This window comes from Maylandia zebra, linkage group LG2 (assembly GCF_041146795.1).
Source record: "Maylandia zebra isolate NMK-2024a linkage group LG2, Mzebra_GT3a, whole genome shotgun sequence".
NCBI lineage: Eukaryota > Metazoa > Chordata > Actinopteri > Cichliformes > Cichlidae > Maylandia > Maylandia zebra.
Genome location: NC_135168.1, coordinates 37,262,708 through 37,367,138, shown reverse-complemented (window position 1 = coordinate 37,367,138; position 104,431 = coordinate 37,262,708). Strand labels below are relative to the sequence as shown.

Here is a 104,431-nt window from a genome sequence, read left to right as displayed (position 1 = left end):
AAGGATTGTATTGAGGCACCGACCTAGAGAAAGGTACAGAAATACCAATCTGAGGAATCAGGGTAGAAGGGTCTAAGTCAGGGAGGTAAGCAAGAACCCAGTGGTCACTCTGACAGCTCCTGCACTGCTCTGTGGACAAAGGGGAACCTTCCAGAAGGACAACCATTTCTGGAACACTCAGGCCTGTATGGTAAAGTGGCCAGATGAAGCCACTCCTCAGTAAAAAGCACATGACAACCCACGTAGACTTTGTCAAAGGGCACCATGAGAAACAAAGACTGAACTCTTTGGCCCAAAAGGCAAGCGTCATGTCTGGATGAAACCTGGCACCACTCATCACCTGGCCAATACCACCTCGACAGTGATGGTGGCAGCACCATGCTGTGGGGATGTTTCTGACATATTTAACCAAAAACACAATACTTCCTCCTTCCACAAATTTCACCAGCAGGGCACAACCTGCTGTCTCGTGATTGATAATCTATGCACTCTTAATGCAGTTTTATATGATGAGTGTCTTTTAGTGTCACAATATTACTGCTGCATCATAGCACTGAGGTTTTTTTTTTTTTGAGACTTTAGGGCCATCCACTCACTGTGTTTAAAAAGCCGTCCATCATCAAATAAATCCAGAGTGCCTGTTGATGCTCAGAAAAAGTGACCTGTATATTTCCTGGTTCCAGTATCAGGTAATCCGGTTGTTCAGTGATGACGCGACGAATCCTACTTCCGGGTCTAAAGTAGTCTGCGTTTAATATGGCTTTTGTGTTGTTAACATGTTTAATGCTATGTATTTTCTTCTATTTGATCTCAAAAAGCTCCTAAAACAGTCAGTGATCACTGTTGACCTCCCTCGGCTTTTATTACCGCTAATCATTTATTTAAGCTCAGTTTTTAAAACCTTAGGGTGTAACTACAGCCCAGCCCATGCAGCAGTATATGAATGACTAACCTCGTATTGTGGATGGATTATCTCAGTTGTTCTCCTGGCTGAAGTTTGGTCCTTTTACAGCATCCTGCCATGCGATTACATTTGTTCCTGACCACCGAGAACACTCACGGTAACTTTTATCGAGTGGAAAAAAAAGTTAGCTTGTTTATATTATGCTAACGTAGCTGTGTCGCTAGCGGTCACGCAGCACATCATTATATACCAGCTAGCCCAACTTCAGTAACCCTACAAACGTTACTGCTGTTTAGTTTTCTGTCTTCATTTATGCTGGAAGTGATAACAGAGCTGTACGTTTTAATTTGTTTCCAAAACCCCGCAGTCAGGACATGCTATATTGTATTTAGATAGAAGCTAGCGAGCTAACTCCCTGCTAACTTCTAACTCCGTTAAATGTCATAAATTCCGTTTTCATGGATGCCTGGATGTTAAACTCAATTGTTACACCTGGTAGAGCAGAACGCTGATCATTTTATTAAAGATGAAAGACTTTAGACAGTTTTTCAACTCTCAGTAATGCCACAGTGATCGTTTGATATATGGACCTGCAGCGGAGTTTAGACCCAGACACGGCTAGTGACGTCAGACTGAACAACCGGATAGGCTGTTTACATGGTGACAAAGTATGTATAAAGAGTTGCTTATTAATACACAAGTATCACTTGAATTGCATTGCACTATTCTAAAAGTATTTTAAAAAGAGATTTTATTTAGAATTTGCTTAGAAACAGGAGTGAGCTGTGTTTACCTCTAAACAAAAAACGGTTTCGTTTCTTCACGCTTCTTCTCATAAGACTATATTAGATGCATCATGACATTTTTTCCATTCCCAGGTTGACAATGAGTATTGTTTTGTTTCTTTCATGCAATGCATTCTTTTGTGTCAGTGATGTTTTTCAGCTACTGTCACCACGTTATGCTTATGAAAGACTGCTTGGCATTGAATATATAAATCATGAAGTTAATGTGAAACATTAGTATTGGGAAGGGAAATATTTGAACCAAAACTACAAAATCTTTGTAGTTTTTAGTGCCTAAATGTAACCAGGTAGATTTTGATGCCTTGACTTGATCAAGTTTGCGAACAGACAAACATTTCTCATGCAGAACACAGTCTGCTGTCTCCTGACTGATAACCTGGTGACTATGCACCCTTAATACCTTTTTAAAATATTTAAATATTTCTAATATTGTGTCCAGCTTTTAATTAAGGAGTAAAAACAGTGGTATACTTGGAACAGTTAACACGTTGATGTTTTCACTTCATTTAATTGACTGGATAAAATCAGCTTTTACAGACAGAAAACAATTTCACAAATGGTTGGATCCTCTTTTTTTGTGAATGTCTGAAATCCGTCCACCTACTCTAACTTGCCAGATGTTTGCTGATTATATATATTTATCTGTATACATTTGGATGCTAAAACAAAGAAGCTGCAGAATAACTTTAGGCACAATCGCAAAGTCACAATTTGTATTTAAAATACAAATCAAGTAAGCTGTGCCTTGAGTCAAAGCTTGTTTGGTAGATTTTAGACATATTAAGTGCAAGTTAACTACAGGTTAACTACAAGTTGTACCAAATTAAGATCTGAGGACTCTCTTTATACCTTTAAAGATAAGCTTAAACAGAAGAGCTACCTGTGCAGGCTTGCTTCTGTTTAGTTTCATCCATTCATGCCATTTTTATTTGTTGTATTTCATTTTATTTTGTAATTTACTTTGTGACTTTTAGTCTTCAAAACTGCAATGTAAATGAACTTTACATGTATCAAGCTTATTTTATTATCACAAACAAAAAATGTGGCTTGTGTGGCGTTCCATATATGTGATTCTGTGTTTGGTGACTCTCAAGGTTATTATAATTATTTAAAACTGTCCCCTGCTAAAGACTAAAATTAGCACTGAAACGAATAAAAACAAAAGTATAACTATACATTTCCAAACAATAAAAACTAAACTGAAACAAGCAAACTGCTCTGGAAACTGATAGTAAACCAACTTGAAAACAAAAAGCTAAAACGAAATAAAAATTCAAGCTGATTAGAAGTTCAAAACTCTAATAATTCTGATGGCTTCAACTTACCGAATTTCCCAGAGGAACACACCCGAGGGATTAATAAAGTTTTATCTTATCTTATCTTATCTTTATCTTATCTTAAATTCTCCCTTGGAAAAAACATTTGGTGACTGTTAAACGTTATGTAGTTATAAGTTATGTACGTTGCAGATGTAATAAATGCAAACAAACGTAACATTGCATTTGCAGGGGAATTGTGAAATGCATGGAATTTATATAAAAATCCACAGTATTCAGATTAGCCCTGTTAAGGACATACAGACATGCATACATGGCATATACACCATTATAGTAAGATTAGATATTTGTTACTCATTTCATTACTTATTGTTATGCTTTTTGTTATTTTTAATGATGCACATTAAAAATAGAATATTGATGAAATCTCATGACACAATCAGCTACTTTCATTATGAGCAAAAACCTACATGTCATTTTGAACATTATGACTTTTCAAAGAATAAAAGAAAACACAACTTTTTTCAATATAGTATTTTATGAATAGGGACATATGCATTTAGAATCAATCAAATGCAGTTTTATATTTCAACATGAAAAGTTAAAAGGTGCATTATTGTAATTTTGTAATTTTCAGACAAAAGGGAAACATAATAAATAACACTTTATTAAGTACATTACAAATCACCCAGTTAGTTCCACAATGTGATTTCCCTCATTTAATAACAGCTTTACACATCAGGTTTATTAGAAATGGCAGCATATTTTAAGCAAATGCATAGAAACTACGATCCATTCCCGAGGACTGGATTTTCTTCAAGTGAAGGCGGGCAGGGTGTTGAGTTTTCAGACTCTCTTCCCGAATCTTCGGTGCTTCCCACTTCTGAAATGTCTCTTTCTGTAAGTGGTAGCTCCATATCATACTGAAAGGCAGGATTGGTCTGCCCTTGTCTGTGCCGCCTCTGAACCTCCTCAAAGATTTGAAGAACCTTGAAAGCAGACAGAAATAGCAGGTTTCAAAGTAAACAACCACCAAATTACTACAACAGAGAGAATGACTGTGTCATCTTTATATTACCTTTGATTTTGGAATGAGACCGACTCTAAAGAAACCAATTTGTCCAGTTTCAATCTTGGTGCAGTCAACCACAGTAGATGCAATGTTCTCTGGGGAGGGTCCATCACATAACACTCCATCCACCTAAGAAACAAAACCACGTCCAGTTCAGTAAAAACAAAATAAAACTGAAAAAAATTAGGAATCAGCAGCTTGTTTAGTCTTCATTAACTAAATTATCATGATTACCTTGTTTCCCAGTTTGGCATACACTTGATTGTGGTGAGTTGTATCAGCTTCACCTGTGGGGTTGGCTGATGTTACTGCAATGGGCCCCACCTATAGGAATAAGTATTAGAAGTTTATATTCACTGATTTTGGTTCATTTTTGGACATGCAATGATCAATATTGATGTCCCTTACCAAACCAATGAGATGTGTGGCTACAGAACAGTCGGGGTTTCTGATAGCAATGCTTTGTGGAGTCCCAATGTGTTTGGCAGCATCTCCCAAACCAAAGATTTCCATCCACGGGCCTGTGTGAGAAAGCAAGAAACAAAAAATGATGATAATAAGAAAAATCCCACCAGCACACAGACACACTCACGCACAGTCTTACACTCACCTCTTGGTATAACCATGCTAATGGAAGATGGCCACGCAGCCTCCATGAAGTCCAGAAGCAGAGGGCTCAGCAGGTGTCGCACCGGCTCCAGCTGCTTGACAGAGGAGATCCACATGGACATGGGACGGTCCTCTGCCTGCTTCTTCACCCTGAAGCCAAACAAAATAGCGAGATTTAACAGGAATTAGACAGCTATAAATACACTTAGGGACAAGTGAAATACATGAAATAGGAAACTCACTTGTAAGCTTTGATTACAGCATCAGGTCTGTTGCAAGCAGCCACCAGCACATAGACGGTGTCAGTAGGCATTCCACATATGCCGCCATTTTTCATGATTTCTGCATGAAGAAAGAAGAGGGGGTGATAGTAAAATGAAACCCACGTCCAGCATACTAACATCTGCTTATTTGAGAACTCAGCATCAGTGTATTCTATGTCTTACCTGCAATCTGTAGGACAGATGTGGCTTTACGGGCTGGTAAATGTGGACAGACAGCTGCCCCTCCCCCTGCTCCAGTCAGCTTGATAATAGGGTTTCCTAAGGGGATCTGAGGAGACTTGAAGGTGCTGTTGAAAATGTGTGCCAAGAAAAAATAAAAACTGACAAGGCCAAAGATGATTGTGACTCCTATGTCATAGCCATAAGGCAGCGAGCCCATGGCGTCCAGCAGGAAGCTGATGAGTATGAGATGGAAGGTAAATGCGTAGACAAACCATGCGACGTTCATAAACAACGCTGCAGCTGTTACTAAAATGTTGAACACAAGGAAGGTAATGATCCCAACAGCAATGTTAAGACCTCTGGTCTCCCCATACAGGCCGCCATATCGTGTCAGCCCCCACACCGTCCACATCACCCCATAGAGAATAAAGACTGTGCTCTCAAAGGTTTTACCACGAGCAAAGGCTACTGCGCCGCACAGCAGCTCCAGTGCTCCGCCAGCCATGACCACCCAGGGTAGAATCAGCACAAAGAGAGGATTTTGGCTACCTACTGTGGCTGTGATTGCGAAAGTAGCCAGCACATTGGATGCATGGCCTAACACCTCTGCATCTGCATATTTAGAGTAGCCCAGGTAAGGTGTGTGCAATTCTTTGTCATGTGCCCTGAGAGTAACGCTCTGCATCCTGCCAACTAAAGCCTTGAAACAGCTCTGCCCTGTGGGAATCTTGGTACTAGAGGCCATGTTAAAGGTGGTAATCAAAAGCATGCAAGCAGAAGCCACAAATATAGCTGCCTGGACACCTTGAGTGCCTGCTTGGAAAAAGCCTTGAGGCTGGGCTGCAAGAGCAATAGAATAGGCGACAAAGAATAGCTGGTAGAAGCCCTCCAGCAGGTCCTTCTGAGTACTGAACAGAGCCAGTATGAAGAAAAGAACTGAGAAGACAACAGGAAAGGGAACAGGTGAGTAAGGCCGAATGGAATAAAATGACAGCAGGGCACTGTAACCCTCTGCAAACGCGAAGAGGGAAGTGAAGCCATAAAAAGTGGCAGCAAGCATGTCCATACCTCTGTAAAAGAGGATACACATGCCGAGCTGGAACACGCCAGCTGTCCACAGCCAGGGGACATGACCGACAGAGAGCTCAGGGACCACACCTAGCAGGGGGCAGGCTAATACAGACGCAGATAATAAATTCATCGCCAAACTCACTGACACGGCATCATTACACCCCTGGTTCTGCTCTGCTTTCAGCTCAGCTTTCTTCTTCGCACCTGTTCCAGGAAGTTCCACTTTACCGTGAGTGATCACAGACAGCAGACGTCCAGAACCAAAGTAAAGACACACCAGACAGACAAGGAAGTAGTTAGCAGCTGTGGCATACAGGCCAAAACCTACCGCTGTCAGACCTGCGATCTGATGGGCGGAAGCTAAGGAGATACCAACAGCTATGAGAAAGAGAACTGCTTTCTTTGCTACAACAGCAGCAATGCCTATGATGAGCAAGGCCAATATAAATGCTGCAAGGCCTGGGACAAAAGCGAATCTCAGCTGTGTGGGCTGTATGACCCTCTGCCCTCCCAGGATATACACCAGACCAGAGCCACACCACAGAGCAGAAACAGTGAGACACAGGGTGGAAAACAGGCGGCCGTGGGACAGACTGTGACGGATTCCTAAGAAAAAACAGGGCAGGGTCAGGAGAAACACTTACAGCTACATGACAACATGCAATAATAAAACTCAAACCTAAACAAACCTGAGTAAGCCAGAAGCGCTGCAGTGATGAGAAGCAGAATTCCCAGTGCAGTGTGGGGGACCAAGTCTTTTTCAGGAGTGCTGCCATAACCATTCACCAAAAGCAGGAGTGAACCTGTAGGATAAAATCACTGGCTTTATCTTTATTTCTCATCTTTACCGCTTTATTATTATTATTTTTTGCTTAAAAAAAAATCTGTTTATTTTTGGTTAACAAAAATGTGTTTTTTTTTTCACATCTATTTTTAGTTTGTTTTTTAAAGTTAACTTAACAACCTTAAAAGGATCGTCATGAAATATTATTTTATTATTATTTATATTATTCTTTAATTATTAAATCATAATTAATAATGAATTCGTTTTTTATCATTATGAACTCTTATTTATTTACAGCAGACTGGATAGTTTAAAAAATTATGCTAAAAGTGATTTTCAGCTTTTCTAAGTGTGTGTAGTTGTTATTTCATCTAATATTTTTACTTACTTTGGTAAATAGGCTGTATTCAACAAGATTCTCAAAGAGGTTACATAGAATATAAAGACATAACATCTTTGCAAGTATCCTTGTGACTGAATTATTGTACCCACCTACTCTGTCTTCTGCACTATACTAACACTACTCCTTTTTCAGCCGTTCTTTCTGGCTTAAAATGTCTTGATATCGTTCACGACAGGCGGCTGTTCGAGGTCACTTACAGCAGTTTAAATAAATCACTTTATTAAAATGTCTTTTCACCTCATGTTAATGTGACAATATGAGTTATGATTAATATGAGCGCGCATGATAGTCTACATGAAAAAAACAAAACAAACACAAAGCTGGTAACACTTCGGAAAGCAAATCACAAGCTTACCACCGCCGATGCTCAGGATGCCGACGGATATGTGCAGAGAGCCGCTTAGAGCCATGGCTGTAGTGTCTCCCTCTGTCGACATGAGGCTGTTTTATACACGTGGGCGTAACATCAGCAGACACTTGAGAGGACGAACCGTGTCTCACCGGGAAATAACACGGGCAGCGTCCATGGAATATCCAACAGGCATCTGTTGTGTGTCTAAAATGAATCACTTAGGTTACATTGCATAAAAATGTAAACATGTCATTATTTGGAAGTTTGCGCATGTAAAATACACAGATAAATACATAAGTTAACCTGAATCATCGAAAAGAATATTATTAATAAATTAATAATTATTAACCATTCCCCCGCTGCAAAAAATCCAAATCAGGATAAGACAGATATTCCTATCACAACTCACACACTTCTTCCATTCCCGGTGGCTTTAATATGCCACTTTTTTCAAAAGTTAGGCCAAAGAAGTTAACTTTAATGTCAATGCGGTAGTTTCGTGGCTTATCTTAACGTTTTCTTTTCATAGCTCAACATGTTATTACAACTTTATAACAACGCGGAATGACTCGGCGTTTTCCTCGTTGTCGGTAACGCGGATGATGTCAGTCTGTCGGGTTACAGAGTTATTGGGGGAGGAGACAGCGGGAGGGATTATAAAGAGTCTGCTTCTGAGTTCAGTCATCACACCTCTATTGGAAAACTCGACTCCGCACAGCTGAAGAACTAGCCGACCGAGAGCCGTTCAAGGTGAGAAAATCTTTGCTTGTACTGCCTAAGTTACGTTTTAGAGACAAACATTGATGAATGAAGGATAATTCCAAGTGATAGATTTCGTTTTGTCAGCCATTTGCTTTCAGTTTTCTTTTCAGACAACAAAGGCATTAATTAATTCATTCATTCATGACATGCAAAAAAGAAAAACTGTGTACAGACGAAACTAGCCTTTGATACAACTTCATTATTCATCAGATTAAACACCCGATTCTGTAACTCCAGTTTACTGGTGTCACAAGTGTTTACTGGCAGCAGCAGCAGCACACCTGGGACTTATGTCTCACCTGCTCATGTAAATATTTTATGTTAAGGCAGAACAGGTGGCACAGAAGCAGTAATTAGCCAACTAACTGGTTATTATATCAGACTGGGAAAGAAATAGTCCATAGTCCATGCTGACTGGTGTTCAGTTAAAGGAAGATTGTTTTGTGTGTGTTTTTTTAGGAATCATGGCCAAGCGTGTTGCAGTCATTCTGTCAGGCTGTGGAGTGTATGACGGCACAGAGGTCCACGAGGCCTCTGCCATCCTTGTCCACCTGAGTCGTGCAGGAGCAAAAGTAAGGACGAGAAAAGGCTTGTTACACATTCATCTGTGTGCTTATCTGAACCCTGTCACATTTGGAAGTATTTGAACTCCTACAACATCCCTCAGTCTTGCAGAGGCTAACCTCTTATTTCATGTGTATGCAGGTGCAGATGTTTGCTCCAAATGCAGATCAGATGCATGTTGTAAACCACTGCGAGGGGAAACCCACAGAAGAGAAGAGAAACATCCTGCAGGAAAGCGCCCGTATCGCCAGGGGTGAGGTGACGGATCTGGCAGAGCTAGATGTCTCAGCATTTGATGCTGCCATCATCCCAGGTGAGACACCACAGAATAAAACACACAAGCTGTTTCTTTCTGTTGTGCTAGTTGCACTTTTGTGATGTTCTCTTGTACCCATATAGGGGGCTTCGGTGTGGCTAAGAACCTGAGTGACTGGGCAGTGAAGAATAAGGACTGTGCCATCCAGCCAAATGTAGAGAAGGTCATCAAGGCCTTCCACAAAGCTGGAAAGCCGCTGGGTATGTGCTGCATCGCGCCCATCCTAGCTGCAAAAATCCTGCCGGGCTGCGAGCTCACCGTGGGGCAGGACAAAGAGTGTGACAAGTGGGTGAAGTATTTTATTATCAGATGTTAATGTGGGTGCAAAACTACATCAGTCAGCCGCTCTGACAGTCCCTTTACTTCCTGTCATCAGGTGGCCATATGCTCAGACAGCAGGCGCCCTGAAGGATTTGGGCTGCAAACACGTGAACAAAGATGTGGAAGAAGTTCATGTTGATGCCAAAAACAAGCTGGTGACCACCTCTGCCTTCATGTGCAACGCTCCCATTCACAAAGTCTATGATGGAATAGGTGTCATGGTTAAAGAAACGCTGAAACTGGCTTAACAAGAGTTTAATCACATTATTGATCCATGAGGTGCTTTCTTCTTTCCTTTTTTCTATCAAGCTTATCAAGCTCTTTTACCTATTTCCTACTTTTGTTTTGACCTGATGTGAAACTTTGAATGCAATAAAATTTCAATAAAAGATTATCTAACAAAGACAACACAATTCAGTTGTTTTTCCTTATTTATACGTCATTCAATAATGTCCTGACATACACATAATACAATAATCCATAATGTTCAAACCTATTGTGTTAGAAACTGTCTGGTTTATTACACCAAGGGGTTTACTGGATGAAAACATTGGAGATTTGCATTTGTAGGCAAAAGTCTGTCCGTACCTTTAAGCAAAATAACAGATAAGTAACTATTTTCGTGGCCAGCTAAACCTTTTTTGTTATTTTGTTGGAATTATTCACGCACTTTTTCTGTGTTGTTTCAATTGGCTTGTTTGCTCGAGGTTCCCCATACAACCTTTTTCATACGACTACACATGGAGTAAGAAATATGTATACCTACCAAAATCCTTGCATTGTTTAATGATGATTTAGTTAATGGAAAGGAGCCCTCTGTCACCAGTAACATTTTAACAGTATTGTCTCACTGCCTGTCAAATATCCGGTTCAACTGTTGTCGCTGGGAAACACTGGGGAACTGAAAGGAGGTTTAATGGGTTGAATGCTGGCGGGTGTGTAGACTGCCACCTGCCATCTTTCCTAGAGTGAGTTAGACTGCTTTACACACTTGTCTATTTGCTTCTGGGTCTGGCAAACTAACTGGACTTTTATCATTTATTGTTCATTCAATCCATTTTCCTAATCTCTCATTATACTTTGCATCTCCAAGAGCTGGAGCTCATGTGAGCAGATATGTGACAAAAGACAGTTTGCACCCTGGACAGGTTGCCGGGGAAACTTCATGTGTCAACATGGTTATTTAAACTGCCCTGACTTCCTCATGCAGAACCACAGTTCCTCTCTTGATATCCTATCGTATGCTTTCTCTAGATCTATAAAGACTTCTCATTCTCTAAGATTGCATAAAACAGTCTGGTTAAAACGCAATTACCTCCACAGGTATCATCTGGACCAGCCACCTTTCCACTCTTTATCCTCTTCATAGCTGCTAGAATTCCTCATTATCAGTCCTCTGCACTTCCTGATTCACTGTCTTCCACTTGTCCTCCTCTCTTTATCATTTACTTCATTCGTGAGCTGCTCAGAGCACTCCTCTGATCTTCTCAACACACTCTCTTCATCTGCAATGAGGTTTTACCTGTAACTGGTAACTGTGTGTTGTTGTCACTGCAGTGTCAAATATTCTGACAGATCTCCAAAAATATCTCAGAACGACTTGTGTGGAACATTTAGGAAAACAATTAAACACTTCCTTACAATATTTACAATATTAGCATCAGTTCTTGTCATTTTAAGAAGAGGATATTTCATGCAAGAATGTTGATAAAGGCAAAGTTAGCGGTCTACACTGTCATCGTGATCTCTCAGGGTGATCTCATTTAGTAGCCAACGGTCTGCGCCCAGCATGAGCTGCTTTCTGAGTTTACCAGAGAGACACGGGGTCTTGTCTGTCACTGAAAGCTGTGTGGCAAATTAGCGAGATGATGCGTTGGCAAAAATGGGCTCATGGGAATTAAAAGTTCTTTGGGTGCTCTAACAGTGCCCCAATGAATAAACGAGGATGCAGTCGGTTCATTTCGAGTTACCTACCAAGAACGGCACAAATTAGCGGCTCAGAAACGAGCACTGAGCGAGGGAGGGAAAGGATGAGATTGATGTAAACTAAAATAATACAGTGTAAGCCCGTGATTCTATCAGGCAGATGAACGAGAGGAGGATGGAGAAGAGTCAACGTGTCGTCTGTTAGAAACTTCTTGGGACTGAGGGCTAGTGCAGAATTTATCCAAATTTATCCTTCATTACAAATTATTTCACCTTGTATACCTGAAATCTGTGTTTAACAGTGACTTGCATTTTGTAAGAGCAGCAAATTATTATTTGCTGTTAGATCTCAACCCCTCCCTGTGTTAATAAAGATTACTGTGCCACCTGCGTAAATGCGCGCATTGTTCGTTTTTTCGGTGAGGTTGCAGGTACTTATTAAACTCGGACACACTAACAAAGTCACATTCATTTAAGTGCTTTAGAAATGTTAGTATGGTGTTAGTGTGTGGCTCTGGTAGAAATGAAACCACGACAATCGAGAAAAGACGCACAAACACGTTGTAATTGTGCACCGATTTCCGAGCGGACATGCAACTCGAAAAACTGCAAATGTTTAGTTTTGTTCAGTTGTGCTCGGCAGTAGTAAAACAGTATCAATACTGAGAAAGGGACTCAACTCTAAACACTCTGTGAAGAGTTACAGGACAGAGTCAAGGTTTTAGCACTGCGCTCACAGCTTCGAGCCATCCACCCATCACGTTACCCACTTTTTATTGGAAACATGTCCTCATATATATATATTTTTTTGTTTGTTTCACACATGGTACAGCAGTAATGCATTCCCATACATAACCTTCCTTTCAATTAAAGTAACACTGTTTCCATGCATGAAAAGGAGCAGGAAGAAGAATAAATTCTTATTGATACCTGCCCCCTATCTGTGATAATACAAGTAGGCAACCAAAATTACACTATGACAATTTTCTGCACATTACAAAACAAAACAAAGCAAACAGAACAATATACTCAACAATGAGCAATACCACTAAATATCAAACTAAAAGGATCATTTTTCTACAATTAAATTCTATTCTTTTCAACTTCTTCATATTGGTTTATCATTTTATTCTTATAGCAGATTTTAAATTGAGAAACATTTATACAACACTTAAGATGATCAGTGAGAGAATTCCAGTTTCTTATGCCTATGACTGTTGGACACATTTGCCTTTGTGTGGTTCGAGCAAACCGGTGCTTAAAATAAAACTTCCTTCTGCCGTCCCCATTTTCTGAACACAATACAAATAAACTTTGTAACTTAAGAGGTAGTGTTATATATATATATATATATATATATATATATATATATATATATATATATATATATATATATATATATATATAAATTTGGACCACATTAGGGAAAAAATTGAAATTGAAAATTGAAAAATGTAGTGATCACGTTGTGCAGATGAGTCAGAGAAATAACTCGATCTGCTGGTTTATTGTGTCATTGTGTTGTATTGTGTCACAACATACCCTCCCTTTACTACAAGAGGGTGTAGTGTAACCATCGGTATCCTTGCGCGGGTACTTCCAGCTCTGCCCGAAGCTTCGTAACTTCGATACGAGGAAGGGTCAGGAGCTGACGGTAAATACTGGTCAGGTCAACGGTTACACTGTTACACAGATTTCACGGTGGTATGGTTTGTAACAAAACTATTCTGGATGAATCCTGCGCTGGACCTGCGTCAGATATTTCTCTAACTCTGACATTAACTCTGTGAAAAGCGCTACAAAACAGAATTCACCAAGAAGAGAGAGACAGTGTCAGACTTAGAGAGAGCTGAGTTCCACCCCACAGGAACGAATAAAAAAGAAAGATTCATGCAGGGAGGAGTGAGGTGTATTGTACGAAGATGGTCAGATAGACCACTTTATGCACAGTTGTAGTTAATAATGTGAACTACTGTAGTGAAATAATGTTTGAAACAAATTAAAACTCAAACATACCGTACCTGCTCACAAACAACACTGCACTTCTGCAGATTACACAAGAACTGGACTGAGCATCAACCACTACAGGTGCAGTGATGAGTCCAAATTTGAAGTTTTGGATAAAGCTGTCAGTAATGTGTACAGAGGAGGTTATGAAAGAGGTACAACAGTGAGAGTCTACAGCCATCTGTAAAACACGGTGGAGGCTCTGTCATGGTTTGGGTTGCATTTCAGCCAGTAGTGCTGGAGATCTTGCAAAACACTGATTCATTTTTCAGTATGAAAATGATCCCAAATACACAGCTGTAAAAGGGTACCCGGAAAAGCCCTATGCAACACTATCATCAGCCATGGATTGACCTCCCCAGAGTCCAGACCTCAACAAGCAGTGTGGGATTATAATGACAGAGAATGGAACAAAAAGGCAGCCGACATTCAGAGAAGAGCTTTGAGTGTCCTTCAAGAAATCTAGATAGCTATTCCTGAAAACTACTTAAAGAATTTACAAGAAATCTGCCTACAAGAGTTCAGGCTGTTTTGAAGAATAAAGGTGATCACACCAAATATTTAATTTCAAGCTTGTTAGAATATAAAATATAATTCCATTTGTATTACCTATTAGCCATTTTGCTAGGAAAATATACAGAACCGAGGGTTGGCTCAAGCATTTTGCACAGTACTGTTTATAATAACAGCTGTATGAGCATCTCTGTTTATGATGAGAATTGAACAGGAAAATGCAAAAATTTAAGAGTCAATAAGTTTAATTTCACAAAGTAGACTTCACTCTGCTTTGTGCATTAAATAAGAATGTAACAGCGCTTTGTGTAAAAAAAAAAGAAAGAAAAGTTTTTACTGTTGAACTCGGTCTAAATTTATAACAAATCTGTTACACCAAGCAAACATCCTGAATTGGCTTTTGGCATATTGTAGATTTTTCGTTATTAATATGATATAAAGATTTTAGTTGGAAAGCAAAATCGCCGTGAGTCTCTTTTGTTTGTATGCAATTTGTCATTTATTTCAAATTTTACAAACCAGTTTATGGCACAAAACAGTTTCTACACATTCAATTATTTAATTAATTCATGATATAGAGTTAAAGGAATTTAAACACAGCAAGTTATGTCAAAAAATGACAGAAATGTGATAAATATATCAATAATCTGAAATTTGATTTGATTATAAAACTTAAACATTTGCTTTAACAACACATTATATTTCTGTAACATATATTAACTCCTGGTCTTGCAAATTGGACTGTAGTCACATGAATACTTATATTCATGTGCTTTTGTTGGAGAAATGATTGAATGCGTCTGTCCCGCTGACCAACTTTGTTGCATGAAACTTCCTTGGACGATCAGGATCCTAAGAAACAGAAGTAAAATAAGTAAGTAAAACAGTAAAACAGAAAAATACAAGAGGAAACTCTGATTCTTTCAAAACAGGGAAAAACGTCGGCCTTACCTCTGTGGGGTAAGCACAGGTGGGAACGTAACGGATCACAAACCCACAGCGTCTCTTTTGTGATGTGTTGGCATCACTTGCATGCACAAGGAGTCCATCATGAATCTATATGTTAAAGAAACAAAAGGTCATTCATTCAACATACAATGTCTTTATCCTCATTTACAGCCTTTTAAGTTAAGAATAAAACCGAACTCACAGACATCTGTCCAGCTAACAGAGGGCATAACACAGCTTCCTCCACCTGCACCAGCTCCTCTGGGATCTCCTGGTTCACTGACAGCATGTTCCCAGGGCGGAGGGCTTGGCGATGGGGCAACATGCCTGAGCAGTGGCTGCCTACAGGAGGCAAAGCTCAACACTGTGAGTAAGACTGCTGATTTTAGAAAGCACATTTTATAGCAAGTTGTATAAAAGAAAAACAAAACACTAAAGCAGATGAAATACCTGGGATAACCCGCAGGGCACCGTTTTCTTTTAGTGAGTCATCCAAAGCAAGCCACACAGAAAGAACAGGGCCGCCAGTGATACCCCAGTACCTGAACAAACAATTAGAGTTAGGCATAGGAAAGCAAAACAAACACGTGTTTGCTTCTTTGTCTGTTGAGTAAAATTTACCTCATGTCCTGATGCCAGGCCACGTATGGAAGTTCATCTTTTTCAGCGTGCCCATTGCTTTGGGCAATTGTTTCCTCCTTGGCTGGTTTGACCGATGCTGGGTATTTGCAGATGAAGCGGGAATCCAGCAGGATCACATCTGGGCCCAAGACGGCTGTGATCACTTGCAGGATGTGAGGGTGCTTGGTCAGGTTCATCACCCATGGATACTGGAGGTGAGCATTGTGAAGGCTGTACTGCGTGTACTCAGTACCTGGATATATGTATAAACATAACACAGCTTTCCTTAGAAAAAACAGGGCAAAATTTAGTCTACTAGTTTTAATTACTTTTATGCATATTCGTACTTTTAGAAGATAAATTCAACTCATTAATGATCTGTTGCTACTTTTTCCTCAACTGTCTTTTCTGCACTAGCATTGTCTTGTTACCCATCTCTCTTCATCGCTGTGTGCTACTTACCAAATTCCATCTCCAACTTAGAAAAGGCATCTCTTGCTTCCCTCAGCTCTGTCTCATTCAGCACAGGCAGTGCCGAGAGGAAGCCCTGCTGGTTGTAGCTCTCTCGCAGTTTCTCTGTGGATGCAGTCATCTCTGCAGGACTTGTCTCACAGATGATGGCTAAGGCTTTTTCAGAATTTATAATGTAGAAGCTGTTTGTTGAGGTGGTATTTAAGGGGTAGAGAAGATATAGAAAAGTTGGTAAGGCAAAACAGTTCCTGTTTTCCTTCGTGTTTTCAGCGACATAAAAATAAAAAAGTCCTGCCCACTTGCCATGATGGGTGAAAATAAACCATATAAACAATGTTTGTTCTGTGGACTAAAGCAAATTAAGAAAACACCCTACAGAGATGCAAAACTGACTTATTTTTCTGGAGTGGCAAAACCACAGTAAAAAACAAGTAAAATAAGAAATGTATAACTTGGTGAAATGTGGAGAATATACCACAGGGAATACAGCTGTTATTATTAACCATAACTGCTGGAGTAAATGTGTTAATAGCATCATACCTGTGCACTGTTCAGTCTTCAGTTGGTGTCTCTCCAAGTCTGGATCCTGGATGCTCTCCAATGCTTCTGCTGCACAGATTTATATAGTGTACAACCCACCTTCCAAGGACCTCCTCTCTGTGTCATCGTAAAACGTCTTTGATTTGAAATTGTGCCACACAATGATTGTCACATTCCATCCTTTTGAGGTCAGTGAATACCAGAGCAGTGAACGATTTTACCATCAGGAAAAAGAAATTGTATCTTAAAGGTGTGACATGTTGTGAAACAAAAACCTTTCAAGCAACATGAATTCATTGACTAAATGCCCTCGCTCATCACAACCTTTTGTTCAACACGTTCTTTTCCTTGTCAGGAATTTACAGAATGAGGAACCGATGAGAAAAAGACATACTTCATATTGTGCATAATGATGGTGTGAAGATGTTTTATTTTTCTCTGTCCTTTCCTATTATATCAGTGGTGCTGTGTAAAAGTTTTGAACCAAGCCTCTTCCGTCCTTAAACAATAGGTAAAAATCCATGAAAGACTTGAGACAAGATTTCAAGAATACATCTGGTGCTTCAGTTAAACCATCTGCTCTTCACTGAAGCCTCATCAGAAATGGTCTCTGTGAAGGGTGGCTGTCAAGAAGCTATTCATAATGAAGGGAAAGAGGGAGAAAAGGGTAAGATATCCCGAATTATATAAGAACTGGACTGACAGCTATGCCCATATGTAAACTTCTGAGCACATCTGTGGGCAGCAGGTCAAGATAGACGTAAAACAGTGAGTTTCTACAGCAATCTGTAACACACGGTGAAGGCTCCGTCATGGTTTGGGGCTGCATTTCAGCCACTGGTGTTTGGGCTCTTGTCCAGATTGATGTCACTGATGTCAGTACCTCTTTTGATCCACCGTAAAACACCATCTGGAAAGCACCTGGTTGCGAACGGCTTAATTATTCACCATGGCAAAAAATCCCAAACACAGTGCCAATGCAATAAAAGCATAACCTTGTAACCATAACCATAACTTGTGTCATTATATTTCAATGATAAAAGCTGATAAAAAGACCAAACTAGAGTCAAGGTCTTGTGGGAAAATTAATAACAATATATTTTATTCATAAACTGGAAAACAGGGATAAATGAGCAGCGTAGAAGCAACCCATCAGTTTGAGGATGCAGATCGGTTTCAGTGTGACAAAGAGCAGCTTCCACAGTGACTTCCTTCTATCACTTTGGTGCTGACAAGCAATTGTCCTTTTAAATATATCTGTGAAAATCAATTAATCAGTGACCAAATAAACGTAACGACCCTTTAATACAAAGACAGGCAACCTTTCACAGTCTGTTACAAAAACCTAGAAGTATGCAGTGGAAAATCTTGTTTAGGAAAACCCCTCCAGTCACTCTTTCTGGTTTCAGTGACGACAAAGACCACTTAGCAGTAAAAACGTGCAGCAGCCCTAACTGCTTCCTTCAGACTGCAAAGATATTAATCTCTGAGGAAAAAAACCCACTCAACCTTCCTTGTACAACTTTCTGAAATTGCAAATAGGTTTGATGGTTCAGTGCAATGCGTCCACTGAAGAACCACATAAACGGCACAGCTGTGTTGGTATTCTGAATCAATGCGAATACATGTATTAAAATTGATCATCAAATCATGCTTTATTTTATAATGTTTACTAATTGGCTAATAACTGCTTTGTATATTAGCCAATTAGTATCTATGAACATTACACAGATAGCTTAATAAAGCCACAACTGTCATTTATGAATCCATATGAGAATAAATAATTTGTAATGCATATATAAGCATTATTATGATGACTAGTATGACGCTAAACCTTATGTTAATAACATAACATAACACCTTGTCTGTGTTTGTGAGATGTCAGGAATGATCATTGATCAGTAAAAGCATGAATGTACTACAAAACCACCAACACCATGGTATATGCAATATATGCCATTTAAACAATCTTTAATTACACAAACTAATAAAAATATAATTGTTAGTGATATTAATTATCTGTATCTTTAATTAAACATTATAGATATTAAATGACCTTTTACAAAAAAGGGTTACACAAAAGTGCTGCAATGAAGTGAAAGATTCAAAAGGCAACTTAAATATGTTAATCCTAATAAAAGCATATTTACACTTTATCGGAAACATGAAACGATGCAAGTGTGATGAACTACACTCATAAATCATGCCTGATTTTGACTAAACTATCTATACAGGCACATCTTCAATCAATATCAGTCCCGCATTGCTAAATTATTAAGTTATAAGTTAAGTTATGTGGGTAAGTGATCGAGTTAGCACAGCTGAAAACTGTCATGTTAAGTAACAACGTCATTATAGTTTCAAAATATTCCTTAAAAATAAAAGAAAGAACCTTCTTCTGAAACTTGTCTGGTTATGTTTGTTCTAAGTGATGATGTCATATGTACAGCAGTGTGTAGCTACTTCCTTTCACAAACCAGCACATTCGTGCACAAACAGTGAAGCTGTCAGCTGAGGATCTGTGAGGTGTTTGTTTAGCTCAAACTACAGTTTTTGGTTCACTCATCTTCTCGCTCAGTTCTGGTCTCCTACTTCTCTTTCTGTTCTTTTTGTTTCAGTTTCTCTTCGGCTGTGAAGGGAATATTTCATAAGGTTGTTCTTTTTACACTATAAGGAAACTTCAAACTTGCAGCAGTGAGAGTTATGTACACACTGGCAAATGTTTGTGCTGAAGTGCTTAAAAAATTACATGAAGAGTTTTACTTTGTCTAATGATGCTTTTCCAGACGAGACTTAGTACTCAAGATCCTTTGCGAGCTGCTGACACATTTAGTGAGTCTGATGTTACCAGGCACTCATTTTCTGTAAACATGGCTCACTTTCCCTCTAAGTGTCACACTGACTCTTTGTCCCTGTTTGGGTGCTTTGGGCAGAGTGGGTGGTGCTGTTTCCTTTTCTCTCCATTTTGTGGTCTCTTGTCGCCCCCTAGCAGCTGCTGCTCATTATTACAGCGGTGGATGAGCACAGGGTTTTTGTTTTCAGACGTCTTCTGTAACAGCAGCCTCTGCAGCATCTGTTTGTCCGACCGCTCCCGTCTGAAGTCATCCTCATATATCTTAAGCTGATGAGAAAAACACACGAGATTCCAGTGACAAACACATCTTTAAGACATTCAGGTTGAAGCTGAAAGGGGTTTAATCCGTATATTGTTTTATTTGGAGCAGCTGTGGATTAATCATATATGCCTACTACAATATGTTTAAACATATTACATAAATAAAAATATGGCATTAAAGTCTCTAGTTTGACACTATAAGCCAAAAGAAATAACCAGTCACTGCATGAATTTTCTGTTTGTTCACATTTATTTTGCAAGGTTTGCATCAAGATCAGACAGCAGGCAGGTTTCATAATCTTTGCTTAAGGGATTTAAGTATGAATGTGGGTGTGTTCGCCTGTGTGAGTGTGTACTCTTGTGCATAGACAAAAACACTACCTGTTCTTGCAGTAGTGCCACCTGTTGGCGCATCTCCTCTCTCTTCTTCCTCAGCCTTCGGTTCTCCTGCAGCGTGTGCTTGTGGTCGTTGTGCTCTGTCTGATATTCTGCCTCATATATCTCAGTCTGCTGACACAAGACAAAAACACGGCAGCGAGCCATCGTTAAAGCCGTATTTTGCAATCTGCGGACGCTTATTATTATGAATGTCTGCGCGGCACAGAGCCACCACTTGGTGGTGCCGTTCACCGCTTCATTGAAGTCTCTTTCAGCATTAAGCAAATCTTTCCCTGGCAACAGTGAGTCGACATCAATTCTGCTCTCCTCTCATTAGAAACAGACACATTTCTGGAAGCTGTGCAGAAGAGAGCAGCCCACCTGACATCTCAGTGCCTCCAGCTGCTCTTTTAAATCATGCACTTCTTGCTTGGAGTTTTCCAGCACTCCCAGTGGGGAACTGCTGGCCTGGCCTTTTCGCTGATACTCAGCCTCTGGGCTGGTAGAAGCTGGGAAAAAGGAGGGTGAAGGGTTTTGCGCAGAGCCGCAAGACAGGTCAGGATGACTTCCGGGGCCCAGAGCTGGACCTCGCATCACAGTAGTAAAGCTTCCCTTTGATGGAAAAAAAAAAGACAAAGAGATGAGCAACACTGTGATCATACAACTGAAAAAAAGAAAAGAAAATGCACAATGCGATCAGGTACAGGTGAGACCCTCTGACAGGAGCAATACCGGTTTGGCAGGTGTGAAGTCTCTCCCTGGGTGGTGCAACCTGCTCTCCAGCAGCCTGATATATTCTTGCAGCTCTTGGTTCTTCTTTAGCTCCTGCATCAATGCTTGCTCATAGTACTCCTTTGCACTCTGCAATCCCAAATATAGCAATAAATATCACACATGCAAACCACATCTATTATCGATGGCTATTTAAAACAGCTGCAAGATAACTGTTTAGGAATCCCCTCGTCTACGACACCCACTTCTCAGTATATAAGCAAATGCCCGGAATAAGTTGTGCGGTGGTGGTGTGTTAGCGCTTGCATTTACCTGCTGATGTTCAACTTTGAGGAGCAGTCTGTTGTTTAGCTGTTTGATTGCGCTGTTCTCCAGCTCCAAAGCCTCCAGCCTGTGCTGTAGACGCAGCGTGGCACTGCGGTACACCTGGTCCCAGTCCTCGTTCAGCTTCATCAGCTGTGACACATCATCATGACCATCATCATCACACAACAGTCATTACTGCCAAGGCCTCCACTGCAGTAATCAATAGCTTCGTTCATTTAATCTTTACTGCCGTCACTCTGTCTGTCGTCACAACAATGCTGGCATCACAAACTGAAGCCGGGCACTTCATTCTTACTCTAAATGCATTAGTTACCCCCCCCCCCCTCGGTTTCCTTTTTTTTATTAAGAAGCAACTAATTAAAATCAGGAAGCCCTGGTTGTATAATAGTGAAAAATTGAACTCAAATGATGGTTCTTCACAGCTTTGCAGCAATTTTCACACAACACCCACAGTTCTCCTCTGGTTTTCAGAGAGAACTAAATGTAATTGCCAACATCAGCAATAAAATGCGGGCCAGTGGAGAATATGTGCCGGTTTTAATGCGATGCTGTACCTCCTTGTTGACTCTGCGGAGCTCAGTGTTCTTGTTGAGCAGCAGCAGCTTTTCCTGGTCAGTCGAGGTGACTGTCAGACTCTCTGTGATCAGAGTCACCTGCTCCTCTGTGGACAGCAGCCTGTCAGCCACGGGACTCTCCTCCTGCACCCTGCACACCGACACACAGATGCTGTTTACACATGCATACATACCAGAGGAGGATATGGAGTTTGCCTTAAATAAAATCACGATCAAGAACATCAGAAAAGGATTTCCATTAATAAGCCAGCACATGTACACTTAAAAAAAAGTCAAGGTACTTTTGAACGCCCACTCCCGTAGAGTGCACTTACAGGGAATCGAATAGGAGCCATTATGCACACCCACGCACACACACACACACACACACACACACACACACAAATGCATAGTCACATTATGTACTCAAAATACTCAGGCACACACACACACACACAGAGCGATGTTCTTCTCAGTGTCTCTCCTGGCATATCAAAGTTTGTTTACTATCCGATGTATCTGCGCATTGATAGCCCATGGAAACAACGTGGGTGATGATCCCTGGAAAATGCACTTTTCTATTGAACTGCACGCAGGAACGAAAAATATTTGCAAGGTCTAATTAGTCAAACTAGCTTCCTTTCTACCAGCTCTGATAGGAGCTCTACTTAAAAAGAAACAGCTAAGCAGTCAAAAGGGGGAGAAGGGTGGGGAGGTGGGGTATCTGCTCACAGAGGAACACACAAAACAGTGAACGCAGGCCGCAGGGCTTCTTAACACAAAAATACTGCCGCAACCTCACAGAGCTAAGTACTACAAAGAATAACAATTTGCGATCATACCTCATTCCCCTCAAGGCTAAACTCCTCCGCAAACACATGCTTTCATCCACTTATGTTCAGTGTCCTGCTATGTGAAAATCTGTGTTACACAATTTCAGAAAGCAGCAAGGCAATAGCCACAAATAGGAACATGGAAGTCTAAACATGAGCAAAATGGCACAATGGGTTAACTTTTGAAGCTATTACTATTATTACTATTGCTACAAAGACTCTTTTTATATATAAATGTGATGTAATCTGTTAAAATAAATAAACCATACATCCATTTTCTTCCATTATCCATTTCAGGGTTGCTGAAGCTAGTGCTGTGCAATACTGCACACATGGTATCAATCTGATACCAAGTAAATACAGGGCCAGTGTTGCTGATACAGTACTGATACCTGTGAAGACGGCGTATGCAGGAGAGAGCAGTGTAGTTCTCTTCTCGTGTCTAGTCTGTTCCTTGGTTTCGTCTCTGCCTTGTCATCAGTGCCTCTTGTTTTCGTCTGTCTCCGAGTTTTGTTATCCTTTATCTCCCTGGTCATGTCCCCGTGTTTGTCTGATTTCCCTCTGCTTTCATGTTTATTCATCTGTGGTCCAATACTATGTGAAATTCATGTGTCTCGGTCTTGATCGAGCATGCTGTTTCCTGTTTTACTTTGGTAGCCCCCTGCCTGTGTACTGTCTCCCTTTGTTCTTTGCCGTGTTCTCCCTCATGATGTATGAGTTTACATCCATGCGTACATCCCTACAGTAGTTTAGTTAGTCGTTGTTCTCTGTTGTTTTTTAAGTGTTGAGTAAAGCTGTGATTTTTACTTTACTTTTGTCTTCCTAGTTCTGCATTTGGGTGACAGAAACTGGGATTTCTGGAGATTTTGGTGATCTGGAATGCAAATGTACCTTTCTCTAAAGCACTTTGGGTTGGCTTCTCTTGTTTAAAGCTGTAAATCTGCTATAGGCCATAAATAACATGTGTTATGTTTGTGGTATATTTCTTTTAATTTCCAAAAAATGATTATCTGGTTCGATCTGCCCACCTCTAGCTGAAGCCTATCTCAGCTGTCAGAGGTTGAGAGGGCGTAGTCAGGGCTGATAGAGATAGGACAGTGGGAATCCCCCCAAACCTGGCTACCAGGAAGTCAAAGTACATGTAAAAAGGCCCCAGCTACCAGATTCAAACCCTACTTGGACCTACTACTAACCTTTATTTAAATAGATAACTTTGCTGTCAGGTAAATCAGCTTCTCTAATGGGACTATACATTCTGTGTCCTCTCGTGATTATAGGAACAGTATTAAGGGAAGTTTTTTTTTTTTTTTATTATTTTCATTCTATGTCCAGTGTTACTAATTTTGGGCACCAGCAACATTTTAGTTTAGCTTAGCAACGACAAAACAAACCTCAAAAGTTCCTCCAAATACACCAGTGCCCTGTATAACCTCTCTTAGTAACCAAAGTTCATTTAAAAACTATGCTTTTCTAAGAACTGCTGAAAGCTCTGGATAACAAAATAAATGTTGTTAACAACACTCAGAACAGTGACTTTTCCCTTGTTCTCTGAAAAGGTGATATTTTCAAAAAACATTGAGGAAATTCTGCAAAAGTTCCTTTGGTATGTTTAAAATGCTCAAAGCCTGTTCTGAGATTTGAAACGGTTATTATACAAAAAGCAAGTGTATCCATGGTTAAAACTGCTTGTCTAATTTTACACTGTGCCATCTGTCATATTTCTGGGCTCAACGAGAGCACAAAGGGCTTTAGCACAGACTGTTTATGGTCACTAATAGGGAAATCAGCTACAATGAACCCTCTGCTCTGCAGTTTGGGAGGTGCAGTATGAGGGCAGAAGCTGTAAAGAAACACAATGAAATGAAACAGAGCCTAACTTTAGTGGCCACTGCGGCATTAAATACAAATGCACCCATGCCAAAAACCCTGTCTTGGCAAGCTAACACTGTGTATTCAGCCATCCCACTGAAGCAACTATGCTCCATGTCTCCCTGATACAGAGCTTTTTCTCTTCCAGCTTTGACAGTCGATACACACTCCGTGACCCAGTTTCACTAAGTTTTCAATCATATGCCATCTCGGAAGGACACCAAAATGCTACTGCCTTCTGCGGCAATATGGTAATTTACTGTCATGGCATATAATAAAGAGGTAGACAGAAAAAAATCTTTCCTTCTTGCTGGTAACCCTGACAAATATCACTCTACTTGTGCGTGGGGTGGCCACAGTTAAAGCCCCACAGGAGGAGGCGGACGAGGCTGATTTTAAGACTCATCATATGGGTAAATACTGTGATAAAGTGTACCCACCCCCCATTGAGAAGAAAGAATATTAGTCACACGCATATGTTTTATATGTACCATGAAATAAGTGTAAGAAACATAAAAGACACTTAAATGATACTTTTTTAAAGTTTGATTTCTTGACATTAAGCAAGAAATGACATTTTGGTGGTATTTCTATTTAAACCAAGTCTTGCGAAACAGTGAACTGAAGCCTACGTTTTTTTGGTGATCTCATGGGAAACTCCGCAGTTACTCTTTATTCCTCCTCTCGCTGAGGGGAACTTCCTCATAAAACTACACAAATATCTTTAAAAACATGTCACTTAAAAGGTTTTTATCTACAATGGGACTTTGAGTCTTTTTAAAGCATTTCTAAAATTTATTGTATACCTCGGGGTCTGAAACTATGTACTTTTTTTAGGTGGACAGAAACTCAGCACCCCTTGGACACTATAGGTAGCCATCTATGCAATCCTGCCTACATAAATCTTACCATGAGTGGATTTGAGGCTGTGATTGATAAGATAAGATAAGATAACCTTTATTAGTCCCACATGTGGGAAATTTGTTGATTATGATTTACCGCATATTTTCCTGTTTTTGTTTCTATTTCATACGTAGAAATACACACACACGCACTCACACACACTTACACACTCACCATAACTCTTCTTCAGCTGATTTGGGTTCCTGTTGGCTCTGAGGAAGGCTGCTGTCACTTTTAGGTGAAGCATCTTTCTGTCCTCCTGTTGGTTCTCCTTCTGCTGCTGAAGATGATAACGAGGAGGAAGATGACAAAGACAGCAGATCTCCATCCATTATAAATCGAATATGTAAATCGTCATGAAGTCCTCAAACTAGTTGTTCTTCATACAGCCTCCCCGGCGCGTGTGGTGGAAAGTAAATACTGTCGTCTAGTATTGATACGTAGTGAAAAGAGGAAGTAGCCGAGACCATGAGCCACATGATGCAACGAATAGGAAGTGACAAGCTGTTCCAGCTCTTTGCTGAGGAGGGTCTGTCCCACCGTACTTTAGCTGTTGAAAGTATTGTAACCCCCCACATGTGACCACACATTATTCAAATGTTTTCTCAGTTGGCCTTTTTGGTTTAGATCATTTGGAGAATTTGGGAAACTCCAGTTAGTGTCGATTGTGTGAGTCTGTGCATGTGGGTCAGTGTTGGGGACTGCATGCCCGTTAGCTGAGCTGTTTCTGAATAAGCAATTCAGAAAAGAGCTAATAGGTGAGGAGCTGAATAGATATGCATAATTTATGCATGATTATGTATTGTAGGACATGTAATTGATAATAATGGTAATGCATACATTTATTCATAACGCATAATGACAGAGTCAGGCTGATTGCATTCACCAGTCTGCTCATTACTGGGACTGAGGGAAATTGGCTGCAACAGGTTAATTAGTAAATCACAAGTTCATCCAAGGGACAATCAAGTAAATTAAAGGATTTTTGTTAATTATGTTCCTCTTAGTCAGGCTAAGCTGTCTTTTATTAACACTAAGGAAATTAATTTGACAACCTAGTTTGCTACACACCGTTTCCCATCGTGTCCGAGAGATTCGAGGCCAGTCGTGGTAAAAAAATGAATTCCTGAGAAACATTTTACGTACATACCAAACTGCAAATATAGTATTTTAGCATTTTAAGCATTCAAAGGTCAATGGAAATAAATCTCCTGATCTTTTACCGTTAACTCATTAACTGATGACTACTTCCCAACTTCCTTTTTCCTTGTGACCAATAAATATTTTGTAACCACAAGAACAGTAGTGGCTCAAAGAGAGGCAGTTTCAGACTGTTTGTGTGACATTTTGGTCAAAGGCAATAAATCTCAGCAGCAACTTTTTGGCTAGAATGGGTCCCCCAAACATTTCATACACACACACCGTGGTTCAGTATGAAAACTGTAAACTACTCTTTAAGATAATTTGGATACATTTAGATGAGTCTGTGCTTGAATAACTGCACAGCTCGTGGGATTCTCACTCAGTGTTTGTTTAGAGCTAGATATAGAGATATATATATACACATACAACACATGCCAGATCTGTGCCAGCTTGCTCGAGGATTCTGACTATAGTGTCTGACCCGTTTGTACACAGATTGCCTTCCTGTCCACACGGTAAGTTATTTCCTTGTAAAGCATGACTTTATAGCTGATGGTTAAGGTCTGGGCGCCTGATAACTCTTTAATGTTTTTAATACCTTTTCAAATGTCAATTTCCAGTCTCATTAGTACTCATTTCAACTCATTTCAAAAAACAGAAAAAAGTTTAACACGGGACCCAACCACTTTGCATCACCAGTAGTTATTTTGGCCATTGTCACTCGAATGTTGTGGCTGTAGACCGCTGATAGCCGTTTCCATGGTGAATACCCCATAACTTCTGTGGCATTTTTTATTGTTGCACTTAAAAAAAATACCAAAACCAGGAAACAGGAAATAACACTTCATACATCACAAGTTATTGTTCAACATTTTACTGTTACAAACATCTGTCTTTGTATATGTCGCAGTAAGTAATTCTGTTTAGCTGACTTTACGTTTAGTGACTATGCTGACATGAACCTAAACTATTGTTTCATTCCTAAACCTTTTAAACTACTTGTCTTAGTGTTACTTTGGTTTTAGTTATTACATGTGTAACTCAACCTAAGTATGGACCGGAATACTTAATTGTGTGATATGACCAAAATCTCATATCCCGATATAAGACATCTATCGTCCTGATAACAATATAAATCACAAAAATTTTACATTTTCTGTACATTCTGAGAATCGCGGGCAGCTCGACTTGCGTAAAGTGTTTCCAGCTGGGCGTCGTGTATCTGGAGTCGAGTGTTTTAACCAAAGCATGAAACTATACATTTTTAGACATAAGTTGTAACGGCCGCCGTTTTCTTTGTGAGTATTTATTACACGGCGTGCTGCGGGGAAAAGCCTGTTCTAACGTTTGAATCTAAGGTTTATTTTTTAGCACCTGGCAGCTCTTTTTTGCTTCTCATCCGTAAGTACTCTGCATACTCTTTTACATGATTACGTTTATTTTGAAAAGTCTCAACAGGATCTTGAGCTTTATTGTGAAAGGTTTATGTGGAAGATAAACAAGCGGACACGATAGATTTTGGTAGCCCGACTGGAAAAATTTGCAAGCCCTGTGTTACAGGCATGGCCCTTTAAGGATGAAGCCTGATGGGAAATGTATTCGGGATGTGTGTAGCGGGACTGCCTGGTGTGTGTGTGAAGAGAGAGAGCGGAGATGGGGAAAAAGTAACGGTTAGCTACAGAAGAGACGACAAGAAAATAAATAAAAGGAATATAATAACTCCCTCGACAGCCAGAGTTGTGTCGGCGATGCTCGCTGTGAGTAAACTGTTTCAGCCCACTGTACGCGGTGTTCGTGCCTTAGAGAAGAAATAAAGTTCGGTGAAGCAGTTTCCTACGCCTCCTTCGATCTTTTTGCTAGCGGAGTTGACCTGTATAGTAAGCTGTTGCCGGTGTTGTGCCAAAAAGTGATTGTCTGCCAAAAAGTGATTTCCGGTATTTGCCAAAAATTGATTGCTTGTATTTAAACTGCTATAAGTAACTTGTTGGGCTATAATATATGAAACAGATGTCAAATGCACCCCTCATGGATTACATATAGTCATCTTGAGCCACAAACAACATCCGTGTAACAAGGTAGAAGCCACAATCAGTTTTTGGCAGTGACTTTTATATAACCTTTATTTTTGCAGTTAAAAACAATCTCATTAACATTAAAAATGTCTTTCTATATATAACCCCTTTGTAAACCCTGTTCACCGAAGTCTATTTACGAACATACGTAAAGATATTACACATAAAAAAATACACGGAAACATTGGAAATCAGTTTTTGGCAGACAATCACTTTTTGGCCTACGAGTCAGTTACGGAACCTTCAAGTAACTGCCAGAGGTTTCCTTACGCGGATCTGGCGCGGTAACACCTGTATCTGATTGAGGAATCACTCATCTTTGGAAAGGAGAGTTTATTACAGAGAAATGGCTCTTTCCAAAATAAAAGCTATACTATACGCTTCTTCTGGGCTATATTCTCAGCAGCATATTGTAGCGGGTCAGGGCTGTTCGGGGTTCTGTTTGTACAGTTATGTTTTGTTTATGTTGCCATAGTGACGGGTGACGCCTTCTCGCTGCGACGGTGTGTCCTTCCGGGGTCAGAGGGTGCCCTGTGTGGTGTTGTTGTTGTTGCTGTGCGGTTGCCGCGCTGAGCAGTTAGCTAGCGGCAGTGTTCTTCTGCAGATGTCAATAAACGGCTGTGCTCCCTGGCTAGCTCACGGGAAGCGAGACCAAACGATACCTCCGTCTCCTCCTTGTCTGAGCTCGCCACAATATTAAACATATCAGGTCCCCATAAGGAGAATCATGTGCTAACGGCTGTCTAAATGACTCGGGTAAAGTTTGTAGCAAGCATGCTTGTTGTTTTTGTCTGCTTCCACTTGTCTTTGCACTAGGATGATGTCGGCGTAAATGTGCAGTCATATTCGTTGTGTTCCCACTAGTGCTGTCAGCGTTAATCTCGTTGAAATGATGTTAACGCCACAACACGGCAAATCTCCGTTAACGAGCTACCCCTGCGTGGGGCTAGACGGCCAACACGTCAACGAGCTAACTGCGCTAACACACTAGTTCCCACCCATGTAATTGAGCATTGCGTGGCACATCCAACATACTGTTTTACTTTAGTCCATGACGCGCTTACCTTCAGGGTCATACCTCACATGAAAACCAAAATAATTCCAAACGCCAGATCTGAATGAGGGTGGGGGAGGTTCAATTTGCCATGTTGCCAGGAGAGCTTAACTTCTGTCTCGCTAGCTTGCCCTGCGCTCTTCCTTCTGCTGTTTGTGTTGAACGCTCAGTGGATCTGCGCTCGACAGTGCAGCCTAGGCGGAGTAGTCGAACGCAGATTCACTGAGCGCTCAACACAGACAGCATCGTCAGAAGGAAAGTTGATAAAATAAATTACACATTTTGTATTGTTCGATACATATGTGTACCGAACCGAAAGCACTGTATCGAACGGTTCAATATCGATACGAGTATCGTTGCACCCCTAACACATATGTATACATATATACACACATTTGGAGGTAAAGACCCTATAATTATTGAAGGAAACGGCAAAAATCATACTACTTGCTAAGCAAGCCCTTGGAGACAGCAGAAAGGAAAAACTCCCCTTTGCCCGGACACTGTTGTTGCCCGGACACTGAACTGTGTGCTGTTGGACTCAGGCCGTATTATTTACCCAGGGAATTCTCTCACGTCATCTTGGTGGCTGTTTATGTTCCCCCCTCTGCTAACCCCACAGCTGCATGTGACACTATCCACTCTGCCATAGCTCGGCTACAGACTCAGCACCCGAGTGCCTTTATTGTGATCTCGGGTGACTTCAACCATGTATCACTGGACAATACACTACCAACATTCAAACAATATGTGGACTGTCCCACCAGGGGAGAGAAAACTTTAGACTTACTGTATGCTAACGTCAAGGATGCATACAGCTCCTCCTCCCTCCCCCCACTTGGTAGGTCAGATCATAACCTGATTCACCTCACCCCCCGCTATGTGCCAATTGTGAGGAGGGAACCTGTGACCACCAGGACTGTTAAGAGGTGGTCAGAGGAGGCAATAGCGGAACTACAGGGCTGTTTCGAGGTGACCGACTGGGAAACACTCTGTGAGCCTCACGCCGAGGACATCAATGGGCTTACTGAGTGTATCACAGACTACATAACTTTCTGCACCGACTCCATTGTTCCAGCTCAGACTGTTCATTGTTACCCAAATAACAAGCCGTGGGTGACTAAGGACATCAAAGCCCTCCTCAACAACAAGAAGAGGGCTTTCAGAGGGGGCAACAAAGAGGAGGTGAGGAAGGTCCAGGTGTTACTAAAGGACAAGATCAGAGAGGCTAAGGACAATTACAGGAGGAAGCTGGAGTGGAAACTCCAGCAGAACAGCATGAGAGAGGTGTGGAGGGGCATGAAGACCATCACTGGATTCAGGCCAACCAACAGCAGGGGAGCTGAGGGAGGTGAGAATAGAGCCGACGAGTTGAATCTGTTTTTCAATAGATTCGACACCACAGTGTCTGCTCCCACCCCCACAACCTCACCTGCAGTCAGCCTGGAATCCAGAGCCACACCACTGTGCCAGCCTCTCTCTTCACATGTTGCCTCCTGTGAGATTCCTGACACCCCTCCCCCACCCATCACCTTCACTCAATACCAGGTTGAGATGCAAATGAGGAGACTTCACTCAGGCAAGTCTGCTGGACCAGACGGAGTGAGTCCCCTTGTCCTCAAGGCCTGTGCCCCCCAGCTGTGTGGAGTCTTTCATAAACTGTTTATGCTGAGTCTGAGTCTGCAGAGGGTCCCGGTGATGTGGAAGACATCATGCCTCGTCCCTGTACCAAAGACGCCTCGTCCCAGTGGCCCCCAGGATTACAGGCCCGTGGCACTGACCTCCCACATCATGAAGACCCTGGAAAGGCTCATCCTGGACCAGCTGCGACCCATAGTAAGACCACATCTGGATCCCCTTCAGTTCGCTTATCAGCCTCGTCTCGGAACAGAGGACGCCATCATCTACCTGCTCAATCATGTCTACACCCATCTGGACCAGCCGGCGAGCACTGTGAGGGTCATGTTTTTTGACTTTTCCAGTGCTTTCAACACCATCAGGCCGACCCTCCTGGGTGATAAGTTAGCAGCGATGCAGGTGGATGCTTCTCTGGTGTCCTGGATTGTTGATTACCTGACAGGAAGACCACAATATGTACGTCTCCCACAGTGTGTGTCTGACAAGGTGATTAGCAACACAGGGGCACCACAGGGGACTGTCCTCTCCCCCTTCCTCTTTACCCTCTACACCACAGACTTCAGCCACTGCACAGAGACCTGCCATCTTCAGAAGTTTTCTGATGACTCTGCGGTGGTTGGATGCATCAGCAGGGATGATGAGACAGAGTACCGGGCTGTGGTCGACTCCTTTGTCACGTGGTGTGAGCAGAATCATCTGCAGCTCAACGTGGCAAAGACCAAGGAACTGATCGTGGACTTCAGGAAGACCAGGAAACACTTGACCCCTGTTTCAATCCAGGGGGTCAGTGTTGACATTGTGGAGGACTATAAATACCTTGGAGTACACATTGACAATAAACTGGACTGGGCTAAAAACACCACAGCACTTTACAGGAAGGGCCAGAGTCGTCTCTATTTTTTGAGGCGACTGAGGTCCTTCAACATCTGCCAGAAAATGCTGAGGATTTTCTATGAGTCTGTGGTGGCCAGTGCGATCCTCTATGCTGTTGCATGCTGGGGGAGCAGGCTGAGGGTCGCAGATGCCAACAGACTTAATAAACTGATCCGTAAGGCCAGCAATGTTGTGGGGATGGAGCTGGACTCCCTCAAGGTGGTGTCGGAGAGGCGGATGCTGTCCAAGATAAAGACAATGTTGGATAACACCTCCCACCCACTCCATGACATGTTGGTCAGTCACAGGAGCTCGTTCAGTGAGAGACTGAGATTACCGAAAAGCACCACTGAACGACACAGGAAATCATTCCTGCCTGTGGCCATCTCCCTGTACAACGCATCCACTTAACACACTGTTTGCTGCTACAACTACACATGTTTCTTTTCCAAATATTTATTTATAAGTGACTTATGTATGTATGTATGTATATATATGTATATATTGTACTATTCTTAGTTAGCGTATTGTCTGTCTTGTCTTAATGTTGGTTTAAAATGGAGCACTGTAACAAAAAATAATTTCCCCCAGGGATCAATAAAGTATTCTGATTCTGATTCTGATTCTGATTAACAGGAACTTCTTATTAAAAAGGAAAGTTTTAAGCCTAATCCTGAGAGTACAGAGTGTCAGTCTCCAGAATCCAAACTGGGAGCTGGTTATTCTCTTGTGTAGCAACCCGTGTATTCCTAGAGGGTAACAAAAGCCCCTGCAAACAGCTTTTGGGTGGTTTACAGTATAAGCAGCCCTTTTAGCATTTGATGTGTTACCCTGATATAAAAGGGGGAGAGCAAGAAAATATGTCAGTGGTGCCCAGTAGCTCTGATTTGCTCCAGTGATTCCATTCACATGTCTGTGCCATCTATCATGAACTCCAGTCAGAGTATTGCTGTGCCAAGCAGAGGTTTCGCTGGGAGGCCAAACGAGGGAGAAGCGGTGCGGTGCCATTTATTGACCCACGCCACTATCAAAGCCAAGGACAAATGGGCTGCTACTCCACGATGGGATTGATTTTTAGTCTAACAAGAGATCGTAGAGAGGAACAGAGAGTGTCCCATAGAGTGAGGACGACCGAGGAGTGGATAGTTCTCCTGCTATGCGGCGGCCTCTATATGCATATATGTGTGGGCTGAATTCTTTATAACCTGTAGAAAAAAGTCTGGCTCTAAAAATGGACTGGAACGAATTGGGCTCTTTAGCAATATGTCTCTCTAAAATATCCACTTTATAACCATAACAATTGCTTCACCTGTTTAATCACTCATTTAGTCTCCAGCTATCAAAATAAATGAGCTCTGATGTGTATGTCTCAGCAGCATGACTCTGGGGAGTGGAAAGGCTAAAAGTCCAGGAGAACTTCTGCTTAAATGTGGCAATTTGGTGTTGTCACAGTTCAATAGAAGGGGGAATGACACGTTGGGACGACGTCCCCCAGGCTGCCTGTTATTTATTTATTTTTCTTGGTTTTGTGTTGGAGGTGGGAGGAGCGGTATCGGAGAGTCCAGGGAGAAGAGAGACCTGACATCACTTCTGTGATTGCTATGGCAGGGTTCCGTCTTTAGTTCCCTCCTCACTATTTTCTAAATTATTTTATTTACATATTTTTTAATTACTAAGCTCCTTTGTGTTGTTCTTTATCTATTTTTTCCAATTTATTGAGCTCCCCTCTTGTCTGCATTTTTCTTACCTTATTTAAATATTTGTTTTGTTATATAGCATTTTAATTACTGAGCAAACTGTCAAGGTTGTGTTTAATATCTTGTTTGCTGTTAAAGAAATGTCCAAACATTGGAAAACAAAAAGTATATCTTATCTCATCTTGCCAAGCATGAGCACTGCTTAGTATGTGGTTCCACTTTGCGTTGTATTATTTTATCTTTATTATCCTGTATAAATTTTTCCTTAACTTACCTTATCAAAGCACTCACAACACTACTTTCCCCCCTCCTTATATTTTTTCACAGTAATATTATTTTAATTAATTCAATTTGAATTCAATTTAAGATTATCAGTGTGGTATTCATTATTTGACTGAACTATGAGCCAGTTCCAGTTCAACCTGGAATACTGCATTCACTCACACTGATGCACACTCATTAAATGAACCAAAACAATGATTAATGAGTTTGGTCTACTGGCTTTGTGATGCAACCATAAGGTAGCTCTTAAATATTGAGAGTGAATTCTTTACAGAGCCACAAAAAACAGTTTTATCTAACAAAGTTACTTCATATGGGCGACACAATGTCACATCAATTTCATTTGCAACACAGAAAGCATTACCACTGATTAATGTGCTTCCCATTAAAACCGAAAGAAGCAACGACAGACAGGGATATGGCATAAATCATTTGGATTCATCAAAGAAAAAGACATGTTAGCATGCCAATTTGAAACAGTTTAGGGTCATAATACAAATGGCTTTTTAATTAGGCATCAGATGCATCGCATGCTAGCTTTTCCCCGTTTATTACGCAGACGTGAAAAGAAAACCTCACAAATGGGAAAGAAGTCGACGTTTAAAAGCTCCAGCCAAATTTTCCTCTGTTATGATTTTCAAAAACTCTTCTCTAATGCCAGGGTAACAATCTCCTGCAGAGGGTTGCATCAGCAAACACAAACCGGCGCCGTCATTCTGAACTGATATCGATCACACAGATTGATGCACCTTGCGTTAAACTGTTCGCACAGGCCTTTGAAGAGTTACAGACGTGAAAAAATAACAAACGGCTGCAGGGTCAGAGACGAAAGAAATCAAGTGTTGTTGTTAAAGATAAAGCTTGAGGTTTGAATCGGGTGGGCAGGACATCGCTCTCTGTCAGTCTAACAGCTGACAGAGAGAAATTGGCTCTTGTGTGTTTTGTGCTCTCTACTTTGCAGAACAATGAAGGTTGAATTTAAAATTTTAAAACACCAACGGTAACAGAAAAAAAGCTCTATTTTCACCTGTTTGAGTCAAAGTTTGTGAGAATGAACTATAAAGGTGTCAATCTCCTCAGCACAACCTGACAGACTTCCTGTTGAGCCACACACAGAGCAGGAAAATTGGACAGTATTGAGAGGTGGACTATGAATGATTGCTTATGGGTTGTTTTTTTTTTTCTACACTTTTCATGGCAAAAAGCCGAATGACACCATTCTCTCCCTGCAAAGCCTTCGAGTTGTTTGTTTTCTCTTGGGGATTTTCTTACTGCAGATCCAGAATACACTCTGATGCAATTCGCAAAGCCCTGCTCGCTACAGAAAGGCCGGCACACAGAGTTCAGCAAAGTTTAAATGTGACACTTGCTATTAATTTGGCCAGTTAATCACAAATGCTCACTATTCTCCATTAACTAAGCTTTTAATGCCCCCATTAAGAATTAATGTCAGCCTATTTTGCACTTCAACATGGGTGAGCTCATTAGAGACAATCGCTGAACATGGCTCTTCTCTGGCTGGCCATGACATAATACATTAAAGCCCTGCGTTCACAGTCTAGATTATAGTGTTGGCGAGTAAATCTAATCTGGTTCATTTAAGTCTGTAGCACAGGCAGGTCTATCGTTATATCCCTGTGCAGTTTAGCCCTCGGTTTCAGCTTCCACCATGCTCTTTTCTTTCCTTTCATTTGTCCTCTCTCTGTCCTCTCTTTTCTTTTTCTCCTCCAGCACGACAGAGCACTTTACATATCTAGTCTAGACCAATTCCAGGTAGCCTTGACCCCTATTTATCAGCTGCAGGAATTATAACAGGTGTCAAAATGATAGGGCAGTGCGGAGTTCCTCGGTTGCTTACACTGTGAATCACAATCACAGCACGATCTGAGAATTACAGAGAAATGCTGCCTGGATCTCTTTTCGTTTAATTAGAAATGCTTGGGAGCCGAAGTCGAGCTGCCTATCATGCCGACTTGTGATTGGAGAGGAAGGCAGCCCTCAGTCACAACATCCATCAGCGCTAGAAAGTGTCGAGTGTGTGCTTACAATAAATATTGTAAAGGTGAAAGGGTGTGCGTAGGTGTGAGGGCAGCAGAACTTTGCAATATCACAGCAGGCTGCTTCCAAAAGATTTCATTTTCCACATCTCCCAGCACCCTAATCTAGGCGCAGGGTAGAGCTGCAGAGCCGAATTCACCGAGAGAAAGAAGGATTATATGGAACATGCAAAACGTTGTACCTGAAAGGATGTCAGGGGAAGGAATCTAGCAGAAATAGACTTTTGTAAAGATGAATTGCTGCACCACGAGGTACATTTGGCCCATTTCACTCCACCGCGTTCTGCTATACTCTGCCATTTAGAAAGTATGGTGATAAAACACTCCAATCATGATCTCATGCAAATTTGAGCTTTAATTCTGTACTTCAATCAATCAATCAATCTTTATTTATAAAGCACTTTTCATACAGAGAAAATGTAGCACAAAGTGCTTTACATAGTTAAAAGCAGCCCACCCCACCCTCCAACTCACTCCCCACACTCTCAATACACATATATCCCCCCACCCACACACACATACACACACGCGCACGCGCACACTTAAAGAGTAAAAATTGGGCTGGGCTCGCATGAGCCAAGTGAGGAAACACTATAACAGGGAGCCGTCTGCACCGGGAGCCGGTCACAGACCGCAGCCTCCAGGCTGGGCACACAGCAGGAGGGAGGCAAAGGAGCCCCCCAGCCAGTCTGAGAGGACCCCAGAGACCCAGCAGCCACGGTCAATCACAGCCCCGGTGCAGAGAGCGCCCTCCGAGGAAACACTGGAGATATGACGCAATACAATATATATAGGGTAAAATGATAAAATAAATAAGAACAGGATACAATATAAATATAAATAGAATAAGAAGATTAAAAAACGAATAAGAATAAAATCAAACAAATATTAGGTAAATCCTAAATTAATAATAGAATAACAGGATAGAATAAATAAGCATAAAATAAATAAACGCTAAGTAAAAGCTAAATTAAAAAGGTGGGTCTTGAGCCTGTTCTTAAAAACATGTACGTTCTCTGCGGCCCTGAGCTCCTCCGGCAGGCTGTTCCACAGACGAGGACCATACCACTGAAACGCTGCCTCTCCGTGAGTATGTGTCCTGACTTTAGGGACAATCAAAAGGCCAGTACCAGAGGACCTCAGGGTCCGCGAGGGTTCGTATGGTAAAAGCAGATCTGAGAGATAAGAAGGCCCAAGACCATTAAGACATTTAAAAACCAATAAAAGAACTTTAAAATCGATCCTGAAACACACGGGGAGCCAGTGCAGCGATTCTAAAACCGGTGTAATGTGGGCCCGCCCTCTGGTCTTCGTCAGCACACGAGCTGCTGAGTTTTGCAAGAGTTGTAAAGTTGAAATATTCTTCTTAGGAAGACCAGAGAGCAGAGCATTACAGTAATCAATGCGACTGGTAATAAAAGCATGCATCAGCATCTCCGTGTTGGCCCGAGAGAGAATAGGGCGGACTCTGGCTATATTTTTTAGATGATAAAATCCAATTTTAGTTACATGTTTAATATGTGGGATAAAACCAAGCTCAGAGTCAAAAATAACACCCAGGTTTTTCACTTTTAGCGAAGGACATAGTGAAAATGCCTCTAATTTAGGCAAGAGTTTCTCTCTCTGAGCCTCAGGACCGACAATTAAAACTTCAGTTTTGTCCTGGTTAAGCTGTAAAAAGTTTTCTGCCATCCAAGATCTTATATCCAAGATACAGTTAAAAAGGGCATCCATTTGTCTGGTGTCATCAGGAGACACGGAGATGTACAGCTGCGTGTCATCAGCGTAACTGTGGAAGTTCACTCCATGCCTCCTGATGACACCGCCGAGAGGGAGCATATACAAATTAAAAAGTACAGGGCCTAGAACCGACCCTTGAGGCACACCACATGTCATTTTATGGATCTTAGAGGAGCATGTATCCATACTCACCATAAAAGTTCTGTCAGAGAGATAGGAAGTGAACCAGCTGTGTACAGCACCAGAGAGGCCCACCATGTGTTTCAGTCTGTTTAAAAGAATAGCGTGGTCTACTGTATCAAAGGCTGCGCTTAGATCCAGTAGCACCAGGACTGAGAGCTTTTGGGAGTCCCAGTTACATCTAAGATCATTTAAAACCTTTAGGAGAGCCGTCTCTGTGCTGTGGTTCACCCTAAATCCAGACTGGAATATCTCCAGGATCTGTCTATCATTGAGAAAATCAGTAATCTGAGTAAAAACAAGTTTTTCTAAGACTTTACTTAAAAATGGTAAGTTGGATACAGGTCTGTAGTTATTAAAATCATTACAATCCAAATTGCTCTTCTTCAGAAGGGGCCTCACACACGCCGTTTTAAAGGCAGCAGGGAAGACACCCAACTGAAGAGAGCAATTCATCATGCATAAAAGCTCAGCCTCAAAAAATCCATAAAGTGTTTTAAAGAGTGAAGAAGGAATTGGATCTAAAAGACATGTGGTGGGTCTCACTGTGGAGAAAACCTTCTGAAAGTTCTCAGCATTAACCAGGACAAAGCTGTCCAGTGTCTCCTCAGGTACAATCGAGCCCTCAGATGTGTTTACAATCATATCGCGATTAGATAAAATATCAGATCTGATGGCGCTGATCTTTCCCCTGAAGTGGTCTGCAAACTGCTCACAGAGCGAGTCTGTGGGGGTTCTTTGGGAGCTGTTAAAATCAGGGTTAAATAAATGATCTATGGTGGAAAAGAGGACCTTGGGATTATTTTTGTTAATACTGATTATTTTGGCGAAGTATGAATTTCTTGACTTCCTTAATGTATTATTGTACACTTTAAGTTGCTCGCAAAATATTTGATGGTTGATAGTATTTTTATTTTTCCTCCATCTCCTTTCTGCTGCCCTGCAATTTCTTTTGAGTTTTTTGACTTCTTCGTTTCTCCAGGGTGATGCATGTTTTACGTTAATCTTTTTGGTGGTGAGTGGAGCAACGGAGTCAAGGCTTTTCTTCAGTTTGCTGTTGAAATAACTAAAAATCAAATCGCAGGATGCAGGTAAAATCACAGGGGGGCATTCGTCTAAAACCCTGGTAAAATTTGCAGCCACTTCAGAGGTTAGATAGCGCCTCCTCACAGTTCGCACCGAGGTCTCCCGCTGAATACTTCCCCTGTAATACTTGTACGGGGAGCGGGGGGGTGTCAAAGAACACAGCTGATCTGACTCAGACAGTTTGAATCTAACACCAGGCGATAATAAGCCCGGCTGGGACAATCAGTCACTGTCACTCACGTGCTTATAACTGGACCATAATGTGACCGAGCCAAGACAGTAAGTACTCTCATAACTCTATACTGCTGTTGCTTCTGCTTAGCCAATCTCACAGCACTGTGAGGTGACTGTATATGACATTTCATACATCTTGGCCAGCCCCTTATTGTATTACAATTGCTTAGCTGTATGAATGAGCATACAGAGCAGCACATACTTGCTGAGAAAACAGAAATTCTCATTATAGTTATTTCAAAACAGCATGTGGTCATTACGGGGCTGGAGAGAAGCAAATAGAAATTCCACGACCTGTGAAATATGTATTTATAAGCCACACCTTGATTATGCGAAAAGCTCTGTGTGTACGTGCGTGTTGGCTAACGGAAAATGAACTGAGGTGAAATGTGTGCTGAAGGGGGCGGGGAGGCAGAGAGTCTGTAGGCTCTGGATCGGCCTGACAGAATCAATGGGGTCAATTAACATAAGGAGAGTACAGAAAGCAAACACAATATCAGATCTATCTGCAATCCACTGCGTGTTTCTTCTTTGTGTGTATGTGTGTGTGTGTGCGTGCTCTGACAGGCACATCAGAATGCAGCAACAGTCTGCATAACATATGCACTGGAGGAGAAAGTGAAAAAAGGTCATTTCCCCTTACTGGCTTAGAACAAGTCTGAGGTGAAATGTAAAAGGAAAAAAAAAAAGAAAAAGAAAGAAAGAAAGAAAGAAAGAAAGAAAGAAAGTATTTCTAAAACTCATAATGCTGAGCTTGTGGAAAAAAGAAGAAGAGTTTTTTTCTTGTTGAAATAATTTATTATCTGCATCTTTATGTGGTGGACTGAAATCCAGATTGGTAGATGATAAAGAGATTAAGAAAAAACACATTACTTTATATAAGACTAAAAAAGGTGAATAAAGCCCTGATTGTTCAGTGCTAATTTTACTTCATAATCATTCTGTATTTTGCTTTTTGACTTCCCTAGGAATTCTTGTTTTTTCCTGTTCCCCAGTAGCTCCATGTCAACGCACCATTCAACTACCAACCCTGCTTATCCCGCTAACTGAACTCAAAGTGCCCGCCAGGCTTTCTGCTGTACAAGCTTCCTTCAGCTCATCCTATCCTTCCTAGCCTCACTACCTCTACTAGCCCCAGCTCACCATGAGCTGCCAGCTAGCTTAATATTGTTGAAAGTTCTTCTAAAAGCAAGAAGTTGTTGTATTTAGGCACTCTGTTTTAAACATGTGTCTAGAGCACATGTGTCAAAGTCAAGGCCCGCGGGCCACATCCGGCCCGGCGTACATTTATATCCGGCCCGCGAGATCATTTTATATAGATTTATTATTATTGTTATGCATGGCCTGGCGATATGAAGCGCTAATAACACACAAACTACAGATAATGCAGCGCTGCAGCCTCCTTGCCGAACGCTAGGCTACCTGGGAACATTCCTGCGTCAATTAAGTCAAACTTCTGTTACCTAGCCCCTCACAATGGCAAAGAGAAAAGCTGATTCTGAAAACAGAGCCTTTCAGCACCAGCGCAGGAGGCTGAATATATGTTTACAAACATTGCTGGTAAACTCGTATCTTATTTGTGGAGCTAATGTGGCTGTAATTAAAGAATTTAATTTAAGACGGCACTACGAGTCAAAACATAAGCTGAAAAACTGAAATGCAGAGCAGAAACTACAGAGAGTAGAAGAGCTAAAGAAGAATCTGACATTTCAACAGAAGATTTTCACCAGAGCAAAATCACAAAGTGAAACCGTTGTGAAAGCAAGTTTTATTGTAGCAGAGGAGACAGCCAAATCAGCCCGGTACCACTCTGAAGAGCTGCACGATGAAGGTGTACGGCATCTTGTGTCCAGACAAAATGCAGATTTTGGCAAATGTGAGCCTGATTTAAGAACACAGTTGTGTGTTCTTAAATTACATACTCTCTTGCTGTGGATGAAAGTACATACATGATGGACATTGCACAGCTGACCATCTTCATCCATGAAGAGGAAATATTGGAAATTAAATCGATGCACGGGACAACGACAGGAAAAGACATTTTTGAAAACGTATTTCAAAGTGTAACCGACATGAAACTGCCCTGGGACAACAGATGGAGCGCTGGTGTTGTGCAGGATGTAGGATCTAGTAAAGATGCAGGAGGAGAAATGTACCAGTGAGTTAACAGCAGATCACTGCATCACACACCAGGAAACGCTGTGTGGTAAAGTCCTAAAAATGGAGCATGTAATGACACCCCTGGTCTAGAGAAAGACACATGGTGTCTAATCAGATACTTACTTTGGCGTTACCTCTGCCTCCAGTGACACTGTGAGCAATCTTGGAGTCATTTATGATCAGGATTCGTAAACAGAGAGGTTCTTATATTTTCTATACAACATGGCTTTTATACAACTTGCCTCCTTACCCATTCACACCAGCACTTTCTTTTTTATATGCTTTTCCTGTGTAAGTGCTTTCTATCTAACATTGACACATCTGAACAACTTGGGGTTAGTATGCAGACTGGAGCACATGGGGACTGGACCGCCAATGTTCCAATTAGTAGGTGAACTGCTCTACCGCCTGAGCCACAGCCACCTTATATGCCCTGTAGCACGCACATTAAACAAACATATTAGGCCCGCCTTCATTCAGTTGCGCAATGTTGCTAAAATTACAAACATCACTCTCAGAATGAAGTTGAAAATCTAGTTCACGTGTTCTCGGCTCAACTATTGAAATTCATTACTATCAGGTTGCTCTAAAGGCTCGCTGAAGAGTCTTCAGTTGACCCAAAATGCTGCAGTAAGAGTACAGACAGGGTCTAGAAAGTCACTAGACTACATGCTTACTTATGGTTCCTACACAAGCCTCACGAACTACACAATCCTAGTTTGTTGTGCTGCACAACAAACATTAATTACATTTTTAAGGAGGTGTAGTCCTAGAGTGGTCTGATGTATTGGGTTAATTCCCCTTGCCTCTCAAAACCTGTACAAATTGTAGTCTCCAAAACTAAAATATCTGTGAGAACCCAAACAACCCTCGACTGTGATGATTAACTTTGACTTTCTTAAATCGGTAGGTTGTCCCCTTAAGGCCCGGCTGGACTGAACCAGTTCAATAAACCGAGATGTGTTAAATCGATAACAACCTTCAGTCAGTCATGTGGAAGAAACTGTAAAAGCAGCCATTTTGTGTATATCCATGGGTCTCATCGCATTAACACTTTTGAAGGTAACCTGGCGGAGAATGAGATAATGATACTCTGAGACAAATACCTGCTTTGGACCCGTTATAGTAAATGGTGGCATTATGCTTCCCAGGTTCCAGACAGTTAGTTCTGCCTTTGCCTTCTTCTCATTTGCTCAAATCCAATAGCACTATATATGCGGGGTGCTGGGAAATGATAAATAATAGGATGCTGCCTAATAAATATGAAATCCCTGGATCATTAGCTGGATTAGATTGAAGGGGAAAGTGCATAATCAGCCTATGGTTGCACTACAGGCGGGCAGTCATCGATATCATGGCATCAGCTCCCCAAAGAGTCAGACAGAGATAGAGCGACAGTTAGAGACGGTTAGGGGTATAAGAGAGAGAAAAAAGGCTGTCTGAAAGGATTAATTCAGTAATAGAGAGCAGCTAGAAGCAATTACAGAATATGAGCATCTATTTAGTATTCAAATAGGCACTGTTATTACCATGGAAGAGCAGTTCTTTAGTCTTGGACCTTGAAGAACGCTGCAGGATGTGAAGCGGGGAATAGCTGGAGATTAAAAGATAAAAGTTCCCTGTCAGTAATACTACACAACAGCGAGAGGAGGTAAAACAGTGGAGATGAAGACATGATTTTGTGTTTTCAAATATACTGTGCTGACATCACTTCACACCCAGCGCTGCTTTTGACTTTTAGCCTCCAACTAAGGCTCAGAGATGGTGGAGAAGTGGTTCCATAGAATCCTGCAGCGGGCCATCCCTCCAGCCCGCTGACAGGCCAGTCGATGTGTTTAATCAACCAAAGACACGCTGTAGCGAAACGGGCCCTGCATCAAAGAAGTGCTGACACATTAATTCACCTCTCCTCCAGACATAACAGCACACTGCCTGAACTGGGGCAGCTGAGTGCACGCTCACATTTACAGTCATTATTACAGAGATGGAAAAATAACCTGAAAGGCAAAAATAATACTGAACAGGAAGCGAGGGTGCTCACCAACAGAAGATCAATACGGTATTCAAGTACTGCTGTGTTTTAACATCACATAGAGATGAACTCACACCATCAGTTTTGTACCAAAAGTGCAAATGTTGCACTACAACTGACTGTGTTGTTTAGAAATGATTTTTATTTGCATTTTTCTCCCAAGATCTAGTCATGAAATCTATACTGTTTTCAGTATCTTTAGTTTCACGTCTTTCATTATAAATACAAAGTGGGACTACAAATAAATACAAAACTACTGCCCCAATTTGCAGTTTTTTTACAGTGTTGCTGAGCACAGAGTAAACAAGAGTCTTCTGGATAAATACACAACACAAACACCTGTTTGCTGTTGTCTGCATTTCCTCATTAATACTGCAGAATCTCAAGGGGGCGTGCTGGGGAATTTCCATATTTGTAGAAGCTTAAGACCGTTAGCAGAAACACCACAGCGCTCTGTCATGCCAAGTTGTGTTTGTGCCATGATGAGCGCAGTTCAGCAGCTCCAGTTGTGTTTTATCTGCCTTCACGTTAGATTAGCAAAGGTGGGTTGCTGAATTTGTCAGCAGAGATGGGTGTCATCAAAGTGATGCTTTGCATGCTGTCAAAACTAAGCTCTTAAGTAAAGCACTGGTGTGTTGCTGATTTCTGTTGAGATTTTTGACATTTGACATTTCTTTAGTCATTCAGTCATCGCATATTACAGAAACTACACAAAACAATGAATATAAGCTCCATAGCTAAAGCATTGCTTATATTCATGTCTGACTTGGAATCTTATCATTGAAGGTACCCTACCTTTCAAGCAGGCAAAGGAAATAACATCAACAAACAGATAAGAAACCATATTTTCACCTGTTTTTGGTAGTGTTTGCCCTTTGTGCCTTTCTGTCTGTAAACTCAATAGCTTGAAAAGTTTTGAATCGGATTGTGATCAAACTGTGTAGGGCTGTAGGGTGGGTTCATGTTAACAGTCCATTAAGATTTGGCTCATTTCCACCAGAGTCTTCAAGGTCAGCGTAATGACTTATTGGCCAAAAATGGACAAAAAGTCTTATAAGACAGACACGATGCTTACAAGTGTGGTGTGTGTTGTCAACATACAGAAGGTATCGTATACAGATTTCAAATATCATGTCACATTTGACCTCTGACCTCTCAAGGTTAATAGACTGATCTTGATAATAATGTTTTATAGAGCTATTTAAAATTATGCTTTTTACTGCCATTGTTAGTAATGACAGCAAATAGGCAGCACATAGGGGACAAAATATGTGGATTCCAAATATCACATTAATTTGAACCTCTGACCCTAACCCTACATGGTCAAATATGGTCAAATTGCCTTTCTCTTGGAAAATGCCAAAAATTTACTACCTTTGTTTGTTTTGGCAACATTCAGGAAATGATGTAGGTATATGTAGATTTTTTATATCACACTATATTTCATATCTACATTTGACAGCTTTTACTTTCTTTTAAGTTGACCCCAAAGAACTTTTAGGACTTTTTACAGTAACATGTTAAAATCGTTTAAATGATAGCAATATGACAATTTCAACACATCTACAATATTCCTGAATAAGTCATATTTTTTCTGAACACAAAAATAAACTTGTACAATAATATTCTTTTATATACTTAAACACTGCCCAGAGAGTGAGCTACCTTGGTGGAGGTTTGTGGTCTCAAAGTGTTTTTTGCCAAAAATATTGGTGTGTCACTTGGATATTACTCTCAGCTTAAATCCCAGTCAAAGTGCTATAAAAATAAATGTTAAGCTGCAATAAAAATAGATATCTGGAGCTGTTAAATGAGCTCTAACAGTTAAAAATATAATCAGAGAATTACTACAATTAATTAAGCTGACATGAGAAGAATATATCTTCACCAACTTTTTAGCAGTGTATGGAATATATAGCAAAAAAGCTTGATAGGCTGCAATGCTGACTGTGAAGTTCCTCTCATCTCCTAATTCCCATTTACATTTGGAAGCCCTTCACCAAATCATAAAGTTGACATATTACTCCTCAATGCACAGGCTCCATTTCACTTCCACTGTCTCCTTCTGGGGTTGTAAAAATGAGCAATAGGCAGTGTCATTCATGGGACAGTGACTTCTCCCAAGCAGCTTTCTTTAAGTAATAAAAGTCTTGAAATCTCTGAAGTAAATCTGCACTTACACCCTCATACAGCCCCTTTAAGCCTTATCTCAGGTCTAATTCACTTTACAGTAAGGTTATCATTCATCACATGAAAAGTGCTCACCTGCCATCAGGACTAACCTGGGGTGTAAGCATTTCACTAAAGGACACGCGTGTCAGAGGCCCGGGGATCAAACTCCCAACAGCGTGACTAGCATGAAATCCACTCTACCACATGAGCCACGGATGTCACGTTGTGTAAAATGATGTACAAGTATGAGCGACCAGATGTCCCTCTTTAAATGATGGCTGTACAGCATTTTTACGCCTTGTCCTGCGGTCCCCGTCTCTGCAGGACATGCACTTTCCTAAGTCTGGCTTTTAATCAATGCATGTAAGGGAAACTTTACAGTCAAATGAAGGTTAGCCTGTCTCGCGTTATGGCCATTAGTGAATGTTACACATTAACAGAAAGTCTTAAGCTTAAGTAAATAGGTAAATATGATGGAAACTACCACAAAGAAAATGAAGCAGCCAGTATATTCTAACAAACAGAGTTTTTGTCTTTTTTGCTAGACTCACTTTTCAACTTCGCTGAGGGGGAAAATATAATGCGAAGCAACACACAGTATGTGTCATAATTGGCTAAAATTGTCAAGTATAACTCAAAATAATAGGTATACCAATTTTTGGATGCATCCCTGCTGAAACCCAAAGACTGTTACTAGATGCAACAGCAGGTGAAATAACAGTGAGATAACAGAGAATACAGGACGGCATAAAGACTCGCATGAGACCATATTTAAAAACTTTTATTCTTATTGTGTTTACTTAGCAAAAGAGTTGGAAAAGTTACATTCAAATACAATACATCTGACTACTTCCCAGCATTGTATCCCACATTTAGTTTGTTGGGATGTGGTGGCCCAACAAACTAAGGCTTTACAGATCTTTGTCACACACTCATATTCCATCACATATACCTATCACAAGGTTTATTTCAGGTAAAACTCTGAATGCCATCATAGGAAATTGGTTCTCTAAAGCATCTCTCTCTTGATCCTGTGACACAGGCCTTCTTTTATATCTGCATTTCACACAAGCCTTTATTTTTTGTTTCATATACTCAAAGAGACTTCAGCAAATGCAGTTTTTTCTTTGAGGATATGTCCTGTAAGATTACATTTCCTCTTACATCATCCTTTTCCATCTGGTCTCTACCCTCCTCACAAAAAAGAAAAAAAATATGAGATGATGGAGCCCTCTAGGTTTCCTTATGCATTTCACTGCCCCTCTGCCTCAGCCCGGCATCGTTAGCTCACTGCAGGCCTAATTGGGCTGCGTCTAATAACAGCAGTCCCCAGGGTGTGCTCTAATGAACAGAGAATATAATTAATGCCACGGTGACGGATATTGGCTCTTGGCCCTCAGGCAGGACCTGCTCAGCATTCAACTTCTTCACCAACCTGTCTCTCTCAGTCTCACCATTCAGTCCACTGAGTCACATCCACCAGAGCCTATTCACCCAGGTTTCACCGAAAGGGCTCCGCTCCAGAGTTAACTGTTCTGAAAAAGCTACAGATGCATTAACTTCCATTTCCATATTAATCCCATTGTAAACAGCTTTTCGATTTGCAGGGCTTACTGTGAATTTTAAACATGTTTGTGTGTGTGCGTGCGATAAGCCGAGGGTGAATGCGCGATTGCGTTTGTGGGTGCCGGTGCTGTGTCAGCGCCGTGTGTCAATGGAGCGTCCAGGTGAATCCAACGAAAAAAAAAAAAAGAGTGAACAGCCAGCTGCTCTGCCAGTCACTGAGCACGCCTACGGGCATCCATCTAGCTGCCTGCGACTCTGTCACGCCTCACAGGAAGACGCTGATTGATTCACCCTCGATCCTGCCCTTTCTCCTCTCTTGCGACGTCTCTCGTTTTTGCCCGCCCTCCTCCATCTGTCTACCATCTGCTCCATCCTTCTAAGTCTTTTCTCCCATATGTACAGTTTAATTTCACTCTTCCTGCATAGCCTCTTCACTTACATGGTCACACATGTTTGGGCTACATGATTTTACTTTTGGGTGGGGGGGCTCAGGAGGAACACTTGAAAGTAAAGTAGGGTTGAAAAAGCAAATTCTTTACGGCACAATATCACCCCTTGGTGGTAGCTTGCCGCAACTACACCAACACAGGTACAAGTACTTCCACTGGCCAGGCATTTGTCCAGAGTAAGCTGTTTAATGAGCCTCCGGGAAGGAACTAAATGAGATGAGAGCCGAGGTATTAGGTGGAAGGAGAAGGAGATAGAAGGAGAGAAAAAAAGGTTGGCAGGATTGAGAGCTGCAGTAAGTGGGGGTAAAAAAAAAATGATAACAAGGTGTCACTTCAATTGGCTTGGTGTTAAGCTAGGCTAGTAAGTAAGGCTTTGGCAGGGTTAAAGCAATACGTGCACACTGAGAGTCACCACAATAATGACCATGCCAGAAACTGACGGACAAATGACTGCACAGATCCGTGTATGACTGTTTCTAGGTGACGGCATACCTTTTGTTTTTTTTGTTTTTACGTGTGTTCAGGACATATTTGTTTGTCTGCGGTTGCTTTTGCCCTGCTTCTCCTTGACTGACAGGTCATTAATGCACATGGAAGCCCACATATCTATCTGGCTGACAGAGTAAAACCAAACCATTATGTTAAAACCATTAGCAGGAGGCAGATTTCATGACACGCATGGTTTCCACGCCAGATGACTAAAATAGCTATAAATGGATTAAATTAAATATGCACAGATCCTGACTGACACAGACAAAAAATGCTCCTACATTTATGATTTCAGCGCTGTAATACTGTGGGACGATAATAACGTCTTTGTTTTAATAAAAAATGAAGATTTCCTCTCCCTGTTGCGTGCTATCATGGGTATTTGTGTGTGCACCGGCGCTGAGTAGGACAATTATGCTATAAAAGCGCTCATTCGACATCTTAACATCACAGTGCATTGCACTCCATTGCACTGACCTTGGCTGTAATTGCAGCAGGACCTTTTCTTTTATGCATTGGACACCAGGATAGAGAAATTAAATGTCAACCAAGCCTGAGGGAGGAAGAAGCAAGGTATTGCACTGTATCGGATTGGAAGCCATCCAAAATGTCCGACATTCAGTCCCACTGTTCTCTCTGCTTCCCTCAAGAGAGCTCCAGTCTTGTACACACACACACACACACACACACCATCAAGTACTTGGAAAGATGTCAGAAACAGTAAAACCGTACACTGAAATAGATACTAATGGAATTCTATGAGAGTCTATTTAACTGAGTACACACATCTATTCATTCAAGCAGACAAGCACAGAACTGCAAGACAACTGCATAAACAGAGTACACTCTACACACACACACACGCAGCGACACACACACCTGTCCCTAAACTATATAGAAGACAGAGGGATGGAGAGTATTCACATTTGGAGGGGAAATAGAGCATGTGGTGACAGCAGAGTGGTGGGAGCGTCCAGAGGGAGTCAGTGATGTGCAGCTGAGAGGAACCGCTTTGAGTCAAGGTTTCTCGGAGTCACAGGGGGAGGAGCACAACACCAGGCTTTTAAAAATATTTTTTTACGATTCAAAAAGTGCTCACTTACTTTTTTTCCCCCCTTTTGGGTACACATCATCGTCACACTTCAAGCGTTTAGGGACCAGAAATGGAGTAAAATATGATTCTTTCCTTAGATTAAGCACATTTCGAATATGCCAGCATACACTTAACTCTCATTTAGATAATGCAAAACAAAGTCATTTATTTTATATTACCATCCTCTCTGTGTCTATTTGTCATGCCACATGCAGAACATCACACATTTTTTGTCGTTAATCTTGTTCTACTTCATTCTTTTCCCAGTCCCATTTGGGATCACCATTACAAAAAACAGGCACTATTTGATATTCACTTGAAACTGATCACTCTTAGACTGCTCTTCAGGAAGTGGTGCAGCTGAAAGCTCCAGACCCCACGGCGGCCGTAGGGTGGTGAGGTGGTGGGTAGAAGAATATCTGAGAGGATAAATGGGCAGTTCAGCAAGGTACTGCGAAACGAGGTTGTGGATTGCCTTAAAGGTGAGGAGCAGAATCTTGAAATCAACACGATATTTAACTAGAACCGAATGGAGCTTCTGAAGGATGGGTGTGATTTAACTAAAGCAGAACAAGAATGGCAGTACTGTTAGGTGAGAGAGATGGACGGAGGCAATTAAAGTTCTGAAAACAGAAGTATGAGGACCTAGTGATGTTACTAATTTAAACTGATAATAGTTCTCTTTGCAAAAACACTATTTAATAGCATAACTTTTTAGATTTAGCTCAAAAGTAATTTATTTTAATAATTTATTTAAAGTAAGAGGACATTGGATAAATGAATGAAACAAAATGTCATCTTGGCTTGGTAAAAACTTTAAAAAGATCACTGTAAACGATGTGTAATATGCTCTTTTGCTATTATCACTACTTGGCAAAACACCACATGAGACTCAGTGGTTAGAAAGGCTCTTTCAAGGCTCCTCATCACATGTAAATGTCAAAATCCTGGGTATTATTCACAGACTGGTATTATATGATGAGTCATCATCCATATCTGAAGTGGGGAACTGAGTTTGCCCTTAAATTCCCACCAGACCTCTGAAGAAAGTTAATTCCATTGAACATGGCAATAGTTCATATTTCCACCATGCAAAGGCAGCAAACATTCATAATACCCCAGTGCAAACTTCCAATCCCTTATATAAGATCTCCAGCTGCATGAACACGCTTTAACGGAACAAACAGAAGCAGCCTTTTCATGAACGGCTTTAACAAAAACTGTCTGAACATACTGTTCTCGTGACAGTTTGACGCCTTGTCCTGCTGGGTGAGTCAGGTGCGCTTTTTAAATAAGCTGCGATTAGTATGCCATCGCTATTAAACATTCTGGGCACACGGTGTAGCAGCGGAGTATTTTGTTTGTGCGATTTTCCTTTTATCTTGAAATGTACTAAATTCCAATATTAAATTATTAAATTCCAGAGTGAAACTCAAGTCAGTTTGGCACACTTCAATGGCCCCAGCTTGTAATCACTTTATATTCAAAAGGTGTATGAAGGCAGGGAATATCTTTCACCAAAATCACCCCTTACTTTAACCCTCTCTAGCAGAGCATATTATGTGCAATTTACTATTTAGGACAGGAAATAAAAGTGATATGCATGAGTACTGCAAGCACATGGCTAAGTGTAACTTGTGAAAGGTCTGTAATATGTAAACATATTTTTCCACATGTGTATGCAGCTGTAATGCGGTCGTCTCATGAGTCTGAATGAACATTTTCCAATAGATATACAGTAATGTAAACAAGGTTTTCACAGGACTCTGCAAATCTGTGAAAAATAAAGTACACCCTATGGTTGGATGTGTCTGTGAAGCTTCTCAGTCATCCAGGTCATCGTAGTCAAAGGAGCTTGCAAAGAAAGGCGTCTGGACTTCTTTAAGTTGCTTGAAGACGTTTCACCTCTCATCCAAGAAGCTTCTTCAGTTCTAAGGTCAAATGGTGGGGAGTCCCAGATTTACACCTAGTGGGAGTGTCCCCCCACAGAGGGACAAAAGGACCCCCTGATGATCCAGGGTTTTGGGTGAGCTCATTGTGAAACCTGGCCCCACCTTATCATGCGAATTTCTGAGGTCAGATGGCCCAGGATGTGAGTCGGTGTTAAGGCGTCTGGGGAGGGAACTCAAAACTGGATTATAGATGGCAGACAGTTGGTGTCTTAAACCACCGCCTCTGTTCAAATTGGATTGGATGTGGAACCACCTTAAGCGGCAATAACTTGAACTAATTATTGTCTGTGTAACTTTGTCTCTCACATCAGAGACATTTTGTCCCAATCTTTGTCCCAGTACTCCAATGAGTTTTTCCTAGATAATGCGATAACATAACAAGTAACTTTTAAGTGGAAGTGATTTTGTAATGCAATTTAAAAGTCATGTTCAATGGAAAACAGTTTTGTAAAGTCATTTAATTCTAATTACAGGGCCTTGAAAAAGTCCTGTGTCAGTATTTTTCTCCACTGTTCCCCAAGGTCAGGAGTGGGTGCCTTTCTTGGATGTGGTAGGCATTTCTTAGGCTCCTTCTCCAGAATTGAACCCTAAATCTGTGTTACCCACAATCACCATGGTACGCACAAGATGTTCCATCGAAAGCTAATGGGGTGGACATTCGAATAAGATGTCCCTGGAGGGATTCCTTAGATAGGTTTTGGTCATAGATACCTGCAGGTCAGTCCTTATATGCATTTTAGCTCCAGAATTGTTATCCAAATAACCAAGGAGTGATCAAAGGAACCATAACTGATTTAATGAGCCATTCACAGCTTCACTGAGGCAGTTGCATGTACTTACACCAGCATGGATTAATCTGAGATAAGCATATACTACTGACAGGATCAATTAGGAAACCTCTTGGCTATCTTGGTCTGGCTGGGGAAAAAACAGCTCAGGCTGTGGTCTCTCCAGACTTCCTCCCCAAAACATGCATGTGGGTTAAATAGCAATTGTAAAATGGGTTCGGCGGGTTCAGGTTCCCTGAATTGTGGAAGAATAGTGATGGGCTGATGGATAGATTCTCCATCCTGGATGGATTTAATTAGACTGTGAAGCCTTGTAGCAGTGTTTTTTTTTAAGTAAAAGAAAAATGCAGCATTTTAAGACCTCCTTTTCAGTCTTTTTAGAGCTGGGGGACAAATTATGTTATCCAGTCTGTACTTATGTCCTAATGAAAATGTTCTTTTCCTCTTTCTTATTGTGCATGCTGTTCTTTTTCAGATGCAGCTAATGGAAGACAAACAACTTTTTGATTAAGCTCAGTGACCTTTCATGCAAAATAACAGAAATGTGTGCTGCTTTAATGTGAACGACTTTAATATTCCACATGTGTTATAGACACTGTGGAAACCCTGATTGTGAGTATAATTACGGTGATCATATCAGATTATAGTGTTTGCTGTGCTTGATTTCAGTTTGCATTAATTGCACCGCGGCAGCATATCAGACATACATATAAATCCTGAGTGCCTAAGTAGTTCAACCTAATATACATTTCTAAACATGTACAAATTGAATATATGTATATAAGTTTATTATAATATGCTAATCTGGGGCCAGGGGTGAAGAACGACAGCTCGAGGAGAGTGGGGTATGGGTGGGTAAAAGGATCGAAAAGTGGGTGAGTAGTGGGGAGATAAAAACAAAGACACATATTGCTGCACATACCAGTCCTGAGTGACACTGGAGAACTACAGTCTTCAGAACAAGAATGAACACAAAATTAGCACATATTATCATAATCCTTCCCTGTTTTCAATGTTTTATGACTTCAGCCTGAATTACTCTCTTTTCTCATTTAGGTCTTATTACTCAAATCCAGCGTCACTGCAAGTCTTTGCTTCCACAGTGAACTGTGGGGCCACATGTGTAAGTCTGCCCCATTTGTTTTTCTATTCAGGCTGATAAGAGCTACATAGAAGTAGTCGTTTGACAAATACAAAAAAAATAAATAAATAACTACATGTAACAAATTCCATATACATAACATTCATTAAAGGGGGAGCAACCCAGCGAGGAATTAGAGGATTACAGGAGAGACTGAGGACGCTGCTCTGCTCTGAGGTGAGTCACAGCGACTTATTGAGTAGCTGACAATCCCGACTCTGCTGATAAACGATGAATACCTGAAAACACGACTGGATTACGGATGAGGAGATGTGGAGCGTGTGTGGCCATGCGCATCCAGGTGTGAACAGCTAAGTGCAGCTAGGTACAGCAGTCTCAGAAATGGAGGGAGGAATTAAGGACTATTCAGACTCATTGTCCCCAGCTTCCCTATGACTACTGCAAAAGTTCTGCTAGAAAACCAGCTCCCAAGACAAACTCACTTTCCGGCATCTTATCCGACTTACCACCAGATGGACCACCGCTATCAGTTCACGCTCCTCTATTTGAGTATGTATATATGAGATTATCTACCACTGTTGCTAGTCCATCCTTATGCTTACTTGAACAGAGGATTAGTTATGGACTAACTGTGATTAGCACCGAAGCCCACGATTAAACAAATCCACGCATACCGAGGTTTTGCACCTGTTACCTACACGAGTCCCCCAGCACTACAACAATGTTGCCAGATGAGGAGCCTTCCAGCACCCCTCCCAAGGACTCCAAGAAGGCCACATATATTTACTGCTTTTATTTACAACCTAATCACAAACTACAATTAGAGCTGGCGCCTGACCTGAAGCTGCAGGGAACGGTTCAGGGAGGAGGATATTATTATTACTTGTAATTAAATGCTTGTGTGATATATTAGTTAAAAAAAATATTACCCGGACCTTCCCATGTGAATATAATACCCCATATCTCTCTAACAGTAGCTACTCCTCTACTATGGCCAAATTTTATTCAATCAGAAAAAATTATTATGGCTTCACATCGAGGCTTATGTTTAGGAATAATCCCCAACACATAAATAATATTGTTTATGGCCATATTTGAAATGTTTTGTCTCACTACTTACTCATTTTCAATGCAATCGATATCCATTTCTCGTGTAAAATGCTAGTTAGAACTCATTGCTAAAGTCTGTCTAAGCCCTATATATATTTATATGGGGAAGCATAGAGTTTTGAGGTCCTGGGTTCCTGTGAAACACAGACCCTCTCCTGAAAGCCTTGTGAGTGGGGAGGCAGAATGAAGGTGGTAACAACCTCCTGCTCCTGCTGCCTGGCAACGCCTCTTCACTGGAGGACGAAAAGTGCTTCATTGTTTTTCTGCCATTCACAGCAGCTGTCTCAAGGTCCCTGTGTCTACAGGAGAAGAGGACTCCTTACTTTTTTCTGTTTTTCTATTTGTGCATCTGTGTTTGTGTCAATCTGTGTCTGAGGACGAGTCCAAGAAGCCATGTGCTGAATAAAACAAAGACAGCGGACCCCAGTGGGTAAAGGGTGATGTAAGGTCTCAATTAAAGCGTGCCACAGTTCCTCTGCTCACTTTGGTCTTCTGCCTCTCTGGGAATATTTTATTTTTTAGAGTTTGAGACATATGTTTCAATCATTAAGACAGAGAAAGGCAGGGAAAAGTAGAAAAATATAGAAAGGCACAATGGAGGAGGGGATGAAGACCCAGCCCAGTGAGGACAGAAAAAGCCCGTCGCTGTCACAATTTCAATATCCAGTCACGTAATGCTACCTCGCTCACGCTGCTGCTTAGCTCCAACTTGGCTGCAGATCAATAAAATGTCACCTATCACCAGAAGCGTGGTTTCTCATACTAACCTCGAGGACAACATGCCGCATCTTTAGCTCAACCACCCGCCGTATTTACACACACATTCTGTCAAACCTCCTTTCCCTCCCAAAGGCATTAAAGGTTTTAAACCAATGTTCTCCTACTCTTCTCCTTTTCTCACACAGCAAGGCCTTCGCTGAGGAAAGCTTCCCTTTCCTCACAATAATGAATGTTCTATGAAATCAGAGGGAGGGTTATTCTGTTTGATAATAAATACCAAGCATACACACCAAGGAATAAAGATGCATAGTGGCGAGTTTGCACACAATCCGACAGAGGCAAAGCAGTGAAGTGAGGGCAGACTCTTCTGTACTTTAAACCAATTGCACCAACAGCTTCAGAGCAGATAAAATGAGGTCTGGGGAAAAGAAATAAAAACACAACTCCATTTTTAAACCTTTAATATAAGTGCCCGAGTCTTCCTTTGACTCTCAAGGCCTGTAAATTGGGGAGCCTTATCTTCTTTCAGCGCCCTGTCACTCTTTTGTGCTCGTTTTGGTTGGCCTCAGAAAAACTCTTGTCTCTGATAATGGCGCTCAGTGTCAGAGTCTTTCACCTCCATTTAAAAGGAGCATTATTACTCATTCATGGTGGCTGGAAGAACTGGGAGCTGTACAGCATATGCCATAGGTACCGTTCTGTGCAAGTGTAGTTAGCAGCAAACAATAAAGCTTGATGTATGCTCAAAATATTGCAAGACAACAAACTTGGGTTAGCGTGTTTATGATGAATTTTGGCTCAATAAAGCAAGGGTGCAATAGCCAAATGAATTTTTTTTTTTACTTGCTAGTTAAATAGCCACTTATAGCTCATGCTGTAAACACCGTTAGGCTGATTTATGTGGAGCTGCTTTATCAGAGCACAACAGGCCAACCAAGCACAATGGCAAAGATGGTGGGAATTAATATTTCCATGCCCCGTGCAAGTTGCTCTGAACTGGACTACTTGTAACACCGTAAAGATATGTCTACTTTTATTGCACTTCTCCTCAGATTTGATTTTGTTTTTTAATGAAAAGTAGTTAATTGCAATACATCTAAGCTAATTTTTCAAACAAACATAAACTCAGATCTAGAAATAAGGCTCTCGTCTGTAATCCAAACAAAACTGCAGGATCTGTAAATAGTTTCGGCACATTGTGTAATGATTAAAGGTCACTGTTTTCGCTCTTGCAATCTCAGTTAATTGACTGCAGCTTTCCACCAGAATGGTTTAATTTGTGCTAATTACAATATGGAGGGAAAAAATAGAAGAAAGAAAAACAAATACCCTAAAAGTGGTTGATAAAATGTATAGCCTTTCTTCCCTTATACTGATAGTATTTTTTTTTAAAATAATGCCTTGTAGTGATCATTTGCCTTGGTTGACTAAAGTGTATCACATAATTAAATCATGGTAAGGGCTTGTTAAATCTATAATATCAGTGAAATTGAGGGGTGATGTTAGCCTTAATCGACTTGCAGACTCGGACGATAAACAGTTTTAACAAATGACTGATGGCATGTCCTCGCTGCATTGGATATCTTAAATAAGAGGCACTTCTGCAGGAATCTCTTTATGGAGGAGAATCTATCCCACACACACTCTTTTGTACCTGGGGAGATGAAGATTAAACCCAAATGAATCTCTTGGCAAAGAGTCAGAGGACCATTAAAACCTCCAGCAAAGTTCAAGTTCTTATAATGAACTAAACACTTTTTTTTGACCTGCTTTATAATCACAGTTTATAAATGTGCCACAGGAAGCAATTACTCTGTGCAGCTAAAGCCTGATTTAGATGAGGAGATCACAGTGGGAAGTCTACTTTAGTTTGAAGCACTACAGCAACGATCTACTGGCATACTGTACACACCGAGGGAATATCTGGTCTTCTGTTTCGACTAAGTAACATGCTGCTGTTTGTATGTCGTCAGGCAATTCAATTAAATGAACCACAGAAAAATGTTGTAAATATTTGAAGGGGAAAAATGTAGTGAGCTCAAAGAATTGTTTAAAAAAGTTAAAATGTTTCATTATTCCTACTTATTACCTCTGAAGAGAGAAAGCACTTTAAAGCCTTCATAGTTTTGACAAAACCGCCATCTAACCTTTTTAAATATTCCCTTTTTAGTCTGCAGACCTGACAGCAAACCTGAAAACAGACAAATGATGGATAATGCCTCCATCCCATAATGAAACATAAAAGCTTTTCACTGATTTATGGGTGCAGTTAAAGGGAAAGCAACTTTTTAGGCTGCCATCAGAAAGTAATGTTCTGAATAATGATATATGCTGCTGGCTTTAAGCACACGTTCTGCTACATCTGAATCAGATAAATTGAGAATGAAATTACAAAAGACCATCACGGAGTTGGTGCCTCGGGCATGCAAGTTAATCATCACAAACTGCTCATCAAACAATGTGTTGTTGCTGTGTGGGTCATCGCTGCAGCTGGGATCATAGAAAAAGAAGCCGGAGCAGAAATGTTGTTGGTTTTAGCTGACCAAAAGAAATTATGAATCAAATGCTTGCATCATGAATTCTTTGTAAAAGAAGGGGCTACATGCAACTACTCTATATAGACACAAGTATTGGGCCACACCTCTTTATCTTTGAGGTCACAGGTGTATAAAATCAAGCAGCTACCATGCAGTTCACAAACATTTGTGAAAGAATGGGTCAATCTAAAGAGCTACTGTAATAGGACGCAACTTCCTGTGACACGTCTTCACTCCTACACTACATTGCCAAAAGTATTCACGCACCCTTCCAAATCATCGGATACAGGCGTTCCAATCACTCCCACGGCCACAGGTGTATAAAATCAAGCACCTAAGCATTCAGACTGCTTCCACAAACATTTGTGAAAGAATGGGTCGCTCTCAGGAGCTCAGTGAACTTCAGTGTGGTACCATGACAAGATGTCACCTGTGCAACAAGTTCAGTCATGATATCACTACTAAATATTCAAAAGTCAGTTGTTAGTGGAATTATGACAAAGTGCAAGTGAATGGGAATGACAGCAACTCAGCCACAAAGTGGTAGGCCATGTGAAATCATAGAGCTGGGTTAGTGGCGTCATGGTCCAGGTTGACTGCCCGTTTCCACCTCTGGGCGGAGCCATTCCATTCAGCGTTCTGTCCACACCTGTCAGCAATTAGGCTGCCTGTATTTAAGACCAGTGATCTCATCACCAGATCTATAGCTAACCTGTTTTAGTGTTGGCCGCCAAAGCGCTCACAGTTACTAGTCCTACTTACCTTGTTTGTTTTTTTCTTTTTCCAGTAATCTTGTTCACCTACTAACAATACTCATCTTTATTTGGACGCTGGTCTTCTCAGGAGCTTCACTGTAACAGTCCATGCTCTACTCCTCTCTTCATTCCATCTGCCTGCCTCCCTGCCATGGCTACTGGGATTCATGCAATCACGACATCTGACAGGAAACTCACCCGGACCTCTCTGACTGCTTTCCCCACCACGTTGTTCTCCACCTGCGAACGAGTAAGAGACTGAAAGTCACCTGACTTACTTACCTGACACTTCTTTGGAACTCCCCTGACATTTCTCTCCTCTCGTTGCAGTGACTCTGAGCACCTTCTCCAAACCACGACCCATTTCACCTTTAGCCCCCGTTCGTGGACTCTTTAATCTGTATAGTTTCATCGCTCTACGTCTGGCTCACAGTTCATGTTTGAATTATAGTGCCTCCGTCCGTGTCCGCGTTTGGGTTCATTCTCCTGGCCCTGACAAGCAGATGCTGAAGCACATAGTGTGCAGAGGTTACCAACTTTCTACAGAGTTAATCGCTGCAGCCCTCCAAACTTCATGTGGTCTTCAGCTCAAGAACAGTGCATAGAGAGCTTCATTAAATGGGTTTCCAAGGGGTAGTAGCTGTTGTAGGTTTTAGCAATATTGGCTTATCTCAACTGGCACCCTGTTACAGCCTTAATCTAATAATCAGGCCCCATCTTATCTTAAAAACCTTCTAATAACATATCACCCCAATAGAGTACTTTATTCTATTCAGACTTACAAAGTCAAGAATTGTAAGATGAGGTTGACTGACATATTGTTTGTATATCAAACAATGCCTAGCTTTAAAGCAGCTGGCTTGACTTGGGTGTGGATACAAAAATAAAAGTAACAGTAAGTTTAAAAAAAAAAAAAAAAATAAATAAATAAATAAATTAGATCAAGGTTCACAAACACAGCACAAAACAGCTGAACAAAAGACCACGGAAGTTGAATAAAACATAAGACAACGCAATAGCGGTGGAAAAAAAAATTGTCACAAAACACAAATGAAATATGCTTAAAAGAAGCAGAGGTTTCATTAGTGTTGTGAGGGAGAAAAATATGCAGTAATGTGTGTTCTTATTGCATGATTCATATAATACTGTAGATACAGCTAATAGCTGCGGTTACTTCCGCAGCTGTTCCTACATTACTGTCTGCCCAAAAACACTTTCATTTTATTTTGTTCAACCGTTGTGTTGTATTATGATTTGTGTACTTTTGCAGCATTTTTCTATCTGCTGGAATCTTAAGTTGCAGTGCAGTTGACTGCAAAGAGCCACCACAGTATGTCCTGGTTAAATAAATAAACGTGAAGAAAAAAAAACAAAAAAAAAAACAATCATGACTGCCAGATAATGGAGCGTGCGCACATATATATATTTTATCCTTACTGTAAACATGCAAATGTTTAGTAACAAGATTTGCTGGTCTTTGAGGGATCTGTGAAATAAGTTTTTCAAAAAAACAAATACAAAAAAAAAAACAGACGCAACATTACAATAAGCTACCAGAAAAAACAGTAATACTGAAATCTGTGGAGAACACGTGCGCGCACTTGCACAAACACCGATTACACAAGGACGACAAGGACAAGCAATAAAAACCAGCTCCTAAAAGCCTAGGAAAAGCCCATACACACATACAGTACAGGGATATGCATGCACCTGGCAATAGCAACATTTATCCTTCCATTTTTATACCTGTTTATCCATTCAGGGTCACAGAAGTAGCATCATAAAGTCTGATCGCACCCATTAAGTCTCCATTAAAAATATGCCCAATAAATCATGTTGCTGATTTTCTTTCCTTTTTGCTTTTATTTGACTGCATCAAAATTGATTTGATTAATATTTTATTATGATCTAATAAAATTAGTCGATTTTCCTTCAGTTAACCTGAACTGTTTATCACCAGTGCCCCCACTGATGTCCTGATGCCAGTTTATATCAGACTGACAGCAAAGAAGAGTCTTTTCACAGCACAGCTTGTCACAGGTGAGGTGATGAGTGCCTTAGGTGACCATTCATCTTGGAAACTCTCTCATTGGGGCAGGTGTCAAGTGGTTCAACAAGTGATGGAAAGCTTCTCTTTGCAACCTCTCTTTTAAACTGCTGTACAAACAATGTCCTCCACGGTGGTGCTTGCTGACTGTATTAGGTCTGAATTAGCAGCTAGAGGGAAAATAGTTCAAGGGCTGGCATTTTTAAAACTGTTGGCTAAACTTGAACTTTCTTTATCCTAGTGTGCCTGGTGTTTTTTTTTTTTCTTTTTTCTTCTCACATTACATAACCAGTTGCATGTGAGGTAGGTGGTTTCTCATACTATTCTTACTTAAAATCAAAATTCCAGGGTCACAGACATATAATTTAAAACGTTTGGTCATTAAAAACAATGCAAACAGTAGTGGTAAAAATAAGCAGCAAGTGTCAAATATTTTTGTGTCTTTCACAATGTAGTGCAGCCCAAGAATTCATTGATGGGGTGCAAGTGAAAACACAAGGACATTAAACTGTCTTTAGCCTGCCAGCTCCTGAGTACAGGACTTTACAAGTCTCTGTAAAGTGCATCTGTGCCCACACAGATAATGGTTTGAGCAATTCAATGCACCTTAATGTCACGTTTGCTGCCTCGGCAACCTCATCCCAGACAGCTACCCTGCTTAAAAACAAATAGTACTACCAATAGTGACAGCTGGTTTTAAAAATATTAACCACTGTTGTGTGGTACATGTAAAAACGAGCAACAAACCAACAATATCTAGACCTGATTACAGGTTTTACAAGTCATACAGTCCAAAACAAATTTAAAAATTGCACATTACAGCTTACAGTCATATGAAGAAGAAAGTTTTTATAGTACAAGTAGTATCTTTACTGCTTCCATAGGATTTAAGAGGGTCCTTTCAGGCATGCCAATCATATCCCAGGAGTCTCTCGCGCTCTCTCTCTCTCTCTCTCTCTCTCTCTCTCTCTCTCTCTGTCAACTTCCTGAAGGCCTGAGTCATGGAGTGCACACATGATTATGGCCTAATGATGTTCACCTGAAAGGAGTTCTCCAATCACCCACTGATAGTGGGTTGAACCATCTGATGAGAGCTGAGGGGTGTAGTGGGCTGAATTTTCAGTTTGATTTGACTTAGTTAGTTTGGATATTGTTTAGCTGGGGGGTGTTTTGTAATCGGATATTTGTGAGGTGTGTCAAAATAACCACAGTATTTCACTGTATAGGTTTTTGTAGCTGGGCTGTGTCGGAGGGGGGGACTTTTTACATTTTATTGGTGATGGTATGACCAGCATCTATTTAAGGAGGAGTTTGTGAGGCTCGAGCGGGTATTTCTAGATGTGTTGCTGGTGAGCATGACAAAACCTCTGTACCAGAAAAAAGAGAGAATATATTCAAATCTTTGAAAAACTGTTGAAGGCTCGTGTGGTGTTCCCCCCCCCCCCCCCCATTTGATCCCCTTCACATTGCCTTGCTACCGCTACACAGTCCAATTAGAAAAAGGTTAAACAAGTATGACTTGTATGGAACTGTTGCCAGATTTGCATCAAAACAAAATCACAAGACTTTAGGAACAATGGACAGATGAGCTCAAAGCAGTAAAAACCAAATCAGCACAAACATCTCATACATCTGTCAAGCACTTGTTTTGCAGCCACAGGACACGGGCACTGACTTAAGAGAACTGTGCATGAACTAATTCCCCCAAATCTCAATGAACAGAAGAAACATTTGTTGCGAAATCAGTTTTACCCCGGTTCTTTTCATTCCTCGAGCGTCCAGAGATGGCACCGGACTCCGTAGTCATTTTCACAAAATCTTTATTCATCTTTACTCATCTTCATTTATCTTCATTTAAGCACTTCTAGAAGGGAAGACGAGGCCGGTGTCCCTCTGCAAAAAGTCTTCACCCCTTTGTTAGTTACAGCCAGCTTTATAGAAGTGACCCCATCATAAAACCCCCTACGGTGTGCTGCAAACTCTGTCTGTGTCTATGTGCACGAGCACATGAATGCCTACATGTGCGCGTTCCCTTGTGTCTATGTGAGTGCTTGTGTGTGCCTGTGTACGCATACCTGCGTGTAGGCGTGAGTGCACATGAGTGAGTGTGCGTGTGGATGTGTGTGCGTGACAGTTAAAATACTGTGGATGTAGGTAACTCCCAAATCATAAAACCCCTCTCCCTTCCAAACCACAGTTATCCAGTTAGAAATGTTGAACCTAGAATCTTCTGATCCGTAGTCAGACGCATTATCCATTGCGCCACTGGCCCCCCTACCCCCTAGAAATGTTGAGACCCCCACCCTAAGACTTCCTCTGGGGAATTTCCACTCAGTGGGGGAGGTCTCCTACACTCTACTCCTAAGTTCACGACACAATCAGCCTTTATTATATTGAGGGCCGTGTCAGTGTCTCTACAACACTTCTACATTATATTTTAACACATTTCTAAACTCTAAATCAGCTAAATATTCTACACATTGTAAAGAAAAGTGGGTCAAAATTCCTCCACAGTGATGTGAAAGACTAATAAAGTCAAGCAGAAAATGACTTCTACTAGTTCCATACATCCATTGATCCCTCTTATCCAGTTCAAGGTTGTGCTGGAGCCTATCTAGGCTAACACAGAGACAGACAATCATTCACATCTACAGCCAATTTAGCATCACCACTTAATTAACCTAACACATCTTTGCTCTGTGGGAAGAAGCAAAAGTAGAGAGAGAGAAACGACCGAGCTCTGTCGCAATATCAAGACGGAAAGGCCCTAGACAACCCATGGATTTAAACTCAGGAAACTTCTTGCTGTGAGGCAATGGTGCCAACCGCCACACCACTGTGGTGCCTTATTTAGCTATCAGTCACAATCACACTGGTTAAGTATCTTGGCCAAGGATACTTTGGCATGCAAACTAGAGGAATCAAATTCCTTGGAATCATTAGTCCGCTTGCCTATTAAACCTTATCGGTTGTTGCACATGTGATACAATGAGCTGATTTCCGTTCATGTGTTGGAGGAGGAAATATTAGAGTAGTTTACAGCATGGATATGGACATTACTTTTGTTTTTGTTGCACAGAAGGACAAGAGCGTAATGATAAAGTGAAAACTGTATCCAGAACAGAAAAAACTGTATTATGCTGCTAACACAACTTCAACTCTTTGCAAGTATCTGCAGAGAGAGCTGATAATGGTAAGCTAGCCAAAAACCCAGAGTGATGCTGAAGCTGAGGGAATTCCAATCCCAGCCAAGGACTGGGGTCAAGTGAGCCGTCATTTGTGAGCTGCAGTGAAGCCAGTCGCCGCTGAACTTCATCAGGTGACAAACAGATAAGCAGTCAGGCCGCAGCCTTCGTTTCTACCTGCACATGTTTCTATTGTTCATACCTAAATACTAAGAAAAAGATCACGTGTGTCCTCATCAGGACAGGGATTTGTGTTGGTGTGTGGGACTGTAGCCTCAGGTCTATATTGTTAATGGTAATTATGAGCTATTGTGTTTCAAATAATTTTACAGAATAAGATCAAAGTAATGTTATGAGTAGCATCATGAATTTTTTCCTCCTTGGCGTAATTAAGTAATGTACTGCATCACTTTTAATAAGTGTTCTGTGTAATATGTGTACCACATTAGCCACAGCCACTAACAACTCCAACATCATTGTGAAGTTTGCGGACGACACTACAGTGGTGGGTCTTATCACCAACGGTGATGAGACGGCTTACAGGGAGGAGGTCAGCGCCCTGACCCACTGGTGTCAAGACAACCATCTCACCCTCAACGTCGCAAAGACAAAGGAGCTGATAGTGGACTTCCGGAGGTGCAGAGAAGTACACACCCCCATCACCATCAACGGCGCTGCTGTGGAGAGAGTGAGCAGCTTCCGGTTCCTTGGAGTACATCTGGCTGAGGATCTTACGTGGTCAGTACACACAAACAAAACAGTGAAGAAGGCGCAGCAGCGCCTCTTCTTTCTCAGGAGACTGAAAAGATTCGGCATGAGCCCCCGCATCCTCAAGACCTTCTATCGCTGTGCCATTGAGAGCATCCTCACTGGATGCATCACCACCTGGTATGGCAACAGCACCGCCTACAACTGCAAAGCTCTCCAGCGAGTAGTGCGGTGCTCTGAACGGATAATTGGAGGTGAGCTTCCCTCCCTCCAAGACATCTACAGGAAGCGCTGCCTGAGGAAAGCGGGGAGGATCATCAAGGACTCCAGTCACCCCAGCCATAAACTGTTCAGACTACTTCCCTCAGGAAGGAGGTTCTGCAGCATCCGGTCCTGTACCAGCAGACTGAGAGACAGCTTCTTCCATCAGGCCATCAGACTGCTGAACACTTCATAGACACCTCAGCTTCACTACTGGAACTTTAACATTATGCACTCCACACTGTATATAAATGCCACTTGTTTTGCACATATTCAACTCTATATATTTTATTATTACTATTATTATTATTATTATTATTATTATTATTATTATTATTATTATTATTTTTTTTTTTTTTTTTTTTTTTTTTTTTTTACTATTTAATTTGTAAAAATGTGTGTATACACACACACACACACACACACACACACACACACACACACACACACACACACACACACACACACAGGAAAATATTTAGTATACACATCCAGAAATGCATACACTATTATATATTGTACATATATTTATTAGTTTCAGGTTGGCCATTCTTGTATTTTGCTCGTTTGTGTTGTTGTGTTTGCACATCTCTGTTGCTTGTGGGGCTCGCACACAAGATTTTCACTCGCATGTGCTGTGCCAGTGTGCCTGCACATGTGATGTGACAATAAAAAGTGATTTGATTTGATTTGACATTACTTTTTGTGAGTAATGAGCCAACACTGATCAAAACAAGGAGGGAAAACACCTCCAATATCCAAAAACATTTGACGTCACAGCATGAAATTCATGCACAAATGTAATGTCTTTGATATGCTGCTTAGTGATGGTGATTACTCTCAAAGCAGAGCTAGCAAGGACCCAATGAGAATCAATAAGAGAACTGATAACAAATCAAACCTATAAGTGACATTGATAATGGAATCAGAATCACTAGATACTTATCAATTCTCACCAGTTCCTATAAACATAACTCACTCAGTGTGCATGAGGTTCCAGATAAACTCATATCTCATCTCTTCTTGATATCTACGTGTAATAAAATTAAACTCACAGTTTGCTCATTTCACTCTAAAAGTGATTTTATGCCCACTGAGGAACAGTTTCAGGACTGAGTTGGGCTTGAACACCATAATGCTTTAAAATATCTGCGTGTTTGCTATGTTTTTTTTTTCCACTGTCCAATCCAGTGAACACTGTGCGTTATATACACAGACATTTCAGCTTTTCTTTTTTGTATTTCTTGCTAAGAAGGTACATTTAAGAATCGATTTGTACAACATAATTCAATCGAATGAAATCTATTGGCCACAAAAACAATGTCCCTTCATAGAGCACATGTTTTTTTCATTTAATTTGATACTGTTTCAGAGAGCTGTTAACAACTTACTATAGTTCCTAAACTGATTTTGTGTCATGCAGAGATTTCTTGCTCCACTGACAATTGTACTATTGCAAAACAGTCATTGGTATGCTACTCACCACTGATTCTTAAACTCCCGATGCTTGTATCCTCATGAAGTCACCCACCAACTGCCATCATTTTGATATATAAGCTACAGTCACTGAGCCGCACTTACACTGAAGAAACGAGAAAACACCAAAATAGCTGCAGGGTTCGCCATCTACGTTATTGTGTATATAAAAAGAGACATTTTTATTGTGCATCAATGCAGTACTGTATTTTGTTTCCACATTACCGAACAGATATTCTGTAGGGATTATAGATTGAATGTAGATTCATTATGTAAGTTCAAAAGAGTGAATCCGAGTTAAAATGTATGTGTTGTGTTGCTGTGTCTGCATACGGTATGTTGTATGCTGTGTTCCAGAAATTGCTTGGGGCTTCTGGTAAAGAGATGACAGATGCTGAGAGTCCAGGAGTGAAGATAGACTGAGTCTCTCAAATGCTAAGTAATAAGACATGAGTTTGAATGTCTTTTTTATATATATTTTTTTCCTGTCACTGAGTCACTCTACATGTGGGAGATATAGTCTCTGTGTTGGAGCTGTCCTCTACATTACCAAACACACCAGACTGAAGTTTGACTAAAGTGCAAGAAGAAGTGGTGGTGTCATGCATGGGGTTTTAGACAGTACTCCTGTTACATAGCAATTTGAGTGAATATCTCAGGCAGCAGAAACCCAAGAAAGAGGAGGGAGACGAGGAACCATCATGGAAGGACAGGCCCCTGCACGGTATGTACCACCGGCAGATAGAGGAGGTGGCTGATATCCAGAAATCCTACCAGTGGCTGGACAAAGCTGGACTGAAAGACAGCACAGAGCACTAATCATGGCAGCACAAGAACAAGCTCTGAGCACAAGATCCATAGAGGCTGGGGTCTATCACACCAGGCAAGACCCCAGGTGCAGGCTGTGTAAAGATGCCCCAGAGACAATCCAGCACATAACAGCAGGGTGCAAGATGCTAGCAGGCAAGGCATACATGGAACGCCATAACCAAGTGGCCGGCATAGTGTACAGGAACATCTGTGCCGAGTATAACCTGGAAGTCCCGAGGTCAAAATGGGAGATGCCCCCAAGGGTGGTGGAGAATGACCGAGCTAAGATCCTGTGGGACTTCCAGATACAGACGGACAAAATGGTGGTGGCTAACCAACCGGACATAGTGGTGGTAGACAAACAGAAGAAGACGGCCGTAGTGATCGATGTAGTGGTTCCGAATGACAGCAATATCAGGAAGAAGGAACAAGAGAAGCTGGAGAAATACCAAGGGCTCAGAGAAGAGCTCGAGAGGATGTGGAGGGTGAAGGTAACGGTGGTCCCCGTGGTAATCGGAGCACTAGGTGCGGTGACTCCCAAGCTAGGCGAGTGGCTCCAGCAGATCCCGGGAACAACATCGGAGATCTCTGTCCAGAAGAGCGCAGTCCTGGGAACAGCTAAGATACTGCGCAGGACCCTCAAGCTCCCAGACCTCTGGTAGAGGACCCGAGCTTGAAGGATAAACCGCTCGCAGGGGCGTGCTGGGTGTTTTTTTGTTTTTTTTTATGTGTGTGTGTGTGTGTGTGTGTGTGTGTGTGTGTGTGTACACACACACACACATATATAAAATACAATAAGTTATTTGATAACAATCTGTTATTTGATCTGATAATCAACAACCTCCACAGTTTCCCAGACTCCCCCAGTCAGGAGAACAGTTTGAAGAGTTGTGAAAAGTCTGCCCCATTAGGTTTAGTTGATTTAAAAAATATATCGGAGGTTTGCGAGTTTGTAGATGGGCATGAGTTCAGTAAAGAAGATCTATAATCACTAATCTGCCTAGTTTCCTGGGTATTTTTTTACATCACTTACCCTTTCCCAAGCTGTCAACCTGAGCGGTGACATTACTGCCCTAATCCAATCATCTTCTTTCCAGCGTTCTTCAAGCTAATCAGCCTCCACTCAGCATGCTTTCAATCTCACTGCTCTTCTGCCTTTTAGACCCTCATTGGTGCAAAACAGCTCCTCTTTGCCTCACCCTGGTTACTCAGAGCTCCATCTAATCCTCCATCTTTATCTTCACCAGCGTCGAAATTCCACGGGGTCCTGTCCTAATCTCCATCACTGGCACCTGTAAAATCCCACAAACCCCAATGAAGCTCCTCATAATTACATTTTTGAAAACGGTCCAAAAGTTGGGATTGAAGATGAACTGAAGTTGAGACAAGCCAACACTTTGGGGTCCCAGTATTAGCATTAGTGAAATTACTTGATATTTTCCTGCTACTGTATATCTTCACAGGCTTCACAATGAAAAGTCAGGCTCCAGTCCCCGTGACCAAAGATGAATAGTGAACTAATGGTCTTACTTTTTCACTGTCAATCAAGCTAACTGGATCAATTTCCTATCCCTCCCATACCTCACACAATACGGTTAAATTTCAGCTAAATGTGTATTTTGCTCAAATTTAATCAAATACTGTGACCATATGTCTCAGCTGCAGGCATGTCAATTATGCTGATCTACAGATGCAAAAACAAAAATATCAAGGTACATTTCGACTGACACCGTTTAAAATCTGCGATGTCCCCTGCAGTTTTGTCACATCAGCCTCTGTACTGCTCCTTTATACTCTGTGTTCATGTACTGTATTTCCTCTATCACTGGAGAAGACTGATGAAATACAGTTCACTTTAATAGACAATGTGGAGACCTTGCTCTGATATAATGGAATCTAACTAAACAGATCTTGGTGATGGACACAGAAGCTGTCTCCTTTTATACACACAAATAGAGCTGCCATTTCTTGCTGAGAACCACATTTTAGTTTATCCACCCACAAGACTTCTTTTAAGGCAACCTGACATACAAGTGGTATGTGGCATTTTCTTCCTGACTGTCAGAGAGAGGTGGCAGGTTGAAGTGCACAATTAAAGCAGATCTGTTAGAAGAAAGGTACAACATTTGGAATCAAAGTGAATTGTATTAAAATGTCAGAGAGAGAGAACGAGAGAGAGAGGTAGCCCACTCACTGGCAGAGCTGGGAGAGGAGACCATCAATTTTCTGCATCCCATTAAGCAGGGCTTTAAATCCATCAGCACACTTGAATAAGCCGAGGTGCCTCTGAACACTTAATTGCTCCTTTTAGGCACTAAAGGAAATCCAATCATAAAAATTACACATACAGGTACAGTACATGTGCAGAAATGTACTGTACAGCTGTCATATATTCAGCTGTTCTCCCCGAAATCCTGTGCACTGCGATCTGTAACGCCATCTCGCTAAGTGAATTCTATAAGAGATTCACATTTAGACTGTTTATCTATGCATATGAAACACCAGGAGTCAGCATATTAGCATAATGAACCACTTTGCATTTCAAATTCTATTTGAAATCTAAACATTTCATTTAAGCAAGACAGCCTAAGGCTATTGATCATAAGAATATAAAGAAAGCAATTTGGGCCTTTGACAATGTTTCTGTGTTCTGTTTTCAAGGTCGTTTAGCACTATTCATAATGTTGTAAAACAATTAAAAGAAAAGCCTTACAATTTTATCACTGTGAATTCATGCAGCGCCACAGTGCTTGTGTGTTGTTTTTTATTCTTGTTTTTCTTTTTTCATGCACACTTACAGTTAGGCCTGAGCTAAGCAGAGCTTTCAGACCTTTCCAAGAGCATCCCATAGCCGCTGCCACCGGCTACCACCTGTAATCTCCTCTATCCTCCATTATATGTGTAGAGACAGCATAGAATGCACACGAAATACATGTATATATGTTGGACAGTCAAACAGCACACAATTTGCCACAGATATTTAGTTCTGACCAATGAATAATATTCTATTATTAGGACCTTGCAGTATCCCCAACAGGAACAGAGCCTTTGACACAGTGCACGCGGTGGTTTAAAGCAACAAGCTACAATCCTTTTAGCAGCTGTAAAAACAGCTGCCAACAAGCACTGATCAATTACAGGGAGCTTCAAAGAGAAGGTATTGAGTTATAGCAAACGCTTAGACAATAACGTCAGGGCTAAAACAATTTAGTCCTTGCAAGAGCTGCAAGGACTAAAACATGTTGGTTAATTCATCTTCAATTCATTCAATATAATTCCATGTAATTATCGAAAATATTTGGATCCATACATATGCATAATGCAATAGATGCATTCATATCTATACGAATCTGGATGGCTATTTCATATCCTTGTGGAAAGCCTTGTATGGTTCAAAAGGCCTATCTGGGCATATGGTCTGTTTACTCTAAGAAGAAAAAAAGGTGTAAATTGCCTGTGCATAGTGATGTAATGCAATTACTCTGCTGGAGTACTTGATTCCTCTTGGGACAGATAAAACAAGACAAGTTTTTTTTGTCCACCAGCCTGCTTGGTTAAATATTGATGCCTTCAGGGCCATCTCAGTCTATAGTCAGGTTACACAGTTGCATCTCGAGGTTTGTAAACAGGCTACCCCTGTTGTGCCAGCTAACGTGTCAGCGGTGTCAGTCAGACTAATCACCAGCTGCAGCCTTTTTGTTCCCCATAATGCAGTGCCAACAGCTGATGAAGCCTGTTGTTTGATTGCTAAGCGTTTAATGTACTTGTCAATCACAAAAACTGTAGGTGTGGAAAAGTGAAAGCGAGGCTTTCTACTTTGTCCAATTTAATCAGCCTTTAACCTACAGTCATAGTAAAAAGAAAGTACACCCTCTTTCAATTCTAAGGTTTCATGTATCAGGACATGAAAATAATCTGATCCTTAACAGCCCCCAAAGGTTGCTGGTCTGGAGCATTCAGGTGTCCGTTGGCACAATGTTAAAGAGAAAAAGCGCCAACAGTGATCTTACAGAAGCAATTGTTGCTGGCCATCAGTGAGAAGGATTATTCACAAGTGATAAAGATTCAAGACAATCTTCTAGCAAATTTGCACTTAGGTCAGACCATTTCTACCAAGCCAAATTTCGAATGGGCTCTGGGTCTACTCCTAGGGATGACCGGAAAACCCCCAAAAGGAGGTGCCCAGGAGGCATCCTGACCAGATGCCCAAAACCACCTCAGCTAGCTCCTTTTGACATGCAGGAGCAGCAGTTCTGCTCCATGAGAACGCCATGGCAGCATGGATTAGGTTCACAAAACTACATTTGGAAAAACCATGAGACTTCTGCTACAATATCCTTTGGACCAAAGAGATCACTGTAGCACTATACTTGGTTATAATGCACAGCAACATATCTGGTGGGAACCAAACACATCATATCTGCAAAACATCTTATACCAACTATTAAGCACCAATGGACCGGCGATGATTTGGGTTTGTTTTGATGCAACAGGACCTGAACTCCTTGCTCTCATTGACTTGTGCATAAACGCCTCTATACACCAAAATATTCTTCAGTCAAATGTGAGACCATCTGTCTGACAACCTTGACTGTAATTGGGTCTAATCCCAAGCTCAGCAGAAAATCAATAACTTAGTGTAAGAAAATGAAAAGAACAAAGGTGCTGCAATGGTCCAAAGTCACGGCCTCAACCCCATTTGAATAGTGCTCTCAAGGTCTTCTCACAGTATGCATAAACAAATCTAAAATACCGCCAAACCTCAACATACCGAAGCAACTTATTAAAAAGGGAGTGTGCCAAAATTCCACCACAGCTATGTGAGACACAGATAAAGCTGTACAAAAAGAGTATTTCAAGTTACTGCTCCTTAAGTTGAAACCGAAACATGCGATGTACTTTGTTTCTGACACTTTATATTTTGGCTACACTCCGGTTTGGTGTTGGTCTCAGCCTGTATTTCAAGACAAGATGATTTTTTATTTTATACCAATATGTAAAATCTTACAACTGAAAGGTGGCATACTTAAGATTGGCTATACAGTCATTCTGAAATTTATTTATTTATATATTTTTTCATATTTCTTAGCTCTGCACCGTTTCCCGGATACAAAGAATCATTTTTTTGTGATTCAAGCCTCAGCTTAAAGGAAACCAGCTGCTCCAACACCAATACCCATCTGATAAACTATCCAGGGAATTGGCTTCATTCAGACAGGATGTCCTTGCTCACAGCACCAGAAATGAAGGCCTCCACACTGATTGGCATTTTTACATCTTACTTCCTCAGTTTGATGTTTCCCCAGAGGATATGTTGATCTGGAGGCAGATTTCCTAAAATGTCTATTTTCTTAAGTTTCACTTGACAAAACATGTTTTCAAATCCATCATCCAGCTGAGGGAAGCTGAAAAGGGGCTGATTTTACAACTGTGTGGTGAACTTCAACTTCAACCTTCCACTCTGTAGCACTCAAGATGTAGCAGTGAGCAGTGATTTCATGTGAGCTTGCCGAACAAAAAAAAAAAAAAAAAGATACACAAAAAGTCTGCTCTCTTATACTGAAAATCACAAGGGGAGTGAATAAAGCTTGTTCACTTTGAATGATGAGGTCATTAGCAGAGATAATAGGACTTTGCTGTAACGATCTTAAAACTGGGATAACACATCACATTTTAAAAAGCTGAACCGCACAACCATAAGTCACAAGTCTCATTTTCCCGGTCAGATCTCCGCCAAATCTCCCCACTGTCATTTTCATACAGGGCCTAAATTTAACACCATTCCCTCAACGCCCATCTGAATTTCAGAATCTTTGACAAGGTGAATAATCACCACCCCCTGACGAAACATCTGACACTCAAATTATTTCTAAGTTGAGATAATGGCAAGGTAGGTCATGCATACTGGAAGCTGTAATGTGTCAGTGGAAATGGTGTTCTACTCTTTCATACTCTTTTTTTTGTGTGTGTGTGTGTGTGTGTGTGTGTGTGTGTGTGTGTGTGTGTGTGTGTGTGTGTGTGTGTGTGTGTGTGTGTGTTAGGGGTTAGAAAGGGCCCAGAGTGAACAGCGCAATTGTTCATCTGTGTGCATATGTGAAAGGTGTGATGGCCGATATCATCATGAAAACAGACAGATATGAAAGCCAGAGAGTCGCTCTCTGAGAAAAACAGAGCTTAAATGAATAAATAAACAGCCAAGAGAGCTGTTCAGTCATATGTAAAGGTGTGTGTAGACAGGCTTCCACATGTTTGGAATATAAGACATAGTTGTGCACACATACTGTACCAGCTGAGATCAGAAATGTATGACTCACAAGTCCTAAATGATTTGATCCACAAATATCCAAATACACATTTTTGTTGGTTTTCTCCACATATCTAATGGCTTGCCAGGAGTATTGTTGAAACTCTTATTAAAATGGACCCTACAGGGTTTCATGTTTGCTTGGCAACCGCACAGTGAGAACATGACTACAGGAAAAAAAACGAGACCTTTTTAATACTTTGTTCTTCATGTTCAGACTAAGAGCCTTGGAAGCATAAAACTGACAAGCTCAATTCGAGATTTCAAATTCCAGAGGACAGGAGAACACAATCAGTTTGTAATTGGAACAACATTTTTGCCAGCCACCGTAGCTGGACTGATTGCAACACATGTATACCTGTTGTGACAAATGATCTGAAGTGAAAGGTCCGCTGATGGGCTCTTTTAGAGGGAAAATGGCTTTTTGTTTCTTTCAGCTGCCGACTGTGAGAACACAGCTCCCTTTACTTTAATGTTGTAAGGCTTTCAGTGAATATTCTAAATTTTAAATTGTTTTCCGAGCTGCACAGAATGCAAAGCTAGATTTCTTCTAGAAATGTTGTTAGACCCTGCTCTGCAGACGGGCGGGTTAATGAAACAGTATCCACCTGCTATAAGGCATACTGTGTGTTAAAGTCGGAACAGCAGTGCAATGCACCCTGGTGCAGTTTTCTCTGCTTCAGACTTCAGATGTAGCCTATGAGACATGTAGAGATTGGCCACTCCAAGCTAAGAGACATGGCAGGGAAACATAACATTCATAGAAAATTGATCAATGGATTGAACTATGAAGCAAATTTTTTACTGCAAAACAAATCTACCTAAGGGTATCAATAAAGGAACCTGAACCTGACTACATATCTCAGACTGTTAGGGTTTGAGCAAGTTTGGGGTTTACTCAGTTTTCTTTCTCCTTGTTCTCTTAGAGCTGGGCTGGTTTGTGTTCTGCCCATGGGCCGAGCTGTGCTTCCCAAGCTTGCACCGTCACACCTGTTGTGCCTCTACTGACTGTAGCTGTGTAGGACCGGCTGTGCGCTTGGCTCTCTTAGTCTTGCGTTTGTGTTAATGTGCTTTGTCCTGTAACCCAGCATCTTTGTTTCCTTCCTGCTGGAAGATGGCGCCAGCAGTATGCACGGCGACACGTCTGTCAACTCTGCTAGCTTTGCTTTGGCTTTCGCTAGCCTTATCCTTTTCTATTTTATCCCAAAATGCCCTCGCGCTGCGTGTGTACAATCGCCAGTTACTCTTAGAAATCAAAGCATCGTATGACCCGGCTCTTAAATAGGGGTGCAACGATACACAAAATTCACGGTTCGGTTCGGTTCGATACTTTGGTGTCACAGTTCGATATTTTTTCGATACAAAAAAATGTTCATGCATTTTTAATTTGTCATTTATTAAAATTATAAATATATATTTTAACTCAAAAGTACAGTTTTTAAATTTAACCCTAACCCTTGTGCGTGTTTTTTATTTTGACAGCGAATGCGCACCTGCGGACCACTTATGTGCAGCCCTGGTTATTTAGCTCGTCATATTGCAGCCACAGAAATTCTTTTGTCCATGAAACCATAAAGCTGCACTTTCTTTTTGCCTTATAGTCTGATTTGTCATAACTTCTCCGTTTTGTGGTAAGCTTTTCTTTGGCTGTCACTTCTTCACCCTGACCTGTCTTATTTGGCTCAGCAGAACTGAAATGCTTTTACACGCTCACTCACATAAGCTCAGCGATTCTCTGTGCGATCAACCTCTCACATGTTTAAGCTTGCTGCGGGAGATTTCACTTGTCATGTTTGCATAGTAAGCTAACGATTAATAAGACGATGTCAGAGGAATTGGTGCACAAATTATCATCACTCACAGATCAGTGCTGTCGCTCTCTATACACACAGTTCGCACGATTGTAAAGTGAAAGCAAAAAAACAAGCGCAAATTCAAACGCGACTTCAATATGTCACATATTGACAGTGGCTCACCGATGCCAATGACATAATTACCCAGCTACATTTCTGAAAGAATGCAAAAGCATTGACATATATTTTTCCTACAATAGCCCGACGGGCAGGGAAGAGATAGATTTTGGTAGCCCGACTGGAAAAATCGCTAGCTCCGGGACGTCGGGCTAGCGATATTGCGAGCCCTGTATCTGATTGAGGAATCACTCATCTTTGGAAAAGAGAGTTTATTACAGAGAAATGGCTCTTTCCAAAATAAAAGCTATACTATCCGCTTCTTCTGGGCTATATTCTCAGCAGCATAAGGAGAATCATGTGCTAACAGCTGTCTAAATGACTCGGCTAAAGTTAGTAGCATGCTTGCTTTTTTTTGTCTGCTTCCACTTGTCTTTGCACTAGGATGATGTCGGCGTAAATGTGCAGTCATATTCGTCGTGTTCCCACTAGTGCTTTCAGGTTAATCTTGTTGAAATGACCTTAACGCCACAACACGGCAAATCTCCGTTAACGAGCTACCGCCGATCGCTCCGTGCATGGGGCTAGACGGCCAACACGTTAACGAGCTAACTGCGCTAGCACACTAGTTCACACCAATGTAATTGAGCATTGCATGGCACATCCAACATACTGTTTTACTTTAGTCCATGACTCGCTTACCTTCAGGGTCATACGTCACATGAAAACCAAAATAATTCCAAACGCCAGAACTGAATGAGGGTGGGGGAGGTGCCCTGCGCTCTTCCTTCTGACTATGCTGTCTGTGTTGAGCGATCAGTGGATCTGCGCTGGACAGTGCAGCCTAGGCGGAGTAGTCGAACACAGATTCACTGAGCGCTCAACACAGACAGCATCGTCAGAAGGAAAATTGATAAAATAAATTACAAATGTTGTATTGTTCGATACATATGCGTACCGAACCGAAAGCACTGTATCGAACGGTTCAATATCGATACGAATATCGTTGCACCCCTACTCTTAAACAAACGGGAACAGTAGATGATTATGGGCCTCCTCCACCACTTTTTGAGCCCTGTATTCCGGTTTATCTGTGCCAACACTCCTACACCACTTCCTGGAAGAAGCGCCCGAGGAAACGAGGAAAGCGGGCTGGTACACTCATCAAAGTCCGAGCTCTTCTCCGTGCTTCTAGTGGAACTACTGGACCAGCAGAGTGCATCTTTAGATGGATCCTGCCTGTTGTCCCTGGAGCTCCCACGACACTTGATCCCCCGCTCTCAGCATTTTATTTCCCTAAGCGGCCTCGGACCCGTGGATGCGGTGTGGACCACAGAAATCTTCGCACACTTAACCGAGCTGGAACGTCTGATGTTAGGATCTACACACTCCAAATGGCTTTACTAAATGTAAGATCATTAGCAAACAAGACGTTTGTATTAAACGACTTCCTAAAGTCACAACAGTTGGACTTTCTATTTCTGACAGAAACATGGCTTCAACCCAGTGAGTATGTAGCTTTTTCGGAACTGGTTCCTCCTAATTTCTCATTCTTCAGTCTCCCTCGGCCCTCTGGCGGGGGGGAGGCTTAGCCACCATGTTCAACACTCGATTTCATTGCCATCAAACATTACAGCACGACTCATTTTCTAGTTTTGAACTCCAGCTGTTTGAGTTACACCTAAACTCTGCTGCGCCTTTGCTGTGTGCCCTCATATACCGTCCTCCCAAGTTTAATAAGGATTTTATCAAAGAGTTTTCAGGTTTTATGGCTGGAATTGTTCTTAAATTCGACAGTTTTTTAATCCTTGGTGATTTTAACATCCATGTCTGCTGTGACTTTAAACTTTTGGTCAAGGACTTTTTGAATATTATTGACTCTTAACTTGACCCAGTGGGTTACCGGTCCCACGCATGAAAAAGGTCACACACTGGACTTGGTGCTCTCCCACGGGCTGGATGTCTGCATCACGGAAATATCCGAGTTGCGCATCTCCGATCATCTTCCTGTGTTGTTCACTCTAACGCTGCGCAGCTCGGTAGATAAGACGTCCCAGCGCGCAAAAAGCGAGCGCTTAATGCTCTAACAGCGCCGCTTTTTCTGCTGCCTTTATGGATTCTGGAAAATGAATTCCAACTGTAAAATTGTGACATTCTTCATTCTACCTGCACTGATATCTTGGACTCTATTGCTCCGCTCAGGACTGTGTGCACTAAATATTTATCAGAGCCATTGCTGAATGAACATACGCGCTGCCTCAGACGTGACTACAGACGCACCGAAAGGAGATGGAAAAAGGACAGATTGTATGTTTCCCTACAGATTTTAAGGACTCATCTTTCTGCTCACCAAGAAGCTGTAAAAACTGCAAAGACTAAGTTTGTCTCAAACTTAGTGTCAGTAAACAGTCACAGGCCTCAGGTACTTTTTAATGTCCTTAATCGCTTTCTTAGTTCACGTGATAATGCTGAAGTCATTTCTTCACCAAACATTTAGCATTTTTTAATTTAAAGATTCTCTCAATTAGGGCCCTTGTCTCGTCGTCTGCTGCTTCAGATCAGAGTCTTTCTCCTGTGTGCTCAGCTGTCTTAGAGCAGTTTGATCCCGTCTCCCTTAATGACTTGACCGCAGTAGCTAGTAACCTAAGATCATCACACTGCCCCTCTGATTGTCTTCAATACTGTCGGGCCTTTTATCCTGAGATTAATTAATACGTCCCTTGCAGCAGGCTGCGTCCCATCATGCTTTAAACAAGCTATAGTTCAGCCTCTTCTTAAAAAACAAAACCTGGACCCAACTGCTCTGTCCAATTACAGGCCAATCTCAAAGCTTCCTTTTCTATCTAAAGTCTTGGAGAAAGTGGTCTACCTACAGTTGTAGGCCCACCTTGATTTTAATATGATCTCTGAAAAATTTCAATCTGGTTTTAAATCACTACATAGCACTGAGACGGCTCTTTTAACTCTGGACTCTGGCAGCCCTGCTGCCCTTTTATTGTTGGACCGGTCGGCCATGACATCCTGTTATCACGGCTAGAATTTCATGCTGGCCTAAAAGGATCTGGCCTACAGTGGTTTCGGTCCTATTTGTCAGAAAGGTCTTTTCATGTCAATATGGGCCCCCACAACTCCAAAATAGCCCCTCTTAAATACGGTGTACCTCAAGGCTCTATTTTGGGTCCTGCCCTGTTCGCACTCTATTTGTTGCCATTGTGCTCCATCTTCTCTTGGTTTCATTTCACTGTTTTGCTGATGATTTGCAGATTTATCTACCTTTAAAAGCAGGGTCAGACCATCCCCAGCTCTTATTGCGCTGCCTTGACGATGTCAAACAGTGGTTGTCATTAAATTTTTTAAAGCTAAATGAAAATAAAACTGAGGTTGTCATTTTTGGCAACTTTAATCATATCGACAGCACTCTGGGCGCCCTTTCCTCGTATTGTAAAACACATCTAAAAAACCTCGGTGTCTACATTGATGGTTCTTTTAAATTGAATAAGCAGGTGGGTGCAGTAGTTCAGTCCTGCTTTTTTCAGTTAAGATAGCTAGCCAAAGTAAAGCCATACCTCCCGGCTAATGTCTTTGAGCGTGTTATTCACCCTTTCCTTACTTGCAGATTAGACTACTGCAATTCATTGTATTATGGTCTAGATCAGGCCACCATTCATCGTCTTCAGATGGTTCAAAATTCAGCTGCTTGCCTGCTAACTGGTACCAAACGGAGAGAGCATATAACCCCAGTTTTAGCTTCCTTACACTGGCTTCCTGTCTCCTACAGGATCCAATTTAAACTTTTACTAATTGTTTTTAAGTGACTTAATGCCCGAGCCCCTCCTTACCTGTCTGAGCTCATCTCTGCCTATGCTCCAGGAAAAACCATGAGGTCTAGCTCAAAACTAATGCTGTCCATCCCACGGACTTATCTCAAATCCCGTGGTGATAGATCCTTCTCTGTGGCAGGTCCCAGACTTTGGAATAGTCTCCCCTTAAATATTAGATCTGCACAAACACTTGAGCAATTTAAAGCATTACTAAAGACACATTTCTATGCCCTGGCTTTTAACACACTATGACCCAAGCATTTTGGTCTTATTTGAATTAGTTTTAGTTATTGTTTTTGTCACGGTTTGCCGGGGCAAGCCGTGTGGAGTTGTAGAAAGGACCAAAAAGGCGGCAGCTCTGGTGCAGGCGAGTGTTTATTTACAGGGGTGGGTAAGTACAAACAGCAATGGTGGCAAAACATGAAACTGGAAACCTATACTGGGTAAACTAACAAGACAAACCAGAAACGAGGATGCAGGGAGGTCCGGGGAAATACATACGGAGAGACGCAGGGAGACCGAGGGGAAACAACACAGACGAACCAGCAACTACCATGACAGAAGAGACAACTTAAATACACTCAGGGAACACAGGGAGATTACACACAGGTGGGGAACACAGCTGGGAGTGATTACGTGACGAGACTAGGGAGGCAAACTGAAACACTCGCATAAGACGCAGACCTTCACAATAAAACAGGAAACACATACACGCAATGACATAACACACCAACTTAACACAGACTGGGGGACACAGAACATAGGAACATGAACCATGAAACAGAAGAGTACAAACACCCAAGGCAACCAAAACCACAGAATACTAATAAACTAAACATAAACACGGAGTCGCAGACTCCAGACCATGACAGTTTTAATTCTTTTATTGTCCTATTATTGTTTTTTATTGTTATTATTGTATTACATTGTTGCTTTTTAATGCCATTTTTATATTGTTAAGCACTTTGTGCAGCATCAGCTGTTTGAAATGTGCTATATAAATAAATTTGACCTTGACCTTTGTCTGTTTCCTTGTTTCTTGCCTGAAGTCTGCCTCCTGTCCTTTGAAAAAACATCAGCCCGTGTTCCCTCAAGGAGTTGAGAGTGCAGGGCCTTCTTTGCTCTCACAGCCAAAAACACAGCTCAGATCTCCTACACTAACAAGTAAGACCACAACCTGTCGACCCTCTCTTCGTTTTAGAAATTGTCTGGATCAGACTGGCCTTATCTAATAGTCTTTCTCCTTTTCTAAAGACGCTGTCCAAATACTCGAGCAGTAATTAAAATTTGTCCCGTCTCCCTACCGGCGGTCACTGAACTCTTCTCATTTCCAAATAAGCCTTTAAAAGTTTTAGTTGTGATTCATCCGTTGCTGTGACTGCAGAACCTTCTTTTGTGGAGTTTGGTCCAACATCCTTCCTCAGTCCAAACAAATGCACAATAGGTTAAGTGGTGATATATGTTAGCCCTGCAACGGGCTTTGTTTTTGTGTCCCAAGTGTTGCCCAGTGACAGCTGGGATAAGCTCCAGTCCCTTAAGACCTGAGTTTGATTAAAAAAGATTGATGAATGGATGATATCTTGAGTTTGAACAGTGTATGTGTATCATTTTCAATAATTGCACAATGTTAATTGTGATATGAAAACTTTACTTTTATAAAATAATGCACCAGCAACAAACACTACAGCCATCATGTCAGATTCTAGTTTCTACATAATCATCAAATGTGTGTTTATAGCCACACTAGGGGCTAATGACTATAATGTCAGTTGGTTAGTGCTGGTCAGCACTAGTCCAAGTCACGAGATTCATGATATCTTGGTCATCTGAGGAGCAGCTGTACTCTAGGCTGTACATTTATATTAATGCATAAGCTATTATGCTATTATACTAATGTTCGAAATAGTAACAGAACTGTTATGAAAGAAAATGAGATGCTATCAAAGTACAGTGAATTCAAAACGAAAAAGCTGAGTTTCATTAGCTTTAATCACACGATTCTTCCTCAGAAAGAGAAAATGCAAGATGGAGACGAGACCTTCGTTCTGCCTCTCTCCTTTTCTCTCCGCATGAAGTCCAATGACACCATGTGCTGGTGTTCTGAAGCGTATATGGACAAGATGTTATTTTTATGCTGAGCACAGACCCATCCCTTTGTAGATGAGAGGTGAGATTTTAGACTGCCAATTACTTTAGGCTGCAGAGAGGTCAAGCATAGCGGCCAGAATCCACCAGCTCAACCGGCTTTGTGTGGACGGCTCCTGGGAACGTCAGCGCAGTTAGCTGAACTCCCAAAACAAGTGGAGGAAGTGAATTGTTGCAGAACGGCCTTGTTCACACCGGACGAATTACCTGGGACCTCTTGTGAATCTGAATTTAAGTCAAATATCCTGTCTTATTGAACATTTTAGTTGTTGTGTTTGATGTTTATGCTTTATGTTTAGGTGTGAAGATCATCAGTTATAGCAAACCAACAGCAATAACAGTGGAAGATCATCACTTCAGCTATCAGTGCAATTCAGGACATTACATTTTTCCATGCAACAGAAAGGCCCTCCTATGCTGATTAACATTATGTGATTTATGAGGAATAAAAGCTAAGGCTGTACGGCATTTATGGTACATTGCTCATGAATCTTATCTTTTCTATGGGTATGCCTCAGAGAATGACCTTCTCAATGATATTCTGATTCAGTGCCTGTAAACCAACATCACAACCACCCAGTACAAATGAATGAAAGGGTAACTAGGCGCAGAATAAACAAGTGAAAGTTAATATTAAAGAATCAGTGTGTCTACCAATAGTTAGGAGTCATCTACTACTAATTAAATACATTATAAGAACACAAAAGGAACGCAAAATGAAAAAGGCTACCTGTTAGCTAGCAAAGGTGCTCACTGTGGTGCATTACCTTTGACTCTTCAGTGCGGAATCAAGGGAAGGGTGTGATTTCTCTTTCAATGAGTGAGAAGGTCAGCACACCACTGGGGACCAGGAAGGTCTCCTGGCCTGCGAAGGTGAGAGCCAACGGCCCCTTTGTGGCAAAAAAGCAACGGATAGCATTTCAGAAAGGGCAGGGTATGCCCTTGAGATATGCAGATTCAGCTCCAGATGTAATATGTTGGCTCTCTGATTGCACTGTGCTTCCTTGTAGTGCCCTGTGGGCATGCTCACACTAGTTATGCAACAGTTTATTCACACACACAGGAGCATATATTTTACTAGTTTGGATTATTTTGAGAGGGCAATGCCACACTGAATCTGAACAGGGCTATACCAAGATTATATGCATTATAAATAGAAGAACTAATGTATTTTTTTTAACTCCTGTGGAGTCTGGGCTGACAAGCTGAATCAATTATTTGTGTTTAAGATTCATGCTGACTTTTTTTTTTAAGCTAAATTGTGTGGTAATCAGTGTCCAGGTGAAATGCTTTAAAAGTAATAAAAAATTAAACAGTGATGGCCAGCTTAGTAACAGGCCAGCAAACCCAGTTTATCAGATCCATTCATCTTGTCAGTGCTATTGGTGATCCTAGACTGTATGATAGATGATGTGACAAAGACACAACAGGACTTACATCCTACCATTAATCACCAGACTGGTATTTACACACTAGGAGAGCTGTTAACAAAGACAGACGAGGGGAAGGGTGGATTAGCTAACAAGAGCATTTCAGAATACTATTCTGTCACTAAACGCACTGTAAATTTCATGTGTATGTTGCGTAATTATTGAACGTTGCAGTGCACGGAGAGGCACACCTGTTTTTATTCTGTTTCAACACAGCACCATGCACATGTTCACGATGGCACGTACACACCATCTGGCTCTGGCACTTGTGAAATCCCACTAACAGACCGCTGGGCTGCAGGGAAATAAAGATCTAAAAAGTCTCGCTATCAGCACCAAAAAGTACGTCAATATGAACCGTAGAACTCTTTGTGGATGATTTGTCATTTACTGATACTGTTTATTATATTTGTAGCAAAAGCACATAGATCTTCTTTGTCTTTTCAGAGCTGTTTGACAGTTTTACGTCAGTGCTAACGACTGTAAGTAAATGACAGCTGTCATTTGATGTTTTCTTTATGGATTCAAATATTCTCTGTGACCCTGAGGCCAAATTTATTTAAATGTCAATGAATAAATGTCATTGTGTGTGTGTGCATCTGTCTATCTGTGTGAGGCCTGTCCAGATAAAGATTAGGGAGACAATACGCCCATATGAATGCCAACGCTCTTGGTCTCATTTCACAGATCTATCTGCTTTGTAGTCACCAGCCAACGCCTTTAATCTCTCGTTAGGTTAGATTCTATTACTAAAGAAGTGACAAAACCTTTTACAGACAAGTTGCTTTAAAAGTTACTGTATGTGAAATGCAGAAGCCCAGTGCATAAATGCAAAAGGCAGACACTCGTGGAGGAGTAGATTACATCCATGGGGAAGAAAAGGGGCGATTGCTAACCAGAGTTAGCCACGCAGACATGTTGGTGGTAAATATCTGATCAAAACATGTCCTGTCAAAACAGGATCCTTCACCTAAACAAACAACAATGAATGATTGATTTACATCATTCAGTATAATCAGGTAGGCATTTAATTCTCAGTTATTTAGACAGTATGACACTGACCCCACATAGCGCTATCTTAAAAGAATAAAGAATGGATAGTTTCTCTCCACTAAGAGTCACATATGCCATAAACAGAAAATGCAGGGAGCTTAAATCCAAAAAACTGTGTCCTTTTCTTAAAACCTACCCACCAATAGGGTTTTGGTATATAATATCTAATATGTATAATATATAATATATAATAATACTGGAACAGATTTCTACATGGAAAAAGTGTCATCATAGTGCCATATCATTACTATAGCAACTCCATGTATTTAGGTTTGCTAATGCGCACAACAAGGAGACAAACTCAGAAATGTCTGATTGATAGAGCAGTGTGTCTGCATTCGATGACGATTTCATACATTTCATATGTTTTGCTACTTCAGACAAAAACATATCAGGGAATACAATTAGAGTGCAAAGGCACACAAATGGCTCAACCAAGCTTTTTTAGAGCACTTGCTAGTTAGACTCTGTATGACAGATAGAGAGACGGTGGATGGAAATTACTGATGCAGTTACATATTGTTGGGCCAAGTATGTGATGCCATTTCAAATGGTGGATAAACACAAACGCTTGAAAATTCGGCTCAAGTTACAACATCCCAGGTAGAAACTTTTTTATTTTAAATTTTGTAGTTTTATTTTATGACAATATTGTGTAGGGTCCAGAAGAACTGCAAAGTCAAGTTGCTTATTTTTAGACTAAAATGTTAAGCAGTTCCCTTTTACTTCTACTTAAAATCTCCAGGGAAAACAGTACCCAGGCTACTTTTGTCCTTACAGTTGACTTACGTTGTGCCCCTGTATATACTGCTGTCTCACTATTGCACTATAAAGCTGCTGCTGACACTTTGCGGCAATATATTCACACTTCAAATCAGGTAGTCTGTCATCAGTGACAGTAGCTCATTAAAAAAGAAGGATGAAAAATGTCCTTCATTTTATTCGCGCTAATAAATGCTTCTTTCTGCAAGCTGCAATCATCAATAAAACTTTCAGTTTATTTTCATCTATATCATGAGAAATATGAACACAAATTTAGTTAAAATACTGTGATATAATTTTGAGAAAATATCGCCCACCTTTTCCCTCCAAGTGCCTTATTAGAAATGTGCATAAAGCGATCGTGGCTCAAGAGCTGGGAGTTCGCCTTGTAATCGGAAGATTGCCGGTTCGAGCCCCGGCTTGGACAGTCTCAGTCGTTGTGCCCTTGGGCAAGACACTTCACCCGTTGCCTACTGGTGGTGGTCAGAGGGTGGTCACCAGTGGCGCCAGTGTCCGGCAGCCTCGCCTCTGTCAGTGCGCCCCAGGGTGGCTGTGGCTACAATGTAGCTTGCCATCACCATGAATGTGTGTGTGAATGGGTGGATGACTGGATGTGTAAAGCGCTTTGGGGTCCTTAGGGACTAGAAAAGCGCTATATAAATACAGGCCATTTACCATATATTAATGGAAATGATGTTTTGTAGTATCAATACCAGCTAAAATGAAGCAGAACACAGTCGGGTCCTTTCAGTGTTGACCACCTCTGCCAGCTACTGTTGCAGCGCAGAGCTCTGTAATGTGAGCATCACTCAGTGAAAATTACATGTGCAAATGAGAAAACCGTTTGGTTGCTCTGCTGATTGTGTCTGTTCTGAGTCAGTCGCTCACAAAATATGCAAAGCTGTTATTCTTCGGTCTTATTGATAAATGCGTACAGTTGTGATCATAAGTTCAAACACAATCATTATGGGTATGAATGTTATGATAATTTTAGAGCTTTTACTGATTTCTTTGAATTGTTCTTTCTCCAGGGTGGATTGATTATACAGCAAACATCTTTAATGACTTCAAGAAAACAAGAATTCGGTGCAACAATTTGAAATTCTATTTGATGTTCTCCAATCCACACAGGGTCAAACGTAAACACCCCCCACAATAAAATTAAATGTCCCTCCTGTGGTCAAATATTCAGCCAGAATTGTTCCACAAGCTTAGTGAAGGTTACCAAAAGCATCTGGACAAGTAACTGTGTTTTATTGGGAGTGTGTATATATACTTTGAGCCTGTGTGGATTAGAGAAAATCAAACTTGTGCACCCAATTCTTATTTTTTAAAGCCATTAAAGATTAAAGAACAGTTCAAAGAAATTATTAAAAGCTCCAATGAGCGGATATCAAACGTTTGACCACAACTGTATACAAAATGCTCCATCTACTCAGTAAGGAATTTTATATACTTAACAGGAAGTGACTGCCACTTTGAAAAAACTGACTCAAAATTAGTGCAGGCAGCAGGTTTATTAATCATAAGCGTACCACCTGCAGCAGATGCATAAGAAAGAAAATAACTCAGACAAACAGCAGGTGCTGAAGTTATGTGAGATATGCCTTAAGTGTATGGTGACACAGGCGCCTCGCCAAAGATCGTTTACGAGGTAAATCATCACACTCATCATCAGCTGAAATTAGTGTTTATGCAGTCTCGTTTTTGACGCCAAGAATCTTTCTTTCCTTCTTTCTCTCTGCTAAACTCTCATTCATAAAACATAAATAACCTTTTATTATCAACTTCAGTGTTTGGCTCCAGAGGCTTGTGAAAAATATGGTGGCAGGACTTATCAGCAGCATGAGCAGACATGATATATTAAAGGGATCTGAATCGAGATAAAAAAATAAAATAAAATAAAAATTGAGCATGACATCCCAACCTATTTTTAATGTATTTGCTTCAGAAGGTTTGCAGCGATTTTAAAAAAGCTGCTGATTCAGAGGCAGACCACACTAAACACTGGGATGTGTGTTATGTTGATATAACAGGCAAATGTGAGCATCCTTCAGTGCATAAGGATTACGTCTAATGAAATGATGACACTAAAATTTCCTAGCTTACTTAAACTCAGTGACAAAAAGTGAATTTGCAGCTGCTTTTCTAAGACAAAAGATCAAGAGAGTATTAAGGAGAATCAATATAAGCAAGATTGCTGAGTCATTTGTACACAGAATGACCACCTTCTGTCCAAACGGGCCTTAAAATCAGTAAGCAGTGGGATCGGTGAATCAATGGTCAACCACCTTGTGAGTAGATGTCCCCAAATTACACTCTTGGTATAATTAAAGATTAAGTTCACATTACTCTTTTTGCTTCCAACTTAAATGTACTTGAGAGCATTAGCAGGGCAAGTGTGTGAACATCAGATCTTTGCAGAACTTTTACAAACAAGGGAAAAGTGTCTTTATCTCCTGTTAGAAAGCGCAGAGAGAAGGAAACAAAAACTCAAGGAGCATTGCATCTGCTCTTTCACAAAACCAGTCCAGTCTCATGAGTTAATCATGCTGTGAGAAGCATCTGGTCCCCCTTCCTGGACAGCAGGTTAGGAGGCAAGTCTGGTCACAAATCAGATAGCTGATTCCCAACCTGGAGGCTAATTAAAGAATGTGACATTTAACCAACAATTCAGAGGATGAATTATGGCAGTCGTGTTAATAACAATCTTTAAAAAAACAGCCACATCGAGGGCAAAATGAATCCAATAGAGTAAAGAAGAAACCAGTCCACACCATTATTTCTCCATTATCTGCTATCATGGTGAACGACAGAGTTAATAAGGACTCATCATCTGTGCGAAACTGTTTTGACAGATGGCTGTCTTATTCCGTTTCACGTTTCCATTGTTATCCAGAAGGCTTGGATAAACATGCCAGAAACTTACCGATGATAAATATTAAAATGCACCCTACACTGGTCACCCACAATCTGAGCACTACTGCTCAGTCATACAAGCTGTGAATACATTAAATTAAATATAAAACAGGATCATTTACTATTTAGTTTGCCTCTGGAAAAGCAAAATGTTTTAGAGGTTTTCCAATCTGGTTTTAAACCCTTTCATAGCACTGAATCAGCCCTTTTAAAAGTTTTTAATGACATATTTTTAGCGACTGATGCTGGGGACTGTGTTGTTCTTGTGCTTTTAGATTTGACAGCTGCGTTTGATACCGTGGATCATGCCATTTTATTCTCTCGTTTGGAGCACTGGGTGGGCATTAGGGGCACAGCACTGGAGTGGTTCAGGTCCTACTTGACGGGGCGAACTTTTTGTGTCAGCCTTGGTGACTATGCGTCGTCCTCCGCTCCCTTCTTGTGTGGTGTCCCACAGGGCTCAGTTCTAGGCCCCCTCCTCTTCTCTTTATATCTGCTTCCTCTTGGTTCTGTACTGAGAAAGCACGGCATTGCTTTCCACTTTTATGCTGATGACTGTCAGATCTATGTCCCTCTAAAGAAAAAAGGCAGATACCTTACACAGCCATTACTTCAGTGTCTCGATGACATTAAGGCTTGGATGTCTGTTAACTTTTTAAAATTCAATGATAAAAAGACAGAGGTGATGGTTTTTGGTAGCCCCACTGAGACCCCCAATGTATATGTAGATTCCCTGGCACAGTATGTTAAGCCAACTGTCACAAACCTGGGGGTCAAAGTGGACTGTGATCTAAAGTTTGATAATCAAATTAAGGCCGTGGTAAAATCTAGCTTCTTTCACCTCAGGCAGCTGGCAAAAATAAAGCCAATTCTTTCACGGCAGCACTTTGAGACAGTGATCCACGCCTTTGTTAGCACTCGGCTGGATTACTGTAATGCACTTTATATAGGGGTCAGTGCATTATATATTAGTCATCTACAGAGGGTGCAAAATGCCGCAGCTCGTCTTTTAACTGGCACTCGAAAGTTTGAGCACATTTCCCCTGTTTTAGTTTCACTTCACTGGCTGCCCATTTCTTTTAGGATTCATTTTAAAATTCTTTTATTTACTTTTAAAGCTCTCCATGGCCTAGCTCCATCTTATCTCTCTGAGCTGCTACAGCCTTATACACCCACCCGCTCTCTCAGGTCAGCTGATCAGCTGCTCCTGAAGATACCCAGGACTGGGCGTAAACTTAGAGGAGATCGTGCTTTTGCTGTAGCAGCTCCCAAACGGTGGAACGAGCTTCCTTTAGAGATTAGACAGGCCACTTCTTTATCTGTTTTTAAGTCACTCTTGAAAACCCACCTCTTTACCTTGGCCTTTGACACCACGTGAGATGTTGGTTTTTTATTTTTATTTTAGTTGTTTTTAGGTGATTCGATGCTGTTTTATCTTGTTTTTGCTTTAACATAGGGCTGTTTTAATTTTATGTCTTATGTGTTTTATTTATTTAATTTGCTGTTTTTTGTTATTCTATTGTTTTAACTTATTTTCTGTACAGCACTTTGTTCCTGTGCTGGGTATTTTAAAGTGCTTTATAAATAAAATTGGATTGGATTGGATTGGATTTAGGTTAATGTAGCAGCACAGTATCATAAGTGACAGCTTTGACATGAGAGGCCAGAGGAGAGCATGTGTGTGTATGTTGAAGCCAGTGAAAGAGTTAATCACCAATAGCCCGGCAGTGATAAATGAAAGGTCAATGGGCCTCATCTCAGCGGCTTTCCAACCTTTTTTTTCTTTTCTTTTTTTAAATCCTGCCGGCCTCTTTCCCAATCCCCCCTTTGACTTTCTTTCCTGGCATTTTGTCTGCCTGTTACCAGCCTATGCCTTCCCGCTGATTTCCTCCCTTTTCTAAAAGACTGTACATAAAACTGAATATAAAACACTGATGTAGACTTTAGGTGAGAAAAATGAAGTCAGTGCACTCAGTGCTTCTTCTACTTTCCAAAAGAAGTCAGATTATATAAAAGTCCATGGGAAAAATCACCTTATTCCTCACTTGATTTATAACTTTAATAAATACTTTATGATCCCAATAGGCGATCTCAATTCTTCTTCAATACAGCATGATGTCCATTTTGTAAAGTGCGGACCCCTTTAGAGTAAAAGAGACAATAAAGCAGGGTCACGTCCTGTTTAAAAAAAGAACAGAAAGGGAAAATAAAAAAGAAAGCTCAGCTCGAGGCTTCAATAGAGCAGTATCCACTCCATTCATTTTCTCTTTTTTTTATACAAAACCTATAGTCTAATCTATTTCACTGCTCTTGAATTGATTTTGGAGATATGGGTCTGCAAAATCTGACCCATGCTGGACCGGTCAGGAAGTCCACATCCCATCTATAAAGGTCTGCATGTTCAATATCAATCTTTCCAGCTGGTGATATTTTTCAGTCTGGACCATCCACTGCCTGCTTCATGCTCATCATGACAGCTCATCCCATTCAATGCCATGGAGTGCCAGATCTCTTTACAGAAACCTTTTTGTGGATTACTTATTACCGAGGACTGACTAATGTATCTGCAGCTAACAGGTAAGATGGGGACAGATGGTGGCCAGTGAGAGAGCACGTCTGCTGTCATCAACTTACTGCATCAGGCTCAGACAGCCTCAGCTCACCATGAAATACCAGACCTGTCTTTAGGAATTAAAATCAAACATTCATCCTAAGACTCAATCTATAAACACACATAAAGACACACTTCTACCCACTTCACCTATGGTCAGTGTGTGTGTGCATGGGTGTCTGTGTGTATTTTTTTTAATATGTTAGATATTAAAATTCAAGAGAAGACCTGCCAGTCTCCGAGCACTCTGAATTCCTGCCCATTCTTCAATTGTTGGACTCAGTGAACAGCTTTGCATTGAAACTGCTTTCACCGCTTCGTTCTTGTCTCTCCACATCAGTCACTGCCAGAGCAGAGAGGACGTAGTCGACACCAAAGATAAAGGGTCACATCAGAGACGCCGTGCTCCTGAGGCCAGCGCTGTGTGTGAACTACACCGCACTCCTCAAACTTCTGCCAAACTTGTCAGCGCATTTAACAACTGTTATGAAAAAAGTTAGGCGTGCCCGCTCGGATGGCATTTTCCAATTACTGATGGGAGACGACAACTTTATTGCTGCACTCTTTGTCTCTCGTTGTTTGTCTTCATCTTGATGCCGTCTCCATGTCTCAACTTTTCTTTCTTTCCTTCTCTTTCTATGGCGCTCTCTCTGTCTTTCCTAGAAAATCAATAATTTCTAATAGATTCAAGACATGATTGAGTGGAGGCGTCAGTTCTCCCTAGGCTGGAGGAGAAGCATATTAATCACAGAAAATGTCTTTTTATTATTTTGCATCATAAAATCCTGTTGCGAGCCTCAGGCGAACTGTGTGTGTGTGTGTGTGTGTGTGTGTGTGTGTGTGTGTGTGTGTGTGTGTGTGTGTGTGTGTTTGAATTTTGAAATAAAATCATGTCATAAGAAAGATGAGACACACAAAACACAAATTGAAGCTATTGTCACATTAAATACTTATTGTTATTTGGTATAGATGAATACTGTTTGTGTATGTATATATATGTATATCAATAAGCAGCCTTTAAATAATGGTTCAAGATAACTACAGAGAGCAAACCTTCTTCTGCTTTTTCATTTGCCACCTGTGTTTCTCTTTCTCAGTCTCTCTCTCTCTCACTCACACACACACACACACACACACACACACACACACACACACACACACACACACACACACACACACACACACACACACACACACACACACACACACAAAAAAAAAAAAACCTAAAGGAAACTCTCTATCATGAGCGTAAAAGCTTTTAGTCTAAAATATCCAGGAGGTGTCAGGGAGAGAAAGAATATCTGTGGCTCTCCAACCTTTCCACTGCGTGAACCACATTTACCAGAACAGAACAGCCCAACTCTGTACAACATTGAAATCAAGATCAGAAGAAATATACGATCTACCTACACAGAGAGTAAAAAAAGAACTTGAATGGGTGAATAGAAAAAAAACCAAACAAATTCAGATGCTTTAAGCTAGTGGTGCAGACCACTAGCTCAAATAGGATCTAAATCTATGAAGGAAACTTAGTTTAGTTAGTTTTGTTTACAGCATCGCACATCAGCAGAAATGCATGTGTACACCGTGAAAAGGAGAATTAGCATTGCATTCAATACACCAAAAAGTTAACTGTGATTGATGAGCAAACAAACACTGATCTGGAGAGTCGACAAACATGGAAAAACAGGGTTGTGGTTATATTTAATTTTGCTGAACTTGCTTTACCATTTATTAGGATTTTTGTTTTATATAGCAAAGTAACATAGCAAGTATAGTTTGGCTAGGTTTTTTTTCTTTATTTTTAATTTTTTGGTGCCAATGCAAATACATGGGACAATACGTTGCTTTTTATTCACAAATACCATCACATAATTTTGATCAAATGTGTTATCCTGAAATATTTGTTCATTTAGAGGCTTCAAGGTGTCCTTTGTCTGATTGCTTATTTACGTTTCCTTCTTCGGAAAATTTGTCTGGATTAAAAAAAGATGTTCTTGTTTGCTTTACCGGCTTCTGGACTGATGTTAATGTTTTCAGATTAACAGCACCTGTGCATGACAATGAGCTCACACTGTGAAGCGTGGATGAAGAGAAGAAAGAAACTAGCGCTGTAAAGTACCGTAAATTACACCAATATGCAGTACGGACTCTCATGCTGCGGTAGAATAAGCTAAAATAAATTAGCCAAATAAATACGCTCTTCATTTGTTTTATTGCTCCCACATTAGGTTATGTTTACTTAAGTTATTTAGCAATTGCATCTAATCACAGTTTGGTGTTGGTGATGCTCAAAAGCCAGATATTTGGACAGAAACCCCACATATTACAGCCTAGGTAAGACAATATGCCATTTCACCACTATGCAATCCAGCTGAGAGCTGATAAATCCTTTAGTTATTGGCCAGCCCGGTTCCAGTGTTGTGTTATATTAATTCACCATTGCTTTACAATGCTTCTCAAGGCAGATGTTCCTGCCTCTTAAGAAACCCATGGGACGATAGAACAGAAATTGTAATTTTGAAGGCAGATTTTGTCAACAGTGGTAGCAGGAATCTCATTTTCAAACCAGTCAGACACAGAAACCAAGAAGCCAGCCAGAAGCTTTCCCTTCAGGATTAGCGACACAGCGTCTCACTCAAGGACCCGGCGACAGCTTGAGCTCAAGCCCTTTGATTAAACAACTGTGTATCGCTGCCCATGCTGCTGGCCTGCTGCAGCTCTGAAAGGTGCACGGGCTGTCAGGTGCAACACAACAACAACACAGCACATGCATGCCGACTTGCAGTGTGTGTTAAGAAACGATGCAGAAGTGAGAATTAAAATCAGTCAGAAGGTACAGCAGCCTTCCTCAACAGAAAATGGCCTCACACTTGGCCAGACCACATGGCAGATGCGAAATCAGTGGATACTAACTAGCTCCTGCCAACAGTGCCCATTATCTGCTGGGCACGCAAGCAGGGCACAAGGTTAAACTAACAGGCCTGCTTGTCCCAGATTGAGCCTTGCTGACTAAACACACACATGAAGGCATAAACAGCAAGTTCAGCACACTATTCTGAATATACAGGAAGAAATCTTGGTTTTGATTAATTTCAGTGTGTGCGTGTAGAGATTGGTGCAGTCTGTAGCAAAGGGAAAAACAGGAACGCATATAAATGGCATGCATGCATGCTCTATAGACCCGCATGCGTCAGAAAGAGAGAGGGGGTTGCTGTTTGCATGTAAACAGTTCTATTAGCAAGCTGTCCTTGAATGATTGAGAGCACCATGGCCTCCACAGGATGTCTTTCTCCGGTGTTCTGACTAACAACCCCTCTTTCTTCCCTCTTCATTCTGGCATCACAAGATGGCACATAATGGAATACTTAACAGACTGTGGGAGCCTTTATCGTTTTCCTTGTCATCTCTGATGCATCCACCTCTCACTGCATGGCGCAGGAACGACCGCTAGCTCTGACAAACTGTTGCTAGCCTTCTGTTCAGACGTCACTTTACATTTCCCCCTTCTTTAATATTCAACCACCGCCTCATAATTACATTACGGTCAAAAGCCTACTTTGTGTCCCATGTGTCTCATGATCTCGTTTTTCTCTCTGACAGTGAGCTGGCAGTAAAATGAGCCTCGTTCTGTTCTCAGGAGAAACGGCTGAAGATGAAGAAGAGCGAGGGACACAAAAGGCAAGGCAGGAAAATGGGGAGGGCAAAAAAGAAAAAGGAGACATGGACAGAGCAGGAAGGAGAGCCAAATGCAAAGGTTTAGGGATCCATTTTTATGCCAAGGCGTCAAAGTGCTCAAAGATAATTGTCAGATCGAGCTCCACCTTCAGGTACTCTGCAGTCTATTAGTTCACATAAGACCTCTTCTAATCTCTTACTCCCCTGCTGCTTGCACATGTTCGGCACCACTTCATCATCATCCAAAGGGCTCCACCGGAAAAAAAAGATAAGAGAGTGGGAAATCTTTTTTCATCAATGCAACTCTGATGGGGCAGAGCACACAGGAATGCAAACATTTAACCTTGGAGCTGTCTTTGGTTAACATATTGCACCATTACCTCCTCACACTGCAGTACAATAAAAGACAGACGATAAGACCTGATGTTTGTGCGTTCATGTCTGTTTTTGGCTTAAATTTCAAACTACCTGACAGCCCACTATTAGCCTGTTTGCAGGTGAAAACATATTTTACATGGGAAATCTGTCTTTCTTATACACACGCACACACACACACACCAGTTGCTGATGTGGTATCTCAAGCACTGTCACCGAGACACCCCTTCTATAACATACATCCAAGCGGCGTAGGCCAAACACATCCATACAAGCACACACAGGTGTTCAGATGCACAGCCCAGGGGGAAGAGGCGGGGAAACAGACAGAAGCATGCTCTCATGAGAAACGAGCTATGTTATCTCTGTTATCTCTCTCCCCAGCTGGGCTGGCCGAGACACAATAACGTTGTCGCAGCGATCGATGCATTTCCACAATTCATAGAGCTGATGGAGTAGGTGTCAAACTCTGTAACTTACTTTTTACATCCCATTCCCCAATGCACGCGCACGCAAACACCTGCCTACGCACTCCCCAGAAGTACTCAATCAAAAGTCCTTATCTGAGTTATGTAGAAGGTTAAAAACATCAAAGGTCACGGAAGATTGTGGATGTGTTGGGAAGAAGCTTTATTATGTTATTATGTTGCTTGGCAGCTTTTATATGCCAGTGATGAAGGTTGTGTTGTGCCACAAAAACGTATTTCACCCGGGAAGAAGGAGTGATTGCTCAACTGCTTAAAGCATACCTTGCATACTGAATATCTCAAGCTGTATAGATGCAAAGTGCTGATTGATGAGTCATTTCACAGAAAAGCTATTTTAACAATCTGTTAACCACCAGTCATGTTTTAAAGCTTCAAGTTTTAGATGTTCAGTTGTGCAGGTTTGCCGTTTTTCTTTAACATATGTGAATGCCAGAGGTGGCAAAAGTAAAAAACATCATTCTTATTTTAAGTAGAAGTTAAAAATCCTTGCTTAAAGAAATACTACAGTAAAAGTTGTACAGGCTCTGAACACACTCAAAGTCAGAAAGTAAATAAAAAAGTTCCTTAAAGGACAATTCTACCAACTCTTTTTAAGAAAAGGTATCTGAACCTTATGCCATATTAATATAATATTAAAATATTACTAGAACACGAGAATACAAAACGTTACTCCCATTTAATTTCTAATTCTAATGAATGTACTTAGCTTGAATGTGTTATGTGTGACACAAGCAGTGAAGGAGAGTTAAAGAAAAATAGCAATTTTATTTTCTGATGCACTGTCTGGGGTTAATTTAAGGTTCGAAAAGTGGGGAAATGTTGACATCTGCATGTACAGAAATTCACATTAATTTTCAATGAAAGTCCAGTCAAAACCTCACAGATTCAAAACAGAAATTCGGAAATTTCAGAATGGCAACTTAACTGTACAATGACATAGAGACGTTGTTTTGAATATAACCCATCCCAGCTAATCAAGTCAGATCCCCAGCTGCAGAAGAGTTGGACTCTGACTCAGCCAGACAGTTGCAGTCAGGATTTCTAAATTAGATGGCAATTTTTTCTGAACCTCCAATTTCAGCCCAAGTCAGACCAGAGTTAGTTGGACACGAGTGTCCTTCCACCAGGTAACCTGTCCAATTGCCTTGTGACCAAAAGTGGTTTCCATAACTACTTACAATTGGTTGCTGAATATGAAAAAACTCAATGTAATCACTGTGCAACCACTGAGTTTTTTCCTAGTTTGAATCCTTGCTGTCCTGTTTTTACTCTAGTGTGATATTATCAAATATCCTTCACAACAGTGGAGCAGTGAAAACTATTGTAATTTCAAGAATGATTTATTTATTTGCCTCAGTGTATTGAAACGGCCCAGGCCACATGGGAGTACATGACTTTCCTCCTGTGTGATTTTACATCTTAGAACCTCGGCAGAGACAAACAGGGTCTTGTAATGAAAAAGAGAAAAAACCTCAGGGACTCGCTGTGGCAGGTGGTGTCAGGTTTAGTTTGTAGGTTTCACCGTGCAAGAGGACACACACTTACACACATTTGATTTTTGTGTGTGTGGGTAGAGAGTGTTTTATGCTGTCAACATGTGTTTGAACATACATTGTCTGTGAGTGAGAGAAAAAGAGGAGGGGGGGGGGGTTCCTGGATTCTAACACACTGGTTACAGCATTCGGGCACGTGACATTTCTTGATCTTGATCTGGGCTTCAAAAATTAAAACACTTTAACTTGCTGTCTCCTTCTGTTTTGGCTCTTGAGGATTTTCCTATGCCTTCCTCTCTCCCTCATTCAACATCAACCTGAAAAAAAAAATCCACTTTCAGCTACACAAATTTTGCATCCTGCTTCATCCCAAAAGGCCACATAATTTTAACTCCTATTTGCAAGAAAATATTATTTTTAGTGTTCATTAATTAATATTATAATATTAGGACTTAGAGGTTATTTATAGTAAATATTATACTAGGACTAAAAGGATGGAAGCACTGGGGAAAACGGAGAGCTCCCTCACTGCAGAGTAAAAGAGAAAATAAATTGAATCAGGGACCGTCGCATGTGTAGTCAAAGAACAGTATCTTCCACTTAGATAATTGAATTTCCCAGAAACTCTCTTTATTCCCAGTAGACAATAAAAAAGAAACCTGTGATTAAGTTGAAGGTGAGTGTGGAGGAATGGAAAATAAGTTCTGTAATTAGCTGGCACATTAGATTTAATTTGAATGGCGTTATACAGTATTCCCACGTTTCCTAAAGCGGAGCTGTGGGTTAACTGAGACAAATGCCGGCAATCATTTCGTGAAAGCATCTGTCTTGTAAAACGAGTACAAATCCTGTAGCGTTTAACAGATTCTAAAAAGGCATGAACATTTAAACTGCTAGAGACAGATAAAGAGCAATATTATAATATTAGGTTATACGAGTGCAAGAGTCATATTACCAGTATTGCAGTTGGCCTCTTATTTACTCCATTTAAAAAGTGTGGTTTAGCTGAGCAAAAAAAAAAAAATGGCTAAAAGGAAAAATGAAGAACCTTGTGTGTTGAATAGGAAATGAATGGTGCTAGATTACGTTGGGCATGTGTAATGGCAGCATCTGGATGTTTGAAAAGTCAGCATTGTTGCAAAGATGTAGACATTTGGAAAGATGCATCCATGATTCAGACAAAGAATTATAATCCAGCAAACGCCTTATACATACTCATACTCAGGGTTTTACCAGTTGTTGAGATGAAATACAGTGTCATTAATTACAATAATCAACCTAACCTTAGGCTAAAGCCCCACACACTGGCACAAATCCTTGTCTTATTAAAGAGTACATGCAATAAAGTTTTCCTTTAGCGTTTAAATACAAACACAAATCCAACAGCAAAGTTGGTGGAAACGAGCTTAAAGAGTGCTTCAGAGAAAGAAACTTTTGTGTGGTAAAAATTGAAGCCGTGTTTATATTTTCACTCTGCAAAAGATGTTGATTGTTCTATTAGTTTTTTCTCACTTTACAGGAAATTGCAAGTCCACAGGAGTACATTTGATCTATCACTTAAGGATATATATTAAGGACTTATGTAACACAAGTACAGTAATGCACTAAATTACAGCAATACTGAAAAATGCAATGAGATTATGAGAATGCAACTATTACCCACTAATTTGCGCATGATTTGTTTTATGATCTCTTAAATAATAAGAATAAAAAAAAATAAGAATAAGAAGAATAAGTGATAGGTTTGTAGCTTGTACCTATCCGCTGGAACGTTGAAGACAATATAGTTACACTGCAAAGCAAGACACAAGCAGGCTGGTTTTACTCATGCATGAGGGAAAGCTGGCTGGAGCCGAGTGTCGTTCCACCACTTGACCTCCGTCAGACTCTCAGCCAGGCTCCCCATAGCACTCCTTTTATTGTGGTTACATGAATATGCATAGGGTCATTAACATATGACATCTTACATAGGTATACATGTGAACAAAGAATACTGTGTGTGTGTGTGTGTGTGTGTGTGTGTGTGTGTGTGTGTGTGTGTGTGTGTGGTGTCCAGATGTGACCCTGTGAAGACTCCCCAAAGCTGGTGCCAGGAGTCTAGCGGTCCATCTGAACAAAAGGCTCTTATACTTAAACAGATATACGTGTGCTTGCTATACCATAAATCAATAAGAAAAGATACGACCTCTCCTAGGAGGTGTGATCTACGCCGGAACACTCTGTAGAGGGAGTGAACGCACTCCCCCTTCATGCTACACAGAGCTGTTACAGACCTCCTAGGATGAGACATTCTTTCAATCTACAAATGGTTATACACTTCTAAGCATATGTGGGTAAATGTTTCTAAGCATAAATGACAATCAACAATACAAATCTAACAATAAGAATAAGAACTTTTAATTTAAAAAAAGCATTTAATAAAAAAAGACTTCAGATATGTGAGGGAGGTGCTAGTTTAGCTCATAAGGTTGAGCAGGCAGCCATGCATACGGTGAATGTAAAGGCACTACTACCTACTAAGACAACAAGCAGTAGTATAATCACCACCTGTATGTGTAACTTCATCTATATTAGGTTGAATTAAGATTATATTTTGGTTAAAGTTTGACCAGCTAGAATATCAGGCCAATTACTGACTCAAAGCCATTTTCACACATGAACTGCAGCCCTGATCTTTTCTCGATCTGCTGGAGCTGCATGTCAGAACACAAACTCACTCACATCAGACATAAAAGTCTTTTTCTTGCCAATTCTAGTACAAAGTCTGTGTAATGAGCCCATAGATGTCATGTGTCTTGCCTCCTGTGTGCTCTGCTCAGGTGCCAAACCCAAAAGAAGTATTTATAGCAGAAGGCATCTGATATGTACGATCCCCTGCTGCGTAGTACATGTAAGAAGAGCCACCATGAAAAAATATCAGGACACGATTCTACAAAAAATTTCTGAAGTTCACATGTGAAAATGCCCGCGGATCCTTGGAAGGAGAAAGAATGCTAACAAACATTCTCAGAATTAAAATCTCATGCATTATTAATTCAGTCACACACTCACTCACCCCAACATCCTCAGACACGGGATTCTCAGCACGCTGACATACCCGCACAGGCTTAAGATGTTTCTTATGTGAAAATAGGTATTTTATGTTGAAAAATCGATAATGTCTTCATTGCTTCCCCTGCAGCAGCTGAGTAAACATTAAAATAGGTCTGTTTCTTTTGAGTTACAAATTTAAGGTTATTTTTATTGCTTAAGACAGAAAGAACAGGTAAGGAGAATCCTGTGCTGTCTGTTCCCGCCTGCACATTTCTAAACCCACTGTGGACTTTCTGTCTTTGATTAAGCTGCCAAGACGCTGAAAGCAAAGCTATTGGGTACTGCCTGCAGGGAGAGACGAGAGATAATGTGAAAGATAACGGGCTCTGAGGTGTTCAGACTTCTTAATGCTGCTTTTTTTTAGTGTCTCAGAAATGAGAGAATTTCTCTCTTCACCTTATTACAATATGATCAATGCTTTGAAATGCAGCCGCTTCCTCTGATTATAAACTAAACATTATGTGTATAGATATATAAAACACAGCAAACTAGACCAGCACAAAGACCTAAAGACTAATTTGGTTCAGACTTGCCAACTGAACCAGTTACAGGTGTAAGACATCCTCTGGCTGTATGGGCCAGTATGCACCAAAGAGCCGAAACTCAGTCCAAATCAAACTAAGAATGTGTGACAAGGATTTTGGATAGGTTACTTCCAAGAAGTGGCAGGCAGAACTCAAAGGAAAACATGAGCCACAGAAGCATGTGGTAAGAGGATATTAACTGTTTAATCTGAGGATAATCCAGTGATGGTATAAAAAGTAGTGATTGGAAGTCTAGCAGCAGCAGTATTAGTGGGAATCAGTAGAGAACTGATTCCCACTAGTTCAATTCCTTGGAATTCCTTGGAAGTCTGCTTGCCTATCGATTCAGCTTATCTGTGTTGCTTGCACTTTTTCTATAGTCAGCGGATTTCAGTTCATGTGCCAGAGTTGAAAGCATGGTTATGGACATTACTTTTATATTTATTACACAAAAAGGAGAATTGCAAATTGCATCCAGAACTGAAACAGCTGCTTTATGCTGCTAACACAACTTCAGCTCTTTGCAAGTATCTGCACAGACAGCATGCTAACACTAACTAGCCAAGAACTCAAGAGTGATGTTAGCGCAGAGTGAATGCCGATCCCAGCCCAGCAGTCTGGCTTTTTTTGGTCTCCGATTTCATCTGTTCATGTTTCTACGGTAGAATCACAATGGGGATTGCAGGGTATCCTCATCAGGATAGGGATTTGTGTTGGTGTTTGGGACTGCAACTCATAGGTTTAAATTGTTAAATTGTAATTATACGCCAATGCATTTAAGGTCATTTTACAGAAACACATAAGATGTAGTGTAACTAATTACTTTCTCCTGGAAGGGATTAAGTAAAATACTGCATTATTTTTACTAAAATGTGTTCTGTTTGCAACATGCACAAACATGTGACTGCACAGCATGTAATTAATTTTTACAAATGTAATATCTTTCATATGCTGCTAGTGATTATGGAGTCTCTCAAAGCGGAGTGAATGAGAACCCAATGAAAATCAATGAGAGAATCAATAAAGGATCTAATCAATAAGCAATATCAATAATGGAATCAGAGCTGTTAAATTCTTATCAATTCCTATCCCTAATAAAACCTAAATGAAAAAAAATATATATATATTTCTACTGTGGGTGGTATGAGAAAGAGAGGGCACTGCACTGTGAACTAATAAGCCGAAGCAATCATGCGAGAATCTCAGTGGGATCAGATGCATTACTGGTAATATTTCAATGTAGTAAACCTTTGCAATGATCAGGATGGATTAGATTGCATTCACTGTGAAAAGTTTTGAGTTTGATTACCTGTGTGAATATGTCACTGACCTTTTAAGACACTATTTATTTTAGGCCTGCAACTGTTTTTAATCAGCACTTAGTCTAACAGGTAAAAGAGAGCCTCACCAGACTCCCTGCAGTCAGTGAAAAAAACACACCTAGTGACTCGGTAGCTTGTAGAACCACCTTTAGCAGCAATGACTTGAAGTAATCGTTTTCTGTATGATTTTTTCAGCGTCTCACATTGTTGTGGAGGAATTTTGGCGTACTCTTCTTTACTACATTGCTTCAGTTTGTTGAGAGTTTGTGGGCAGGTCAGTTTGAGGTCTGGACTTTGATACTGGGGCATTGCGATGCCTTGATTGTTTTCTTTTTCAGACATTCTGTTATGTTTGGGATCATTGTCCTACTGTATGATCCAATTTCTGTGAAAACGTATTTTTTCACATGACTGTATAGTCACTAATCATATACACGTCTAATATACAGTAATGAACGTGACAAAAGAGCACATGATGACTTATTCAGTGTTTATTTTGTTTAACCAGCATTGTAAACTTCCCTCTTAGCTATAATATGACAACCGAGCAATTAGCCTCATTTAAGAGGCGGTAGCCAATAAAGGCTTAACATTTGCTTAGTAATTGCTAAAACAGTTGACTCCTCATAAAAATAATTTAAATTAGCTATTCAAATTACTGAATATTCAATGCTGTTTGTTTTAAAATAACCTTCAGACAGCATTACATATCCGATAAATATTATGATAAAGTAGGTAATATAATAATTTTTGCACTGACAGTGATTTCAAATAAGTCTTTTGGTTTAAGAATTTTTATGTTCATAAACTAGTGTGACTTTGTTATAACATATGAATTTTAAAGACCGTGTCTCTACAGCTGGAGGGTTGGCAAAGCTTGCCGAGTCATTCTAGGGCTTTTCCTTTCTTCTCTTTTCATCTTTCTCTAATGTCATTAAGGTTCAGGCATACCTAAGGCGCTTACAAGTTCTCACTAAGGGGTCTAGAGTGTCTGAAAACACAGCATAAAAGCTGTTACAGGCTCCTTGGACAATAGGCACCAACATCATCTCTGTAAGATAAAGGAAAGTGGCGCTAAAGGGGAGATGGTCTAAATCCTTATTAGAGCAGGCCATTTGTGAGCTGGGAATGAGTAGCTTTGCCTTTCCTGAATAACGAATAAACTCCAAAAGGGACATCTTTTGGAGAGTTCTCATAAAATTCTTCTTAGTAAGCAAAAAATGTTTGCCTCGCTTTGCAGAGGACAGGGAAAGGCAGCTGACTATGTTAACAGATGAGCCTTAGCTTAACTGTTATTTTGTCTTTTTTGCTATGCTTCATTCAAATAAATGAGCTTGCAGCTGGCACCTCTGCCGGCTGCCAAGGATGAGTATGTATAAGGTGTTTGCTGGATTATAATTCTTTGTCTGAATCATGGATGCATCTTTCCAAATGTCTACAGCTTTGCAACAATGCTGACTTTCCAAACATCTAGATGCTGCCATTAGACATGCCCAACATAATCTAGCACCATTCATTTCCCATTCAACACACAAGGTTCTTCATTTTTCTTATAGCCATTTTTTTTGGGGTCAGCTAAAATGCTTGGGTGGATGAACCACTCCAGAATTGCCAAAAAGCAACTATGACTTATTCAGACTGTTTAACGAGCATTAGTTCGAGTCATTTCATGCTATACCAGCGAGTAATTAGCAACTGCATGTCTAACCTAGACTAATAATAGACAAAAGGAAAGGCTGCTAAAGTGGAATGAAAAACATATGTTCAGAAAAACAATCACACTGGGTTCATAATTTGCATGCACTTAGACAAAAGCATATGTTGAGGTGCCGTTGAGGATAACTACTGAGGAGCATCAGTGAGGAGCGATTCATAAATGAATGAATAAACATTTTGACACTGTTGACTTATTCATGCTGAGCTTTCAGGCGCAGACATATATTTTCACATTTGGCTTTCAACGATTCTCAGCTGGTATGAGAAAACTCAAATGGCTCCATGAAAAATGAATCCCCTTCTCTTCCTTTCACTCCAAGAATAACACGAAGTGCAACAAACAGACTAACCTTGAGTTTATAAAGATGGCTGACCAAGGAGTGGTGCTCCTCTGAACTCTAATGTCATTTTACAGTCACGCAGACATCAGCAAAGAAACATTTGTAGGGGGTGGAGGCACAATTCTGTGCTTTACTTTTAGCATGTCGCCGTAACCAGCAGTTATCTACAGCAGTGATATCACTGATCATTGATTGAATCGCAATGCCAGTGTCAGGAAGAGACAACCTTGGTACAAGGTGGTCCCTCTTGTTTTCATTTAGTGGAGCAGACTGAAGAAGAACACCATGATGATTTAAATATTGGTCGAAAGTGATTTACACTTCAACTTCCAAGCATGGAAACAGCATCGCTCTCCACACACAGCAACTCTCTTTTGTTCTTGGGATGTGCAGCTCTAAAAAATAAACAAACTAAACTCACACTCACACACTAAAGGCAACTGAACACTTGAAGGTGATCACCAAGTTAGGCTAGTACCAGGGTCTAAGACAGACTATAGAGCCTTCTGGAAATTGCTATGAGAAACAAAAAAAAAAAGCACCAGCTGCCAATCAGAAACTAACAAACTCCTGAAAACTTTTTTTTTTTTAAATCCTGCAATCATCAAGTAGAAGATGTCGAACCTGTTTTAAACTCTCAGTCAGAATACTCTTTCTTGAGAAAAGCCCAAGGGATTACTTCAAAGGCACATTAACATTTGCAGTGTCACTATAAGATGGAAACAAATTTAATGTCTTAGCACTGATTCGAATTTGGATTTGACCTGGCTACATAAAACTCTCCAAATGCAGTATTAAGCATCTCCGGCTAAAACATTTATAGAGGGACAGACCTGAAGGAAGAGATTAGAGGTTAAAGTTTTATGTCATAGATAATATCAATTGCTTTCAAATTCAGTGGTGAAGTGATAATGGACTTGTGTAATGGACCTGAAATTACATTGTCCACAACTGCTGTTCAACCCTGTTGGTTTCTAGGCTATCCTCTTGCAAAATTGATTTTGAACAATAAAACATATATTTAGGTCATTTTGAAGAAGAATATCATAAATAAGGAAGATAACAGAAAAACATAATTATAGCATTACCTGATTATTACTTTCACTGTATCCAGAAAACTGTCCAAGAAGCACTCCAGTCCATGTAACTTCTAAAGTCCATGCAGGTCAGATTTCCAAAGGGAACCATAATGCTTAAAAAAAAAAAAAAATGAAAGTAGTAGTCTGCGTTATTTTGATGTTAACCTTGATGGCTTGGTTTTCTTGCTTAATGCAAACTAAACTAGCCTGCAGACAGAAGATAGATTCACTAGTTAAATGCCAAGTGTTTCTCTTTTAGCTGTGTGGCCTGTGACTGATGCAGATCCAGAGTTGGGAATAATGAGAAACTCTTCTGTGTATAAAGCAGTGGTGTCTTTTACGGACCAACAAGTGGATAAAATGAGACAATATCTACAGGGGATGAAAAATATTAATAAAAACTTTGTTAGGTAAACAACTATGCTGCAGGTCTCTCAGCTTTCCCTGCTCCAGAATTTGATAACTGGACACCAAG

At 40.9% G+C, this 104,431-nt stretch overlaps 4 protein-coding genes and 1 long non-coding RNA gene across 6 annotated transcripts; 2 read left to right on the top strand and 3 right to left on the bottom strand.

Moving 5' to 3' along the window:
• Nucleotides 1-3,636: 3,636 nt before the first annotated feature.
• si:ch211-153b23.4 (uncharacterized) lies at nt 3,637-8,304 on the bottom strand. Its single transcript, XM_014412073.4, has 10 exons — nt 8,134-8,304; nt 7,728-7,928; nt 6,875-6,988; nt 5,115-6,791; nt 4,911-5,010; nt 4,670-4,818; nt 4,468-4,580; nt 4,294-4,383; nt 4,066-4,188; nt 3,637-3,976 (listed from the first exon to the last, which is right to left on the bottom strand). Exons 2-10 carry the CDS (start codon nt 7,807-7,809, stop codon nt 3,773-3,775), a joined length of 2,652 nt encoding a protein of 883 aa, XP_014267559.3. The 5' UTR covers nt 7,810-7,928; nt 8,134-8,304; the 3' UTR covers nt 3,637-3,772.
• A 68-nt stretch (nt 8,305-8,372) lies between these two features.
• On the top strand, nt 8,373-10,100 carry si:ch211-153b23.5 (putative glutamine amidotransferase-like class 1 domain-containing protein 3B, mitochondrial). The gene is made up of 5 exons (XM_004540968.6): nt 8,373-8,474; nt 8,946-9,058; nt 9,192-9,363; nt 9,450-9,651; nt 9,743-10,100. Exons 2-5 carry the CDS (start codon nt 8,951-8,953, stop codon nt 9,933-9,935), a joined length of 675 nt encoding a protein of 224 aa, XP_004541025.2. The 5' UTR covers nt 8,373-8,474; nt 8,946-8,950; the 3' UTR covers nt 9,936-10,100.
• Nucleotides 10,101-14,666: 4,566 nt separating this feature from the next.
• Nucleotides 14,667-16,767, bottom strand: zgc:174917 (L-threonyl-[L-threonyl-carrier protein] 4-chlorinase). Its single transcript, XM_004540969.2, has 7 exons — nt 16,714-16,767; nt 16,165-16,355; nt 15,703-15,955; nt 15,532-15,623; nt 15,284-15,423; nt 15,085-15,189; nt 14,667-14,985 (listed from the first exon to the last, which is right to left on the bottom strand). Exons 2-7 carry the CDS (start codon nt 16,292-16,294, stop codon nt 14,899-14,901), a joined length of 807 nt encoding a protein of 268 aa, XP_004541026.1. The 5' UTR covers nt 16,295-16,355; nt 16,714-16,767; the 3' UTR covers nt 14,667-14,898.
• Nucleotides 16,768-17,787: 1,020 nt separating this feature from the next.
• Nucleotides 17,788-26,019, bottom strand: si:ch211-153b23.7 (uncharacterized). Of its 2 annotated transcripts, none has more exons than XM_004540970.4 (7): nt 25,599-26,019; nt 21,820-21,970; nt 21,251-21,394; nt 20,939-21,067; nt 20,588-20,818; nt 20,210-20,335; nt 17,788-19,834 (listed from the first exon to the last, which is right to left on the bottom strand). In XM_004540970.4, exons 1-7 carry the CDS (start codon nt 25,754-25,756, stop codon nt 19,607-19,609), a joined length of 1,167 nt encoding a protein of 388 aa, XP_004541027.1. In that variant the 5' UTR covers nt 25,757-26,019; the 3' UTR covers nt 17,788-19,606. The 2 variants fall into 2 exon arrangements, with proteins under 2 accessions (XP_004541027.1, XP_076748214.1); XM_076892099.1 differs by lacking the exon at nt 25,599-26,019 and adding an exon at nt 22,662-22,999.
• Nucleotides 26,020-27,565: 1,546 nt separating this feature from the next.
• On the top strand, nt 27,566-53,499 carry LOC143422006 (uncharacterized). Its single transcript, XR_013101588.1, has 3 exons — nt 27,566-28,324; nt 53,238-53,304; nt 53,435-53,499. It is a non-coding gene; the product is annotated as an uncharacterized LOC143422006 (long non-coding RNA).
• The last annotated feature ends 50,932 nt before the right edge of the window (nt 53,500-104,431 follow it).

Coding starts and splice junctions, on each gene's coding strand:
- si:ch211-153b23.7 (XM_004540970.4), bottom strand. CDS start 25,756: ATGGATGGAGATCTGCTGTCTTTGTCATCTTCCTCCTCGTTATCATCT. Junction 21,971..25,598: donor TCAGCTGAAGAAGAGTTATG/GTGAGTGTGTAA, acceptor GTCGGTGTGCAG/GGTGCAGGAGGAGAGTCCCG. Junction 21,395..21,819: donor TCCGCAGAGTCAACAAGGAG/GTACAGCATCGC, acceptor GATGTGTCACAG/CTGATGAAGCTGAACGAGGA.
- zgc:174917 (XM_004540969.2), bottom strand. CDS start 16,294: ATGACTGCATCCACAGAGAAACTGCGAGAGAGCTACAACCAGCAGGGC. Junction 15,624..15,702: donor GCCTGGCATCAGGACATGAG/GTAAATTTTACT, acceptor TTGTTTGTTCAG/GTACTGGGGTATCACTGGCG. Junction 15,190..15,283: donor TGTTAGCTGGACAGATGTCT/GTGAGTTCGGTT, acceptor TTTAACATATAG/ATTCATGATGGACTCCTTGT.
- si:ch211-153b23.4 (XM_014412073.4), bottom strand. CDS start 7,809: ATGTCGACAGAGGGAGACACTACAGCCATGGCTCTAAGCGGCTCTCTG. Junction 6,792..6,874: donor AGCGCTTCTGGCTTACTCAG/GTTTGTTTAGGT, acceptor GTTTTTTCTTAG/GAATCCGTCACAGTCTGTCC. Junction 4,819..4,910: donor GCTGTAATCAAAGCTTACAA/GTGAGTTTCCTA, acceptor GTTTGGCTTCAG/GGTGAAGAAGCAGGCAGAGG.
- si:ch211-153b23.5 (XM_004540968.6), top strand. CDS start 8,951: ATGGCCAAGCGTGTTGCAGTCATTCTGTCAGGCTGTGGAGTGTATGAC. Junction 9,059..9,191: donor TGAGTCGTGCAGGAGCAAAA/GTAAGGACGAGA, acceptor ATGTGTATGCAG/GTGCAGATGTTTGCTCCAAA. Junction 9,652..9,742: donor CAGGACAAAGAGTGTGACAA/GTGGGTGAAGTA, acceptor TCCTGTCATCAG/GTGGCCATATGCTCAGACAG.